Raw genomic sequence first — 144,179 nt, 5'->3', positions numbered from 1 at the left:
TATATTTATTCTCTTTAGAAACCATATAGATGACTTATAAAACAATGACTTGAATCAAAAGTCAACATTCAATTGTATGCTTATGCATATAATTGTTTCTACCTGGTTTTTGATAATTTCAAAGAAAATGAGAAAAAGAAAATTCTTTTAAAAATTGTATGTCTGCTCCAAGACCTACTAAAAGAAAACCATACTTACTGAAATCATTAGTTGTTGTAGGATCATGGAACATTTCCCCGGGAAAGCACTGGTCTTACTCCTCCAAACATCATTGAAATTTTCCTAGGATAGATGTGAACAAGATGCATTTTTTTCTGCAAAATCAATAACAAATGCTTTCTGTTTCACAGTGCCAAAGCAGGCAGTTCAGCTGTTGCTTCTACATTTTTTTTTTTTCCTTTCCTAAACTCTGGATAGAATATATTTTCAGAGTTAGACATTTTTCCTATTGTCTTGGTAGCTTTCGTCACCAAGAGCTGCTGACAGTCTTGTCTCCCCTCGCTCAGCTCATGTTTCTTATAACTCCAGTGCAAATGACAGAACAAAAACTATTTTACTCTGTGCTATTCTCCTCTTGATACTCCTTTTGTTTGTACATGCTGAACAACTCCTGAAGCAAGTATGGTGAGGAGCAGACAGGTGGTGATGGTCAGGATCTGTTAGTTTGCAGTCCTGACTGATAAAAGTATGAGAGGCATGACTGGTTTCCAAGCATCCTGACACTCACTGTTCTTCACTCCGTGTACTGGTCTATCTCAAATTCATGAGAATCAAAGGTGCTTTTCATAATGACTTAAATGGAAAAAAGGCATAAGTACGGTCAAGCTCATTCTAGATCCCATACGACATCACTTGCAGCTCCATACTTTGACTAACTCGAGTTGAAGGATTCTTTCCATTCAGAGCAGCGGACTTCAAACTGGGTCCTAAAAGACTCTGTGGACTCAAGTGGCAGAAGCGTTACAATCTTCTTCAGAATCCGTCTTCAGGATGTTAAGAGACCTACAACAATAAGACTATTTTATGTGGTGTAATAAAAGGAAAATAAAAGTTAAAATTTGTGTGAAGAAGTAAGGCTTGATATTGGAAAAATAATCTGTAGCATAGAGTAATTTCTCTAACCCTTCACTGTCATTATTGACCAGTATTTTGTTCTGCAGGATGTTTTTCATTATAAACCTGAGCAATGATTAAGATGAGATAAAAGGTATTATGAATTCCTGCTTTAACACTAGAATTTAACTACCTTTCAGTAAGTGGGACTCTGAATCTTAAAACATCTGAAACCTAAAGGTGTGATACCACAAAAGAATTTAATTCTTCCTCCCAATTTAGTACCATGAACTACACAGTTGAAACTTTCCCCTGCATTTTATTTTAGAGAATATTAATTAAAGAGTTGGTCTTGAAATGTCTGAAAACATCATTAAAATGTATCAGCCTGAAAAACAACAACAACAAAAACCTGGAGAAATAATTGATCCCTGAGAAAGTTTGTGGATGGATGTTTGGGAACAGAAGAGAAGTTAAAAGTTTAGCTAAGATACATGGTAAATTCATTAGATCAAAGTTTTTTTAGTACAGATGAGTTTTGTACACTTCTTGCATTATATCTAAAGATAATGTCAGATATCTGAGCTATATCCCCTGGGCAAAATACTGTATCTTCTCCTTTCTAGTGATTTTTAAGCAGATGTTTAAAATTCTTTGTTATTTTTTTTCTGAAAAAGTAACAGATAACAAGCAAAGTGTCCTTGCTAATATTCCCTCTCTCACCTAATACCCCTGTAGATTAGCACAGATTGGACTAGAACAAATGATCCTCACTCTAAGCTGTCACTTGCTGAATAGGTGAGTTTGTGCCTGTTTCTGCATGCAATCAACTCATAAGAAGGCTAAAAATACCCACACAGAACTTTGGGATACAGTATGCGCAAAGCATCATAAGACACCATAAGAGAGAGCATTTCAGTCATTAATGATTGAATTTAGTCCAGTACTGCTTCAACACACAACCTCACTGTTCATTGCTTCAGTGCACCAGGTGCACAGGCTGCAGTGCAAAGCTGTGGTAATTACTGTTCTGTGGCAAAATGATGAGTTGACTTATATGAATTGGAAGGTGATTGCTTCAAGACTTAGTGCTTCAGTAAACCATGCAGTTATTACATGTCATTGCTGAGCTGGTGATTTTAAAGAAGTCCGTATTTTAAAAGAAGTAATAATCACTTAGTTTTTAATTTTACTTTAAATTCAGTTCAAATATTTTGTTCAGAAGACAGTAAGTTTTGAGTGAAATGCAGATACTGTTGAAGTTGGCTATAAACACTCAACATCTTCAGTACGATCAGAAGTGAATGCTATTCTTTTATTAAAACATATCTATTTTTCTCTTGAACTCAATGATATCTATGGGCCTCACCCAGGCAACTTGTACTAGTTATTATACATCTTTCCCAGCTAACATCGGATATTCTGTCTAAATCGTTGAGAAAACTTGCGTGGGACAGAAAGGCACAAGTCAGGTTTTTTTCCTAAAGCTTTTTTTTGCCAACTGATGGGAAGAGAAATGATTAAGGATACAAAATTTGAAAATCTAGGTAAAAAAAACAAAATAGTTCATCATGCTTGAACCCAGGGCACAACTAAGACCCACACAGCAGACGCTGACTGCCCGCTGTTGGGACAGGAAAGAGAATCAGAAGACTAAAAGTGAGATAACTCGTGGGTTGAGATAAAAACAGTTTAATAAGCAAAGCAAAAGCTGCACAAACAAGTAAACTAAAGAATTCATTCACTACTCATCGGCAGGCAGGTATCAGTCATCTCCAGGAAAGCAGGGATCCACAACACATAACAGTTATTTGGGAAGACAAATGCCATGAATTCGAATGTTTCCTCCCTTTCCTTCTTCTTCCCCCAGCTTCATATCCTGATCATGATATCATGGGATGTCATAGGATATCCCTTTGGTCAGTTGGGGTCAGTTGTCTCAGCTGCGTCCCTTCTCGACTTCTTGCACACGTTCCTAGCCTACTCGCTGGGAGGGGGGCAGTGTAAGATGCAGAAACTGCCTTGGCTTTGTGTGAGCACTGCTCAGTAGTAACTAAAATGTACTTGTATTATCAGCAGTGTTTCCAACACAAATCCAAAACATAACCCCTTACCAGCTACTCTGAAGAAAATTAACACTACCCCAGTCAAACCCAACACATGGTTTTATATTCCCTTTCCTGGAAATATCTTGAAAAACACAGCCAGTGTAGTAGGATTCCATTGTCTGTGTAACAGTCCATTTTATCACACAGCAAGTGGCCAGAATTTACCTTTCCATTCATTCACAAGTTCTTTTTCACAATTTATGTCTGATTTGCAATCATTTCCATGTGCATCAATGGAGTTAGATTATTTGTCTCACTTTAACTAATTTTCTAAACTCCGTGCTCTCGTATAAACAGTTTTCCACTTTGAAAGACTTTGGTTTTGTTTTCTTTTGAGTGTCTTTTTTGAGAAGGCAGATTCTGTGATTAATAGCTGTCAATGCTGTGTATAATTACATCTTTCCTTATAGCCGAAATGTTTGCAGAACTGGTGTAGGATATTTTGAAAAGTGGACCTTTTGCTCATTAAAATAGTAAAAGTTTATGTGGGCATAGAAGCCATGTTTCCTGTGAGAGGAATGAGGGCCAGTCTTGAATGGCATTACTCATTCAGGAAACCAAATAAGCCTATTTGGAGTCTATTTGCATGAGAAAGGACTGCTCTGTACATGGGGAAGGATTGTAGAAAGAAATCTACACACACTCAACTCCTGACATGTCTGACATGTTGATTAAGGCCTTTCATGAGCAGAGAATTTGCTTGCAGCCTCCCACTAACACGTTGGGCATTATTAACTGCTCTACAGTTCTACAAGCAATACATTGGGAAAAAAGGGGGTATGTGCTTTACTCAGTGTCTTTTCATAGAGAGAAAGCATGAGATATGTGTCAAAAACAGTCTGCAAGCTCTACTCTTAATTAAGAGCATTTTCTAGTAAAGACAGTAAGTAAAACAGCTGCAAAACTACTAGCTTTACAATGGAACCAGAACGACTTTGCCTTGCCCTTACTGTGGTGCTGGAGACTGAGTGGCACTGCAGCAGGTGTAGCAGGGCTTGCTGTCCTTTCAGTATTGTGAAAAAATACATCAGCTGGGAGGTGGGCATGAGAAGCGTGAAATCAAGGCAGGGAAGCCTGAATCCCATCAGAGACTTCTGCATCCAGGATGAAGTGGGCTTAACATTTTATCCGGGAGAAGAGGAGAATTCTGCTTATCCCGCTGTGAGCACTGTGGATACAGAGACACAAAAGCAGACAGGATGGGGCTTGCTGGCGGCAAGTTGTAGCTAGCAGGTTAGGAGACAGCTGTGATTTCAACAGATGGTTTGACTTGATCTGTTTAAGCCACCTCTAACACAACCATGAAAAATGACACACTTGGCAGACTACTGTAACCAAGATCAGTCCCTCAAGGCTTTTTGGTTATGCCACATGCCCTGCAGCAGCACAGAAGTTGAAGCCGAACCAGTGGCTTCTATCCATCCTTGCTCATCTTCTCTCCTCAGGCTATGGATTTTGTGTTGTGTGGGTAACACCTCCAGCACAGACTTTCAGCCTCCTGAGGTGACACCCTGAAAAACACAGGCTCTCTTGTCTGGGGGATGATGGTTGAATAAAACTATCTTATGGTTAGAAAATACATTTGGCCATTTTCCCAAGAATGTTTCATTCTACTGAGAAAAGAATGCCCTAAGTTTTCAGGAAGGTACTTAGACAAGAAGAAACAGAATTACAAAGGCTATAGGCTAAAATTGTTCTTCTTCAAGAGGTTTAGTGAAAAGGAAGATGTTGTAATGCCCAGGAGCTGTGATACAACTGAGCTGGTGGACCAGACCAGTATTATTTAAGAAGCCCATGCGCAGCTCACTGGTTAATACTCGACTAAGCTGGTTGTGTACGTGGGCTTATGGTAGTCTTTCCTATCAGAGCAATATAAAACCCTGGTGAAAAATGCCAACTGTAACATACCATACCTAGACAAAACAAAGTTGAAGTGGCCCATTAGTCTGTGACATCTGAACCAATGTCTGTTGGAATAATGAAAAGCATTTCTTTGAAATGAAGGATAATTTCTGACCTTCAGTCTAAAGCCAAGAACCACTCTCAGCAATTGACTGAAAATACAATCTTCTTTATAATATCTTCTAGAAGTAGAAATAAAGAAGTGATAGGATGACAGAGTTAAAGATCACCAGTCTTTAAAGGAAAACCTGTTTTGTTTGTGGCCTGATTTAATTTTGTGTTTCTATCACCAAATATTAAAATGAGGATTCAGGATGTAAGTTTAAATGAAAAGTTGCAAATGGCTGAGTCTCACTGCAGTTTAAAAGAATAAATATGCTCAAATACCAAACACTTCTAAATAATAAGCTCTACTGTGCATATTATACGTTGTTTTGTCGCGTTGCTTCTTTAGTAAATAGTACAGATAGACTAGAGAGACTTCGGGAAGGAACTGAAAATAGATCAGGTGATCTGAAGGAAAAAGGAAGGAATTAAGAGAGCTATATATGTAGAAAAATAAAGTTATGATTAATGACAGTAGGAAGACAACCAGCACAATATACACACCTGAATTCTGTGCCATTTTTATCTTCTTGAGTCTTTATGGAGAAAAAGCAACCTCACAACAGGATCCAGGCCTGAAACTTTAAAATAAAATCCTCAATGTGCAGTGGTGCTATGCTCGTTGCTATGCCTCTTTGAAACGTGCCAACAGGCCTTTGTTAACTCATTTGCCTGCTAAGTTACTCTGCGATATGATCCTTATTAACAGTTACCACGTTATGAAAATTGACAGGGTGTCAGAATGTAGCACTGTTAGCCAATGTCACCTCCTTTTCACCACTAGTTGTTATTGTCTTCACACCGTCCCCTCCTCTGAGAGGCACAAAGGTTTAGTGTTGTTGGGTGGTGAATGAGATCTAAAGGATCATTCAGATCACAGAGAGATGCCAGCAGAGTAACTAAAGCTGTGACCCACCATTAGCATCCTTACTCCTTGTGTCTACAGAGCACTGTACCTGTGGTTAAGATATCTAGAATCAAATTACATTTGGAACTTGATTCTCATGAAAACTCAATAGGATGATAAGGCAGTATGCAAGGAAACAAGATGCAGAGGGGCAAAAGAATAAAGTAGTGATGATGATATGGTAGAATTTTCAGTTCTAAGTGAGGTGAGGAGGGGGATTAGCAGAACAGTCACATTAAACTTCCAGAGGGCAGAGTTTGGACTATTGAGAAGGCTGGTTGGCAAAGTCCCGTGGGAGGCAGTCCTTAAGGACAAGGGAGCCCATGAGGTCTGGGAGCTCTTCAAAAAGGAAATCCTAGCAGCTCAGGAGAAAGCCATGCCCACGTTCCGGAAAAGGAGCCTGCAGAGGCAAAAAAACCAGCTTGGGTGGATAGGGAGATCTGGAGGGACATCAAAAAGAAGAGGAATGTCTATGAACTTGGAAAGAAGGGACAGGAAGAAGGATGGACTACAGGGAGAAAGTGAGATCATGCAGAGAAAAAATCAGGAGGGCTAAGGCCCAACTAGAGCTCAGACTGTTCAAGTCTGTGAAAGATAACAGAAAATCTTACAATAAATACATGAACAATAAAAGGAGGACCAGGGAGAATATTCAGTCACTTTTGGATGCAAATGGAACAACTGTGACAGGGGATGAGGAAAAGGCTGAGGTACTTAATGCCTTCTTTGCCTCAGTCTTTAATTGTAAAGAAAGTTGTTCCCTCTGTGTACAAACCCAGGAGTCAGAGGAGCAGAACAAAGCTTTCACGATCCATGAGGAGGTAGTTAGAGCCTTGCTTGCCCAGCTAGACACCCACAAGTCTATGGGGCTGGATGGATCCACCCAAGGCTATTGAAGGGGCTGGCGGGTGTGCTGGCCAACCCCCTTTCCATCATCTTCCAGCAGCCCTGGCTGACTGGGGGAGTCCCACTGGACTGGAGGCTGATGTTGTGCCCGTCTACAAGAAGGGTCTCAGGGAGGATCCAGGGAACTTCAGGCCTGTCAGTCTGACCTCAGGGCCAGGGAAAGTCATGGAGCAGGAGATCTTGAGAGCGATCATGAAGCACATGCAAGAGAACCGGGGGATCAGGCCCAGTCAACACCTTATCACTTTCTATGACGAAGTGATTCGGCTGCTGGATGAGGGAAAGGCTGTGGATGGATCTTCCTGGACTTCAGTAAAGCCTTTGACACAGTTTCTCCCAGCATTCTGCTTGAGAAACTGTCACCTCTGGGCTGGACAGGCGCACACTCTCCTGGGTGGAAAACTGGTTGGATGGCCGGGCCCAGAGAGTGGTGGGAAATGGAGTTAACTCCAGCTGGAGGCCAGTGACAAGTGGTGTCCCCAGGGCTCAGTGCTGGCTCCAGCCCTCTTCAATGTCTTTATCAATGACCTGGAGGAAGGCATCGAGTGCACCCTTAGCAAGTTTGTGGACGACACTAAGCTGGGTGGAAGTGTGGATCTGCTGGCGGGTCGGGAGGCTCCAAAGGGATCTGAACAGGCTGGACCGCTGGGCAGAGTCCAATGGCAGAAGGTTTAACAAGGCCAAACGCCGGGTCCTGCACTTGGGGCACAACAACCCTGAGCAGCTGCAGACTAGGAGAAGTCTGGCTGGAAACTGCCTGCAGGAGAGGGACCAGGGGGTGCTGGTTGACAGTGACTGAACGTGAGCCAGCAGTGGCCCAGGTGGCCAAGAAGGCCAATGGCATCTTGGCTTGGATCAGAAATAGCGTGACCAGCAGGTCCAGGGAGGTTCTTCTCCCTCTGGACTCGGCACTGGTGAGACCGCTCCTCGAATCCTGTGTTCAGTTCTAGGCCCCTCACCACAAGAAGGATGTTGAGGCTCTGGAGCGAGTCCAGAGAAGAGCAACAAAGCTGGTGAGGGGGCTGGAGAACAGGCCTTATAAGGAACGGCTGAGAGAGCTGGGGGTGTTTAGCCTGGAGAAGAGGAGGCTGAGGGGAGACCTCATTGCTCTCTCCAACTCCCTGAGAGGAGGTTGTAGAGAGGAGGGAGCTGGGCTCTTCTCCCAAGGGACAGGGGACAGGACGAGAGGGAATGGCCTCAAGCTCCGCCAGGGGAGGTTCAGGCTGGACATTAGGAAAAATTTTTTCCCAGAAAGGGTCATTGGTCCCTGTCAGAGGCTGCCCAGGGAGGTGGTTGAGTCACCTTCCCTGGAGGGGTTTAAGGGACGGGTGGACGAGGTGCTGAGGGACATGGGTTAGTGATTGTTGGGAATGGTTGGACTCGATGATCCTGTGAGTCTTTTCCAACCTAGTGGTTCTGTGTTTCTGTGGTGCAATGCCTCCTAATATGAATAGGAGTCTACTATCTTTATTCCAACAGTAAAGTTAAGAAAACTTCTGGATATGAAAATAAGAACGTTTACACTTGTATAAAACCACATAAAAATATGCTGAGATAAGAAATAACGATTTTTTTAACCCGCAATACAGAGGGAACAGTTTTGAGCCAGAGGAGACACTGAAAGTTGGCATCATGTGTTCTGCTATGTCAGAGCCTGAACTCTGCTCTCACAGAAATGGGAACACAGACAGGACTTCTTGACCAGTGACCTTCATCTGGGTGCGGCCACCCAAAAGCACGTTGATTTGGACTGAGCAGGCTTTAAGGGGAATGTTTACTTGAAAATACTTGAATGTTATCCATTAGGAGGAAAGCGTTGCAAAGATGCTTCATATGCTGGAATATTCTTGTTCCAAACAAAATCCAAGTGTTCTAGGAAAAATTCCAGATGGAGTGAGAGTGTAATGCTCAGGCAGCTCTGCACTGTGCATGCACATCACTGGGCACAAGAAAAACCCTCTCTTTTCCTTCTGTTATTGTTCACAAAGCAGTCTATGTTCCTTGTGTTGTTTTCCTGACTTATATGAAAGGATAAGGGCGGAGAGGGATGATAATGCTGTTGAGTTCAGCATTGTCCTGCTATCCACTGTGGTGTGAGGGAGTGAGTAATGAATCCACACTCAAGACTGTGCCAAAGACAGAGTTTTCTCCTCATATGAAGAATGTAGAGGCCCCAAGTCGTTCTCAGCATGCAAAAACATTGATCAAACTGAATTTATAACCCACTAGACTGTGTAGAATGACTTTGGAACAAGCTGTCATCCTAAGCCTATATGTTTCAGAGAGAGATCAGAACAAATCTTAATGCTTCATATCATATAAATCATAATACTTCAGCTTAAGCTATCAAATTATGCATAGCTTTGAGACTTGTAATACCTGTAGCTAAGTGAATGAACCAAACTCTGAGAACCTAAGTATGATGGGCTGCTCACCACTACAAACCCTAATTTCTTTATGGAGTTACTTAGGAATATAGTAAACTTGAGGGAAGAATTTGGACACAAATGCTTGTATCTAATTAAATTACAAAGTTATATCTGACTTTCTTGATTAAGTCTCTCACACTTTCCTATTTTTTTCCTCCTCGTTTGACAAGCTAAGGAACAGCTGCATGTGTCTCTGAAAAACGCTATACTGACAATTTTCTTGTTTCTTTTCTTTGGAATTGTTACAATCACTGCTAACTGTCATGAGCTGTTTAATCAAGTACAAATAGGGTAGTAGTGATATCGCAACAGCTACAAGTCTTTTTACATTGACACAAGACACAACCTATGCAGATGTGCAGAAACACAAAAGCATAAATAAAGCCACATACGTGTTACAACAGCTTTACTACTGAGTGAATTAATTGCTAAAGCAATCAGTAGTAGTCTGTGGTTCATTTAAAGCCAGAGAACAAATGACAGGGGTTACAGCAAAACTAGTAGCAAATCTGAAGATTTTTGAAAGACTTAGACCCATAGCATTTCCTATGGAGATTTAATTTTGACATTCCACTGACATATTTTTCTTTTAAGGTGCTCTACAGCTAAGTTAAGCTCACATGAACATCTGTTCACCACTATAAAAGTTTATAGTGACCTGTGAATCTGAAATTTAAATCAGGTAACATTTCAGGTTATAACTTTTAGATTAAAAAGAAACAACTTGGCATTGTAAATGAACTGATGTTGACAGAACGGTTGGACCATAACCACCTGGTTTTTTTTTTTACCTCAAAATAAAAAACATATGGTATTGATGTTAGCCAATGCCATTTTCTCAGAGTACAATTATATACATCTGTTATTGCAATAAAGGAAATAGTTCTTTAGTAAGATGCATCTGCTGGCAGAAAATTTTCCAAAATTAATATTAGCATATAAACCTGCTCTTTTACTGATTCTCATTCTTTCTGTTCCAAATGTCCCTTTCATATTTTTCAGCTACCTCCTGCTATTTTGCTTCTTTCTGCTTATTGCCTCTCTGATTGAGAGCCATACGGAACCAAATCCTGTTGGTTAACTCAGCTAGCCCCATCTGTCTTACTGTGTACATTTAGGCTATGTCTTCATTGTCAAAAAAAGTCTTTTTTTAAAAAAAAAATGAGATAACTGTATATGTTAGCTAGCTTTGTGTCTAATCCTAATGGAAATGAAGTTTGGCCGTGATGTAAGTAGGTGAGGTCAAGCTGTATTGTTAACCTCACCTAGTTACATGGTGGTAGTAAAAAAATATTACTCTTTCCTTGTCTCTGCTAGGATCTTAAATCAAGACAGTTAACATGCATTAGTTATTTGGATGTAAGATAATCACTTGTTTTTGGAAAAGAATGGAAAGAAAAATAGTAAAAACTTTATTTTTTTAAATATCATCGCAAATTCATTGGTAACATACAGTTCTTAATCTTTGTATCTGCCAAGTTATGAGATTCAATAAATTGAAAGTGGTTTCCAGCTACTGCTTCCAGCCATGTATTTCAACTGTGTTCTGATTTCACATTGGCACAGATCAAATGCACAAGAAAGGAAATCCTGATAAATATCGATCATTAGTACAGAGGATGATGTGGGGCATACAAATGGAGAGAATTACAAAGCATTTTATGATTTTGCATGTATATTATATATTATTATTTAACATCATTCTTATGCATTTGAATTTCAAGAAGTTGAATTGCAAGGAGTCTCTGTCACAAGAAAATTACTGCAGGATTATCACTGGTTTGATTACTTTGCAGACATATATGTGAAAATGTTTAAAATGATTTCAGATGACTTTTATACTGAACCTTGGGAATAAACTCACTGCCAAAGCTAGATAGTGTGAAGATGATACCACATAATCTAGAAAACTATTTTATCAGCATTTTTTAAATGTAAAAATTTCTTATTGCTACTGATCCATTGAGCAAGCTCAGACAAGGCCCTAGTCAGTTGCTAATATTTTAATAGGATGAATTTTTCATCTTCAGGTGCATTATTGTTAAATTTTATGTTATATGAAGAAATGGCTAGACAACAGAAAAAAATTGTGCTGAAATTACTTCATTCAACTTCTGTCATTTTTTAGCCAATTCTGCAACTTACCAAAACTCCCGCAAATCTTTCAAAAATATTTTTATATGTTACAGTAATAGAGATTAAATTCCTATGTGACTTCTGCCTTTTGAAAATACATCACCAAAAATAAAAAAAGTATTTTTTTGCATTCCAGACTCTGCTTTTTTTTTTTTTTTCTGGAAAATCATACAGTGTAGCCAGGAGTGGCATAGTGAACTGAATTCTCTTTCTGATAACTGTCTTCTCTGGAAAGAGACATGCCCTCAAAATTACACAAATGTGTCCCTCTTCCTTGCTTTCTGCTTCTCAGCAGTAACTTGCCCAGATCAAGCTTCCAACTTCACTTCAGTTTTTCTCCATTCCTTTTCCAAGCTCTTTCTTTTTCTTACACCTACCTTTCATTTCCCACTTGCTCTAGACTGCTTCTATCACATACTCAAAAAGGAGGAAAAAAGCCTCACAGATTACTCCTTCTTTCTAAATTTTCCAACAAAGAACAACCAAGGTTTAGGTGAGGAACAGCAGCTTATTGCTCCAGCTGAGAAGACTAATGGAAAGGGTCGTAAAAACAGGGTGTCCACCGCACCCACGGAGGGAAGCAAAGAGATGATCTTCAATACCTTCATGTCCCCAGCACTCTCTGAGTATGTACTGTGAAGAATAACAGGACAAAAAGGAAAACATTAATCCTTCATATATTTTGAGGATGAAATGCATGAAATGGTTAGTAAAATCAATGAAGAATAATACAGTTTGATATATTTTTATTTATTTCTGCATGGTAGTGGAAGTAATCATTCAGGCTTAGCGTACACTGCGTGTTAACCTGAGTGACCCAGAGTTACTACTGCAGCTGGAATAATACAGAACCAACTGACATCATAAACTGTACAATCATAACACAAACTTAGGTCAGTTGGAAAATGGAAGTGAATTCTGAAACTGGACAGTATGTTTGCATGTATATGAGGTCCATGGATCATGGGTTTACATGCCACGTTCTTTAAAAGGATGAAATTTGAACTGAAGTAGTTTCAAGGCTGGCACTGAGGAAAAAGGGTGTGCATGTAGAATCATAGAATCATTGAATAACCAGGTTGGAAGAGACCCACTGGATCATTGAGTCCAACCGTTCCTATCAAACACTAAACCATGCCCCCCATGCCCAGAACAGCCGATGAAAAACTGGTGCTGTTTGCAAAAGCTATCAAATGTTCTCAGTTCTCTCAGTGCCAAAAAGAGAAATCCAAGTAATGAGAGGAATCCTGGAAAGCCAGCGACATGGACAATGTGCCGGCTTTGTCTGAACTCCAGAAAGTGTGAAGACATTCAAGTTCAGCATGGGGGCTTGGCAGGCAACCAAGGGCTGGGGGCAGAGGGACTTGACCAGGGTTGTGTTATCCCTATATCTTATAGTATTTTTTATGATGATAAGCTACTTATGTAGGTTATATTTCTGTAAAGACTTTAATGCCCATTAGTTTTCATACAGTAGGGCATTAACTTTATACAATGTGTACTTGTAGAACAGGATTATGTTCTGCTTGGCTTCTCATACTACCACTATGCAAGCATACTGCAATTGGACTTGAATGACTGAAAATACCTTTCAAGAACTCTAGATTTTGGCAACAAAGTGGGAAATACACCACAATAACAAATAATTAGTTTTCCTAACGCTCTCACTTCTTGAAAAGTGATCAAATAAGTAGCCCTGCACAGAAAATTTCAGCACAGGTTCCTGTGTATCTCGAAAATATATATGGGACTGTTCAGCATTGTTTTCCATTTGCTAATTCTGTCATAAAAAAAAAGTCTGCAGGTTGCATGTCACTCATTACATGTTTCTCAAATCCATGTAACCTGAAGAATATTAGAGTACATGTGAAAGTGGAATAGTTAGTGATATAGCCTTTTGTTAATTAAAATATTTGATCTAAAAACCAGGTCTTAAGAAACGTGTGCTGGCATTTTCAAATACAAAAGGCATAAGATGGTATTATAAAAAGGCATAAATGGTATTTATCTTACTCCTAAGATCCTTCTAGTTTCTTTTCAGAAGAAAGTAATATATCACTTACAGTTAGGAAAAGAGGGGAAGGGGGAAACAAGAGAGGTTGATGCATATGATTGGAGGGACCTAATGTGTAACTACCATAGGAGAAATTTCAAGTTATCTAATCTTGTTTGAAGATTTATTTGACCTTGCTTAGTCTCTGCATTAATTCTGTTTATGTTTACTTCTAGCATTAGCAGCCTAATCCTCCACTTACATCTGCATGCAGCACTGAAAGGAACTAAGTTGTACCTTGTCAACATGTTGGAATGAGAACTTCTTACTGTTCTACATCCTGACACAAGAAAATAACATGACTGTTGTCTTAAATCTAGTGTTAGGCCCTGATAAAAAATAGTTGCAATAAAGATGTGATAAAGATGGGTGAAAGCTCAACTACTCTTTTTTTTTTTTTTTAAGTGTACTTTCAATGCAGATGGACAAGCTTAGTGGGACATGAAAGGACATATGAACTAAAGTTCAGTGACAACTGGTTATGCAGGCATGTGACAAAAAGTCCTAAAAAAAAAGTAGACAACTATTTTTGACTACGTGAGATATTTTCTAGCTCAAAATAGGGGGTGATTTATATTCTTGTAAACCTCTGCTAGAAATGGTAATGTTTTTGGATGCTTTTCAGAAACAGTAGACTAGTCTGATAATAAACGGAACAGCCAACAAAGCATTCTGTACATCACCAGGTTTTCATCAGAGATAAATCAGGCACCCTATCAACATTCTCAAATTTTACTGTAGATGTAAACAGTCTGGTGAATATGATGGATATTTTTTTAGTGATCATCGGCAGTCCTGTACCAGCTCACAAACACATGCACACTTAACTTATTTGTGGTAGCTCTGCAGACAATACATTTATGTTGATTTGTCACAATTAATTTGTTTCACTGCATCTAACCATAAACAAATGTAGAACTTACTCTAGGTGTTATGGCAACTTGCAGAGTCTGGTGGACTGTAAAGATTCATGACAGTGAAATATAACCTATGGAAAACGCATTCACAGCTTTAGAGACAAAACTGTGGTGAAATGCCTTAAAAGAAGATTTTATTTGAATCAATGAATACTCGTACATTTCATAATCAAGACAACAGACCCATAAAATGCTTACTTACTCCCAAAAGCAGGACCTGTCCCTCCCTGGTACTCTGCATGCAACTTCAATCTGATCTACAGGAAACTTGATACTTCCAGTCCATCTCTATTCTTAGCATTTACCATGAAAAATCTATTTTTGCTAGACTCTGCAACTTTGCAAGATGGGCTCAGAAAGCACTACATATAGGCCAGAGCGTCTTGTGTTGAAATTAATGTATATTGTAAGGGAGAGGCATCCAGCTGCCTACACATGCTTTCTAGTATGATTTTAAAATAGCTACTGTGCTCAATTTGGACTTGTGCTGCTGCTCCAAACAGACGTAGTAATCCTGGTAGTTCTGTGTCATACTATATTCAGATGTTTTAGACACCTTTAGGCATCTAAACATTTAGCGTAGGCATGTGAATGACTCTATAAGTAACTGGAAAGTAGAATGTTTCCAAAGAGCTTTTTCCATTTTGAAACGCATCATCCCTGGCAAAGAGAAACAGTGAGTCTTATTCCTGATATAACTTCATCTACTTCCCCCTTAAACTGTAAAAACTCGGAAAATGTAGAAAAATTAAGTAATTCAGGGAGGAAGTTATTGATATGACAAAATAAAGATACAAACCCGTACACAAATACTGTGAGAGGAATAGGCAAGTCTATTGCTTTGAGTGCTCTTAGAGGCCTTAGTGAATCTCTGTAAAAATGCTGTGGAGTTGCTGTACAAAAACTGTCTTGAATTATGTGAAGAGTATTCAAAAATACTAAAATGCATACCTGAAGTTCAGTTGCAGTTTATTGCACAGTTAAAAAAGAGGAAAAAAAACCCAAAAGGAAGTGCTCAGTAGTCGCATGAAGACATAAAGGAAAAAGACCAGATTGTACAAACACTGTGGAAGATAACTTCAGACCATCTCTTGGGGTGTGGAGGAAGTCTGTACAGTCATGTCATATGGTAATATTGAGGTTTTAAATGGACAAAAATCTTCCACATCACTTTTAACAGCAGAGAACTACTAGCTGAGCGTTCTGTCTCTCTTATGGGGAGATATAAAAGGGATGTTGGATGGACATGGAAGGGCACAAGGAGTACAAGGATATCTTTGAGTGTCCTGGGGAGCTGCTGTATGTAGCTGAGAGAATTCACCACCTTTTCTACTCTCCTGAGTGTGGTCAGTTCAGTACTTTTTATTTTAGGAGGATAAAAAGCTAAAAAGTGGAGAAATAAATTCAACAGAAAAAAAGCACACATATGGAGTTACCTCTGCCTTCTGAAGCAGAGGCCAGAGACCCTGCTTGGAGTGGGGATAGAGTGACTGGCTTTTAGTCCAAAGAACACTGATGTAAGATAGTTAAACATGCAGTCATGTCATAAGGATAGAGCTTTCACTAGAGATATTTTCAATATATTTTTAGCAGAGCAAGTCAAATAATGGAGATCTGGCACCTAGAAATGGAGAAGCCACATCCATTGATGATTTTAAGGGACAGTTCCTTTTACAGAAAACACAAAATCTACTTCTACTGACTTATTAACAGAAGCATGTGTCTGTAAAATGAAATGTTGAGACAAAAGGCAGTAGTACTATAGGCAGTTAGACAAAAAACATTGAAATGAGTAGTGCATCATTCACAAGATAATCTCAAATATGGGAAACATTTTACCCTCGAAGTATAATGAATAGCTGTATGATAGGATACCGTAGGACTGGACTTGCTAACTTGAATGAAAAAGAAAAAATAGAAAGGAAAAAAAAAAACCCTTATTAAGGAATCAGAAGTGAATTTATGGAAAAAGTAAAGTTTATGCTAGAAAGAAAAAAAACAAAGGCTAAAATTGCCAGGAAAGGGAATTCAGAAGAAAACAAAGAATAGTCTATTTCTATCCTAAAGTCTATACTACCAAACAGTACTAGAAGTTTTCTCCTGAAAATGCAGCAAAGGATGAGCTCATACTTATGGAACTGAGCGCAAACAAATGAAGACCATTCTGCCTGAAAAAAACCCAAAATTCTACATAAAGGAAGTTTAAAAATCAATGTGTCATGTTGTGAAAAAGTATAAATGCTGGTATGTCTAAAAGTGTCTGAGATTGGTACCGAACTATGTAAATTTGTACCAATATTACAATGACATGTAAACTTGGCTCCTTCACTATCCAATTAAAGATATTTTTTGTCTTGTTACATTCCATTAACAGAATGCTAAATCTGTGGAAAAGGAATCATGCTACTTTTACATTAAGTTCTGTCCTCAGAGGTTTCAAAGTCATACGCAGGGCTTTGGAAAGAAATAATCATAATGTTGACCTCTGAAAAGAGGAGAGCTCACAGGTGCATGCCATCTAAATAATATGAAAAAGATAAACACAAAAGTAGGGTGCTGTTATAATATGATTTCAGGATGTAGACATGATTGGCACAGATAGCAAGTGATGTGCAAGAAGTACATCAAAAGAATTTTACAGTGGATAATTAAGAAACCTATCACAGGAAAAAAGCACAGAGGTGCTTGCTTCTATGTAACTACCAGCTGCTGGGGAAAGTATGAAAAAGAATGATTGAAGGATAACTGGTGATTTCCTATGAAAACATTTGAAAACAAAGACCAAACCCTTCATGTTGGACAAAGAGGAAAGCAGAAAATAATAAGCAGGAAAACATCCCCTGTAGCTGCATTCAAGAAGGGCCCTTACAGGGAAAGACAGCATTTGTCAAGAGTAATGAAAAGGAAGCTGGAATAATTGATCCAGGGCTGCAAACAGCCTGAGATTTTCACATTCACATACGCCATGGATGTGAGAACTCAGTAATATTTCTAAGAAGAAAATAATTATTTGAAAAAATGTACCTGAGTGATAAATTGCTTTTTAGAAGCAAGAAGAAAGAAAAGCTAGACTGCAGGAGTGAATGTGAGTTCTGTTTACATCATGCTGAGCCTGAGGTGAGTGCAAGTTACCATTGTGGAAACATCAAAATGACTGCCTGAGATTTTGGTTTGAAGATGAAGACACCGGCTGTGAACAGAGAGAGAGGGCAGGAGGCACAGAGGTGGTGCATTAGTTTGTGAGTCAGGTAAGACGAGGAAAGACAACTAGTGGGTAGCAGAGAAGACTCCTGTGGAAGAAGAAAGTAATGATGGAGACCAGTAAGACTCACTGAATTCATGCTACGAAAGTACACAAACACAGAGAGGGAAAAAAGGAGGGAAGAGCAGTACTGGCAGACACTTGACATGCAAATAAAGAAGACAAAAACATTGCTTCTGGGATTCAAGTTGCAAAAAATTGGTGAAAAATAGTATGTTACAAATGAGAAAAGAATTAGAGATGATAGGTGTCCAGAGACAAGAAGGATAAAATGCACTTGTATCTTGCAATTTTTTTAAAGATGCTTAATATTGAGCATCTGTAGTTCATTTTGTACTGTGAGTTGAAAGATAGAGAGCAAAAAGCTGAAGGCCACTCCAAAGGAGAGACAAAACAATAAAACCAGAGCTTATGATAGGTAATGGAATGAGCAGAAAAAAAGCATTAAATGCTAAACCAGGAAAGGAGTAGCTTGAAGTAAGAAACCTTTAGCAAGAGAATGGTAAGAATGGAATAAGTACAATAAGGTCTAAATGTTATATTACTCTGTATTCCCGAGTTGTGCAAAACCAAAGAGGAACAATGGAATTCAGCTTATTCTGGAAACAAGAAATTAGTCAGAGCTGGTACTACTCCAAACTGTGGTCAGTCATAATGATAACCGTAAATTAAAGACCTTGCCCTTGTATTGAACAGCCAAGTCAGAACCATTTGTGTGATCCAAACGAATGGTGATCCTTTAAAGACTCTGCTATGCTGTATGTCACAGATAATCTTCTTGTTTTTCATTCATTGTTATATCACTATAAGCACTTGTGTCACTATGAAGATCTACCATATGGTCTAGCTTTGGCACCAGCAGTTTTTCTAGTTATTATTAGATAGGGATCTGAAAAATCTTCCAGTAAGATGCATACAGGTGATTTAATGCCTCTGAAGAAGGGCTAAGAAAATCATTCAAAATTTGTTATAGTTCTGAAATGTTTGGATGAGTATGAAAATATCCTATAAAGAGTTCATTTTTAGAAAACTGTTGAATATTATTGTTAGATGCGCAAAAGTGTAACCAACCCACTTGTGTCTACTCTCCAGGAGACTCTAAGAAACCTAGAAAGGGTATGAGATGAAAGGATGAAAGAGGTGGTGCTGACTGTGGATTAGGACATCTTTAGTAATCATGAACAGCAAAATTCGATGATCCAAAGGGATGAATGGAAAGACCATTTTATGGATTACTGTCCTGCTACATGTGATAGTTCAAAGCTGTGCTATCAGCTAACTCTAAATACAAAGCTCATGCCAGCTGGAACACTGCACAATTCCAGACTCTCTTCTCTCTTTCATTTGTGTGTGCATCTAAGTGCGTGTAAGACGATCACATAACAAAGCCAGAATGCGTTTTGACACTAGAGAAAGTAAGAAATGGAGAGGAAGAAGTTAAAAGTTAGAAAAATCAGCAGCTATTTTGGTGCTGTAAGTTGACTTCGATAAAAGCAAACAGTTAAATAGAATCCTATTCAATTCAAACAGACAGTTTTGACATTTAAATGAAATTTCTAAGGCATGTACTGTGGTTAAACAAGAGTGTGGCTAGCTTCCAGATACATATGGCAATTGTGAGGAAGCAGTTTTATTGATGACAATCAAGCTGGCAAGAGAATTTTGGACCCATGAACACAAGAAAAAGCCAGGGCCTTTTGCATAATCTGTGTCATCTTCCCTCTTCATCTAATAACATTTCCTTTTCCCTACTTTCCGTCTGTCTTTCTCTAACACTTCCTATCCTTCCTTTTAAACACTACTCTCCTTGATTACATCCTCTCTTTGACTGATTGTTTCAATCTTTCCTTTCCACATCATTCTCTTTCCATCATGCCTTCACTCTAAACTTCATCTTTCTCTGATATGCAGATAGACTAAAAACCATTTCTGTAACAATCTTGCAAAGACGAGCTCAATCTCCTTGCAATATCTGTACTTGATGCAGTTACAAATACACAGTTAACAAGTGTGATCGATAGAATAGCTGTCAAAATGAGGGCACTGATTTTTATTTACACCTGAAGAATTTAGTCTGGTTTTAAGTATTGACTGTTCACAAGTCATACGTGACAAATGCTTAATGATTGCTGGTATATGAACGCATCATGCCTTTACCAATGTTACAAGTAGGTCTCTAAATGCAACATAACTAAACAGAAATCCTTCAAAGTATTTCTTCTCTTCCTGTTCCCTTCTGTGATGCCTGTCATCAGTTTCATATTATGCACAAAAGTGAAGTTCAGCATGTGCCCCTGTAGTGCAGCAGCTCATCTTAAAAATGAAAACAAAAAAAAAGCCCAAAACAAGGCAGTGTCCAGAACAGTGTTGCTAGGAGCGGTCTGAAATCCAAGATAGGGAAAGCCAGAACAAAGAGATGTGCCTTTTATCCTACCCTGCAGGAGTCAATACTGTCTCAGATGGATCTCCATCTGCAGTGAATCCCGCGTTCAAGGGCTCACTCGACAGAATGCATCTTGTCCCTGCTAATTCTGCCCACTGAACTGAAAGCCAAATCCTCTTTTCACTGTAAAAAACACAGAGGTATTACCAGAAAGAGCTGTAGGGGTGCAGATGAGAAACTTGCACTAAATCCCAAAACAACTTAGAAGCAACTAGAGAACTGGGCACAAGAAAAATAGTCTCTTTGGTCTGCCCTGGCTTTGAAGCCATAAGAGTTTCTCGCAATTCTAGAGCACTAATAGGTGGACAGTTTTTTAACTGACTTCTCTGGAAGGGATTAAATCAAATCTCTCTTGTTAGACCTAGAAGACTGAATCAAGTCTTAGGACAACCTGGTGGTACAGAAAGTCCAAAGGAGTCAAAAGAAGTCCAGAGTGCTTTGAGGTTACTCTCCGACTTTACAAAGAAACAAGTATGTCCTCATACAAAAGGAAAGTCAATAGCCGTGTAATTTCAGTCACTTGCTGGCCAACATCATCTCATCTAATTTTAGTAAACAAAAGGCAATCTGCTGTGGCTGTCCACTCCTCACTGACAGTAAATTGACAGTAAACGTTTTGACCCCACTCAATAAAGATCAAAGTGCAGTATGAAAGTTAGCAAGAGACACCGATTTACCAAATCCTGACATTTTCCAAGATATTTTATAACCTATAAAATTTTATAACCTATAAAATATCAGTTGAATTTCAAGAAAAAAATCTCTTTCTGGAAGTTTTCAGTCAATTTTGATAAAGGATAATATATAATTTCAGTAAAATGAAAGTAGATTTGGCTAAGAGAATGTATCATGAATAAAACCAGTCAGAAATATTTTCCTGATCTATCAGCAAATTTAAGGTAAACCATATGTCAGATGCTGAAGTTGATTCTGGAGGGACTATTTAAAAGAAATATTTAGCTCCTGCAATTGACACTTTTAACTAAACAGCATATACTGCATAGTCTGAACATGAAGAAAATTCTACTTTCTTACAAAATCAGAGAATGATACATTATTGATGCTGTGCAATGTGCATGTAGCTTCTGAAGCCAATCCATTCTCAAGCCTCTACAGAAGACAAGCCTTCCAAAACCAGACATGCTTTTGATGAGGGAGGGAGAGCAGAACAAAGCTCTCGTGATTCAAGAGGAATTATTACAGACCTTCTCAGCCAATTAGACACTCATGATTCTATGCAGCCAGATGGAATTCACCCAAGAGTATTAAGGGAGCTGGTGGAGATGCATAGGCGCACACTCTCCTGGGTTAAAGACTGGCTCAAAGAGTGGTGGTGAATGGAGTTAAAACCAACTGGAGGCCGGTCACAAGTGGTGTCCCCAGGGCTCAGTGCTGGGTCCAGCCCTGTTCAATGTCTTTATCAATGATCTGGATGAGGGGATCAAATGTACTGCTAGAAGGTTTGTGGATGACACTAAGCTGGGCAGCAGTGTGGATGTGCTTGAGGACAGGGAGACTGCAGAGGGATCTGGACAGGCTGGATCAACAGGCTGAAGCCAACAGGATGTGATTGAACAAGGCCAGGCACAGAACACTGCACTTGGGACACAACAACCCTGTGCAGCTACAGGCTTGGGGAAGAGTGGCTAGAAAGCTGCCTGGAGGAGAAGGACCTGGGGATGTTGGTTGACAGCGACTGAACATGAGCCAGCAGTGGCCCAGGTGGCCAAGAAGGCCAATGGCATCTTGGCTTGGATCAGAAACGGCGTGACCAGCAGGTCCAGGGAGGTGATTCTGCCCCTCTACTCAGCACTGATAAGGATGTACCTCGAACCCTGTGTTTGCTTTTGTGCCCCTCACTACAAGAAAGACATTGAGGCTCTGGCGTGTACCCAGAGAAGAGCAATGAAGCTCGTGAAGGGGCTGGAGAGAAAGCCTTATGAGAAGAGGCTTATGGAACTGGAGTTGTTTAGCTTAGAGAAGAGAAGGCTGAGTGGAGACCTCATGACTGTCTACAACTCCCTGAAAGGAGGTTGTAGAGATGTGAGTGTTGGTCTCTTCTTCCAACTGGTAGGGGGAATGACCTCAAGTTGCACCAGGGGAGGTTCAGGTTACACATTAGGAAAAATTTCTTTAACAAAAGGGTTATCAACTGGTAGAACAGGCTGCCCAGGGACACAGTTGAGTGACTGTCCCTGGAGGTGTTTAAAAGATGGATAAGTGGGAAGGTACAGTTGGACTTAATGGTCTCAAAGGTGTTTTCCAACCTAGTGATTCTATGATTCTACGTTTAGAATCAGACTTCTGAGACTCCAACTAAGTCTGTGATTTTGTCCATACACAATACCTCTCTCTCGTAAATTATGTTCAGCTATTCATCTCCTCTTCTAGCTGCTATTAGAAAATAGTTTCAAAGTAAAATATTCTTCTTCACATTATGTCCACAGACAATTGTAATTTCTAGGTGGGGTGCCAAGGTAAAATCGGTGTGTCCTTAGCCTGTGATCCACCAAATTATAGCGCACAGAATATATGAATATATTATATTCATTTCAGCTAAAATCAGATCCTTTATTTTGTCTGCCATCACCATAAATTTCATAAAGTGTTATTTGATCATGTTCTCATGCTCTGCTTCTCAATGTAAAAACTCAGGTGATCCTTTCATGTGTATTAAGGCTTCAGAAGACAGAAAATACCAATATAATCCATTAAAATACCCAGAGAAACCTGGAGTGTTATTACACAGTTGCCAGTTTAAAAGTTAACTGGATTAAATATATAATAAAAAAAATCATAGAAAATATGCTGCAGCATAGGGCAAAATATTCACACAGGTATATCTATATGACCAATAAAACAATGAAGACCAATGTCAGTAATGAGTGAGACAAGCCTACATTTCAAATTTGAACATCCATAGGTTAATTACAGGAGAAAATCTGTTAATACATGAGTATTAAAATCTGATGTTGAAATCTCTGAATACCAAGACATAATAAGTGAATTTTAAGTATCTTTCTGAAGAGTAAGGAAATGCTTTGAAGGGATAGTGAGAACAAGATATATTTGAATGAATTTTTCTACTTAGCTAAGTTCCACCTATTTAATAATTAGTGGAAAAATTCTGATTTACCCAAGGACAGGAGTTGCAAAGTAAGTGAACAAAACAGGATATTTCCAACTGAAAAAAGGAGGCTTATTTGCTTCTGAATTGATCAAAATTATTTGCCTACCAATGCCCCAGCTTAACAAAAAGATGCTTGCTTCCTCCACTGTCCAGATTGAGCCCCGAATATTATGACAACCACGACGTACATTTAATAATTTAAGTACACAGCAAGAAATGCCTAGTTATTCAGCAACTCTATTGATATGAAAATACTTTCATCTATTAACAGGAATGATCTCTTCAATCATGTAGCCTCTCCCTGAGCTACGTGAGGCCATAACTTCCATCTTCCTGAAAGTGATGCATACTTTACTCTGCACGTAACCCAGCACTGCATCTCTACTGCCCAAGTAGTTTCCATACAGCCTAAAGTCTTTCTATTTTTGTCTTATTTTCCTTTCTTTATGAGCAATTTCTTGATTCTAACTAATCACTTCTGCGTTTATTTTTTCTAATTCACATATATATGGCTACATTCAAACTCTAGAGGGTTGATATGCACAAAATGCATTGAGTAAAACAAAGCAAGGTCTTACTATACTTTTACAGTCTCAAGGTGTTTGAAAGATGCACACAGAACGTTGTTCTTTTTCAGTCACCTAAATTTTTGATAAATCGTTTGTGTTTTAACGAAAGCTATTATCTTCTCATGCTAATTTATTTCTATTCCTAGACTGTCACAACTGCAACAGTCTGTCACTGAAGATGGAGAAGTCCTTCACATACATAAAACACCTTTGCATTCTCATCTGTGTTTCACATTTTCTTGCTTCTCCCTCATAGCTACTCTGCTTTCCTAGACTCTCCTGGTGTTTAGCATGCAATCTGCGTTATTTCATATGCTTTAATAAAATTGATAATTAGATTGCTTAGAGTCAATGTTAGCACAGAGCCTTTTACATATTCTTTATTTGAATTGTGTTTCATTACCTCAGTATTTATCTCAGTATGTTAAAAAACGAGAAGCCATACATTTTAGGCTTCCTCATACCAAACACGGGGAGCTGCATATCTGAGTCAGATCGAAGCTGGACAACTTCTATTTGTGGTTGATGAAACCACTGTCCTGCAACACCACATGAAGCTGGAATATCCTTGGTGTTCTTTGGAATCTAGCATCTCCTAGCAGGTGACAGGTACTATATATTTTCTAGAGGCTTCTGAGTGTTTGGTGAAACAAATCTGTACTACTAACATTGGGTATCTCTATGGAAAGAGATAGAGATATCAGCCTGTATATAACATCCTTAGTGGTTCTTCACAGAAATAAACTAAATACATGATCTTAGTTTGGAGGCAACTTTCCCTCAGCACTTTAGCATAAGTTTTGTGATAACTCTCTGAAGGGTCCTGACATACCAGAATATTATCACCTGATCTTCACAGATGTTGGAACTGCCATTATGCTCCTCTTGGTTTGAAAGTTCTCTACAATTTATATGCCAATCTTTCACTACAGTTACTAGATTCTCTCTCTAATTATGGCACTTTTCTAGCTTTTCAATGTTTTGTCTGGTTTATCATCCTCTTTAGAGTTATCTCACTTCAACATACTGACTAACTCGCAAATGTGCAAATATGGGACACAGTTTGGAAAAGAGCAGCACAGACACAATGTTTTCTCAGAAAAATTAAAATAGAACTAAATACCTCTCTCTACAGTCATTTTCCCCAATATATGTAATCTTTGTCAGTGAATCAGAAGGACATCAGCCCCTGAGTAATGGCATAGCCCCTAGCCCCAGAGACATGAGGGTGGGCCAGATGACACACATCAGTTAAAATGAGATATAATGAAGAATTAAATAGTACCATTTAACTAAAATAATTTACCCCACAATTGATACACTTCAATCAAGAAGAGCACAAAAATTCCTCTTAAAATTTTGCTTGCATGCAAATTGAAAACAAACATGTTTGTTCTATTTTGTTCAGAAAATTCAGTTGTTCTATTTTACGTTGAAAGAGGGAAACTATTTATGCAGTAATATTTCTTAAAATATCTATATTTTTCAATGAACTTTTCTCAAGATCCACTAGGTAACAAGTTAGTTAATGTTGCTTACATGTGACAACAATGTAAACAATACCAGATTAATTTTTGCAGTTGCGAGATCAATGACATTCAAGGACTAATTGGCACAAAAACCTTAAGCCTGCCATGGTCTTCTCCACAATATCAATTTATCAACTCTTTGAGAAGTTCTGTGGAAAAAGATGACTGCATTATGTTTATATCTCTGCAGCTATAAGAGTTCACAGTCAACATAGTGTACTTTGGCTCGATGCATGTTAATGTTAACTGCACAGTTAAAAAGAATAAAAACAATTTCAAGAAATATAAAGCCAAGAAAATGGAACATTTTGAGAGGGGAATCCATATAGCCAAAATTATTAGTGCAGTTGCACCATTGGAACATCATTTTCAGAGAGACAAACAGAGAAAAGCATCAGCTTAAAGCAGCACATAAGAGCATCATACACTAAAGCAGAAAAAACAGATGAACAACAAAGTTGTTCAGCCGGTCTGTGGTAGTTTTGAGGTTAAAATATGAGAATTGGAGAATAAATCCTAGAGAGGTGTTTAGGTGATGAATTTGAAGGCATGAAAAATAAAGATAAACCTCCCCATCTTGAAAAATCATAGTATTTAAGTCCTTTGCAGTAAGACTGAAGGTATCTTTGCTTTTCAAAGAATTTGTAATCCAGTATTGCGCCAGTTTCGTTTTTTATATAAAAAATGTAACTGGATTTGAAACTCTTCAGTTGGTAGTGAAAGTTTACATCTGCTTTTTTACAGTGATCTCATTCATTCTATAGATATTATACATAAATCATGTAAAATATTACTCTTTCTTTCTTTGGAAGCTATACTGAAAATTCAAGAGAAATAATAAGTTTTATCTGCCTTCCTAATCTTCTTGCAGTAAAATGGTCTCAGGAAGAGCAGTGCTTGTCAGTATTTTGGAAAACAGCTTCCTTTTTTTCTGATGGAAAGTTTCGAAGTGTCATATCTCCAGAAGTTATTCTGATACCGTATTGCCTCTTTTTCTTAGATTTTAAAACTTGTTTTATGAATGGGTTAGCCTCAATTTCTAGAATTTCTCATTAAGATTGCTTTTCAACAATTTAGAGAACAATGAAAATTGTAAACAATTTAATTTGAATAGTTGTGGCAATACAGAAAAGCAATGCATTAACATCTTTAAGAGAATTTATATCTGCTAGACAGGATGCCCTCTTTAAAGTCAGTAACTCACATCCTAGCCAACCATTATGATCTTACAATTGAATTAATTTGGAAATATTCATCTAATTTTTGAGAAAATAAGTTTTCATGATGCTCTGATTTCCTAATGTAAGTCACATTCTACTATTTACTCCCTCAAATTTTGTATATTCTAAAAAGCAATATATCATTTCTGGTTTGAATTTTGATCAATCAGTACTACCTAGTGTTACTGTGATCACAAAGCCTGGAAAGGTCACAGACACTTGGTTGCTGGTAGGGGCTTCAAAACTAATGAACAATGTAACACCACATAATATAGCAAATCACACTGTTTTGTGTATAACAACTAATTAATTTCGCTGCTTGAACAGCTTTAGGAAAGGGTTGTTTTTACTAGCACAAACGCATCTTTAGTTAGCCTTGATGATTATTATTATTAATCATATGTTAATTTCATCCAGTTACAAATCAAAACCACAGACTGGAACACTGCTAAATTAAAGTTTAAGGTCTAAGTTTAGATCTAAAGCATAATATGGCAGTGGATTCTTCTCCTTTGGACCATTTCTACCATTCACAGATCTGTTGGTTAATAATATGACAAATATCTTCAAATACAGGACACTAATGTCTTTTCTAGCTAGCCTCCCATTTCCATTGGGATGAATTTCAAACAGATGGCAGAGGAAACTGGGAAGCTGGCCAGTGAGTTCCCTGCAGCTACGTTTCCAATAGCTTATGGTGATTTCAGTGGAAATGGGTGCATGAAAGCTAGGTTTGAAGATTATCTGACAGTCATGGGTTTGAAAACAGGTCTAAGAATATTCTGCTATTTGAGGCACAGACTGAACTGGCGTGGGTGGCAGACCTACCTCTCATGCTCCCTGCCATTTACACAGGATATTTGCTGTCCACACTTTTAAAAAGACATTTACTGATCTCCACAGGCAAGAGATGTTGCTGACCACAGTATCAGCGGACCTCAAGCATGACAAATTGGCACAGCCTTTTCTATGCAGTCTTGTGAAGTTCCCAATTTGCATCAACAACGCAGTCCAGTCAGTTACATTCTGATTCATTTCTTCAGGTTAGCTTTACTCTACTTCTACGATGATCTTGTTCAGCCACTGTTTGGAAAAAACAGAGTTGCTCTTTCCAGATAAAGGAAACAGAATGTTTTCTTTAGATAAAATTATTCCATTGTGTTTACAGGGGCTACTTTTAGGCAAAAGGTAACATATTAACCAAGTCTACACAAAAAAAAAACCCAACCCAAACAAACAAAAAAAAACCATAATTCCCCCAAAATCTCAGAAAATATTGGATAACATTACACCCACATTAATTTATAATGTACTTAATTTAACAGACTGTGGATAATTATATCATGAAGAGTTGCACATGGATACCTGAGCAAACAACATAAACTAATAATCAAGACATTTATTAACTCCATAATCCTGATGGAATTTCTGAGAATTGGTATAAATGAAAAAATAAAATTAAGAAATGCAGTATAAATAATACCTACGATGGCAAGAGTGACAGAGTGGAGAGAACGAAATATCTAGTAGAGAGCTTAAATCAGATACATATCTTCATGAATAGAAATTGTCTGTGCGGGTATATATATGTATATTTGCAAGCATTTGTAGCTAGTGCAGAATATAAGGCAGTTTTTGTTCAATTCCTTGAAAGATTTAGATTTGAAATTAGGCCAGTTCTGCAGTTAGCTAAGCATCATCCTGTCATGCAGTCTGAGGGTCATAGTACAAACAGGCTTTGGTTGTCTTCCATCAAGAAGTCTAATAAACACAATTATTAAAATGGAAAATACTTTTTTATCCTACAGGCTGGATGGAAGGGTAAGAGGTCTGTACAAAACAGTCAGACTGATTTGTTAACAGTCCCAGGGCTAAAAGGGCAAGAACTGACTCAAAATAAAAGGCTGAGCTCTGAGAAACTTCCTACAATCTTTCTTTCCAAACCCCAATATTAAAACAACATAATGTTAAACATTGGAATACTGAAATGTCTGTTGACTAAGTGCAGCCTGTTACACAGGCAGCAAAGTTCGCTCTGTTATCTATGGTTTACCACCATGTTTTTTCCCTAAGTCTGTAATATTCTTAGTTTCTTTCAATTTGTTTTGTGAAAAGTTTTGCTTCAGAGAAGTGTTGATTCCATCCATGAAATAAAAAATATTTTATGTTTTACATGTCATTATATTTTCATGATGAAATGGAGGAAGAAATAGCTAGGGTTTTCAGCTCTGTCTTTTTTCAGGAGGGATTAAAAACTAATAGCTAGGAAATAGAGAGGAAGGAAAAAATTAACTTGGACTTTGGTTGTACTTTTTTTTCTGAAAGCGTTTTCAAGTGAATGTTTCCAAACTGATACTGTTTTTCAATTGACCCAGCATTTAAAAAGCAGAAACATCACAGAACCAATGTACATTTCTAATAATAATGGATCTATTTCCACGCTCTGTGTAGATAATTTTGCAATTTCACCAGTAAACATAACTCTTCTACAGCTATTAAGGAACAAGGAACATCTGTTCCTGACTATAAATCTGTCATGTCACCAGTAAATCGCACCAAGAAGACATTAGTAGCATATTACTCTAAAAGCCACAGTTACATATATAAAAACGTTTTGTCTTGCAGAACAGCTGCTGTGTCACCTCAAGTTTGTCTGAAATAGGACAATGTGGACATACTTACCTTTCTCATTTGGGAGGATAATATACCTGCAAACCTATATGTTTCAAGACAGGAACTCCCATACAGAAAGATTAATCTTCAGAATAATATAGAAAGGTGAATTTGACTGCCTGTACCATAGGTTTCACTTAGTGAACAGTCACTCCAGCATTCCAAAGTTGTTTAATATTACATTGGTTTAATACTACATTGTTTTAATACTGAGTTTTGGTTTAAACTGGGTAATGTTAATATCTATATTCTGCTTCCATGTTGAGGACATTAGTTTTCCTTTTAGGTTTGTTCTCTGGGTGATTTTTAATACAATCTATCCATTAATTTTGAAGGCTGCATGAAAACTGAGGATCTTTACACTGTTTTCTTCCAAAAATTAAACACAATGGAACAAAAACTAGATATTCTTTAAGTCAGTTCATTGTATTTTCTTAAGAATAAGAGAGCTAAGAGAAATATTTGTCTGGTAGAAATTAAAAAAAACCCAAAAAATAATGCATTACAAAACGTTGTTTCCTTAATTGTATTCTTGTGTCAAGCAACATATTATACCTGAATAACTTTTATCTCAGTCACTGATTAGCTTGGGGAATGTGTTAGAAAAATGGCTCTGCCTATAATACTTGCTTCATCTGCAACTTTAAAGAGGGTTATGTTTAAAGCTATATTTAAAGTGATATATTATGGGGGTAGGACAACTACTAATCAGCTTAATTAGTAGCAAAGAAGTTTGAGGCTAGATATGAGAAAAAGCTTTATAACTGTAAGGATAATTAATGTTACAAAAGACTACCTGAGGCAGCTAAGTAAAACCACACATTAAATGTTTTCAAGAACAGATTAGATGAGAACCTGTTCATGTGTACTAATCCTACCTCAGAGCAGAAAGGCAAGCTATATCATCTCTTGAAGTTCTCTTCTGACTTAAATATAAGTTTCTTACTCTTGCTGAAAGACAAGAAACATTTCTAGGCCAACAGAAGGTTGCTGTTTACAATACTTTCTGTACACTTGTTTTCTCTTGGATCTATGTTATTGCATAGCAGGGAATGAACTAAAATGTTTTCCTTTCCCGCACTCTAGTTTGCAGAAATTGTGACTTCAATTCAGGAAACCTACATGTGTCTTACCCTGCTGAAATGAGTTTATCTCACTAATTCCAACAGTTAGTGCATGACTGCTAAATTGCCAGAACAACTATGGAAATATGTTCTAGCATCTATGGTCTGGATACATCTGTGTCACATTTTAAATTACATTTATTTTCAGCTATGGCAATTAGGTCTGTGGCTGGCTGACTACTTCTGAATATGTTTCTGATGTTAGCAGTCATTCAAGTCTGCAACATTGGAATGAGCTGCCTCTGGAAACCATTTATCCTAGAAGCATTATTCATAGTTGAGAATATATCTTCTGTGTTCCATATGCAAAAAAAAAAGAACTACACAATGGCTCAATGGGGTTGGAAATACAGATCTTATGCATTGAGTATTTCCATTTCAAAATACTAGAAATGCAGTTTTCTGAACTCAAAAAAACACTGTGTTTTGATACATACAACTATGGCGAAGATTCTTCTATCATCCTAAATCCTTTTTTTTGCTGCCGTGCAGTTTTGAAGGACTTGTATATATTTTGAAACCTCTTGGAAAGAAAGAAGTGTCAGTATTGAAAAGTTCCAGAGAAACAGTGAGGTAATATGTGCTTAGCTGATGAATTCAGGGAATCTGAGGCCTGCTGGATCTCGTACATGTGCAATGATTCTGTGTAGCACGGACAAAATAGTTGCAACAAGTTCCTGCTATGAGATTCACCACGTGTGTGCTACGTGACTTATGTGCCTATATTTCTAACCAAGGCAAAAAGACAACAGAAACCACAGGCTTCAGTAACAGGAGATCACAGAGTGACACCCATTCACGGTTCAATGTGTTGTAAATAGTAAATTAAATATTAATAAAATAACAGGAGTTCCCTGACATTCTTTTTACCTTGTTCATATTCAGGGTTCCAAGAAAGTGAACCCAACAGAAGGGTCCTGCCTTAGCATACAGGAGCGTTTGGCTTTTAACCACTTTGCTCCCATTCCAGAAGGAGGTGATGTGCATTCAGAAGCCTATGATTCCTTTACAATGTGTAGGTAATTTTATACACTAGAAAGGAGAGCCTGCAACTAAGCCAGTGAACTGAGCAAAGAACTCTTGAAGCGGTCCACTAGGAATTACCAGCAGGAGGGCTAGTCCTTACATATCATGTCTATGAAAGATTTGTGCCTTAAATTGAAAGACACAGAGACAATTCCTTTATTTATGAAGTTTTCTACGTCTTTTTAAAAAAGCTTCCTTCTATTTCTTTTAAAACCTCAGGAGAACTTCTTAGAGGCAGCTATAGGTAGATGGAGATGGAGCTACCCCTCTCATCCTTCTTCTGCAGCCTGTCTCCCTGCTGACCCTTCCTGTACAAGCCCTACTCACTGTAAAGAGCATTTAGTCAGAAAATCTGAATCATGCTATCTCTTCAGATGGAATGGTTTCAAAATATTTTCCCCAGAAGTCCTAGACAAAGTGGGCTAAGTGTCTTTGATCTGGCAGAGTTGGTAAACATTTATTGCGTTGTGACCATGACCTTACACTACTGTGGCTGTCACTGGGAAGAGGCTGGGTCCCAGTCGCATTGCTTTAAGGTTCCTGACAACTCCTTAAGAGGAACAGAACTCTGTGCTGGATCAGCTACAGCGTGTCATGAGATTGGACAACTGAAGGGAAGGCAACATTCCTCAACAAGTATGTTATTACAGATTGTTCTCAGCAGCCAGTATACGTCATGATCACAGATCAATTAGACTTGGACAGAGCTTGAAGACAGTAGCCAGCAACTCATCATGAATTTTTTTCTTACTTCAGAGGATTGGCATAACACACATAACAGTTTCAAATGAAATAAGTCACAGCCAGACAATCTGGCGTATAGTGTGATCAATGTTGCTACCATCCTTGTAACAACTAAAAATTCCCCTCCCTGAGCCACTGCACATGCCAAAGCAGTAAGTGTCTAACACTGTTGAGAGCGAGATACTGATGTCCATCAGTCACTGATTTCTTCTCAGGATGCCTTAACTATAATAGTCTTTCCAGCTTAACTTTGCTTTTGTGGTTTTTGCTTCTCAAAATATAATTGATCTTTTTTCGTAATGTAACATCTACCATTTGGAAGCATACGAAGCATGAGCCTTCGCATCTGCTTAAACAATGAATTTGCAGAGTAAAAAAATGGCATTTGCACCCTTATGTCTTGTCACAAAACCAGTTCTTTTCTCTATGCGAGGTGCAGTAGAAACTGAGCTTTGATATTTAAGAGTTGGACTCAATGATCCGGTGGGTCTTTTCCAACCTGGTGATTCTATGATTTGTGCTTTGGCATATACATTGAAGGCACAAGTCCCAAACAGGGTTCCCATGCTAAGTCATAACAGAAATCCCTTTAGATCTCCCTTTGACTCTCAATCTCTGTTTCTTTTATAAGGTATAGGACTATTCTCACTTAGTCTAAAGTTACAAACACCACATCTTCAAAAATATTTTGATACTTTCTTCAGTTTTTAGCAATTACTACAAGTATTTTTAAGCTTTTTCAAGAAACTAGAGCTGAGGAAAGAAGACAAAATATCTCCAGTGAATTTTGCCAAAGCTTCTAAATTTCAGTTTGCTTCTGTCATTTTATGAAGTTCATTTTACTTTCTTCAAAATAAAATTTAAAAAAAGTAAAATGAAGTTAATTTTACTTCCTACAAAAGTGGTAGTTTGACCTTCTATTTCCTCCTTTAGATGTACATCCTCAGAGATGTTTATGCTGCAGGAGAGTGTACTGAGCTCCCCAAAACCCACTGAGATTAACATGGTGAGTTCATCTCAAAGAGGAATATCCTATTGTGCTAGAAAAGGATGGGAAGAACTTCCAGAGGCTCTTCAAAGAAGAGCAGATAATGAGCTTGGAAAACAGAGAGAAAGTATTTCAAAGCTCAGTGCAACAGCTCATTAGATCAGTTTTAAAAAAGCTGATAAGAGTCTTGACTTAACAGCCACAGAAAGACTGGCAGCACCCCTCTGCTTTCAGCAGATGGAGGAAAAAAGTAACACTACTAATCTGCAATTTTTATGCACAAGTCTGAGGTTCATTAGAAAGAGATGTTCACTGCCATTATGATCTTGCTTGATCATCGCTGCCATAGTGAACTTCCATAAGCTTACTAGGTGAAGATGAACCTAAAATCAATGAAGGTATCAGTGAGACTGATTCAAACAAAAAAGAAACTGAAAACCCAAGCAAATAGCAATAATCAAAACAGAGGAATTACGTGGGAGGAAAGGTTAACAAAATTAAAATAGCTACCTTGCCTAATGATTAGCTAGAGCGACCATAATACTCATGTCAAATATTTGATCAGTACTACTTGCAGAAGAATAGTTGAGACTGGGGGAACAGAGGGAATAAATAAAATTTATCAGGTAAATATGAATGACTTTGTTCATTAAGGCTTAGTCATTTGATGTGTTTTTGTCAGTATTCACAGATTTTTTAGAGTACAAGTGAGGACGGCTGCAAATCTCTAGAGTGAAGCATATACAACCCATAAATGAAATGAAACTGTGGAATAAATCGGGTGTGTTGTGACTGAGAGGATGGGGAGCAGAGAGACCTTGCATAATGGTTTCTGCAACCTGACCCTTTGCTGAAGCAGGTTTTTTCCAGAGATATGTGAACAGCTGGTCATCCTCCTTTATCACAGTTCTACAGACAGCAGCTGAAAATATGTTTTGGGTTAAAATGAAAACTTCACTTTGTTGCAAGTTCTTATTTTTTTAAACTTCTATTTCAAATTTACTTAAAACAGATGAGTTGTAAAAGGAAGCTTTGTTTTTCAACTGGGATGATACCATTTTGTTTTGAAAAGAATAAAATGAAGCATAGAGGTTTTTTTTCAGGATTTCTTCTCTTACTAACATAGCTCGGAAAAAGCAACACGCATTTAATGCTTCCATGAAATTGAATCTGCATTTTTCAGTAAAGGTAGTTTTAGCTGAAAAATATTGGGGCTTATAAAAAGCCAAACAAAACAGGGGGTTGATCCATTGGATAACATGTTTTTATCACTTACATCTTACTGAACCTGCTTTCTCTCAGTATCTGGCAGTTTTCTGTCTGCTTTTTGCAGTGCAGAGCTTGCTGCTTACCTGCAATTCTGGCGTGCAGCTCCTCAGGGGCCACAGGATTTTTTATATATGCTGCCCTTCCTGTATCATTAAGAAGTACCAGGAAGAGGTTGCTTTTTTTTTTCACCACAAGGCAAAATAGACTCTCCTATGCACTACAGAAAACAATCAAAATCTGAGAACACTGAAGGAAGAGAAAGACCTAATGGACTTTTCTGTCTCTAATTTCTGTCACTTGCTTCATACCTGAAGATGAAAGTAAATTGTAATGGAAGTAGCTGTGGTCAAAGAATCTAACAGTAAGGGGGTATCCACAGAAAACACTGTTTCCTACAATGCAATGTACAATGTGATTCCCCCAGTAAAGCCAGATCACATTAATAAATCCAAATCAACAAAGGGCAATCAAAAGTACATTGAACTGCACCTAAGATATTGCTATTTCCACATAAATGTTGAGTCATTTCTAAACAAAAAACGTTAAGTTGCTTACTCAAGGATTTCTGTAGCTTGAACACCTTAAATTCCAAAACAGTTTATCTCTTAAGATTTTCTTTTTCAGTGCATAATTAAGGCATTTTGAAGTAATATTGAGTTAAAGGAGAAGTGCTACAAAGCAAATTTAATTAAAGTAGCTCATGATCATCTATCTTTAAAACACAAACACACATCTCAACCTACTGCATTCATCTTGTTAACAGAAACAAGAAAATGACTTACGCAAGAAGGTGACATACATGAAAAATGGATCGTATGAGCCAAGATCAATGGTAAAAGATATATTAGTGTGATCTGGAATCATAAAGTCATAGAGTGATCCTCAAATATCATCTAGTTTCAACCCCCTTACCGTAGGCAGGGACACCTCCTACTGGACCAGCCCCATCCAACTTGGCCTTGAACACCTCCAGGGATGGGGCATCAGTGACTTCTCTGGGCAACCTGTTCCAGTGCCTCACCAACCTCACAGTGAAATATTTCTTCATAATATCTAATCTAAATATCTCCTCTTCCAGCTTAAAACCATTAGCTTAAAACCTATCGCTGCACTGTCTCTGAAGAGCCCCCTCTCAGTTTTCTCGTAGGCCTTAAGTAAGGGAAGTCAGCTATAAAGACTCCCCAAAGTCTTCTCTTCTCTAGGCTGAACAACCCCAACTGTGCTAACTGGTCCTCATGTGACAGATGCTCTGATCATGTTTGTGGCCCTCCTCTGGACTTCCTCTAAGAGATCCATGTTCTTCCAGTACTAAGGACTCCAGAACTCAGCATAGTATTCCAAGTCAAGTTTCATGAAAGCAGAGTAGAGAGGGAGAATCACCTTCCTTGACCTGCTAGTCACACTCCATTTGATGCAACCCAGGATATTATTGGCTTTCTGGGCAGCTTCTCATCTACCAGCACCCCAGGTCCTTCTCTTCAGGGCTACTCCTAATCCATTCTCCACTCAATCTGTAATTGTCCTCTGGATTGCCCCAACCTCTGTGCAGGACCTTCCGCTTGGCTTGTTGGACTTCATGAGATTTGCACAGGCCCATCTGCCAAGTCTCTCTAGGTCTCTCTGAATGTGTCCCTTCCCCCTACTGTGTCAACCACACCACACAGCTTGGTGTCATCAGCAAACTTGCTGAGTGTGCACTCAATTCCACTGTCTATGCCTGTGAAAAAGATGTTAAACATCTGTCTCAATCCCAATCCCAGAGGGATGCCACTGGTCTCTGCTTGGACAACGAGCCATTGACCACAACCCTTTAAGTGCAACCATCCAACCAGGTCCTTATCCATCAACTGGCTCATTTGTCACATCCTTATCTCTCTAGTTTAGAGACAAGAATATCATGCAGGACAGTTCCAAATGCTTTGCACAAGTCCAGGTAGATGACGTCACTTATTCTTCCCTAATCCACTAGTGCTGTAACCCCAGCTGCAGAAGGCCACCAGATCTATCAGGCACAATTTGTGCTTAGTGAAGCTGTGTTAGTCGTCATTAATCACCTACTTGTTTCCCAGGTGCCTCAGCAGAGGATCTGCTCCATCCAGGCACAGAGATGGTACCCACCAGCCTGTAGTTCCCCGGGTCTTCCTTTCTTCATTTTTTAAAAACGGGAGCTATGTTTCCCCTTTTCCAGTCAGCAGGAACTTTACCAGACTGCCATGATTTCTCGAATGTGGTGGATAGCAGCTTAGCAACCCTGTCTGCCAGTTCCTTCAGGACCCATGGGTGTATCTCGTGAGGTCCCACGGGCCTGTGCACCCTCAGGTTCCTTAGATGGTTTCAAACCTGATCCTTTCAGGATGGTGGGAGTTTCTTCTACCTCCCAGTCCCAGCCTTTGCCTTCTGTGAGTTGGGAAGTGTGGCTTGAGCGCTTGCCAGGGAAGACTGAGGCAAAAAATCATTGAGTTCCTCAGCCTTCTCCATATCCTGCACAACCAGACCTCCTGTTTCCTTCCAGAGAGGGTCCACATTCTCCCATCTTTTATCACTGGTGTACCTATAGAAGCTTTTCTTGTTGTCCTTGACATTCCTGGCCAGATTTAATTCTATCAGGGCTCTAGCTTTTCTAATGATCCCTGGCTGCTCAGACAATTCCTCTGTACTCCTCCCAGATGAACTGCCCTTGCTTCCTCCATCTGTAGGCTCCATTTTTGTATTTAAGTCTCTCCAGGATCTCCATGTTCACCCATACAGGTCTCCTGGTATTTTTGATTGAGTTCCTCTTTGCTGGGATATAAAACTTAGCAGGATGTTTGTTCATGCCAGACATAATGAATGTGCAAGATGTCAGCTCTTCAATGACACACATTTTGTTAGTAGAAGCAGAAGTAATATTTGCTTACAGAAATTATTAAATGTTTAATAACTTAGAAATTTAATACATTTCTTAAACTACAAAGTAAAGACCTGCATCTCAAAACCCCAAAAAAATCTTAGTGATTAAACAGCTGTAATTTAAGTGTTTTCACATGCAATAGCCAAGAAGAAAATGGTTAAAATTACTTTTTTCAGAATATTTCAAAATATTAAATACATTAAAGGAGGAAGATGTAATGACATAAGATAAATGGACCAATCCTCTTCTCCATTATTCTTAATTGCTTTCATATTGTCCATCACTTCTATTGTTTTCATTTAACAATGCTATAATGTTTAACTTGGGGTGGAGAATCTGACAATTAGAAAGTGTGAATAAAAATAAAAAACACTTGGAAGTTCAAGTTTCAATGAGAAATTAAATGCATTTCAAGTGACTGAGCATCTTTCTTCACCTGTAATACCTTGTCCCCAGTGAAAAGGCAAACATACGTTAGCGGTCATCCAGAACAAGATGCAATTCACAGATATGTTCAGTCTCTGCATGCACTTCAGTAGTAGCAATTAGCTGGAGCAGGGAAGAAACGATTGATGAAAATTTGGTGTTAATTAAAGGATTCTCAGAGGAACATATCCCAAAGCCAAAGAAACATTAGGCCAAATCTGTGGTTGTGGCAACTTGATATAGATCTGTTGGAGTCAGAGACACGATACTAATTGATACCAGTTGAATAGTTGCCTTATGAAGTATAAGAAAATATTACTAACAATTATGACTATAAAATCTCTGAGTCCAAAAAGAGCTTTATAGCAGTAGATGTGTGAGGATACATTTCAAATGTGGAGCAATTACCTCAAAAGTGAAACCTACAGGGAACATCTGCAGCAAGCTGTGTCAGAATCAGGGACTGAAAGGAATGAAGCAGGGAACACATACCTCATCACAACGCACCCCCAGTTGACAACTAGCACCATTAGTGTGGATTTTTTTTTGTCCTTTAGAATATCAATACAACAGCAATGCAACGTCTTGACTTCTATGCAGAGATGTTAATTAATGTGGATGGAGAAGATGGGATGTAAGAATTGCCACACACATGAGAATATGTTCCTGATAAAATCATCTGACCCCTGCAAAAAAGCAAATAAAAATTTAAACCAAAACAAAATATGACTGAAAAAACCCAGCAAGCAGCAAACCACCCATTCAGGGTTGTTTACCTGAGAAAATAACTTCCACTGAGCAGACCGTTATAAATGAGCTAGATGGAAGGCAAAGAAGGGTGAAAATGAGAACAAAATGCAACAGGAGTGAAATAATTGTCATACACGTCTATATCCAATCTACTAAATTTCAGTTCTTCATCAAAAATAAGTAAAAGTCTGAAAAACGCAACCAAGTCGGAGTATTTAATAAGTTTGCATGAGCATGGATACAGCACAATTCCATTTAGAGGTCTGAGGGCACTCAGGATACTTCCTTACAGAAGAAGCAAAACCAGCACTCAGCTATTTTTATTAGATAAAAAGCAAAAGGCAATGATAACACTTTTAGGAATAATTTGTAATGATAATTTTTTTTTAGGTATATAAGAAGGAATTTTAAATTGTATTCTTTATAACATTCAGTAGTCAGATAACAGAAGTGACCTCTTGTACAAATAAAATTTATTAATAATGAAACAGACATCAGGTAAGTTACCAGGAAAAAGCAACTATATTTGTGCCAACAGCTTTCTCTTAGTGTAAAAGTGGATCAAGGGAGAAATTAGAACTGCAGAGGAAATAACAGACAAAGATTGCAGAGCCAGCCCAGCATTCAAGGTCAGGCTGAATGCGACTCTAAGCAACCTGATCTAGTTGAAGGTGTCTCTGCTTATTGAGGTGGGGTTGGATTGGGTGACCTTTAAATGTCCCTTCCAGCTCAAATCATTCTATGATTCAGAGAAATGGCAGGCTGCAGAAAGCCACTGCTCTGTCAAGTCTTCACCTGTCTGACCAGCTGCAGAGTAACTTACCAAAGACTCAGATATAGGTGACTAGCATTTCAGTGGAATACTAAAAATTGTCATTCTAAATTGTGATGAAAGGGTGATAGATAGATTTCACAGTTTGGAAATGGCAAAAAATGGTTAAGCAGGTCCCTACGATGACCACGCGTCTACCTGGGGATGGGGCTGTAAGGACTGTGGGATAATTGCAGCAGTGATATTGAATTCACCACACTTGCAAGTGTAGAAGACTCATCAGCTGTTCCACATCATCAGGCAGCCTTCTGGAAACCTGCTTATCTTCTTGGATACAGGTTTTTGTTAAGAAATAATAAAAGAAAAATAATCAGAAATTGTCATATGACTTACAACCACCCCTAACTACTAAAAGTATTTTCTTTGGATGAGTACAAAAGCTCATTAATTTGAACATATCTAAGCAAACATAACTGCATCTGTTGCTCTAGTAAATGGCTTAAAAACGGTTTATCTCTTCTGAAGCCTCATATAGTTGTACAGTAAGCAGAAATCACCACAAAAGTTCAGAACTATGTCAAATTTGCCACTGTTTCGTAACAGAGATTAACATTGGGCATTGATTTTTCTAGTTAATTTATTGAAAATATATCATTATATTCTTACCCTTTCTTGATTGTAGTAAAATTCAACTTACCTTAAGATCTATTCCACTGAAATTGAACTGAAACTACACAGCCTCTCAAATAGACAGGGAAGAATGAGCATACAATCCCAGTCATCTTCGTGATAGGCAATGTCCCATAATATTTTCATGTTATCACCTCTTCCTTAACTTTGCTTCGTCTTTTCCTTTTACCTCTAAAATTATACATACATTTGAAACAAAATAGAAGTCTGGCAATGAAAAGTCAGATATTTCATTTTGAAGCAAAGTACTCCAAACTCTAACTTCTCTTCTTTTTAATTAATTCAGTACAGATTTGAGAGAAAACTTGATGACGTCCTCTAATTTTCGTGCCCGTATTATGTTTTAAATCACGTGTAAAACCCAGGTTGCAATTCAAGCCAATTAGAGAGTTTGAGATCTCTTAGTTAAGAGCTAAGACCAGATTTTTATCATTTGTCATCATCCAATGTCCCACCCTCTAATGTCCAACCCTCACAGGAATATGTGCTTTAAGCAGACGTTTAAGAAAACTTGAGTCTCATCCCTCTGTTTTCTCCCATGTCCCTCTCTTCCCCCGAATTTTGGGATTTTATTCATTCACACTCTCAAGTTATTCGTTATTTGTCTTCCAGTTCTTCAAAACGACATCTGTGATGGTTTCTGCTGGCTTGTATCTTAGTCTCATCCTCATGTGCTTTGAGTCTGAGGGAGCATATGCCCTCCCTCAACTTCACCATTGCTTTTTCAAACAGATGCATTCAATGTTATTCCCTAAATGTATTCCTGTCTTCATCAGGGGATTCTACTAAGACTTCCTCAGGCTGCTTTTATATTTTTATATTTTTATATTTTTATATTTTTATATTTTTATATTTTTATATTTTTATATTTTTATATTTTTATATTTTTATATTTTTATATTTTTATATTTTTATATTTTTATATTTTTATATTATTTCCATGGGACTTAATATGACCTGTGCCTCATTAGGCTGTGAAGTAGTGTTTACCTGTTTCTCTCATGACATGTATTCTGTGGAAGACATCCCTCTATGAACTTTGTTATACAGATATCAAATGTTTTAAAGTTACAAATTAAAAAAAAAATCATCACGATAATATGTAACATCTTTGTTTTTCTTTTAAATGCATTTAGTATTTAATAAAATGTCATCAGTAGTTGTAACATTTTCCAAAGGATGACTCCTCTCTGCATTATCTTATGCTGCTTCTGTCTTTATAGTGTCACCTGCTAATTTTATTTTATTATATGCATTAATTAGCTTCCAATCAAATATCTCTATTAGTGTTCAATCCATTTTACCAACACAGTATCACAATGCTATTTCCCCCATATTCTTTAAAAATGAAGTGTCAATGCCCACTATTTTTTAGAAAATACTTTTTATTATTTACTTCTTTTAACTTTTAAAGCCGTAGCATATTCTCCTTTGCTGATAGAGGTGTTTATTCTGCTGTTCATTTTGACGTCTCCTTTTGCTTATTTGGGCATCTTTGGTCTTCTTTTAAATTTTTTTAAGTTCAGTTTGCCTTTTTGACCACAGAATATTCCAGCTAAAAGTCTTATTTTTGCTGATTTCACTTCACTTTTCTTTATATCCTGCATCACGACAAGCATATTTTCTAGATGTCTATCAGTCATTATTACTATTCAACATTTTTTTTGTATACTGGTACCCAGAAGTCAATCAGACTGCATCATTTATGCCTGTCATAGTACAAAAGAAACAAGAGCTTCATACGTGCAATACCTTCCATAGTTAGAACCAACGATAATTGCAACACAAGTTCATTTGCATTTATGTTAAATATATGCATACACTAGTCACTTTGTGTTAAAAAGATCTGGACATACATGCCTATTTTGTGAATCTATTCATGTGCCAATTCCATGATATATCTGCATTTCATTATTAATACTACACATTCTATGATAATATGAATACAATTTCCAGATGGTATCTGCAGTTTCTCAGCCCAAACTATTTGGCAAACTAATCCTAAGCATTTCTCAGCTGGCACGGAACAATTCTTCACCAAAATAATGAGAAATTCTGAACAGCTAGCTAGTGAACAGAGAAAAAACATTGAGTGCTGAGATTGTCTATGAAAAGCTGCCTTGGAAACATGTGAAAGAGATGCACTTTTAATTCTGCGGTTAATACACAGCCATAGTGGGTGTTAGTGTTACTCTCAGTCAAAATTTGCAAAAAGTTTTGCAGGAAATCTTTTTTGCACATGTACCATTTCTCAATCACATTCAGAAATCCATGAAATATTCCAAGAATTCCTTTAAGCCTTCTGGAAAAAGTTAGAATATTCCACGAAGAAAAGCTGTGTTACAGACATGTAGTACCTGTCTGATAAAGGCTAGGCATCCAGAACCGGTTTCTTTCCTCAGATATTTACAGTCTTGTAAGTTTCCGTATGACTCGGTATGCACCAGGATCACAGGTCAGGAGAACCTTATGATATTGGGAGGTCTACATCCCAAAAGCGTTGTTAGATTGTTTTAATGTAAAGAACAAAGCACAGGCTGTTCTGTCTAAAAATAGAGTGAAGCCACAGATTTACAGACTTTCAAATTGTTCTAGTAACTGTTAATAAATTCCAATGGAGCCAATAAGGAGAGAATTATTTTTCACACCATTAGAAAAGTCAATGAGTTAGTATCAAAGCTTCAAATTTGAAATAGCTTAGACTCCTAATATGTTTACTTGGTTAAACATACTTTTTTAACCTTATCAGGACAATGCACATGTGCTCATGTGGTACAAGTCTTGGATTAATCAGAAACGCACTATTTCCTAATGCCCCAAGGCAGTATCTAGGAACAACAATGGGTAAGATTAACATTCATATATTCTGTGTATCAATATTAAATATTCATATTTTAATACCTTACAGTCTCTAAGTAAGTTTCTTTGCTATTGTATTAGCTTAGCACAATGCTGAGTGAAACAGAACTCTTCCTATCAACACTTTCATTATACTGCTGCAGTAGACAGATACAGGAGTAAGCCGCTTATACTGGAGTCATATCCAGCTAATATTTTGATAGTAAGTTAGTCAAGCATTATGCAAATATGATTCACCGTGTTGAAAACAAGTGATAACAAAGTGGTTCGCTTGAACACAACCATCCACTGTACTAAAGTTAGTGTAGGGGTTGCTCCTGGTAGGGTGGTTGGAAGAAGTCTAAAGGAGGTGTGGCTTTATTGTTGTGAAACAGGAGACAGATTTTTGCAGTTTCCACCATTGGAAACGACTGCTGCCTGAAGAGTACACACTGGATACACTTTTGTGCTATGTAAACTACTTTAGGAGGCCCAGCCTATTTCTGTAATCGCACTTTCTCCTGTCCCAGGAATATCTGCTGATTTTCAACAACATACAGGCTTTGTGAGGTTTCTAGGTTAGGATAAATTCTGAGAGTTGGTAAAGAATCACTTACTATATCATAAGTCGTTCTCTGCCAAGTCATTGATAAGGTGATTTTGGACAGAGTACCACATCATACCTACAATAATTCCAATTCCACTGAAAGAACAGAAAATCTAGACAGTAATAAATACAGCTTGAAAACTACTGCAACACTTCATGAAAATATGTACCTAAAAGAATTATTATGCAATCTTATTAAGTAATTAAATGTGTTCTTTCTTTTTCCTGTTACACTGGCAGGTTTCATACTGTGTTGATAAATCATTAAATGTACATGTAAGTTTCAAAAAAGCAAAGATTTGAGGTTCATAAAAAATAGTTTTCTTCCCTCTTCCTCCATTTTTTAAGATACCTAAACATGCAGCTAAGTGGTTGACTTACATATAACCAGGAGTTCTGAGCTTCACCCGGCCACCTCTACTACTGCTGCATGCGTAAAACAAGTATAAATAGATAAAAAGACTCCTACACTCTTCCCACAGCGATACCATCGCAGCAGTCCCACAGCAGACAAGCTTTTTCTGTAGCTGCGGGGGAAGTAGAAGGATATGCTTCACAGGAAACAGAACCAGAAAACACCCATTTGGTCACACTAGGTTTTCCATGACAATGCCACCAGCAGGTCCCAACAGTCTTATTTTTTTCCTTAGAATTTCTAGCTCCCAGCCTCCCCCTTCCCAACCCTCCTTGTTGCTTAGATGTCTTGCTTGAATAATTCGAGTCCAAACTTGGATTGCTTTCTCTTCCTTGTTTAAGCCTGAGAACTTTTCTTCTTTTATTTGTACTTTGAATACATTTTATAAGCTATCATCATGCTGTCCCTCATACTGCTCACTCCCCTTGCCATGACACCTCCCTTTCCAGGCTATAAACTTTTATGTTCTCTAATCTCATGTCTTGTCCTGTATATTTTTTGTGTTGATCATATAAACACAGAAAAGAGTGAGGACTTTTTGTCTAGTGTTTATTCCCATCAACACTTAGATGCAAGGCTTACACAAAATAGCACAGATACTCTGCACTCCTACTTCAATAGTACGGGGAACCGTGCCAACTGTTCCCTGAGTACTCCCCAATACACCACTCTCGAGAAAAAGTGTATTCTTGAAACATTTCACTGATACCCATAGACTGATAGAGTTGCATAAAAAAAAAGTTTAAACATCCTTTAGTAGTTATTTTAGTTGATGTTTTGGTCTCTTAAACACTTTACAGTTATAGCTTATTCCATTAAGCAAATGAAATTAAAGTATATTTACAAAGAGCTTTTTGGCATGATACACGTGCCCACAAAATGATTTCTTTAGCACTACATCTATTGGTGGCTGTAGTTTTTCATATCAAACTACATGGCAAACTATTTTTGAGTTTATACTTATGCCCCTTTGAAATTTTAACAAACATGATCTAGATTTATTGTTTTTCACACCACTGGGACGTTTCAGTGAGTGTAGGCTTTCTTTTTCCACTAGTGTTGCTACATATAATTATGCATGCTTCTACCTCCATTAAAGCTGCCCTCCCCTATGTTACTTTCTAAGACATTTGTGCAAAACTCTGCAGATTTCCAGTCCCAACAGCAGAAGAAAGAAACCCAGTAATTTTGTGATCATGTGCACCGACAAGGAAGGGTGGTGAAAATTTTCCCCTGATACTCTGACACAATGCAAGAACTTTTATAGAATAGCATTCAGCTTGGCTTCCGTCCCAAGAAAGAGTTCATCTGTTTCCTTGCAGTGACTTTGGTTATAATTTCCCAAAGCCGAACAGCAATAGCCTGACTTCCAGGCAGAATTTGAACAGCTGATACTGGGGTGCCTCATAACTTTTCTGGAATTCTCCTGCCTTCAATTTTATTCTGTGGACTGAGCTTAGTGAGTAGAAAGTAACTTAACACAGCAGGTACTATTATCTTCCATTATCTGATTATCATGGAAGCACTGTTTTGTAAATTATTTCCTCATGTTTATTAATAGAAACTCCTAGTAATAGTTCTGTGAATAGCACTGACCTTTCTTCATTTGACCTGTTAAAAATGTGCTTTGAACAATGCTTCCTTGCACAATAACTGTACGTAATAACTGCATAGAAAGCATAAAACTGATACCAGAAAGTTCAAGTCCAACTTTCTTCTCCTTCCTAGTAAGCTTTATTACATTTCCCAAATTACTGATTTGTGTGTGAGGTTTTGAGTTATTCTTTCAACACCAAGATGCACTTTCCAAGGTCTGAGCCCTCCTGTCATGCATCACCTGAGGCCAGAGCACATCTCTAGCTGGTGAACTGGTTCTGCCAAACAAGACAGCACAGCTCCATACACAGCTTCAGGATGCAGGAAGCCAATTTATTCCCTGCTTTCCCAACACCACCACCCTCCAGCCCACCCACCCTCACCCCCATAAGTACCTTCTAAATACAGCTTGGCAGTGTTAGTATTTTAAATTACTAAGAATAAGCCAAGTCTGTCTAAACTTACGCTTTTCACCAGCTCTTATCAAAGAAATTCTGATTTTTTTACATGATGATCCCGCAGACCATAGATACCTGCTGCACAGGCTATTTATTTTAGTCCAAAGTGAAGCCCTCGAGGCCATCCAAGCAGCAGTCACAAGAAATACAGTTTTACTTTTTCTTACAGTAAGAAGGCCTCTCTTTCAGGTGGAATTTGTGAGTTGCATCGGAAAATGGAACTTGGTAAGGAGGCATAGCAGTAAAACACCCTGGGCTGGATCTCTGACTGTAGCTGAGGTGCCCTGAGGTACCCACTGAGAGATGGCAGATGAAAGCTGCCTTCATCTGCACCCTCCAAAATCCCAGTGCGAGGCACAGTATCCGTAAGGAGCTGGCATTCATAGCACAGTAAACCAGAAGTGGATGCAGCTGCTTATTTTATTTTATCTGCGTAGTGAAGCAAAACAAAGAGGCACTGAAAGGAGCAAAAATTGAGCTTACTCACAAAATTAAATGCAAAGCAGCCAAAGGAACAGGAGTGGTAAATGAAGCACAACTGCTTTAATGCTGATCAGCAGGGTCTGCCACAGTTCACTGGGGACTGGGGTCATGTTGGTGATGTGTGTTGTTGTGCACACTGTGTTTGTTTAGGGTAACACTTGCTGTTCCCCAGGGAGCGAATTCAGCCACACTGTGTCTTCTGCTTCCTTCCTTGCTGCGTGGAAGTGACAGTGCTGCTCCTGCTGGCACCATGTAGCTGTCAGCACGATCATAGAATCATAGAATCATAGAACCATCAGGTTGGAAGAGATCCACCTGATCATCGAGTCCAACCATTCCTATCAAACACTAAACCATGTCCCTCAGCGCCTCGTCCACCCGTCCCTTAAACCCCTCCAGGGAAGGTGACTCAACCACCTCCCTGGGCAGCCTCTGACACTGCCCAATGACCCTTTCCGTGAAAAATTTTTTCCTAATGTTCAGCCTGAACCTCCCTTGGTGGAATTTGAGGCCATTCCCTCTTGTCCTGTCCCCTGTCACTTGGAAGAAGAGGCCAGCTCCCTCCTCTCCACAACCTCCTTTCAGGTAGTTGGAGAGAGCAATGAGGTCTCCCCTCAGCCTCCTCTTCTCCAGGCTAAACAACCCCAGCTCTCTCAGCCGTTCCTCATAAGGCCTGTTCTCCAGCCCCCTCACCAGCTTTGTTGCTCTTCTCTGGACTTGCTCCAGAGCCTCAACGTCCTTCTTGTGGTGAGGGGCCCAGAACTGAACACAGGATTCGAGGAGCAGTCTCCCCAGTGCCGAGTCCAGAGGGAGAAGAACCTCCCTGGACCTGCTGGTCACGCTGTTTCTGATACAAGCCAAGATGCCATTGGCCTTCTTGGCCACCTGGGCCACTGCTGGCTCATGTTCAGTCGCTGTCAACCAACACCCCCACGTCCCTCTCCTCCAGGCAGTTTCCAGCCAGACTTCTCCTAGTCTGGAGCAGCTCAGGGTTGTTGTGCCCCAAGTGCAGGACCCGGCATTTGGCCTTGTTAAACCTCCTGCCATTGGTGTCAGCCCAGCGGTCCAGCCTGTTCAGATCCCTTTGGAGCCTCCCGACCCTCCAGCAGATCCACACTTCCACTCAGCTTGGTGTCGTCCGCAAACCTGCTAAGGGTGCACTCGATGCCTTCCTCCAGGTCATTGATAAAGACCTTGAACAGGGCTGGACCCAGCACTGAGCCCTGGGGACACCACTTGTCACTGGCCTCCAGCTGGAGTTAACTCCATTTCCCACCACTCTCTGGGCCCTCCAGCCAACCAGTTTTCCACCCAGGAGAGTGTGCGCCTGTCCAGGCCAGAGGCCTGATGGAAAGAAGATGGTGCTCATGTGCATTCACATGTCCTCTGTCTTCCCCACCACATCAGGTCAGGAGCAGCATCCCTCAGCCATTCTCTCCTCTGGGTGATGTGATCGTGTGGCCCAGAGTGAGAAGGGCTTCTCTTATGCTCAGACATGCATGGGCAGCAGAGTGATCCTGCACAAGCTCTTTAGCTAACACCACAGAAGATTGACAGGCAATTAAGTACACCACTGAAAGGCTATATGGTTTTTTCTTTGCCTGTCATTTGATGCTGCTTTCTTACAAATAGCTTTTTCACATAGCAACAAGAATTAAGATAAATCTTAGAAATCAGAACAAATAAATATATTGTCAGCCAAATTCACTTCTTTCCATCTCAATGGCAAAACCCCTCTTATAGCATATGCATCATACACTATCAAACCTGTTTCTTTGTGGGAATGATAAGAATCCAGGGGCTAAATTTCATTGTCAGGGTGAGGTATCCCAGTGCCATTTCACAGGGTGTATTGAGACAGATCTTCAAAGTTGGCACATATGCCACAAGACTTCCAGGGCAGACCTACATTGCTCTGGAGTAGCTGCTGGAGGACAAAATGGAGAATTTAAGGCTCTTCAAACAACTGTAGACTCCTTTGTTTAGGCAACTAGTTCTCCTGTTACAGCACTGTGAGATAAATTAACATATTATTAGGAACAAAACCAAATCCTTGCACTCCAGTTTGCTATTCCTCTCATTAAAAGTTCACACAGATACGTGTGTACATAAATGTATTTATATACACATACATATATGCATACATACATGCTGTAACTATCTGAAAATGACCATAGAAGATTCTGCCTTAGTAGGAGGAGCAGAATGGCTTAATTGTTTATTGATCCTTATCATTTGGCAAGTGACTTTATATGTTGAAGCAGTCTTCCAACCCTGAATGGAAAGTAGGAAGAAGCTTCATTCTCTTTTCTAGAGTCTATAAGGAAGAGTCAAAGCAGTTTAAAGAGTCTCAGAAGCCAATAAAAACTCTGACAAATTCTGGTTCCCTTCTCCTCCTCTGTGGAATAACAAAGTCTGCAGGTAAAGCACAGGTAGAAACAGGGACAAAACAACAGGAATGTAAATAGTGATTTTCTACTGCACATACAAAATATGGTATGTGTTTTCTATTACTATTGCACAACTAGAAAAGAAAAATGAAGGCAGCTTCATTGTTTTAATTATTTCAGGTATTTTCAAAGCACATCTTTAAAATGACTTTGGCCTAACAACCCTTTCTACAGGGACTATTTCTTTACAACGGTACTTTATAATGGGAATTTGTAGCTATAAATATAATAGATTCATCTTTTACATCTAAGCAAATGTGGACACTGAGAGTAACTGAGCATTTCTAATGCTATGAACTTTAGAACAGTAAGAACTTTGAATTTGAAACTTCCCAGTTTCAAATAGGACTGAATTCACTGTTTTGTTCTCTATTGCCCACCACTCAAAGTTGTATTAGCAAATTGCAATAGGTTATTGGAATGGCAGTCTCACCGGGCAAGATAATAATAAGAAATAAATAATATAAAGCAGAACATTAATAGCAAAAACTTTATCTTTCAGCAGAATGACTTTGTACTTGAAGACTTTAAGGCAAAGTCATCCCATTGATTTCAGATTAAATTCTGCATGTGTATACATTGAGAAACTGATTTCAGTGGTTATTATGGTAATATTGCAAGTCCAACCAGTCCAGACAATTTTAATAAAGCAAGCTGGCAATGAGGAATTAAACTGGCCTTGGACCACTTTGTCACAGTGAATTTCTATATCCACCCTGAAGGGTAATCAGAAGGCATTAACCTTCCATAACAGCACACTAATGTAAGTTTATGAATCTAGATTAGTGACAACAGGTCATATAATTTTTCTTTGGCATATTTTAAGCTCAGAAAAGCTTTCTGCATCACTCAGAGAAATATACTTTGTTATACGTACATAAGCGAGTAGAATAGCAAATCACCCAAGTGTGTTAAATAATAATCTTTGCGCAAAGTGGAACAAAATATGAAAAAAAACCCCACCTTTGTTCTCTTTTCCATGTTTATATGATCTGAAATCCATAGAATACATGTAATAGCAAGCATACATTAGGACACTCAGAACATTAATGCACCAAATATTGCAAATATGTCATAGTAAATTATAATTCATGATGGGAGAGATAGATACTAAGGTAAAACATGTAAAAGTGTATATCGAAAAAAATGAAGAAATTACACAAACTCACAAAGTTTTCTCTTCTTCACAGGTAAACATATTTTCATCTCTCAGGAGAACAGGTATATCATATCTTGAAATGGCTATCATACAAAATTTAATGACTTTTTAGATAGCGAGTGCTTAGACAACTTTTCATAACAAAACCATTCCAAGTTGTTCCAGAGTTTTGTTCTAAGAGCGCTTTTTCTCTGGCAGGATTTTATAATATAAATTAAGAAAAGATGTGCAAAGGTTCATTCCAAACATGCTAGGGTTCCTGAAACTTTGGATCTGATTTTTGAAATTAACAATCTGTCACCAGTGCAGAAATAATAAAACAGTTTACTCTTTTGATTTCATTAGTTCACGTTGAGATAAAGTGATAGTCTGAATGAAGTCTCAATGGTTACTGCCCCAATAATGAAAAGAAAGGTGTAGGTAGGAGGCAGTCTCTGCTATGAAAGACCAGTTACATCTAAAATGATAAAATAGATGAGAAGTTAGAGACTATGTGAAAGAAGCAACATGACAAGATTGAAAATATCAATAAAGAAATATGGTGTTAATTCTGATCAAGATTTTTCTAAAGCTCCTGAAGAAATGAAACTTCTACCACTACAAGAAAAGGCAAGTTTAGTGGCTAATATTTATAGACAAGTAAGTTCTGCTTAGTTTTCATAATGGTACACCTTTCAACTTAACATTTCTTGTAATTACACATCTAGTGGTGTCTATAAATGACCAGAGTGTTTTTTTTACAGAAGTGACTGCCATGACTTCTTGTTATTTGTCAGGAAATTTAAACCAGAACTTCTGTGTTTCTATCAGTCAATTCCCACATGGTACAAAGTCTACAGGAAGATGTTTTCCTTTTGATAGGAATTGGACTTAACTAAAATAAAGTTCCATAATATGAAAGTATAGCCAAAATTTTGGATCATATTCAGCAAGAAAGAGGAGGCTATAATCAAAGAAATGAAAGGAGGAAGACACTAAGAGAGCTGAGGAAACGATAATTTCTTCCTTAACTGAGCAGACAAGTTGTATCCTAACAATAAAAAAACCCTTTTATTTGTAAAGCAAAATCATATTTTAGAGGGCAAAGGTAGCAAATGTTCAAGCACAACATTTAATTTGATCTGAAACGTAAAACACTCTGTTAAGGTAAAAATCAATAAACGACCTTAAGCCTTGAAACATTCAAAATTTTAATCCAAAAAGGTATACTGTCAAATAAAATAAAAATTTTAAGAAGACTTATAGTTTAAAAAAGTCCCTGTGACAACAAAAGACTTCAGTTTGTCAAAATTGTTGAATGCACTTTCCTGAAAACAAATAGTTGCTTATGCCAACAAAACCCGTGAAACCAAACGTCAAAAATTATTTCACAAATTGCTTTGTTGCTATTAGACCTTAGGGGAGAGTAACCGATATTTTACACAATGTTGTCACAAAAAGATCATTTTCAATGCCTGACATTTCCACCAAATGGGCAAAATCCTTAAGCCTTTTTCAAATATTCTTCTCAATTGTTCTCTAAGTTATAGGGGATCTGCCCAACTAAGGCTTGGACAAAATCAGAGATCAAGCCCCAGGCTCCCCCACAAAGCAATGGACTTCAACGACTTTAAAAGCTGCAGCAATCTACTTACTAGCAGAAAAAGGTCTACTTGGTCCTTCTGTACTCATCTTGAAGAGGCTATTTTTTTTAGAAATGCAGTATTTCATGTAACTATAATATTTTCTCACCTTACATCTGAATCAGATTTTAATTGCATGTGTTTCTTAGATTTTCCCAAGTTGTTATAGGTGTGGTGATGGCTTCCATCTACTCATAAAATAAATCAATACTAGCATACTAGCTTCCTGTAGCATCTGGGGAAACAGAATATTTAGATACAAGTTTGTTCATAGTTTGACTAAATCAAAGTGATCATACCCCTGTTACAAGTGTACAATATTGCATGTATAAGCATGAAATTTAATTCATAACCCTCCCCCTCCTTTCTCTCCTTGTAATACTAGTATTCCCAAATAAGTCATTTTACCCTCACAGAAAAATACTGTCAGGAAAAAATATTAAGATTAATATTAATTATGTACATTATAAAGAATATTTGATCAACTCCCACATGGATTTACATTTGGATCACAAATTGGAATACTGATTTTCCACAACAAAATTAATTAACAAGTTCTTTTCAGTCTTTTAGATCTAGTCTGTGTAGATTAAAATATTAATAAAGAATGTCATGCTTTTCTACTACTGACTTTCAAACCCTTATTCATTTTGAAGCGTTGGAAATTAAATGCAAATGTAGACTGATATAACTGACACTAAACTTCTTTTATGAGAGGCTGCAAGAACCCTCTTCTGTTCCCTTTTTCAGGACTACAGTGGATTACTCTCTTGTTTCACACTGGTTTTGTATATCTCATTTCTGATATTTTGCAACACACTACTGAGGTAGGTTCTCTTACAAAGCTCAGAAGACTTGCTCTTGAGCAAGGTGAAGATCACTTCCCACGTTAGTTCCACTTGCTACTGCACTCAACTGCACCACAGCTGTCAAGAGCCAAGTTGACTGATGTGATACTGACCATGACTCTATTCAGGGCTGCTGAGGGTAATTTGGATTCATCAACATGTCAGTTAGTATAAGCGTGTGTTGTTTTCCCTCAATTTGCTCTCACAGTATGGTATGTGATTTGTCCTTATCTGCAGTCCTGCAGCCGATTCATCTCTGCACAGCTACACTGCGGCTACATTACACATTGTGTACTGTAATTCATGTCGAAAGAAAAGCAACAGAGACTGATTATCTTCCTTGCCTGAGTACCACTCTTTCTAAACCCAGAAACAAGAGCTGAGTCCTCATAAAATCCCTAGGAGGTGCCAAGAACATCCTCAGGGATCAAGCAGCAAAGTTTTATTTGACATAGAAATTATAATAATTTTAAAATCTTTGAGAACAGTTATTATATGAACGGAATGAAGCTGAGATACTGGGTTTATTTTCAGAGTCTGAAGAGACAATGGTACTTGAGCAACTGCCTTCTAAAATACACATGCACCATCTAGATGGCCTAGGCTGTAACCCCTCAAATTTGCTAGTTAAATTTGCAAAAATAACTATCCAGACAAGGAAAGCATAGGCAGCTTTTCTAGGACTAATGGACACCACCTATATCTTGAAGCAGAATCCCAATAATCAAATAGTTCTCAAGGAACACTCAAGAACTGCTTGGTGATCAACCCTCTAAATAGTTTGTCATTGTTGAGAATAAGCAGTTAATGGTGCAGGAACTTAACTGCATAAATCTCAGCTGAGTCCTTTCTACTCCCAGCCTCCCCAAGATGAGTCCTAGCAGACAATTAGGAAGCTGGCTGATAGCATTTCCTGGTTACATAGACTTAATATTTCATTCACAGCCCCTGTTCACAAGAGCTGGATCATGCCACGAGCCAAAGGAAGAGCATTCAACTGCCTGATAAAACAAGTGTTTGCTCTGTATGATTTCTATAACCAAGCTGCTAAAATGAAACGTCTGCTATTCTGTATCCTTCTGTAAGACCAGAAAACAGTATCAACTTTCTGTTTTTACTGAAGCACTAATTTCTCCACCCTATGATTAACAGTTTTAATACTTCCTGTAAATTCAAGTTCCAACATGAGCTATTATCAACTACATGTTTATAGAGCCAAATGGATTTGAATCCATTCCCAGCAAATGGATACACAAAACCTGACAGAAAAAAAGCTGTTCCCAAACCAGTTTTCCTTCCCCATACTGCATCCGTATATATTACTCGATCAATCTGGAAATAACAAGCTTGGACAAGCTTGACTTTCAAGGTATAGAAACAAACATTTTTGTGATAAACTGCAATAATGCTTGACTATGATTTTATGTTGGTATAAAGTGGTTACATTTCACTGCCAGTTTTTAATTAATTGTGTTGTTTCTAGGAATTTATTTTGAATTATGTAATCATATTCAGACTAACACCTCCTCCCTCTTCCCTTGGAAAAACTGCAACTACAGTTTCTCTGTCACATATTTAATTTACAGTCTTCAAATTTTCCTCATTTTGGCTAACCAGCGAATATCTCCCATTCCAGGCTACTACCTACCATAAATGGAACACACATTTAATATCCTATTTTGTATTATAGATGTGTAATATGCAGTGATGTATTGCATTCACTGCTTTCTTTCAAATTATATGTTTGTTCTTAATAACAAATTAACTTTGGGTTTGTCTAATTAGACATCTAATCTGTCTGAAGACTTTGAGAACTGTGGGAGTTTCAGGTTACACAAGAACTTGACTGCACAACGTGAAACCCATTGCAGGTTTGATAATAACACAGCCTACACACCTCTTATCTTTTCAAAGACCCATTCATTAATATCAAAATAGAAATTAGTATTTCCATAAAGAAAGTGTAGAAGAACTGACATTTATCCTGTACCACAGTAGCCTTCACTAAGCCACTTTCTACTGTTCACTAAGCTTCTCAATATATTTCGTCTATACAAAATATTCTATACACAAAGCATATCTACAGCTGAATAATAAACCAATGATGCTTCCAGACATTCAAGCTTACATGCAAACACCATGAAAAAGATAACACTTCTTCTTAAGACACCTAATACATTCCTTTGTGGCATTAAAGTACAACAGTGGGAGAAAAAATGAGCTTGTTTTACCATCCATTTTAGCTTCTGAGCTGGGTTTGTGTCCACAAAATCATAACATTTGAGATGCAGTATAATAGAAATCATTGTGTATATTTCTGACTATTCTGAAAGCTGAGAAATTTGGACTCAAACCTTTCTATGTGGAAAGATCAGTACAACTACTACCAGAGAAATGTCTAGAGCCACTACATAGGTTATTTTAGTTGCAATTAGTTATAATCACGTATATGTTAAGCACCATAAAATTAGAATCCTCTGGTCTGATCAGCTAATATTTAAAAGTAATTTTAATTCCAGTTCATGAATTTTGATGGGTGTTTATGTATTTATTCTGGTGTACCTGGCTTTATTACTTTAGTAGCTCACAAGTCCTTCAGGCAGAGTAAGACTGGCTGCTAATATTTTATTTTTTATTTTCTCCTTCCTGTCAGCTTACATTAATAAAGATGATTCTATATCAGGCCTCTGCAGGATTATTACCTCATAATATTTACAGTCATCCTATAAATGTTTAGGTGTTTTATAACACATTCATTTTTGTTAGAACAGATTTAATAGTAATTAAAAATACCTCCCACCTACTTCTTAAAAGAAATCACAGTCAAGCTTTCCATTTATATTTAAAGAAAGTTTACTTAGAACAAGACTTGTATTCACAGACTGCTCCTCAATTTCAGTATCCTTAAAGACATAGACTTGGAAAATGTATTATTAAAAGTCTGTTATTCAAGAAACATATCACCATAAAAACATTGAGTTTGCAAGTCCAAGAAAAAACACATAGATATTTTCTAAATAAGGGCATTTTAATCAGCGTGATAGAAAGTATTGTAAAATAGTTGTCTGAATAGTTGTCTGAATCCATAAGAAATGAAGTAACAACTCATCAATTATTTCACTCCACACGTATTTGTAAGATGGGATATACTGCACTATAATGGTTTACTGCTGGACTTGGTAGTGTTAGGTTAAGGTTGGGTTTGATGATCATAAAAGTTTTTTCCAGCTTAAATAGTTCTATGATTCTATGGCTCTATAATCTAATTTTCAAATGACACCCACATTAAAAGTGCTACTCTGTGACATCTTAAAAACCAAAGAACTAAGTGGGGGATTAACTGAACAATTAAAGAAAGATCAAGTGTCCAATATTAATTCTGCTTCAGAACAGGTAACACTAGCTCATGGAAATATGACAGTCTCAGTATACGGAGAGGACAAGAATTGAAGGTCATAAGACTTCCATTACTACCATTAAATCTAGTGAATATTTTAGGTCATTTAATTACACTATTTCCTCCTAAATTTCCTAAAAGCAATCAAAGAGACTTTTTATTGCTTTTAAACAACTTAGGGTCCAAAAAGAGTTTTCAGCTGATGAAAACATACCTAAACATAAGGTGGATATTGTTGTACTTGGTCTTTTGACACTACAACCTCTATACCCTCTTTTCTCTCAGTCTCAGCACTGGTCCGGGAGTTTCAGATGTGCCTTACCATTGTACACAATGTCTGTAATGTCTATTTACCCTCCCTCCAGACATTTCCAAAATTAGCAGCGGTAGCTGTTAGGATGAACTTTACCAATAATTATTTTAATAAATAATAGTAATAGAGAAAAAGGAAGACAGGAAGAGAGACAGAGGTTAAAAAGGAAAGAGAGGAAGGAAGGAAGGAAGGAAGGAAGGAAGGAAGGAAGGAAGGAAGGAAGGAAGGAAGGAAGGAAGGAAGGAAGGAAGGAAGGAAGGAAGGAGGAAAGAAAGAAAGAAAGAAAGAAAGAAAGAAAGAAAGAAAGAAAGAAAGAAAGAAAGAAAGAAAGAAAGAAAGAAAGAAAGAGGGAAGAAAGGAAGGAAGGATGGATTTTGGTAGCAAATAATAGTATTGATAAATCTATAATTCCTTTTTTGCAGTGGTATGTTAGAAACGTTCAAAGTTACTGCTATCTGAAGTTGGCCCAGAGCCACAGAGTTACTGCCTTGTTGAAGTCTGTGTGAGCTCTTAGACGGCATTAGGTTTCCTGGACAAGTGGCAAGAAATATTGGTCTCTGGAGTGGGTGATGATCTCACCTTTTCTAATAACAGCTCTATCAGCTTACAAATTCGCAAGTAAAAGACTTGCATTGTTCCCTTTTTTTCTGGAGGACATAGTGCCACACATCATTCATGAAAACTTATGATCCTGGAGGGAATACTGGTGACTACTGCTTAATTGTTCAGCAGATTTATAAGACCTGTAGAAATTTAATGATTTATAGATTTCTTGGTGGCGGCAAAATTTGAATGTAATGGACAACTACATCTGAAAATATGATGTATGGCACCGCACAGAAGTTATGGACAAGCTCCAGTCCTATCCTAGGAGTTCAGGAAAGACAGATTCTCTCTCTGAGTTTTGAGAAAGGATAGACAAAAGTGAATGATGAGGGGAATTATAATCTTTAAAAGAAAACTACCTCTTTCTAAAGCTGGGAGGCATTTCAGGACAGCACAGAAGCGCTGAACACCTGTAAAAATCCATACTTCTGAACTAATGCATTTGTTTGTCTTCTGAATGCTGCCTGTCTGCTTTTACACTTACTTTCTATTGTTATGATTCGTATGACTATTGTGCCTCAATTAAAATAGACCACAACATTGAACAAGAATTGCCAGCTGTTTGGACAGAGGAGACTTGTTAAGGATCCTTTGAAACCTGAGTTAATTATGACTCATACTGCATAGCAAGGACAGGCAAAGCTTACATGCCAAGCACTAACTAGGTTGTCAGGTAGTTTAACCAGCCCCAAAAGCAGGGTGGAAAGGCAAGCCTTTCAAACTTTTTTTTTTCACAGGGAAGCTCCACTACAAAAAATGGCTGGTTTCTGTTTGGTTTCAGATCCACATCATCTCACTCTCCTGCTGTGGCCACTGGAGTGCTTTCACTGCTTGCCACTGTCATCTCTCCCAGGAACAGCATGGGTTTAGCAGAGCTTGTCAGACAGATATTTAACTTTCAGTGTCTTCAGTTAAGTTAACCCCTAAGAACCACTACTGGGTGATGACTGGTTTACTTTGCAACTGTGTAAAGATGAGGAAAACCGCACAGTTGAGACTTTATTCAGTTGCTTTCTCAGGCTGCCTGTCAGGACATAACAAGGGTAACACTGCTCAAAGACCTCATCACACTGCAGCAGGACAACTTAACAGAATTTATGTGAGTGATCAGCACATTTAATTGCTTTGATCACCTCCAGCAAACAATTATACAGAGATTCCTCCTCTGGAAGAAATGCCCCAGGCCCCTAAGGGGAACATTGCCACATGGTGTCCACTGAAGGAGGGACAAGAGTAACAATTACAAAGGATAATGTTTCTCTTGCTCTAGAGTCTCACAGGTATTGCACAGGTGTAAGACACAGGTTAAGCGCATAACAATCTGAATGTCTAGAAGCTGGAACATTACAATTGGCATGTACACAGCAAACAGTGGCAACACACTGGGAGAAATTACACTGTTGTCTCCAGACAGGCCAGGTAAGGGCCACCTGCTTGCTTAATTTTGGCAATCATAATGAACCCCATAAAGGTTGAGTGGAAAAACGCAGATATCTTCTGCCTCCCAGTCCATGGGAAATGATATATTTCTTCCTTTCCTCTCACTCCTGTGGCTGTGGCCACAAGATACATAGGAACTTCCTTGTGAAAAAATCTGAGGGGCCGCCTAGGTAGCTTTGAACAGAGGCATCTCAATCTCCCTCATAGAATCATAGAATCACCAGGTTGGAAGAGGCCACTGGATCATCGAGTCCAACCATTCCTATCAATCACTAAACCATGTCCCTCAGCACCTCATCCACCCGTCCCTTAAACCCCTCCAGGGAAGGTGAATCAACCCCCTCCCTGGGCAGCCTCTGCCACTGCCCAATGACCCTTTCCGTGAAAAATTTTTTCCTAATGACCAGCCTAAACCTCCCCTGGCGGAGCTTGAGGCCATTCCCTCTCGTCCTGTCCCCTGTCACTTGGGAGAAGAGCCCAGCTCCCTCCTCTCCACAACCTCCTTTCAGGGAGCTGGAGAGAGCAATGAGGCCTCCCCTCAGCCTCCTCTTCTCCAGGCTAAACACCCCCAGCTCTCTCAGCTGTTCCTCATAAGGCCTGTTCTCCAGCCCCCTCACCAGCTTCGTTGCTCTTCTCTGGACTCGCTCCAGAGCCTCAACATCCTTGTGGTGAGGGGCCCAGAACTGAACACAGGATTCGAGGAGCGGTCTCACCAGTGCCGAGTCCAGAGGGAGAAGGACCTGGAATTTGCCCTGAAAAGCACCACAAACTTTCTGTTATAGACAGTCCTCTAAGAAATTATACCCACTAGCCGAGCTTGCTTGCAACTCTGTCTTCCAGGGGCTGTTTTACTACAAAAACCCCACCACGGTGCCCCCCTGCCAGCACAGCACTGCCTAGCTCGTCATGGCCCAAATCTAATGCCTCCAAGCTCTCAAGTCCTGCCAGAGGTGCTCTCATAACCTTGTTCAGTATGAAGCTTTTCCTCCCTACCTGCTGCCTCTCACTGAAAGACACACACAGGCTGAATAATGGCAAAAGACTACTAGAAGTTTTCTACAGAGCAGCCAATTTCAGGTAGTGAGTTAGTGAGTGTACACTCAGGACAGGGCATTAAGGAAGTTAATTTACAAAGGATTGCATGATAACACAGGCAAAACCCTACATTGTTATCAGTTATGGGGTCTTAGTATATTATACAATATTATACAATATTATGCAATATTGAGTGCTGTTGGCTAGGAAAGGGAACACACAAAGGGGGAACAATACTTTGTTTGGGAGGAGAATATACAAAGCTTCCAATCTTCTAATAGCCAGGAACAGAGTAAATTCCCTTTTTCTTCCTTTAGTCAAAACAAAATATGCATGTGTACGGAATGCGTTCTTACATAGAACAGCAACATTAAAGTCACGTGCTCTTAACAGATGTGTAGATAATAAAGCTAAATGAGGTCACCGTGACCATCTTTTCTGGCCTACTCTGCTACATAACAGGGCATTGGTGAATTAACGCCTTTTTGAACCAGAAGAAGCCCTTTAGAGAAACTGGCAATCTCCATTTCTATTTTCCACTGATAGAAAATTTGCTACTGGTATGAGAAAGTTCCATTTAGAGGCACTATTGAAGTGTGCTTTCCATTTGGAGCTGATATTCCCTAGCTTTAAACCAGTGAATGCTGTTTTCTCTTTGTGTGCTTTGTTGAAAGGCCTCTATTCTGAAGTTCCTTTTTCCCATATTGATACTTCTAGATTATGAGCAAGCCATTTCCTTTTAACTTTCAGTTTCAGCTCGAGGAGTCTTCCATTATAAGGCATACTGTTCAATCTCTTCATTATTTTCATTTCTCAGAACCCACTTGCAATTTTTCTTCATCTTTCTTCAACTGGAACATCAAGGATTTCTCTAGAAACACATAGTTTATGTAGAGTTGGATAACAAACCCCACACAGATAATACCACTATTATTCAACCCCCCACTGTTTCTTCATTCTCAGTTTGTCAGTTCTCCATGCTACCACATTGAAACTCAAGATTAGCAGTCTATAACACAGTCCAAAGCTTTTTCCAGAATCACTAGCTAAAATCCTTTGAGATTTATACAGATTTTCTATTAGATGACTTTATGTCTGCTCACACAGAAACACTTTTTACTTGGCCTATAAGAAGACAATCCAGATCATTATATACAGGACATTTTTTACTCACTCTCCACTGTAACTTTTCACCCAGGAACTGGATTGTTAATAGTATTTTATTCCACACTGCTGGTGAAAATGTAAGATAAGGGGTAGCCAAGGAGAAAACATTATTTTACATAAAACATTAAGAGTACTTCTGTGTTTAACAATCAGCTAAACACAAACCACCAGAAGAAGTGTCAAGACTGTTTGAAAGGCACAGTATCCATAGGCATAGTTCACAGGAATTAATTGTATATGTAATTCTTTATTAATCGAATCCCATTGAAGTCATTCCATTACTTTGCCTAGGTCAATGTCACACTGACAGGCCAGTAATTATCTAGGTCACCCCATTTACATTTTTAGGTTATTGATATATTAGTTTTTCTTCAGTCCTTTAGAGTTCTCAGTTTTCTGCAAGTCTCTTTTAAAATTAACCATCCAAGGAGATACTTGGCCAGCTTCTTGAAAAAGCCAAGGATGCAAATTGTTAAGGGTGTACTGATCTAAAATCTGAATTTTAGCAACTGTTTTTTAATGACATTCTAAACCAGGCTTAAAATGGTAAATAATTCCACCATGAGAATACAGCATCCGAATCTTGCCCCAGCTATTTATTGAACATGTCATTAATGCAAAAACAAGATAAAAAGGTAATGAGCAGCTTGGAGATGGGATAAGGAGAACAGTAATGAGAAGTAAGAGAATACTTAGAAACCAAGCAACACGATTCAGTCAGGCTCTTTTTCCTAAGAACTTTGCCAAAGTGGACACGCTGTGAAAGGGAATGATGTGTCACACACGTGAGTACACACACGAGGTGTGAAACAATAGGTGATGGAAAACAACAGGTAATCTTTAATTGCAAAAGAAAGTTATTGAGATAATGAGAAAAAGATCATCACCTTCACAAACTAACACTATGTGAATTTTTTTTCTAGTCCTTCTAGCACTTTATTTTGTGTCATATTTTTGATGCATTCAAGATTATACATACATTCTTCTGTTTATATCAAATGTGATCAACCTAATTCTATTTTTTTGTAAAAAATTTCACAACTGTTGATGTGTTGTTTTGGGGAATTTGTTTTTGTCATTTGAGGTTATATGGAAAATAGCTGTGATCTGTGTGTCATTCAGCAAGATGAAAGTCAGAGAATAGGGTATACCTTGAGGCATTTACTACTCAACTGAAAATATGCACAAAAATATAAGAATTAGTAACATGTAAAGTGAGCATAAAAGGGAAGAATAAGTTTACTTTCAAGTCTTTTATGGAGCTGTTCTGGTTTAAATCTTTCCAAGTCTGAGACAAAGAGAAGATAGAGCATGAAACAGAAATTCATATTAGAGCATATAGGTGTCACAAAACACCTACTCTTTTCTCTTTTTGTTTTCGTTTTGTTAAGAGATGGGTGTGGTAAGCTAAGCAGCAGCACGATTCTTGAAATCCTGAAAAGAAATGAAAGTATTTAATTAACCATGAGTCATGGTAAAATTCAGGCATTTTTGTTATTAGCCAGAGTCAGAATTAAATGCATGCACATTAACTGGGAAATCTATACTAATTTTTGTACTAATAGTCTTTCTCGTGCAGAATGAGAAGAAATATTTAACTGAAGAAAGAGTTATGGGAAGAGTATGGGGAAAAGTCTCTAGATTGAGGAGGAATTTGAGAGAGGAAATATGAAATTTTACATATCCCACATTTAAACTGAAATATTTTGTAATATGATATCTAGTCTCTCAGTATAGTTGTCCAAATACAGCTTCCATTATAATTTTAGTGGAAAGAAGAGAATTTCCTACAGGAATGGAGTTCAATGAACAAAGAATACAAGCCCTGATACAGATAGGTTTTGTGATGCGTTGTTACCTGGAAATGCAGTCTGTGACTCAGTGAATTTGAGCCTTTAAATGAGTAAGAGACCCATGTCAAGAAAGGATAGCTTGCTAGTTAGACCAATGGATCACCACTTCCTCTTCCACAAGTTCCCACCGTCAGATCAATAAGGATAATATTCTCTTAACTCTCTAAGATCTTCAATCAAAATCCAGTCAAGATATTGACTAGATTAAATAGCACTGCAAGATAAAAACGCCTAAAACCCCACCAGCTTCCTTAAAATTCCACAATTCTGAAATGCTGAAAATAAAAAAAATGGGAAGCCTCCAAAGAACCTGAGGTCTTGGAAAGAGGAAATTCTAGTACTAACTGTAGATTACTTCTCTATGATCACTGGCCTTAGGAATAAAGAAATAGAGGCAAGACACAGAATAAAAAATGGCTGTACCCAAATAAAGTGTCTTCTGCCAGTAGATACAGCTGAAAACATTCAAAGCCAAATAAAATACATAGCTAATGTTTGTATCATGTCACAAGGTGTCTTATCTCAGTATTGTGTTCAATGTTAACTGCATTATACAGTAGGACCCAATTCCTCAATGCTCATTCCTGTGGAAAGTATAAATTTTTATTATAAAACAAATGCAATCAACAGGATTGCATGAAATTTAGGAGTAACTGAACATAAGTAAAGGTTGGAAAATTGGTTGGTGAGTGGCTCTGGTTCATACTTATCAGTATGTGTCTGAAGCAGTAACTATTGCACTAACTGAAAGTAATTATTCATTTCCTTAGTTACAAATACCACCTTCCTTTGCTAGAGTAATTGTGCAAGTAAGTATGGCTAGAATGTAAGAAAGCAGACAAAACCCCCTTGAATTCCAATTATCTTCTGAAATTAAGTGCTTTTGGACTACCTATTTTACACATGAGGCTTCCTATGGGTAAAAAACAGCTTAAATGGAGAGAAGTTAAATGAAATGGTGTCAATACTGATGGGGGGCTGTGTCATATAAAATAATCCTTGCACTGCTGTGACATTCTGTGCAGATGCTGGTGATAATTAGTACCATCTTTACTTTCAGACCTGGATAAAGAGGAAATCTGTGTTCTCACCCCATTCAATGCCAGTAAATCAACCTTTGCTTCTGTGAAAAAAAAGTGTCAGTAGCCTTCAATATTACAGCAGTTCACTGAGGGACAATGTCTTCAAAAGTTCCTTATTTCTGAGAACAGCTTCACATTATGAGCTCCCGCTGGCACCATCTGCCCAAAACTTAAAGGGAAAATCCAAAAATAACTCTGAATGAGTGTATTTTAAATGAAACTAGTATTTTAAATGAAACTACTATTGTTGAGACTTACGTCTGGTTATATTGGAAAATGCTGTATGTCTTGCAGTGATCTTTGAGGAGTACGTATGTTTGAGTGAGGCGGGTGTTTTTAGACAAAGATGGCAAATACAAGTCCACAATCCCATAAAGAAATTTAAGTACTTCAGGGGCAGATAGCTTGGCAGATAAGCTGTAAAAATCTGTAAAATATTTTGGTAGCATTACATTGTATTGTCTGTCTGCTTTTCTCAGAAAGAGAAAAGTCACCTATTTCAGATCCTAAAAGGTCTAAGTTGAATAAAACTGCTGCTCCTCAGACTATGCTATTTAACATAAATAACCTATTTATTTTAATGTTGTAATGGATATCATAGAATCATAGAATAACCAAGTTAGAAGAGACCCATGGGATCATCGAGTCCAACCATTCCTATCAAACACTAAACCATGTCCCTCAGCACCTCGTCCACCCGTCCCTTAAACCCCTCCAGGGAAGGTGAATCAACCCCCTCCCTGGGCAGCCTCTGACAGGGACCAATGACCCTTTCTGAGAAAAATTTTTTCCCAATGTCCAGCCTAAATCTCCTCTGGCGGAGCTTGAGGCCATTCCCTCTCGTCCTGTCCCCTGTCACTTGGGAGAAGAGTCCAGCTCCCTCCTCTCTACAACCTCCTTTCAGGGAGTTATAGAGAGCAATGAGGTCACCCCTCAGCCTCCTCTTCTCCAGGCTAAACACCCCCAGCTCTCTCAGCCGTTCCTCATAAGGCCTGTTCTCCAGCCCCCTCACCAGCTTTGTTGCTCTTCTCTGGACTCGCTCCAGAGCCTCAACATCCTTCTTGTGCTGAGGGGCCAGAACTGAACACAGGATACGAGGAGCGGTCTCACCAGTGCCGAGTCCAGAGGGAGAAGAACCTCCCTGGACCTGCTGGTCACGCCGTGTCTGATACAAGCCAATATGCCATTGGCCTTCTTGGCCACCTGGGCCACTGCTGGCTCATGTTCAGTCGCTGTCAACCAACACCCCCACGTCCCTCTCCTCCAGGCAGTTTCCAGCCAGACTTCTCCTAGTCTGTAGCTGCTCAGGGTTCTTGTGCCCCAAGTGCAGGACCCGGCATTTGGTCTTGTTAAACCTCCTGCCATTGGTCTCAGCCCATGGATCCAGCCTGTTCAGATCCCTTTGGAGCCTCCCGACCCTCCAGCAGATCCAGCTTCCACCCAGCTCAGTGTCATCCACAAACTTGCTAAGGGTGCACTTGATGCCTTCCTCCAGGTCATTGATAAAGACATTGAACAGGGCTGGACCCAGCACTGAGCCCTGGGGACACCACCTGTCACTGGCCTCCAGCTGGAGTTAACTCCATTTCCCACCACTCTCTGGGCCCTCCAGCCAACCAGTTTTCCACCCAGGAGAGTGTGCGCCTGTCCAGGCCAGAGGTGACAGTTTCTCAAGCAGAATTCTGGGAGAAACTGTGTCAAAGGCTTTACTGAAGTCCAGGAAGATCCATCCACAGCCTTTCCCTCATCCAGCAGCTGAGTCACTTTGTCATAGAAGGCGATCAGGTTAGTCTGGCAAGACCTGCCTTTTGTGAACCCATGTTGACTGGACCTGATCCCCCGGTTCTCTTGTGTGTGCTCCATGATAGCACTCAAGATCACCTGCTCCATGACTTTCCCTGGCACTGAGGTCAGACTGACAGGCCTGGAGTTCCCTGGATCCTCCCTGTGACCCTTCTTGTAGACGGGCACAACATCAGCCTCCAGTCCAGTGGGACTTCTCCAGTCAGCCAGGACTGTTCAAAGATGATGGAAAGGGGTTTGACCAGCACATCCACCAGCTCCTTCAATACCCTTGGGTGGATCCATCCGTCCTCATAGACTTGTGGGTGTGTAGTCGGGCTAGCAAGGCTCTGACCACCTCCTCTTGGATCATGGGAACCTCGTTTTGCTCCTCTGACTCCTGGGTTTGTACACAGATGGAACAACTTTCTTTCCAATTAAAGAATGAGGCAAAGAAGGCATTTAGTACCTCAGCCTTATCCTCATCCCCTGTCACTGTTGTTCCTTCTGTGTCCAATAGGGACTGTATGGTCTCCCTAGTCCTCCTTTTATTATTTTTATATTTATAGAAGGATTTTTTGTTATCTTTCACTGCCTTTGCCAATCTGATTTCTAGTTGAGCCTTAGCCCTTCTGTTTTTTTCTCTACACAATCTCACTTCCCCTCTGTAGTCCACCCAAGAGGCCTGTCCCCTCTTCCAGAGCCCATAAACATTTCTCTTCTTCTTGATATCACTCAAGATCTCTCTGTTCATCCAAGCTGTTTTATTTCTCCTGCTGGCTCTTTTTCCGGAACATGGGGATGGCTTTCTCCTGAGCTGCTAGGATTTCCTTTTTGAAGAGCTCCCAGCCCTCATGGGCTCCCTTGCCCTTCAGGACTGTCTCCCATGAGACTTTGCCAACCAGCCTTCTGAACAGTCCAGCGTCTGCCCTTTGGAAGTTTAGTGCTACTGTCCTGCTAACCACCCTCTTCACTTCACCTAGAACAGAAAACCCCATCATTTCACGATCGCTTTGTCCCAGGCGTCCTCCTACCGCCACATCCCCTACAAGGCCTTCTCTGTTCACAAACAGCAGGTCCAGGAGGGCACCCTCCCTTGTTCGTTCATTCACCAGTTGTGTGAGGAAGTTGTCTTCCACGCACTCCAGGAACCTCCTAGACTGCTTCCTTTCTGCTCTATTGTACTCCCAGCAAATATCAGGCAGATTGAAGTCTCCCACAAGAACGAGAGGCATTGATCTAGAGATTAACCCCAGCTGTTTATAGAAGAGCTCCTCAGCTGCTTCTCCTTGGCTGGGTGGTCTGTAACAGACTCCCATCACAAAATCTACCTTCTGGTGGGCTCCTCTGATTTTAACCCACAGGCACTCAACCTCCTGATGGCCACAATCCATCTCAACGGAGTCCAAGTCCTCCCTTACAAAGAGGGCTACCCCGCCTCCTTCTCTTGCCCTTCCTGTCCTGCCTGAAGAGTTTGTACCCACCATAGCTGCACTCCAGTTATATGAGTCGTCCCACCATGTTTCCGTGATGGCAACGACATCATAGGCTCCTTGCCCTACGACAGCTTCCAGCTCTTCCTTCTTATTCTCCATGCTGCGTGCATCGGTGTAAATGCACTTCAGCTGAGCTGGTGAACCCTCAGCCCTCATAAAGGGAACAGAGTTCATTCCCAATTGCCTGGTAACTGGAGTAGCTGGCTCCAGAGTGTCATACCTCCCTTACCATGCCCAGATGTGTTCTCCCCCACTTTCTGTGTGGTGATGTACTGGTGCTCTGTTGGGTTTGGGGTTTTTTGTTTGCTTTTTTTTTTTCCACAAAAATCTACTCAACTGGGGAACATACTAAGATATGTTAAAAAAAGTGGCAAAATGCCTTCATGAACTTGAAGTTCATCTTTTGCTTGTACGTGAATGCACACACAGAGAAAGCGTAACTGTATGCTTAAGCTACCATACTAAGTAAGACCAAAATTTAGACTTAGCTAAAATGCCATTTTTTTGCAGCTTAGTTATTTCTTCTTATAACCTCTAGCCCCTTTCCTGGAAAAGAAAGGAAATAATCACTCCTGATTCTCTTTTCATTCTACTCATGATTTCATAGGCTTTTATTCTATTCCTCCTCACTCATCTCTTTCCCAGGCTGAAAAGTCCTAGTCTGTTTAGTTATTCCTTCAGATATTATTCTTTAACTTTGATCATCCCTGATACCCTTTTCTGCACTTTCTTCAATTCTTGCTCTCACATCTCAAAAATAATATAACAGAAACGGAAGCATTCAAAATGTAGTTGAATGATGAATTTATGCAGTGGCATAATAATGCTTTCCCTTCAGTATTCTTTTTTTGAATAATTTCCAGCACTCTATTTGCTTCTTTCACTATCCTAATCTGGTGCTTTCATAAAAATACATTATAACATCAGCAACTCCCTTCTATGCTTACTGCTCAGCTTGGATGCAGACTGAATTACTTAATACACATTAAATTATGTTTCAGGGAGAGAAATTCGGAGCCAGGTTTGTTTAAGTATAGGCTTAGTCTACAAAAGAAGTTCGTGAACATTAACAAATTTTTACGTGAACATACTTCGAACTTCTTTGTTTACAGAAATCTGAAGATATTTTTTTTCCTAAGTATCCTATGGGAGTCTGCTAGCATTGTGACTAACAGGTTCATATTAAAAAGGGGTTAGAAATTTTTTCCCTTCATCAGAGCAGAGTTTATGTCTCCAATGTGAAAAATCTTTGTTACATTTTTGGGAACATTCTACTGAAATTTTTGGATAATATTTAGGTACTGATGCTGAATTCCTATTTTATTTTTAACGTATGTGGATTTTCTGCACGTCTGGATGTTGAGCCGTCTACTCTGCTAAAAACTAATGGGGAAAAAATAATCTTTTGCAATAATGCATCAGTAAATTTAAGTAAAAGTAGCCACATGTTGTTTATACCACGTTTTGAAAAATATGTGAATAACTTTTACCTGATTTGTCAAAATGCTGGGAAACTCGATGGGAATTCAATAGCTTAATGTGAGTAGAAAGGAGTAAATGGTGATAAAATCACAAGTTTCTCACAAAATACAATAAAAGATGAAATCTCAGAGGGCATTTGCATAAGAAAAGGTTTCATTATTGCCTTTTTCTCACCGTTAGGCAAACTGGATGAAAATTGTTTCTGTGGTGGTTCATTTTCATTCATCCTGTCCAGAGGAGTTGGACCTCCTGCTCTAATCAGGCTGCCTAACATTCACAGGTATTTCATACTCTAAGAAAGGAGGCATAATAGGGCAAATAATCTTGAAAAATCTTACTTGCACTTCAGCTTCTTTTAAAAGGCTTGACTAGTTCTCATGCTACTATTTTATTTACAGCTACTAAACAGAAAACCTGTGGAACAACAAGCCATGAAAGCCTGTGGCTGTTTGGATCTCTGTGATGAAGTCAGTGTCCTGTAACACAAAGTGCTAAACAAAGCTCCCAGAACACTGAAATGTCTCAAGAGGATGAAGGGCTAGGTCTAGTGAATTGTGTTAATAACAGTGATCTCGTTCATCCCTGCCCAAGATTGCTACTTACATTAAACAAATCTCTTTATTTTTTACGTAAAAGACTGCTACTGCTGTTTTCATCAGCCCTTCAGCAATTTCAGAAAATTTATGTAAAACTAGTCTCTTCATATCATTGCTTAGCTCACAATAGTTTTCAGAGTGTAATATGAAATACAATTTTGCAAAGTATATATGAAAGATAAAGATATTTTTGTGTCTAGGGACATGTACAATCTCTTTCTACCTTTGCTTACACAATTTATGGTTGCAGTCAAACTCCTTCCTACTACTGGATCTTCATGAGGAACTTGGATGCTTTAGTAGTCTGTAGATTAATTTTGTGACTGTAGCACACAGTGTTCCTCAGAATTTTACAATAAGAAAGTCTAACACAAGCAAGAAATCAAATCTCACCTCTTGCAACTCTTTCCTGTAAGAAAATATGCATTTCAAATGAATTTCCAGCTACAATTCAGGTTTTTGAATAGCACGATGAGAACTCAAGTCATAGATCATAAGATGGCACAAAGCTGCCTACTGAAAGCATCTTAAAGCATATATAGTCCAAAGCAAAAGGTGTTTCTGACGTGCTGAAGTGGTGTCTTTGGAACAGTTGTTAAAGTCATGCAAATCCTAAAAGTAACACACACTGAGGGTCTTTGATTTATATTCTGTTTTCCAGAAGTGTAACCAAAAGCAATGAAGAAAAACTCATATTCACAAGACCTAATCCCAACATGGAACTATTTGACAGGAAAACCAGAGAGAATATATACTGCCTTACAGAGCAGAACTTTTCATGTTCTTTGCCTGGAAGCAGTTAGAAGCATATTGTCCTCTTTCACATTATTTAAAAAAACAGAGTTGTAATTAAAAATGTATGGCCCCCATCATATTCCAATATAAAGCTTCCAGTTACAATGGCAATGATACTGCTTTATATTGTATTTTTCATAAAAAATATCCTTAGCTGTGTTGCCTGCGGGAAATAAATGTATTATTTCAATCCCCTTTATAAAAGTCAGTATTTTATAGTTGTTTATTCTGGAATTTGAGTTGTTCCTGCAAAGTCATCATACATAAAAGACTTTATTAGTACTACTGCCTTAGTCATTGGGAAGGCACACATAAGCTTAGGACTCAACAGAATAAAGAAGAGGGTAGTAAGCAATTTGACTCCTTGTTACAAACCCTGGCCTAGGACAAACACAACTAAATTGTATTAGTAGTCTGTATTTTGAATGGAATTGTTGATTTATTCTGAATGTTGATTATGGGGTTTCACCACCAATCTTCTGTAACAAAAAGTCACACAGCTAAGTAAGATGAGTTACATTAGTGAGACATCATTCTTGACAATGTATTTTACTGTTAATATGTCAGAAAGCTGCACTCAAGCTATAACAAAGACCTTATCTGTGAAATGAGAGAGAAGTAACAAAACCCACAAGTAACTGTGTTGTTGAGAAGATCTGAAAAAGACGTTATTTGTGAAGAAGACACCAGTCTGACAGCTGCTATGTAGCATCACTATCTGAGTGGACAGGTTTTATATCATCTGTCCTTATTGTTATTTTCTTCAGTTGTTCTTATACCAGAAAAATTTCCATTACTACCAGCCTCACCTCTTTCATCAAGCTACTGCAGTTTTAACTTTTAAATAACCCAAAATGATCCAAACCTTTGAGGTCAGCTTCAGTTTCAGTGGGGTGTTGGACTTGGCGACATCTAGGTGTCCTTTCTAATATACATTTTTCTCCGGTTCTATGATTTTATTTCCTTCAGTCGAAGAAATATCAAATTACCAGAGGGTTTCTTATCCAGTACAGTACTTATACTCTCTGTTGTGGTTAGGACATTATCTAATTATAATAATGGATGTAACATAAAATCCTAATTTGTTCAAGTTTTCTGCTAACTTCTCTGCAGATGTGCAGAACCCATCACACAGTGGTTGTTCACGATGTTTTGGCTTTGTCACCTAACCACCTTACTCTGCTAAGAATAAATAGCCATTTTAGTCCTGGGTCACAGGCTTGCCAAAGAAACCATATGCTGAACTCAGAGCAATTAGGAAGCAGGCAGGCAGGCTCAGCATCCCTCGGGTTACCTGGCAAACACAGCTGGTCACTGGATTACATTTTTCCACCGATTTTAGCATTTTCCAGCTGTACTTCCAAAAGTAAAACAAGAAAAATACACTGCCTTTTATTTTGAAAAAGTGCTGTGGAATTTCAGTGTTTTAATCAAGATATAAACAAGTCATTTAAGACAATCCAGTTTAGATTGTATTCTTCTCTGCAGTCCCGTGTAAGCTGCTACTCAGGCTGATCCGGGACTGCAGTTCCCTGGAAGGTTGTAATTTCCCGTTGGGTTCTACATTCTCTGCCTTGATGGTGCATCAGGGAGACGCTTGACAGTGAGGCCTTCTTGATTTTTTCCCTGCAACCAATTTTACAAACTCACCTACTATTCTACACCAGAACATTCATTTAGGAAAAGACCATACATAAAGACATACATAAGACATACAAAAATCATGCCACTCACATTACATTAATGTCATGTAATATATTTGTAGTCATTGCAGATGGAATAAAAGGCGTACTGGGCCACAGAAACAATTTTGCATAAGCTGTTTTGGAATCTGAAGACAGTTTACAGGTTTTAAACCTGAAAGCTCTGACACTTTGTTAACTTTATAAGGTTTTTGAGAAGACCAGAAAAGCCTAAATGCTTAACCACACTTTTAGCAAAAGTCAAATTTCCCTGTCTTCTTTAGGTAAGACTTAGAACCACAGCTGGTCTTGTTTAATATGTTGAAATCTAGCCACTCCAATGTTTTAATGATAAACGCACACCTTGGTCAAAGGTCTACAGCACTCATGAAAGCAAAGCTCAGCGCAGACAGGACATCTGAAAACCACTGCATGTAATGGTTTAACAGCACACACAGACAATACTGACAAGATTGTTAATTAATTCCCATTACAACAACAGTATATATAAACACTGGCTGGAGTATTTTAGCTGTTCCTGCAATTAAAACCCAAAGAAATAGGGTTTTTTTTTAGCACCTCATGTCACATCCATAAAACTCCTGAATTTGTAAGGTTAATTAACACAAAAAGCATATGCCAATATGGAGAAACTAATATCTCAGTCTTTATGATACTTAGCTATCAAGTCTTCACCTGAATGTTCAGCCAAATTTTTCCTTTCTGTAACTTCTTACTGAGGTTTACTGCAATAGCAGCTATTGTTTTGATTTCCATCTATGCTTTTTACTGGCACTGTTTGACCAATCAAAACTGTGGAATGAAAGACTTTCATCATAGTGTAATAAATCTAACCGGAAGTTAGAGGTAATGACTTTAAATACAATAAGAATTTCAAAACAAAAATCAGGAAAATCTATCTTCAAAAGACTGTAGGCAAAACAGCAGATTCCGCCCCCCCCCCTTTATTTCAGCTTTCTCAGACAGATTTTGAATCTATTATTATTTGAATTATTATGGTTGGACTCAATGATCCGGTGGGTCTCTTCCAACCTGGTGATTCTGTGATTCTGTGAATTAATAAGCAACGTCTGACAGAAGTAACTTATCCAAACCTATTTAATACAATTCAAACAGGAAACCCATTCACTTCAGGGAGTTCTTTTTGCCAGCTGAATAAAATTTTTATTAAGCAGGGAGCACAATACAGTAGAAATACCCACTACCTTCAAACACTCATTTATTGAAACCTTATTATACCAAGTAGCATCTCTGCCAAAAAATACATAAGCTTAGACTATGCTTCTTCCAAATGTTTTTCTAAAAAGAAAAATCTGCCAACCCATCAAATAATAATAATAGTAATGCAGAAATATTACAACAGGAAAAGACGACCAAGATTAGAATTGACAACTACTTTTCCTTTTGCCCTTTCGTATAAGTGCTGGAAGTTATATCCCATAGGATACATTTATCTCTTAACAGATTGTCTGTCCCACACCAAGGAAATAAAAAGTTAATACCTTTGTCAGCGCTACATGCTGAGGCATATTTGCAATGGTTTCTAACAGTGTTTGTGCTGTGGTGGAGTTTAGGAGACTCATCATTAACCAATACACCTTTGTGCATACACACCCAGATGGGCTCCCTTTCTAAGTTGTTTTCAAGAACTGAATTGAGTGAGGTTAAGCAAAAGATTGTGTAACTTCGTGACTGAGGAGAAACCTGCTCTGTATTGGCAAAAATCACTCATTTAATTCAATTTATAGTCTTAAAACCAAACCATGATTCTTTTTTTCTTTAGCATCAACAAGGTGTATTGGCTTTTTCTAGGCATAGGACTTAATGTTTTTCTTCTGTGCTGTGCAAGAAACTAGAATAAAAACACCCTTTTGGAAAGGCAATAAAGGAAGCAGAGGGCAGGAGCAATCTTCAACATGTTGTTCACAGTCATACACACTGGATAGTAATAAATTTTCCTGCAGCTTTCCAATTTATTTGAATGGGAAATAGCAGGGGTCTCTAAGCTGTGATTCACACAATCAACAATGCTGTTTATGGCTATTATCATGCTTCTGTAACTCTATTAAATGAATGAACTGATGTTCTCTGAGATATAAGGGGCGTATCCTGATGTTGCCCTTAATGTTATTGTGGAATACCACTGACTTTCTGTTTAAAATTATTGTGTTATATGTCAGTTCACTGAGGTGTTATAATCTATCACATCTTCTCCCACTAAGTTCTAATATTATCAACAAATCCTATAATAAAGGTAACAATAGGGTTTTCAGGTCCATGGACAGTGAAAAATGTTACCTCTCATTGCTATTTTAGAGGAACCTGGTTGTAGGAGGTATCTCTTTGGAAACACCTGTTTGCACTGCTCTTGGTTATACTCTGAATGGCAGTTAAATAGATAAGATACTAAATCCACATTAGCATTAGAAAACGAAAAAAATTACATTTCTCTACTGTTCTATGAAAAATTATATTAACCTAAAACTTTGCAACCCTTCAGAAAACCAAAAGATTTAAATACAGTTGAATGCATGTTCAGAACTAGGGGAGTGAGTCATGAAGAAAAGTTGTGCTATCATCACTAATGCTGCGAAGGGACAGAAAGATGAGTGAGGTAAAGCTGGGCACATTACAGCTACAGGGAGGAAATTCATCCTGTGACTGCAGACAGCTGAAGAGTGATACGAGGGAGGAAAAGAAAGCCAGCAAAGGTAAGAAAATGGTTTTTTTTTGGTGTGTGTTCATCACAAACTATTTAGCACCTCATCTCCCTGATTAGCTTGTTGAGCAGCAAAGTACCCCAAGCAAGGTAAAGGAAAAAGATAGGCAGAAGAGGAAGAATGAGAAGGTTTTGCCATTAGCAAAAAAAAAGCACTAAAAAATCAGTTTTTATAGACCCTATTTAATGAAAAGATGTGGAAGTCAGGTACATACAAGGAAGAGAAATGAAAGAGAATAAAAAACCAGACGCAAAAACAGCAAGTAGGTGGGAGAGTATAATATGAAAAAGCAGAGTGATGTTTTAGATACAAAAGATAAAAGCAAGATTTTGGAGAACGAAGAATAGGTGGATCATGATGACTGAAGAAACAACTGAATGGAAATATTCAGGTGGACTCTTACTACAACAAGTAGAATATGGAAGCTAGACTGACATGAGGCATGTATACACACATAGTGATCACAGATGTGGTAGGGGAATTATTTTCATCTTGTGATATTTACAGAGAAAACCTATTTTTAATGGAAACATTTATTTTATATTTTTATGTTTTGGTCACATTTCAGGGCAGAGAAAAGGAGAAGTCATTTCTTTATCTTTACATCCTTCTCCCACCAATGAGCATGTACTTACCAATGATGTTTTCCAAAATAATGATTAATGTCTTTTCAGAAATGTTACCCTTCCTTACTAATTGAATCTAAAAGAGCTGATAATTAGTGACACCATTATGCAAGAGCAGATACTGCGAGTACACAAAGATTACCTGGCAAATCAGTGCTCAATCCAGCACTGCAGCATGCAAAAAGAGCATCAATAACATTTACATTCAGTAACCCATTATTTAAAGTGGGAATGTGGAAGAGTAAATGTGTTCATTTATGTAAAAAAATTAGGCTCCTGAGTAGCGAGTGTCAAGGTATTTTCAAAAGATTTATTTGCTTCCAGCAGTTAGATAGTGGTTGTAAGTTACTTAAGTACGGAATTGAGGAAATTAATTTAAAATGTATTCATGCTATATTTTAAAAATTAAATAAAACTTGATGAGAAAGAGTCTTGATTTTTATTTGAAGCAAAATCTTCTGAATACATTACAAATACTTAGCCTGGGCCCTAAAATACATCTGAAGGAGACATTCATAGAATCACATTTTAGCAGGAAGTTAGTACAGAAGTAGATTAACCTGCATCATCTGTATGTAGGCAGGTTCTGCCTTTCACAGAAGGAAGTAAAAATTGAGCCAAGGCTGACAAGGTCATGAAAGCTGTTTTTTTCCAGAAAATTATAATTTATTAACAAAGGCTTGTGTCTCTGTATGTATGTGTGCATGCATAAACAAATACACATATGCATGTGAGCACTGGATACAAGATTTCTGTACCTTTTCTGTGCCATGAATGCTGCTTCATAGTTAATCTAAATGTTTTAGGACTTTGAGAATTCAACCTCCTATTAGTCATAAGGTAATGAAGCCCATTCATCTAATTGCTCACATTCTCAGCAGCATAGCATATGAATCAGTAACTGAAGCAAGAACATACACGAGGATGAGAAAGGTCAACAAAGCAGCGCTATGTTTCATTTACTAGAAATTACAAATCAGAAATGAAAGAAAAATAAATAAACTTTAAATGAACATGACAGGTTTGTTATTCAAGGAAGTGTAATATTTGCACACCAGAACTATTTCTTTCTCTTTCGTTTCCTGTAAATGCTACCTATTACTTTCTCCTGAATCTGCCCACACTACAGGAAAACTCAAGCGAAATAAAGCAGACAATGGAAAATGTGAAGGTGTGTTTCTCATGCATCCCCATAGCAGTTTTTTCTAGTTGTCTTCTTTTAAAGACACAATGGCAATGAAAAGATATGAACTACAATGTTGCATACAAAAGTTGCCGTTCAGAGATGTCTTCAGACATGACCTACAAAAAAAGCAAGCAAAATAGTAGCATTGTAGCTACTTCTAAGTCTTCTTTGAAGCTTCACTTTATATTTAAGATACTTTCTCTTTTATTAAAACATTTCCTCTTCTACTGCATTAGTTGATCACATGTAACCGGATAAAATGATAGTGTTTTTTACAGTTTCCTATTTTTTTTTACAAAAAACACATTGTGAGCCAAATTATTAGGTGGCCTTGAGATTCAATAGACTTAATTATTAGGGCTTCAATTTTCACCATATTTCTGCAGTTAGAAAACACAGAATTTAACAGTTAAAAGTTGAAAACGATCAGATACCTTCCCACAATTTCAGCCCACGTGCAAAGAAACTTACTGTGTTTCATAGGTGAGAACTTGGCCTGGGATTACAAAGGCCACAGCTCTGAAGAGTGTGTCAAGATCTGTTTTTCTAGGCTGTAAGTGAATTTTTCAAGTGGATATTGGCCATTTCACTGAGAACAAAAACATCTCATCTAATCCACAGTAACCTGACCCTGGACTGTAGACAAGTGCATTTCTGTAAACAAAAGGAAATTGCCTGAAAATAAGTACAGATAACAGAGCAAACTCTCATTTATTTTCAGTCATAAATGGATACCTACTTACATTAGCAGTGCATCCTTCAGTGATGACTTCTCTGGCTCACTCATTTACTTTTTCAGAAAGGTTTTGCTTTCAGGCCAGTAGACATAGGGGAGAAATAAATACTCAATAAAGATGAGATAGCTGTTATTATAACCACAACAAATTCTTGACATTTCTGCTACTGTTGTGCATGATAATGTTGTCATAGTGTTGCACATTTTCGGGTTGCATTTGGATCATCACTTTTTTTTCATCTGGAGAGTTAGTAAAAAAAAGAAAAATCTAAGTAAAGGAAGTCAAGTAAAGAACATCTTAGCTTTGAGCTACCTATGAAAGCAGAATACTGTATAGCAGAACTATACACAAATGCTCTAAATTTTGTTTTGTATTATTCTGATTTGAAGTGGATTTATCTATGCCTAGGAACCTTAAAAAAAACCCCAACATCTGGTGATAGCAGCACAGGTTTGTTTTGGCCAGGAGCTTTTCTTATAGCTGAGTATAAATAAGATTTTCTCAACTGAGAGTCACATGAATTAGACAAAATCTGGCTGTATCAAGAAGAAAATTTTTGAAAAGAAAATTAGGAATGCATTGCATGGTGAAAATTTTACTGGCATACTACTGGGGCTTCTAGTTCCTAAGGAAAAACTCTGGTCCCCAGGATTGGGTACACTTACATTGTTGTAGGGGTCAGAATATGTAGTTTTAGTTCTGTGGTAAAATGATAATATAGTGGTGAAAGTAAATCAATCCCATTTGAATGCAACAGCACCCTCTTTAAAAACACAGTATTTTTAGTTCATTAGACACTTTCAGACATCTGAAAAGGTTCAATATAATTTTAATTTGGAAAACTCTTAAAAGAATTTCTTATGTTCACTTTTCACATTAATATGAAGATCTTGAGAAAACACATGAAGATTTTGTCCTACATCTGCTGAAAACTTAGAATCAGCTTTTGAAAAGTATTGTGGAAAAAGTAATAATAAGTTTTTGATATTTTCAAAATTCTGTCCTTCAAGCCCTTTCTTGTCAGAGGCTAGATCGATTTTCAGAATACTGATTCTGGTGTCTCTGCAACGTTACCTACTATTTGTGGAGGGTTTAATTCGATCTTCTTTATTTCCAGCGTGATGTGTATTGATGAAAAGCCCATGAAAATCATTGCTTTTTACAGCAGTATGGAAATAGACATAACAACAATGAGAACATTATTTTTGTTTTTTAAAGTATTAGCCCAAATATGTCTGAGTAACATTGTAGTCATTTAAAATAGGCTTTTCTCACCTTTTGGAAAATTTAGCTGGTCTTCCTGAAGAATAATAGAAAGAGAAAACAAATTAAGTAACTTTTTTCCTTCAGTGAGAACTAAATTAGAAAAAACACCAAAGAAAGAAAGTGCTTTGCTAAAAATGGGAAAAGGAAATGGAAAAAGAAACCAAAATAATTCAGTTATGCAGTCCTAGATTCTCCAGATATTGTCTTGTAAAATCAACAAAGCACACATGGAACCATAGAGAGGATTGCATTTTACGAATTTACAAATTGTAGGAGGATACGTTCTCTCCCCCCCTCCCTCCCCCAGGTGCAGACAAAAAGCAGAGCAGTACAATAACAAAAAATACAAAGAAAATCACATGATCTGCTGCCCATTGATTTGATAAGCGTTGCAGTGCCTTATCTTTATGGTCTAACTTCTAATTTGCATTTCATTTTTTCTCATTCCACAAGGAGATACTGTATCGTTCAGCCAAATAAATCAGTGAAAAAAAAATAAAGTTAAGGGCTGCTCTGACTTATGGACCCGTTCAATTCAATATTCCTGCGAGCATGATTGCTTTAAGGTCTGAAATTGAACAACGTCTTAGTAAAAATTAAAAACAAAGGAACGGACTCTGGTAATTGCTTATTAAATTTTTAAATCCCAGTGACAATAACAAGTTTAAATTGATTGCTCAATATGTTTTAAATAGATGATACTGAATGTGCAACAAAACCGCACTGGCATAGCTTATAACTCGACCTTCGTGAATGGATGAGTACCTTGGTACTTTACTACCTCTGGAGAGTTTAAGATAATTCAATAATGCTGACTGAAAAGGATCTGATGAAAATGCTCTGCAGTAAGCATAACTAGTGCTGGCTTGTCCCAACTGCTGCCTCTGCTTTGTGTTTTGGTAGAGCAAACTGCACTCTCCCCACATGCACCTCCTTACTTCTGCTTAGAGTGTTAATGTGTTTGTTTACCTGGTGCAAACCTTGAGTTTCCTCATGCTCTGTTAAACTTCCACAGGAAATTTAATTTCAGTATGGTAAGGTTCAGGAGTTCAGCACTTGAAACCAGCCAGCCCAAACCCCAATATGTATTTTAACTCTTTAATTCATGGAAGATGGGAGGAAAATGTTGGACTAAAGGGTCTTGTCAATGTGTATGGAAGGAGAAAAGGAAGAATAGAAGTGAACAGGAGAAAAAAAGAATTAAAAAGAAGCTTTAGGAGAAAAGCCTACTGGTTTATAAATCTCACTTCTCATCTTCAGAGAGCTTTTCAAAATGCTAAAGGAACAAAAAGGTGTGAATTTAAATGGTTTTATGAAAAGCGTTTGCTGTAAAATCTATAAGATTTTCTGGGAAAGTCACACAAGTTGGAGAGTGAGCACTGGGAATACAGGAATAACAGAGAAGAGAAAGGGAAATAAATAATATATATAAAAAATTGTGTGAAACGGGCAAGTTAGAGTTCTCACTTTCACCCTGACTTTTCACAATCATGTAACAACACTGATCAAACACAGCTTTTGCATGTTAGTAGGGAAAAGACTATTTTCTCAGACCTAGGAAGTGATAGATTTTTTTCTTATCTTCCACGAAAAACACACTATGAAAGAGTCTGTCAAATAAATACTAAAAGATACAGACAAAGAAGCATGATTCAGCCAACTGAAACCAATCGTCCGTAAGAGGAGAGCCAACACGCCTCTGTTGTAAGAGTAGCAGCAGTTCCAACCCTTGTTGTGTGCTGGATTACTTGCCAAGCCACCTCAACTTGTCTTCTTGTCAGCTGCTGTCTTTAAGTCTGCCTTAGATTTGAGTGCAGATTTACAGCACTTAAAGTTTACGGTTTAAACACAGGTTCCAGGATCATTTCAAAGGTATCCAGTCTGTGAAGTGGATGAAAACACAATTACAGGTCATTAGCAAGAGGCTAATTGTGTCAAAATGGTCTTGAACTTGTGGTATACATGAACAATTGTGTGCATTTACTTCAGAGTATAGCTCCTGGCAGGCAGACTAGGTAAGTGGGTAAACAGAATGTTTTTTTTTTTTTTAATACTTTTTCTTCTTTCGGCAAATGAGAAGTAGCACACACCATGGAATAAAGGTAGAATATCTGTCAAATAAAAATAAATAAATAAAAACTGTCTGCAAAGGGAATATGAGGTGGTAGGTTTTTATTTCTTTTATTTTCATCTGATAGGTGAGATTGTGGTTATTGATCCGAGATCTTCACAGTTGACACCAAGCGAATGTTAAGCCTATTTGAGACTAACATATATTGCTTTCAACATCAGTACTTGAAAAGAAAGGTTATGCACAAGTGAAGTTGAATTTTTATGATTTAACATTAAAAGAACAATGTTAATATTATTTCAATTATTAAAATGAAAACAATTATGTTTTAAACATAAAAGTGAATCCTTGCCTTCAGTAGTAAAAATTCAGTTTTCTATCTTGCTTAAATTCTGCATTTTGGTTTAGAGAGCCACTTAGATTTTTTCTAAATTTTCTATGTAATCTCTTTTTATCCTTTTACTGAATGCCCCAGAGCTAAGATCTATTAAAAAAACTAATTCTTCTGAATTCTGCACAATTCAGATACTTCCTCTTAATTTTAGGATTCTACAACACTATCTCCACTTCTTTCCACTTTTACATAGTCTTGATTATGTTCAAAGGGTTCAATTCCTTTCAAGTCCTGAGTCCCCAAGATCACATTAAGAAGTAAGAATCTCAGCATTCACTACGGGTAGTGAGGTGAAGTAAAAAATATCAAAACCAAACCATCCAATCTCTAGCTGTTTTGATAGCTTTGACACATGATTTGAATGTAGCTTTACAGTTCGAAAGAAAAAAAATGGAAAGAAATAAGTATTAATATGACTAATACGTACAACTCCATTTAAAGAAAGCGCTGGCAATAGCGCATGATTCATACAATTCTTCCATGTAATTGGAATCACTGTCACCTCCCAAACCTTCTGACTCCATTGTTGGGTGAAATAGCCAACTCGCAGGAACACAGTTAATCTTCCATTTCTCCTTTCCAAATTCACCGCTTCCTTCCTTTTATCTTGAAATAAAGTATAAACCTCAAATCTTTCAGTTTTTCCTTTAAGAAGGAATTGTGCTTCAAAATTCTCAGTTCTGAACCTCTCCCTAGCTTCCAGAGAATTCTGTATATGAACCCTCATCCTGGGACATACATTCTCCTCTGCTTTCTTTAGCAGATAATGTTTTCAGTCAGAAGACATCTTAAGAACATGAGGAAACCTCCTGTCCTTCCTCACAAACACTTGCTAAGAACAATGGTTAGTGAAATGGTGCTACTCATCTTTATACATGAGAATAGGATGTCTAGCAGTGGATAAGATTCAGAAGAGCTCTTTATCCCCCACAATAGAAGTAACATTTAGAAGTAGAAAAACAGCCAACCAAGTAAACAAAAATAGTCACATTCATCTGGTTATACGTGGGCAGATAATGCGTTGGAAATGACGGCTCTGTACTCACCATCACCCAGGCCATTTCAAGGCAAGCAAGAATCATGAATGACGATTAGTCTGTCCAAGAATGAAAAAATATATTCTGTTTCCCCTTCAAATCAAAGAAAGCTATTACACCTTTAGAAATCACTTTGCTTTGCTGGAATGCCTTCCCTGAGTACTATCATCAACTACAGTTAGGGAAAGTATTATATTATTTTATTTTTTTATTGCTCGGTTTGTTAAAACACTCCAAACTCAGAACGCACTTGGGATTTGCTGAATAAGAAGTGAGGTATGAATTAAAGAACATGACAGTGCAAGGCTTCCCAGCTGCTTAACAGGCAAGAGAAAGCATTCTTTTTTCTCTCCTTGTTTGTGGGTGATATTTCTTCACAGAATGAGGAGAAAAAGGTATCAAGCAAAGCTAATTATACTTTTAGAAATTTCTCATCTGCAATTCAAATAAGGATTTCCCTGAGAGGGATTCAAATTTTACATACTGTATGTGCTAACCTTCATCGTACCAAATGGCTGCATAAGATGAAATGTTTTCCATATCAAATATATTTCATACACAAAGTTCAAAACCACCCATGCATTTATGCTAAAATGAATTATCTAATTTAAACATATGAAATCAGGCAGATTTACAAATGAGGTTTCATTTTGAATTCATACCTCCTTGTCCCTATTTCAAAAGGGAAAGCGAAGCTTACAAAACAGTGAGAGATGACTAACTTCCATGTAAAGCATCCCAGCAAGATGATTTTAAAACCTGTGTTGTTGACACAACAGACAGTAACAACTCTAGTCTTTTCTGGCTTTAATACTTTCTTAGATGTTTTCCTTAACAGCTTGTGGATTAGAAATGTAAAAGCAACAGTTTTGGCTTACTGGGTCATTCTTTATGGAACACAAGCTGGAGGCAAATAACCAGACATGGAATGAAAACAGAACGAGAGCCAGTCAGCCTGGCCTTTCTCTGAGTGGCACTTTATTCCTTAATGAATTTTGCACATAGTCTTTAGTTTGACACTAGCACTACTTGTAAAAGAATAATTTCTCAGCAGAAGGTAGTGCAGCAGAAACTGATGACTTCTAAGACTTTCTTCCATTTATCCAAAGTGTTTCTTTTAGTATGCAGCTAGTACGTGTTCATGCACTATGCAAAAATAAATAAATAAATAAATAAAAAAGGCAGGGAAAAAAAGAACCACCCAAAAAAACCCCCACCAATCACATTTGAACACAAGTTTTCCCAGAACCATATTCATTCAGAAAATGCAGTGTGCTTCCTTTTACTGCCATGGTTCATTGTCTGTGTTTTCCAAAGTACCTTCCTTTACATAACAGGGAAAAGAATTAGTTCATCTCCCAATAGAGACAATTAAATATTATTTCTTGATTTTTTTGGTGATAAACTTGTATGCCAGAGTAAAGGGTACACTGTTAATGATTCATTAAATGTGTAAATAGCAAGCAGTATGCAAAATGTCATTGTTATGCAGAAATGTTAATACCTGAAAATAAACACAACTTAAATGTGAAAACTTCACATAAGGAGTGCTATCCATGAGTCAAATCCCTGCTATATGCCTGTTCCACTTACAGCTTAACAGGGGAATGAAGATATCTCTGTATTAGTGTTTTATTTTGAACCAAAAGAGAGCTATTGAAGCAACAATTCAAATCCTCTCTGCTTACAACACTTAGGCTCTCATCACAGAATGGTCTCAGAGTATATAAGATGGACTCTTTTCAGAGGAACTAAACCTAAACATTATCTATTAGAATCATAGAATCATGGAATCATAGACTCACCAGGTTGGAAGAGACCCACCGGATCATCGAGTCCAACCATTCCCATCAAACACTAAACCAATTATCTAATGTTTTTTATCCTCTATTATGCAGTCCATGGAGCCTGATTTTAGCTTGTCTGTAGTTGCAATCTCCAAGAGCATATAGGAAGGATGGTGGGTCTTCAATACCCTGCACATCCATACTTACGACTATTTCCGTTCCCTATTGATGCAGACAGGAAACAATATATGTCTCGAGCAAACTTTGCAATGCATATACACTGCTTTGTACTCTTTTACTTTGCGATGGGTGATGATGCAGGCAAAATTGATTTACAATCTAAAAATGAACCGTATCTAAGCAGAAGATTTGGCCTGAAATAACAGAATCAAAGAGACTCTAATCCTTTTTTTTTTTTCAAATCAAAGCAAGAAACCATTTCATGAAGAAAAAACCTCTAATAAAATTTTGTTTATCGTGTAATCCTCATTATATATGCCAAAAGCATCAAACTGCCAATAGGCTCCAGCCTTGCTTTTTAATACAGAAGAGCAAATAAATTACTATTCTAGACTGCCACAGAAGCAAGTAAAAAAGATGAGAAAATAGCATCAGGTCCTGACTGGCTGAAGGGTGCTTCACTCATGTGTTACACATGTTACTTCCAAGGCAGTCTGAACCAACTGGACTTTGGACTGCCTTTCAGAAGAGCTCCAAAACGTTATATCAATAAATCTTTTATTAGTTTTCAGCAACAAAATTATCAATATTCCAGTCAAGTACATTCAGGGAGCTTTCAAACCTACCAAGTTTGATTGGCCTTCCTGCTGCATGCCGGGTCTTTTTGTCAGTGAAAAGAGGAATTCTGCTTAATAAAGTGATACTTTGCAAATTCTGAACAGCTTTACACCATATAGCTTTAGTATGTTTGAATATATGGGATTCAGAAGAGATCATGAAGTCTAAATCTGAAGTAAAACAGAGGATACTGAATTTTTAACCATCTGCGTATGTCTACACTGCTCAGGCACTGAAGGTCTTGACTTGCAATTAAACTGTGACATTTCAATTACAACATTTTGCTAAAAACATTTTCCTTCAAAACTGAACATTTTTGAAACAACTACTTTCTGTGAATATTTGGGTGTTTCTTAAAAAATATTAAAAATAAACATGGGAAAGGTTCTTAGTTTAGGTATCTGATACCTTTTTCAAGGAAAATCTTTGATGAGAATCAAATTTTTTGTCAGCTGTATTAGGAACAGAAATTTATTTCATTTTTACAAGTAAGTTTTAACCTAAATGTCTGGAAAGGAATTTGTTTCAGTTGTCAAGCAATGATATAGCCATTTGTTTGAATTTTCCATCTATAACTTATACCTGAGTTGCTCCACTAGGAGCCCAGTACCTCGTCCAGTCACTATTTTACTGAATCTTATATCATCAAAAAAATCACATTTAAAATTATACCATCTCCCCAATGTTTTCATTCAATTCCGTAGCTTTGCATGTAAACTCCTTTTATCTTTTATAAGAGACAAGCAGATGCTTGTTGTCCTTATTATATGCTCTTTCTGACTTCAAAGGGTAGTAAAATGGGACTTGCAAGCTGTTGAAAGTTACAAACAGAAGCACATCCATGGGTCAAAATTCATATCAGCCTCTACTGAGAACTTGAGAAATGATGCCACTAGCGTATTGCAATGACTTATTGCAAACTAGTAGACTGTAGTTTATTTTCCACTGACCCACCACTGAAGATTCAGGATAGCTATTTATATAGCACATATTGGATCATTGCTACATTGCACATTGTCAGATAGGATCGAGCTTACCATGGCTTCCTAGCTCGATCCACTGTCTATTTATTTTTTACCATCTCAAAGCATATTAGCATCTTCAAAGGTAGCCACAACTTCCTGGAATTTGCAATCTTTAAAACAAATAATATTGATTCATGTTATAAATTGTGTGTGTGTCCTTATGTCTTAACCACCTTTGGAAAGGGTGACAATTATGTTTGTATCTGAGGTTAAATATGAGGAAGCACAGTTCCTATTCCATATGGGATCTTGTGGTGCATACAGTTGGATGAAGATCAGAGGTACATCTGGCTGCAACTACTGATATTCTGATATCCTGAGTGCAGCTGTTTAACTCTTTAATTCTCTTGCTAAAAGTGCTCCAGCAGAAACAATCGGAACACAACAAGTACAGACAGATGCATGACATTTTATGTTTGAGTACATACAAGTTCCCTCTTGAAATTATCATTAGTCACACTTTGTGTGGAAAATCCTCTTCTGCATCAAGTATATGCAAGCTGTGCTACAAATTTTTAATAATCCTGTAAGAAACAGGTAAAAACAGATGACTTTTTGGAACAACGAGAGAATGAAACAAGAAGGCTGTCTCCACTCACCACCTACCACACAAGGAGCAACCCTTGAAGCAAGAGGGCTGTCATTACAGTGATAGATGAGATTCTGGTCTAAAACATTCTATTTCTGTAGTCCCTCAGAATAAAAACCTGACTGGCACTTTTTTCTGCTAGCACTGAAGTAATCAAGTCTATTATGGTCACTATTATTATGCTAATTTAGCCAGCTGGGAAAAAAAGTCATAAAATCAAGGTGGCTACTCAAATTTGGAATCTTCTGCTAAGATACATAAAATTACTGTTAAAAATCCGTGAAAGGTTGGAAGTCCATCTCTTTACTCATGTGATTGCATTTAACTAGCAATGTTCTCAGCTGCAGAAGAGAGAGTGTCAAAACATAAGATAGCTTCAAACCACAGGCAAGCATAAAATGAGTGTGCAAACGTCATGAAGTTCAACAAGGCCAAGTGCAAGATCCTGTATCTCGGTCAGGGCAGCCCTAAGCACAATTACAGACTGGGTGGAGAATGGATTGAGAGTAGCCCAGAGGAGAAGGACTTGGGGGTGCTGGTGGATGAGAATCTCAACATGAGCCAGCAATGTGAGCATGTATGTGAGCTTGCAGCCCAGAAACCCAATCGTATCCTGAGGCGCATCTGAAGTGTAACCAGCAGGTCAAGGTGATTCTTCCCCTCTGCTCTGCTCTCATGAGACCTCACTGGGATTATCGTGTCCACTCTGGAGTCCTCAGCATGAGAAGGACATGGATCTGTTAGAACAACTGCAGAGGAGGGCCACAAATATGATCAGAGGGCTGGAGCACTTCCCAGACAAGAACAGGCTGAAAGAGTAGGGCTTGTGAGAAACGAAGCGAAGTGAAGTGAAGTGAAGCGAAGCGAAGCGAAGAGGAAGCGAAGAGGAAGCGAAGCGGAGGGAAGGGAAGCGAAGCGGAGGGAAGGGAAGCGAAGCGGAGGGAAGGGAAGCGAAGGGAAGGGAAGGGAAGGGAAGGGAAGGGAAGGGAAGGGAAGGGAAGGGAAGGGAAGGGAAGGAAGGGAAGGGAAGGGAAGGGAAGGGAAGGGAAGGGAAGGGAAGGGAAGGGAAGGGAAGGGAAGGGAAGGGAAGGGAAGGGAAGGGAAGGGAAGGGAAGGGAAGGGAAGGGAAGGGAAGGGAAGGGAAGGGAAGGGAAGGGAAGGGAAGGGAAGGGAAGGGAAGGGAAGGGAAGGGAAGGGAAGGGAAGGGAAGGGAAGGGAAGGGAAGGGAAGGGAAGGGAAGGGAAGGGAAGGGAAGGGAAGGGAAGGGAAGGGAAGGGAAGGGAAGGGAAGGGAAGGGAAGGGAAGGGAAGGGAAGGGAAGGGAAGGGAAGGGAAGGGAAGGGAAGGGAAGGGAAGGGAAGGGAAGGGAAGGGAAGGGAAGGGAAGGGAAGGGAAGGGAAGGGAAGGGAAGGGAAGGGAAGGGAAGGGAAGGGAAGGGAAGGGAAGAGAAGGGAAGAGAAGAGAAGGGAAGGGAAGAGAAGGGAGAGAAGAGAAGGGAAGGGAAGAGAAGAGAAGGGAAGAGAAGAGAAGAGAAGAGAAGAGAAGAGAAGAGAAGAGAAGAGAAGAGAAGAGAAGAGAAGAGAAGAGAAGAGAAGAGAAGAGAAGAGAAGAGAAGAGAAGAGAAGAGAAGAGAAGAGAAGAGAAGAGAAGAGAAGAGAAGAGAAGAGAAGAGAAGAGAAGAGAAGAGAAGAGAAGAGAAGAGAAGAGAAGAGAAGAGAAGAGAAGAGAAGAGAAGAGAAGAGAAGAGAAGAGAAGAGAAGAGTCCAGAGAGGTGTTATAGAAGCCTTCCAGTACTTAAAAAGGGCTACAGAAAAGTTGGGGAGGGGCTCTTTATCAGGGAGTGCAGTGATTGGTAAGACAGAGGGGGACAATTTTAAGGTGAAGGAGAGGAGATTTAAATGAGATATTAGGAAGAAAAATCTTACTGTGAGGGTGGTGAGACACCAGAACAGATTGCCAAGAGAAGTTGTGGCTGCCCCATCCCTAGAGGTGTTCAAGGCCAGGTTGGATGGGGTTTTGAGTGGCCTGGTCTGGTGGGAGGTGTCCCTGCCCATGGCAGGGGGGTCGGAACTGGATGGGTTTCAAGGTCCCTTCCAACCCAAACTATTCTATTCTATGATTATACGCATACAATCTAATAAACTCAATGCAATTTATGTCCACATTTTTTAAAGCAAAATTTTGTATGACCATATTTTCTACAGATTAAAGGGAAATAAGATGGGAAAAAGATTTTAAATTCCCGTACATTAATAAATAAGTGGGAGTACAGTTTTCTGCTTGCTTTTCACATATAAGTAGTTGTAACAATAACAATGAGCATGTGAGTTTATGTATTACAGCAAAAGCAGTATCTAATTCAGCCTTTAAGTGGATTATTGAATTTACAGGTTTTGCTTAATTACCTTTGGAAAATAGTGCCTAAACTCTAGAGTGAAATTAAATTCACCTTAAACCAGTGGTGACCCCTTTGACAAATCAATTTTAGGCTTGACATAATAAGTTACACTGCAGATAGCAAAAAGACCCATATCCTGTGGGACTGCTCAGATTGTACTTTGAAACTGAAAAGACTCATCTCTGGTTCCCTAATAGTGTTAGGTAAATATGAAGGAAATGTTCAGCATGCAGGGTGACATCATAGACTATAGAAGAAAGGGTGATCGAAACATTAAATTAAATCATGGCAAGTATAAGACACAAGCTGTTGAAATTCATAAGGATATCCTTATAGCACTTCATAAAACAGATGAAACTTTTACTTTTGAAAAGCAATAAGGTGATCAGAAGAGAGCATTACAAGGAAAAAATATTATAGTAAGTACATTGGCCTTTGTGAGATGATTAGAAGTATAAACTATTTTTTTCCTGATGAGTTATACTTTAATAATGTTTTTCTATATGTGGTGTGTACTGACTGCAGAACAGGCCACAGGCCGCAAACATTGCTGGTTTTAAAAACAGCTATCCAGAAAGAGATTTTTTTTATAATATTCAGTAAATTCTATTCTATAAAATCATCATCTCTTTTGACATGACAGATGCATACGATCTTAAAATTTTAATTGTGTTATGCAGTTCTTAAATTTACAGTACTTCAGTTGAAAATTAAAATTCTTATGTTCCCAGATTGAGAAAATGGATGTCCTAATTCAGGAATTTTAACCTCCTTTTTTCTTTTCTAGAACTGTTAATTGCTATACATAATGAGATTATTCAGAAGTCTCAACTCTATTTACTATACGCAGGGGGTTTATTGCATGTTCTTTAATAACTTTCACCTCTTTTCAGTACAGTGTTACAAAAAAGTTATCTGACTGCTGCTGACTACTGTGTAGGTAATTTTCAGATTAGCTGCATTACCTTGACGCAACCACAAGATCATGCCTATTACAGCCTAGGCAACTAAGATATCCGCGTTAAAATCCCTGCTTCCTCAGACAAAATAAATTACTTTTAAGGTAATCAAAAGTTTTACTGAACTTACTGATTTAAAGTATGGAATTTAAAAAATCTGATGCCTTCATGAAATTTTATGAATCGTTAATACTATTATGTTGGGGACAAGGTACTACTCGTCTCTATGCCAATACTGGTGAATATCATGATAATATATTTTTAATAAAGTTACTGCAAAGTACTTTCAAAGATACTGAACACAGAGAGCAGCTTGTACAGGAAGGGATTGAAAATAACATATCACATCAGTACATGCTTTCCTGTGGATCAGAATTTGAGAATGAAACCACTGCATTCTTCAGTTTATATTTATTTAGTTGATAAAAGTAGGTTCTATCAAAAAAAAAATCAAAGTCTGCAGATTACACATGAAATTTCTACTGACAATATTTTCATTTCATGTTATTCCAAGTGCATGATACTATGAATTTAATTAACTAGGACTGTGTTAATTATCACTTTCACAAATCAGCTAGACATGTCATAATTGATTTCAGTGAATACAAGCTCCAAAGTCCATGGAAATCACCCAGTATCTTTGAAGATTTTCATGACCCTATGAAGCGGTTCACAGGAAGAGTATTTAATCATATAATTTAACTTACAAAATGCTTCTATTCTAGTGATGTCCGAGTGCTTGAGAGTTATAGAGAAATAATAAAAAAAACTTATTGAGAAATTGCAAAACTAGAACCAAGAGAATTCACTGTGGGATTTAAAATTTATCACAAACTGAGGAGGTGGCTCTCATGATTATTATACAGGTACCTTGAGTACAAACAAATAGCTATATATCTTGAACTTCCCTTTTTCCTTATCACAATCATGTGATAATTTCAATAAGAGACGTATTTGAAACTTCCATTATGTTTTTACAGTTCATTGCTTGATCCAATACTGTAATTTCTGGTGAACACATTGTCACTGGCAAGATGAGTGGAATTAGACCACAAATTTTTCACCTGAAAACTCTTGGCAGTTGCTTGCAAAAGTTACTACTGACTTAAAAGAACAAATCTCAGTGACAAACACTTAATCTCGGATGTCAAAAGTGCAGGCTATTAACACAGAATAAGGTTCTCTAAGCAAGAGAGATACCACAACACACTTACTCCACAAGAACTCTCTGTCCTGGGGTAATCACTGAGCTCTTACTCATGATGAGTTTAGGAACCACAGAATCATAGAATAACCAGGTTGGAAGAGACCCACTGGATCATCGAGTCCAACCATTCCCATCAATCACTAAACCATGTCCCTCAGCACCTCGTCCACCCGTCCCTTAAACACCTCCAGGGAAGGTGAATCAACCCCCTCCCTGGGCAGCCTCTGACAGGGACCAATGACCCTTTCTGAGAAAAATTTTTTCCTGATGTTCAGTCTAAATCTCCCCTGGTGGAGCCTTAGGCCATTCCCTCTCATTCTGTCCCCTGTCACTAGGGAGAAGAGCCCAGCTCCCTCCTCTCCACAACCTCCTTTCAGGGAGTTGGAGAGAGCAATGAGGTCTCCCCTCAGCCTCCTCTTCTCCAGGCTAAACACCCCCAGCTCTCTCAGACGCTCCTCATAAGGCCTGTTCTCCAGCCCCCTCACCAGCTTCGTTGCTCTTCTCTGGACTCGCTCCAGAGCCTCAACATCCTTCTTGTGGTGAGGGGCCAGAACTGAACACAGGATTCGAGGAGCGGTCTCACCAGTGCCGAGTCCAGAGGGAGAAGAACCTCCCTGGACCTGCTGGTCACGCCGTTTCTGATACAAGCCAAGATGCCATTGGCCTTCTTGGCCACCTGGGCCACTGCTGGCTCATGTTCAGTCGCTGTCAACCAACACCCCCAGGTCCTTCTCCTCCAGGCAGTTTCCAGCCAGACTTCTCCTAGTCTGGAGCTGCTCAGGGTTGTTGTGCCCCAAGTGCAGGACCCGGCATTTGGCCTTGTTAAACCTCCTGCCATTTGTGTCAGCCCATGGATCCGGCCTGTTCAGATCCCTTTGGAGCCTCCCGACCCTCCAGCAGATCCACACTTCCACCCAGCTTAGTGTCGTCTGCAAACTTGCTAAGGGTGCACTCGATGCCTTCCTCCAGGTCATTGATAAAGACATTGAACAGGGCTGGACCCAGCACTGAGCCCTGGACCCAGCACTGAGCCCTGGGGACACCACTTGTCACTGGCCTCCAGCTGGAGTTAACTCCATTTCCCACCACTCTCTGGGCCCTCCAGCCAATCCATTTTCCACCCAGGAGAGTGTGCGCCTGTCCAGCCCAGAGGTGACAATGACATAAGGTTTGTTATAGAGTGAGGAAGAGTGATCAGAGGGAAGGAATGCTCCACCACTTAATGGTGCCTGCCTTGTAAGGGAAAGAGCTGACACCACGTCGTTTTCACTTTTTGAAAGACTGCTTGCATAGCTCTCTCACTAAGTGATGCTATCACTGCACTTCTGTTTGAGGAATCCCCTGAGCAGGGATGTCCCCAGAATGGCAGCAGACCCAGGAAGACAAGACTTGATCAGAATCATCTCTGTGGTGTTTCTTTATCAGCTTCTCTGCCCTGTGTCAGCTGGATTCTGCTGACCTATGTCTTAGCTATAAAAATGTCCCCAAGGGTAGTATGAAACATAAAGCTGCATCATACAGTGATGTGGCTTCCACTTGACCAAGTAACTGGCCAGATAAGAACTTGGAAGGCTGACTGATTTTCAGGTCATATTTGAATCTAGTCCTAAAAGAAGCACAGCAAGATTCTCTGACTTAGGGTTTCTGGTGGTATTTGAGTATCACAAAGATTTTCTCATAGATTTCCAAAGTAAGTCTTTGCTCCTTATATAACTTTGTCCAATTATATAGGATTTTTATGAGACAAGTGGTCGGATAAGGCAGAAAAATTGGACTATCAGTTCCCTACTCACCATCCCTTATCAGTTGTAACAAATCACTCATAAAACAGTGTTTCAGAGAAGCACATGCTTACATACTCATTTCATTAGTAACTAAAGTAATTATGGATTTTGTAGCTACTTATGGTGTGGGACCTAGTAGAATAACATTTTTGAGAAACTCTAACTGCATGCTATTCCCTTAAGCCTTCAAAAAATTATATTTCATATTACTGTAAGCCAAAACCTAATCAGTACAAACCCCTTTGATTCTTGCCCATTTCAGTCCATTGTGACTGCCTTTTGTTATTGAACACACTGTCTGTGAGCCAATAATACAAAAATTAAGCACACGTGATTGCATTTAGGTTTTGGGAATGTTTATGTATCTGTGTTTGCCAGTAAACAAAATCTTGTATTTGAAAAGGGCAGACTTTGGAAAATGAGAAGATTTTTTATAGGAACTGAAATTAGCTATACATTTAATGGATGACTGAATCATTTTTTATATATCAAGACCCAAATGAAACTTCTACTTCACCTTCCAAAGCATCACCAATTTAAAAATTTGTTGTGCTATACAATCTGCTATCTTTATGTAAAATCAAAAGGCCCAAAACATCAAACTTCTGACCTTCTCCACGTCCTACACAGTTTATTCAGTTGATGTGCTCTACACAGCTTGTGTTCCGTGTTTTCAAATCTTTAATCTTCCTTTGACTATAAAACTGCTCAGGATATAATAAACCAAATCAGATCAGTCCAAATACAGCAAAAAGAAGGTATAAAACAGTGGAGTAAGAGATAAAATGCCTGTTGCCAAAACACAGCATTTCAGCACATTCAATTAAAAAAATCCAGTTGTTTTGCATTGCTGTTTCCTGCATAAGGATGGTACAGGTAACTACAGAGGCATTTAAAAAATTTATTGTAGAGGATTCATTTTGCCTCTATCTCCTGCTGTGTTTTAAGCCATCTTCTTGGACAGTCCTTTGTAGTGCTGGAAATTGTTTCTGATTTTGTAAGACAGTGTGATATTTTTCTTTTTTATTAGATTACATGGTAAAATAGAGAGTTTAATAGTATAATGCTGTTTAATCTGTAAAATGCATAGGCCAAGCCAAAACAATACCACTGACATTTCAGATACCAGAAATGTGGATCCCTGCAAAACACTATAACAACACTAACAAGCCATACAACACAAATGTTAAAGTTCACACATGCATACAAAGCAATTGAATCCTAAACTACACTAATATTTAATTCAAAACTCAGATGGATTTATTAGACGACAGCTCACTACTGGAGAATGAGTAGACCAGCAGTGTGGAAAAAACATCCAAACTGCCCAACATCTGCCACTTCATTGTAGATGTTTGGAAAGCCAAGTAATACATGTATCACTTGCTAAGAAAAACAGGTGCACGTCAATTAGATCAGTCATACTTCTCATTTACAGCTTGACAATATGTTACTAACTCTCATGCTCTTATGTTATCTGAAATGTGCTCAAGAATGGTATCTCACTGCATGCCATGGGATGACAATTGTAAACTTTTTGCCTTTTACTGTTTGTAATATCCTTCATTTCTTTCATCTCCATTAAAGTCAGTTATCGAATGGCATAAGGTTTAACAAGGCCAAATGCCGGGTCCTGCACTTGGGGCACAACAACCCTGAGCAGCTACAGACTAGGAGAAGTCTGGCTGGAAACTGCCTGGAGGAGAGGGACCTGGGGGTGTTGGTTGACAGCGACTGAACATGAGCCAGCAGTGGCCCAGGTGGCCAAGAAGGCCAGTGGCATCTTGGCTTGTATCAGAAACGGCGTGACCAGCAGGTCCAGGGAGGTTCTTCTCCCTCTGGACTCAGCCCTGGTGAGACTGCTCCTCGAATCCTGTGTTCTGTTCTGGGCCCCTCACCACAAGGAGGATGTTGAGGCTCTGGAGCGAGTCCAGAGAAGAACAACAAAGCTGGTGAGTGGGCTGGAGAACAGGCCTTATAAGGACCGGCTGAGAGAGCTGGGGGTGTTTAGCCTGGAGAAGAGGAGGCTGAGGGGAGACCTCATTGCTCTCTCCAACTCCCTGAAAGGAGGTTGTGGAGAGGAGGGAGCTGGCCTCTTCTCCCAAGTGACAGGGGACAGGACGAGAGGGAATGGCCTCAAGCTCCGCCAGGGGCGTTCAGGCTGGACATTAGGAAAAAAATTTTTCTCAGAAAGGGTCATTGGTCCCTGTCAGAGGCTGCCCAGGGAGGGGGTTGAGTCACCTTCCCTGGAAGGGTTTAAGGGATGGATGGATGAGGTGCTGAGGGGCATGGGTTAGTGTTTGATAGGAATGGTTGGACTTGATGATCCGGTGGATCTCTTCCAACCTGGTTATTCTATGATTCTATGATTCTATGATCATACTCTCCTCCCCTGAAGAATCTACTCAAACACAGTTATTAGTCACACCTAGTTACCTGAGGTATAGATGAAATTATAAGACACAGAAAAACAAAAAAAAAGGACTTTCCCAAGAAAATTTTGTTCTCTGTCCATGCTATAAACTATAGTTTTGAAAGAGCAGAGCAAGGTCTGGTAGGCAAAGTATCATAAACATAAGCATACTCCAACAAAATCTTATCTCTTTTCTAATATTTCAAGGGAGTCACTGGGACAATCGCATATTTTTGGTCTATAGTTCAATAAGACTAAAGGTGTTTTAAAAGCTTGCATAAGGTTTACATCATCTTCTTCTCTCTGGGATTTGTCTGTTTCCAAATACTTTGGGAATCCAGAGGTGCTTCTTCTGGCAAAAAGTCCAAAGAGTTATTTACGTCTGAGCTTGTGGAAAACTTGGAGTCTTTGAATGCAAAGGAGGTGTGATTTTGCACTGTGGTGTCCTACCAGGGCAGTGCCTAATAGAATTGCTTCACTAGGGTAGAAGAGACCTTTAAGCTCATGGAGTTCAACTGTGTTTCAATCCCAGTAAAGTAACTGACTGTCCAGTATCTTCTTGTAAAAATATTATTTAGTATTCATTCACACAGACTATTTAACTGATGCTTCTCATGTTGACTTTGGATAATTTTCTGCAATATGCTTCTGCTGTCAGAGTTTCAATAATATTGTTTCAAATTGGATAATAATCCACTGTCACCAAGCTTATTTTAAAATAAAAGAGAATGTCCAGCAGTTGGTTCACATAAAATCTCATTAGTCTCTTCTGATTGTTTTGACATGTCTTGGAAGAGAACTGTTCATTACCATGCAAATGGAGATAACCTCTGTTTCTAGGCTAATTGTCATATAGCAGTTTGAGTTTGAAATTCACTGTGTGATTTTCAAGCCAAAACAATCATCCAAGCCTAAATTATAGGGAAACTAAAAAAGGGGTTTCAAGTGTAAACTGGTTGAAATAGTGACTATGAGATGGTTCTGCCCATATTGTAAGGCCAGAGTGAGAAGATAAACATACAGTCTCTAATATCACAAAGAAGAGTTAAAAATTACTGGTATTGACTGTCAAGAAGAACTGAAAGACCAGATACTGATTGTTTCATGGTGAATAGCATATACAAATTTTTTAATTGATATTGATAAAACTTCATGTAGATAAAACACTGTGCAGACTTTAGCAACTTTATACTGTAAGAGAGGATGAAAATGACAGTAAAATCTCAAGGAAAAGTTTGTGTAATATTTCAATTCCTAAATCCTATTGGAACTTATTAAAGAAGAAAAGTTACTCCAGGGTAACTCAGTTATGTCAGAATCTGTTGAAAGAGTTTGGAGCAGAAGGTAAGCCAATGCTTTCAGCTCTCAGAGGTGAGTGGTAAGAAAATAACTTTTTCTTTGGAGAAGATATAGAAATGCAATTAAGTAGACAGAGAAAATGTTATAGTCAAGTTTCCCTGCCAAAGCTAGGTAAAAAGATGCTACCTTCTTAAGAAATGGCTCTATAGGCTCTGATAAACATCATTCATTCAGTCTTAAGGTATCACCAGCTCCAGCCATAACCATGTCCAGAAGGAGCCTGTCACATTTGGTGTCAAAGCAGCCAAGGGAGGAAGCATCCATTTCACTGGTGGTTGCTTTGGAAGAGCCTTGTTTTAAACTACTGCATCAGGATCTACCAGAGGAGACCGACAAAATCTCTACTTTTCCGTAGAGCTGTAATTTCGGTTCTGCCACGCTGGACAGTCATACAGGTTTTCACTTTCCCTGTCTGCTCTTCAAGGCAGGAAACCATGTTTGAGCACTTTTACTACTAGCTCAATAGTCTGTGAAATAATGAATACAACAAAGAACACAACTCTACCTAGAACAACCCACAGTCAAACAAATTTGTATTTGCCGGGGAAATAAAAATCTCATTATAGAATCATAGAATCATAGAATAACCAGGTTGGAAGAGACCCACCGGATCATCGAGTCCAACCATTCCTATCAAACACTAATGATTAATGATATTTGGATCTCAAATCACTTTAAGATATTATTGACCTTCACCAAAGAACTCTAAAAGAATTTGAAATCAACATTCTAAAGGATTTTCTATGCTGGGGAAACACCCTCAATTTCTATCAGATATAAGAAAAGCTACAGAATGACTGTTTTATTAGGAGCAGATAAGTTATAAATAGGAAAAATGATAGCACTGGGAACAGTCCACTTGTGTGGTGTGACCTTCCCTGAAGCTTGGCAGATCTGTTCTGACTCTCCATTATGAAAACAGCTCCTTCCTATGATACACAATAACATATTTTTAGCTGAACAAAAACTGCATTGCACTTGGTCCTTGCCTATCTCCCATAATAACACCACCTGTAAGTTTTCAAAGCTAGGATGCTGCATGAATAATTCACCTTGTGGTGTTGTGTGTTGCTTGCTGTAATATATTGTTTCTTTAGATTTGAAGTGGTATGGGCAAGACTGAGCATTTGGGGGAAAAAATACTTGCTATGACAGAGTACTGTGGTCTCCTACAGCTATTCTTCTACAGCTGTTCTTGAGAAGCCTGATATTTAGAATTTTAAGAAAGGTTCCATTAAATCTTAAAGATGCCATTGAAGAATGGAATTTTTCTATTAAATATTCATAAAGAATCTTGAGAATACTTAAAACTTCACAAAGACTCCTTTCAAAGCAATCTCAGTGCAAGTGTCCTAGCCAAAAGTGTAGTTGTTTGTTATCTCTTACCTTAATACTTTTACCTTTAAAATCAATACTATTTTAAACAATATTATTAAAAATTCTGGGAAGACATCACATATACAGCAGTGATATCACCTGTGTGATATCATAGATATAAGTATTGGTTTGGCTGTAATAATGTAATTTCCCTGATCTTCCCCCTTTCCATGAAGTAAGCATAAATAGTGATATTTTTGCCTCTGGTCGTTACAATATCAGAAAAAAAAACTTGGCTATAGGCCCTTTGCCCTCTACTGGATAGCATCTTGGCTGTACTACTATATGGTATAACCAAATTAAGAAGTTATAAAGCAAAAACCTTTCAACTAGTAAGATAGTTGAACACATCCAGAAAAAAAAAAATTCATTTGAATCCACAGTCTTTGAGCTGGATTTCAAGTACTAACCTTACACCTGTCCAAAGTGGACCCACAATTTTGTTGTTAATGTAGTTCAGTAGCAGATTGTGACAAAAATCCAGATACAAAAGAGAAAAAACAGCCTGAAATGCAACCATATTTATTCAAATATCCCTCCTCTTCTGCTCCAAAAAATTAAAGTCTATCCCTCAAACAGCATGATGCCAAATACAAAAAAAGTTAAATTCATTGATAACCAAATAAGTGGTAATTTGAACTGTGTAAGAGGGTTCATAGTCTCAGGACGGTGGCTGTGTGAACCGTAAGGAATGATTCAGAAATATTGTATACCACCACTGGCTTCTCGAGTCACCTTATTTATGCGTAATAAGAATTTGAGACAGGGGAAGACCGAGAACTCCTTTCAGCAGTCAGATGAGAAGTCAAAAAATAATTCAAGAAGTAAATCAGAACAGCAGCTACGTCCAGCTGGAGTACGGAAGTTCTGACTTCTTTCAAAAGGTATAGCTAAGAACATGGCAAGTCTAATAAATCAAGGGAAAAGTCTAAAGATTGCCAGGCTGATGAGAATGGAAACTAGTGCAGCTGACAAAGAGCCTTTCAATGAGTGCATCATTCAAATTTTGCATTTCATTCAGTTTTATTATTATGAAAGGTATAAAAATCAAAGGTATGCACAATTCTATTATCTAAAGAAACTAAATGCAGAAACAGGCACCCAATCTTAAAGAACAAGTAAAATCCCCTTTTGGATACTGGGTTCTAAGGAGCAAAGTAAGCATACACAGAAAGGTAGAAATGATGTGGAACAGATGAGTATCCAGGTCAGTATGGGGACGCCACAGAGCTGTGCACCGTATGGTGCCTGCAGCATCTGAAGGATGATCAAAAGCAGAGAGGGGGAGATGGAGAGCGTGTGGGACTGTTGTTGGAGGAGGAAGAGGAGGACTTTGTGTCTCTGAAACTACTGTGGTACAGCTGGGTTGGCACATGGATACCATTTCTTTGTGCGTGTGCTTGGCCAGCCCCAATAAACCTAACCACCTACAGAGGTTTAAAATCTACAGGAAAGAACAGACCAGAGGAAATCTGGTCATGGGATCTTCAGAAATAGAAGGTTATAATGTTTGAGACTTACTCTGCTTTCTTTCTTGCTTTGTTTCAAAGTTCAGGAAGAATCTAGTTACTTTTTGATTTTGCACCAGGCTGTTTGAATTGCTCATTACTGCCAAACTTTCTGCTAGATTTGTGTACTGCTTCCTCCCCCACTCTGCCCCTGGCCCCATGCTTCATCCTATTATGTTACTTTTACAATGAGCCCACTGGAGTGTAAAGCCTCTTGGGGCCTCTCTAAGGGTGGTCTTCAGGCACAAGCTACTGTACCAGTAAAAATCAAACTACCCCTTGTGTACTGTTTGTGACGCCCACATGCTCTGAAACAGAATTATTACAACACTCAAATATGCAAGAAGGATCCTATAAAAAATTCTGATAGCATGGCACATTTATTAGTTAATTTATTTCAGATATTGCATAAACTGAGAGAGAACAAAAATCAGGAAATAGCATTTTGAGTGCATGCTGTAGGGTTTCTGTTGAAATACTGCAGGAAAGCTAGAAAAAAGCAGAAGTACAGTTACTAAAAGGGCTTATGTAGTAGGGCCAGGTTTTTTTGCTATTGTTAAAAGATTTTACAAATGCAGAAAAAAATCTGTCTCTGGAAACAGTAAAAATAAAGCAGTCAAATAAATGCTTGAATGCAAAGTTGAGTGTAGCCAGGTTTGCCTGTTTTATGATACTGATGCTAAGATGCTCTTAGCTGTGCAAGAAAATTACAAGTGAAGCCAATTGTTTGCTCAAAGTCTTAACCAGTTTATGGGGTTTTGATCTTCTGCAAACTTCTACAACTAGTTGGTCAGTAATGTTATAGCACTAAGTCATTGTTTATTTTGTACACCCTCTCCCCAAAAGACTTCAGGATTCATTTTTGCTCTAAATCCAATTGAAGACAGGAGCAATCTGTACAAATAATGAAAAAAAAAATCAATACATCAAAATTGTTTTATCTTCCCTTGTGCAAGCCTTTGATTGGTCTTTAGCTATGACAACTTAGTTCTTGCTTGTTGTGCCTTCAGAAGAGATTATGAAGCACTGTTAAGGATACCAGTGAACATCACCACCTTTGGGTAGACATGGCAAGAGGAAATAGCAAATGCATTAAAAATGGAACATGTAAAAGTATAGATTTATTATTTCTAGGTTTTCAATAGATAAATATGAATTTTAATCCACAAAATTCACTGACATAATAATTCAATTAAAAGCTTAGTAATCTAATAACGATGCTAAACGGAATTATGTTTTTAAGGATGATGGCACCTCCAGGCATATATGTGAGCTTTTACAAATAACCATCAGGCTTCAGTAGAATGGCAATCAGGTTAAGTCTCTGGATGAGTTCTAATAGTGTCTTCTTTCTATTGCAAACCTCTCTTCCATTAAGTTCTTCTGTGATTTTAGGTAGATCTTTCAGGACAGGAGCACCAACTTCCATTTTAGGTCTCCCAATAGAGTTTTGGGCAATGAGTGTGGAATTGGTCTCACATGACTTGCAAGCTCTTTCTGCTAACGGAGGACAAGGGCAGACATTGCCAGTCAGCTGCAGCATTTCAAGACAGGCATCTACAATTAGTGATTGCCAGTCATAGAATCATAGAATCGTAGAATCACCAGGTTGGAAAAGACTCATTGGATCATCGAGTCCAACCATTCCCATCAATCACTAAACCATGTCCCTCAGCACCTCATCCACCCATCCCTTAAACCCCTCCAGGGAAGGTGAATCAACCCCCTCCCTGGGCAGCCTCTGCCAGGGACCAATGACACTTTCTGTGAAAAATTCTTTTCCTGATGTTCAGTCTAAACCTCCCCTGGTGGAGCTTGTGGCCACTCCCTCTCGTCCTGTCCCCTGTCACTTGGGAGAAGAGTCCAGCTCCCTCCTCTCTACAACCTCCTTTCCTCTGGAGGTGACTGCAGTTCATAAACGTAGATGTTCTGTATTTATATGGCACCTAAACAAGCCGTAAGAAACAAAATATATTCAAGCCTAGAAATGGCAGAATCACAAGAGCCAAAACTCTGATCTCCGTTCCACAGATAACTTCCCCTGTTGATCGTGTAAGCCTGCAAGCCTGCCTGAGGCTAAGTGTGTAACAAATTCTTAAGTACTTAAGACTGCTTAGACCTGTAGTTGGCAAATCACTTAGATCAGCTTCATTAAACCACACCTAGAGCTCAAAGAAGCAACTCTTTCATTCCAAGCCTGAGACATTTCATATTCATCTGTCACATGGCACTATAAAATGGATGCACTTGGACTACTGGACCAGAAAAAAGAGACACTTCTATATTTTGTTGCATGGTTTTAGTCACTTATCACCTGTTCCCAGTGCATGGAAAATGCAGTTCTGGGGATACATGATGGCATCAAACTCTCAGCTTCCTTTCTAAACAATGATTCCATGCTTTTGGGTAAAAAATGAAAAATTGAACATATTACTTCAAAATCCCGGTCCTCAGATGCTCATCTGAACACACCAGCAGTCTTAAACAAAAATCTACGTAATAAGAACTGTCCACCTCTACCTAGCCTGATCTGCAAATGCCAATTCAACTTGATGTGGTGATAAGTGTCCAACACTGACCCTGGTAAAACACATATCACTGTGAGGAACACTCACATCAGCTAACCCCTTTCATTCTTCTGGAATAATGCAACCTGAAGAGACAAATCCCATACCACAAAGACAGGCCAGATGCCCCCTGAGAGGATGCAAACTCAGTGTAACAGAGATACTCTATCCCTACGCTCCATCTCTGAGCATACTTTGAATATGCCCCTGCCCTAACACGCCTAGGATCTAATGCCAATACACACAGAATGCATCCATTGAAAGCTGCCACAGCATGTGGCACATACCATTTCTTTATAAAGTAGGAGTTCTATAGGTATCTTAATAAGTCTCAACATTTCTGCATTTGTGTCTTAGCTTCTTCTTTTCCATCTCTAGATCTAGACTCTTCCTTTGGGTCTTTTGCTTCCTTTGGATTGGAGTGACTGTATGCATCCCAAAGTGAAAAACACAAACCATCCCCACTAGCCCTGGATCTATGTAATTCTGTGGAAACTAGGATAGCTAATAACTGGGGCCTTAACAAAAAAAGTTCATTGCACTTGGACTCAGTATTATGAATATATAACAATGCATAAGGCTCAGTTGCATTTTTCTGTATGGTTACTGCACATATACATATACAATTAGAACCTTGAGGCTTCTAAGTAATAATTTTCTAACGCAGTTTAACACTATTAAAATATGTCTGAGAAACAAGTTCATAGAATGTTTATTTTGCTGAAAAGCAAGTCACAGTAATTCTGTTCATTAATATTTTTAAGAATGATATCTAATTATTATGTAAATTATATCGAATCAGTCATGACAAATAATTGTAATAAAGAAGTTATGTAGTATGAAGGAGAGTCTGTCCTTCAACTTTTTACTGATTTGTTTCCCTGGTGCCTCAGTTCCCAGCGCACTGCAGCACAGATAACTGTCATTTTGCATTTCATTTAAGGTGGTGAATCTCACTGAACAAAATCTCTGAATTCTTTACTGACCAAGGGTTTTAAAGAAATCTTTCCTGTGGCAAGTTTCCAACCCAGAAAAGACTTCCAGATATTGCACTTCTTCAGTGGAAGCAAAATTCCACTGGCACATTGAATACCTCTTCTGTCATGTGTTTCTTCCCTTTTTTTCCCTCTGGAGTGTTGCCTGAATAGACTTAAGTTATGGTAGCTAACACCACCGTAAACTAACAATCACGAAGGCGAGATTAAAAACTGCAGTGAAGAAAACCACTTTGAGTAGCAAGAAGCACAGAGTGGAGCCATATTCCTGTGCCTCCACTGCAGTGGTACCACAAGGCTACCTCAGAAAGCATATAAATTGAAGCACATGTGCGCTTATCCTTCAAGGCATGCAGCCTTCATCACTCAGACCCTTGATCTCGGTGCCTGCAAAAGGATGTTGGATGCAAATTTGCAGTTTTACATAGTGAAGTGGCCTTTGATAGGAATGGTTGGACTCGATGATCTGGAGGGTCTCTTCCAACCTGGTTATTCTATGATTCTATGAATCTTCTCATGCTGAAGAAAAATATAACAGTGGTTCCTGTCAGCTGCATTTTAACCAGGAGACTACATCAAGGTACTTATTTTGGGGGCACATTCACCCCTAGAATCCATATGCTAAACCTCTGTCCTGACAAACAACATTCAGCAAATGGCTTGGACATGTATATCTGGTTTTCATTTATATCTTACAGAGTACAATGTTATTTGCTCTCATTTTACTGAGATAATAATCTAAAGAATATATAAAGACTGCAGTTAGAAATGTCCCAATGTATATCAAACCAAACAATTTAAATTTCTAAGAATTATTATCTCAAATCATCACTCATTGAGGGATTTTTACTCAGTGACTAAGTGACTGTGTTCTGTGTCAATTTTTATTGTTATGACCTTAAGTTATTTCCTAGATACAGCCTGTTGAGATGTCACTTTTTCCAAACATGCTGTGTTTTCCCTATGAAGAAGTATTTGACCATTCCAAGACAGTATATAGAACGCTAAGGCTGCAGCAGAATCTGTCTTTCTGTGCTTCTTTCTCAATTCCTAACAATGAACTTGGCACACGCAGTGTCTGATACAGGACCAACCTATTAATGCTGGTAAACGGCATGGCCAAGGGTAGATCTCCACTCCTGAATCTTCTAGAATTCTCATGCTTGAATTCGAATCAATGCATCTGATCTTAACGCACTTGCTGCATGACACAGTTTGTTCTTTGAAGAGATTTTAATTTATCTCCTCAGTGGCACTTTCTCCACTTGAGAAGTTATGGTTCAGCTCAGATATACTAAAAAGAAAGAAGTCATGAGAGAGGGTTTGCATACACATATTTGTTTGGGATGTAAACCTCAATCTAACAGCATTACATGTTAAAATGTCCAATATGTCCTTAGATTAGTTTTCAGTCTTGTCACAGATTCAGTGATATCCCTGAATTACAAACATTACCCATAAGTGCAAACTTGTTAACCTGTGGTTGACTGCTACGTGGATAAAGGGACAATAAAAAGGCATCAGTGATGCTATGTATGTCTTAAAAGAGATGCACTGCACTTAACAATAGTATTTTTCTTAACCTGAGCCGGCAAAAATATTTCTAGAACTGAAATATGGGGTGGGATCAATCTCCTCTAACTTCAGATGTACAATTTTTTTCTGCGTTAGAGGTTTAGATGTTAGAGACACCTATGTCTAGGTTAATAATCTAGATACTATCTGCAGTCAATGGAGAAAAATTGTTATCTCTAGAAAGCAATTTATCTCGTCCTGAGGTAGGTGTCTGAAATGAGATGAATCATACTTTAGAAAGGTCTATTTCTCTCCATTTGCTGTGAAGGAAATCTGAACAAATAATTCAGATACGGACATATAAAGTTAAGGAAGGTGATTCCATCCACACAGGATCTTACTAAAATATTTTTAAAACTTTATTTCTCTGTATTTCTAGTTAACTTGAAATTATTTACTATTGTAAAGGTAATTTGCTTAAGAAGATAAAAAAAAAAAAGAAAAAATATTCTCCTTCCCATTTCTAATTTCTACAGTTCAAAGTATAGAAGATTGAAGCCAAGGATTAGTACAGTGAACACCTTCCTTTCTTACTTGTGCCTTGCTATTGCAAAAAAATCCTATGTAGCATCCACAGTTCTTGTAAATGGGAAGGGAACTTCATAGGCAAAATCCCAAGACAGCACTGATACTCTCACAGATATAACACTGCAAACCAGAACTTCCTTTTTAACAGGCAAGCTGGGAAATAAATATAATATTAAGTCCATATACAAGAATTGCTACTTCAGAAAAGCCCTTTAAAAAATAGTAGAGTACAACAATTAATTTAAGAAAGAAGAGACATCCCAATGTTCAAATCACTGTTCAAATGAGTAGTTGTGTCTACGATAACTTGTTTTGATATGATAAGGAAGTGTTAACTTTCTGCCATTGTCCAATCCAGGAAAGTAAGTAAAGTTTTTACCTGATTTCAGAGAAGATACAAGTGGACTGCAAAATGCGAACGAAATTGCTCCCCTGTTTTGCTTGCCTCACGGATTTTGCTTGGTTCTTTCCTTCCTCTTCCCCCTCCCCTGCCCCAGGTCAGGTCCAACTAACTTTGTGAACTGAAATAGAATGCTGTTATCCTCAGAGGAGCTGCTGAAAAGTGCTGTTTTGATAAATAGTGTAGGAATAAAACCCAAAGGAATTCCACAAAAGAAAAACACACAATGCTACTTGATTTCTCATCTTTGCCAGAACTTTGATAGGACGAGGCCCATAAGGAATAGAAAGTCAGGTGGTGCTACTCACGACATTTTGAGATGTAGGTCTTATTTTCTTCAATATTTAGTTCACATAAACAAAATTTACACATCAAAGTAACTTTGCATGCTGGTCTTTTGTGTTTGTTTTTTCTTTTTACCGGCTTTGAGTCTGTAACCTTTAAAGAATTCAAGGAACATATGCAGGTGTCTCTTTGTCAGCTGTTATTAGATACCAGGATATAAGATGTCAGTAAGAATCATGACCATCACCCTCACATTTTCTTATTGCTGCCACAGATGGCAAAGTAACTGCACCATCCAGCTTTTTTCAAAGTGTAACCAGTGCCTGAAAAGATGGGTCAATAAATTCTGTTGTCCAAACAATATAACTCACTGAAATTGTTTTTGCAGCCTAGCAGAGCGCTTGGCAGCAAGGTACCAAACACAGCATACTGCTGTGTAAGAAATATATATGTATGTGAAATAAGGGTTGTGTATGAAATAAGGGTTGTACCTGAAACAACAGGGTTTATTCAGCTTGCATGGTGCTGCTGTTATCGCAAACAAGCACTAATCTGACCCCAAGACTCTGACTGTAGATGACTAGCTATGGCATATTAGGCAGGCAAAGATTCCTGCAGAATTTCTCCTTCCCTGTTAAAACAGGTGACTTTTCCAGATTGGTGATCTGAAATTCTCTGACATATATGGGTTGCTCATTATTTATTTAACATCTGATGGGCCAATTACAGTATATTCGTAGGACCAATTACATGCTCTGTGGTTGTGTGAGAAGGATGACTAGCTACTGTAAAAAGGAGCAAAGAAGGTCAAGACAAACAGATAACAGCACAAAATGTCATGATACTGTCAGGCCAGAATGGGGAAAAAAACCCTAACCAAAATCAAGAAAATCCCTCAAAACCACAAAGTGAGAGAATTAATATTTTACCAGTGTGTACCTTTTGAATCTGAGGAGGGTGTAGGATGTGCACCCAGGTGAAATGCAGAACACAGTATAGTCACAGAATCACAGAATCACCAGGTTGGAAGAGACCCACTTGATCATCAAGTCCAACCATTCCCATCAATCACTAACCCATGTCCCTCAGCACCTCGTCCACCCGTGCCTTAAACCCCTCCAGGGAAGGTGACTCAACCCCCTCCCTGGGCAGCCTCTGCCAGTGCCCAATGACCCTTTCTGGGAAAAAAAATTTCCTGATGTCCAGCCTAAACCTCCTCTGGCGGAGGGTGTTAAAAACTTGACAGGCTGAGAGCCTATAAAGAATTACTCATCAATGGTACAGCTTTATGCTGTTAAGTGGAACAGATTCAGAGACTAGATTTTCTTGCTAATATCAGACTGTTTAATAATACAAGTAGTGGATTTATCTTTTGGATCACTGCTGTGGAACAACAGTTATATGCCCCAGCTTGTGATACTGTAGACTTTGTCTTGAAATTAGAAGAAGAATAGAACACTGTAAGAGTGGACATCCTCAAATAAATTTAATTATTTGTGTCAACAGTAATTTTTAAGGATTTATATACTAGGTATTATACCAGACATTACTCTAGGATACTGTATTTTGTCCTTTATTCCAGAGGAAAGAGTAAAAGCCTGAAGTATAAGAAAGATCGACTGCACAGACAATCTTTACTAGTGAAAGACTTCTTAGGTCAGCATTAATACAAGCCCAATAGTGCAGTTATTGCAGGAATCCTAAAGATGTCCTCTCACATGCACAACATAAAGAAATGCCAATGGAAACCAGCTGAACTGTGCTTATTTATCACCTTTGTTAGTCAGATGGGCATCTGTTCTGGTTTAAGGTCTCCCATTAATCTCAGTAATCACACTGCTGTTCACTGTAAGAGTGTATCTAGAGTCTGTATATGTTTAGGCACTAACTTCATACTTTATTAATCAACAGATTCTAGGACTCCTGAAGAAAGTCTATTTACTGTTAAAAGTTTTGAATGACACATCACTGGAAGCTTTCCTTCAAACTGGAAAAAATATTGAATTAGATAAGTATAGTTATTTCAAAGCTACTCTTAGTGTGTATAAATATGCCGATTTTTTTTCAGAAAATCCATTCTCCCTTGTAATATGATCTCTTCTTAAAAATATTAAAAAAACCCAGTAAGTCTTATCTTTTAGAATCCTCCCTGTACTCTTCCTTCTTCAATCCTTTATGTATGTGGTATGATAGGAAAAAGGCAGATTATTCATATTCTATGAGGAAATAATAAATAAGAATCAGATTCTTGCTGAGTCCTGCAAACTTTCCCAGAATTTCCCACAAGCTCTCATTGAGTATATGGCATTAGTATTGTTAACAAACATCATAATGGATTAGGTGTATCTGCCCTAAAACAAAGTAAGCAGCCTAAATAGGAGCAGATGATTTTTTAAAGACTATAGAAAATTCAGTTGAAGCAGGAAAATTATCTTTAGGTTTTAGGACATCTATAGAAATCAGCAGATTTCCTACAGTAAGAAAATGGAATATATTAAATTTTATAATGTATAATAAAACATCGGTGAACTGTGTACGTCTACTGACCTTAATATTAAATATACTTCTTTTCATGCCCATTCAGACAATATTTAAGTGATGCTTGTCCACTTAGATATTCATTTCAATAATGATACTCTCTCAGGTTAGGAACAAAATGTGGATGATTAAAAAACTCAGTATGGTTTGCAGACATTTGGGAAGCCTCAAAGAAAGTCTCACTTATCTTACTACTGCCTCTTAAAGCCATATTTCTAACACTATGCCCTTCTAAAATTTTTTCTATAAGACTAAAGAAATTATACGAGAGTCCTCCTAAAACTGTGGACCATGAGGTAGAAAACATTGTTTCTGTTCCTGGAAGAGTATTTTTTTAATTATAAAAGAAAACATACCAAAATGAAATCATGAGATGTGTTATGTATAGATTCTCTGTAATACAATGAGACCTACCTCTGTATATCTGCGACACATATACTATCCCATTTTAGTGTAAATATAGACATAAGACATGAAGGTCTTCTAATCACAAAGCATTTCTACAGCACATACACTTAGGAATGCAACATATGTACAACTGCTACAAAATTCTATTCCAGATGTTTGGAAATTCCTGGAAACCAAAGTGCTGTAGGTGAGGTGGCTGCTGTTACTATCATGCATGTGGGTTATAATGTTGGTTGCCTTAGAATGCAATCTATAGCTCTAATACTTTGCTTGAGGCTTATTCCTCCTGCTACGTAACTTACTCCAAGATCAGATTTAAAAAATATTTAGAAAAAGGATAAATTAGTGCTACTATACACATTAGTAATTTAACACCTTTTATTATTAGGAGATCATAAAATAAAACACTATACTTTCTGTATCTTTCACATAATCTATTTATTGAAAACAAAGTTAAGAAATAGCATGTAATTTTTTTTTCTCAGTGTTCGAAAAATCCGTGTTGCCTCTGACGGTTCTCTGCAGAGAGAAAGAGCTCTATGTCGCTTTTACCCAAGGGCATTCACCATCCTCTTTTAAATTGTTGTCTTCAGGGCCAATTATTCTGGTTGGATACACTTCTCATCACTCAATTTACTATTGTGTTTGAAGTGCCTTGTTGATATATTGTTTGGGGTACAAGTATGTCTCCCAGTGTCCTCTGGAATTGTTAAATTGTTTTCAAATATAGTGAAATAGTTTTATTATCCACTTTCTGCTGAAAAAGGCAAAACAGCTATGCTATATAAAAGCACTACACAGCAGTATTTTCCAGGAATAAGTTATTGCTCCAAACTCCGATGTACAGACCTGCTCACATTTCCTTTACTATTTAACTCATGCGTTTAGTTGTGACACTGTTTTTAGGTCTGCTCTTATGCTCTATATGCCTAATAGGTATCTTTAATATCTATTGGTCATTAAAACACTCCATGCTTGATACCTGTGCTGATAAGGATATGAGAAATATTATTTCTGTCATTTTATTAGTTAAGTACACACCAGCTGGGAATCAGAGAGCTCATTAAAAAGAATACTCAGCATTTCATTCCATGGCCCCCAGTCATTAAAGAGTGCTTTTGTCCCTCATCATGTGTAAAATATTACAGAATTGACTGCATTGGCTGTAAGAAGAGTCATGTTGTCCCTTTCATTGCATATGACACCCTGCATGTAAGCAGTGCATTTAGCTGACTTCTCTTAAGACTGAGCTAGTTCTGTTTAGACTTTTAATCAAAGAAGGGAAGAATTTGAAATTGAAATTAGGATAAATTTGCTGTTTGGAATAGCCATAATGATGGAAGAATCTTCCTTTTCCTGCATTTTAAAATGAGATTTCACATATTCCTGTCAAAAATCTACTTTCTGATTTAAAACAGGGCTAAAATTAGGTATTTTAAAGCAGCCAGTGAAAAAAAAATCAGTGTTGAAAAATAATCATCACACTTTAAAACCCATTTTAATCAAATGAACTACTGAAAATTTTGAAAATATTCTGTCTCGGCCAAGCTTATGTTTCATTTTTGCTATTAAAATGAGAACTAACTTCAGAGGATTGACTCTTTCCATAGTTTCTTCCGTAAGTCTGTGATCAGATTTCACCTTCTTAATCCAGAAAAAAGAAGAAAATTGAATCATCTGTTTCTTCCAGCATTTTTCTTTGTAAGATCTCTGCCAAAATGAAGAGATGATATAATGTAGTTGACATCTCAGTCCTTTGTTTGTGGTCCTGTTTCTACCCTATCTGAATAGTCTTTTTTTTGTTTTTTTATTCCCTTATGTCTCCTCTCCTCTCCTCTCCTCTCCTCTCCTCTCCTCTCCTCTCCTCTCCTCTCCTCTCCTCTCCTCTCCTCTCCTCTCCTCTCCTCTCCTCTCCTCTCCTCTCCTCTCCTCTCCTCTCCTCTCCTCTCCTCTCCTCTCCTCTCCTCTCCTCTCCTCTCCTCTCCTCTCCTCTCCTCTCCTCTCCTCTCCTCTCCATCAAATAATTTCTGCCTTATCCTGGAGGTGACCTATGAGGGAAATAAAGCCGTGGCTAATTGGTCTATTTTTTTCACTTTCATGATAAATAAATAACATTTAAGAGATATTTATTAAAAACCACTGAAAAAAGCCATTTATTTTCTACTCAGTGTTTTTTTTAGATGCTTTCAAGCTTCGGCAACAATTGGCAAGAGTGAATCATGGCTTTTCAAAGAATGTAGACTCTAAAGAGGAGGAGTATTTTATTTTAAAATATTTTTTCAAATATTTTTGGTGTGCAAAAGAAAATGAGAGCCCAGGATTCCACATTGTGTCCCACAGGCCAGGTAAGAAATACTACACTAAAGACTTGTCCAGACTCTACGGACCTACAGTGAATTTGTTGTATTTTTCTTAAGACACAGACAAAGAGCTTTATGAAGAAAACCCAACATTTTAGAATGCAAAGGATAAAATAAGCCTCATTTTTGAGTCTCCATGAAAATTATTTTAGGAAAACTAGTTTAAATCAAGATGTTTTACTAAGCTATGGACTCAAATCTTCTTGCATTTGAAAGATGTGATATGTAACTTCTTGGCTTTGTGTCTAGTTAACTTGAAATAATGGACTGATTTTGGTGGATTTGGGTCACAATTCAAAATGCCATACATGAGAAGTATGAAAAAAGCTTTGAGAAATATAAGTCAGACCACTGGTTAATGGAGTTGGGCCACAGCGCTGTTACATGAGACTCAAGAGATAAGAAGTGACCTCAGAAGACTCTTAAACAGTTATATACCACCCCCTCTAAGCTATGTGGTATTCCTTTTTGTTTTATAGCTCGTAGTTAACCCACCAGATAGCTGAAATCATACTTTATGATTATCCTGCAGTCAGTGAGACTGAAGAATGCATCTTTCCCCACCAAACCTTCCTTGATAAACATCAGACCTACAAAAGCAGTTGCTTCTAGGAAAGGATGAGTACAGGTTGCTGAATTGTGCTTCTCCTGCAGTGTCTACACACCCCAAACAAAGACAAGAGTCTCAAGTACAGGGAACAAGAAGCCATTTTACAGGAAATCTCCCCATCAATGTCTCAATAACCAAAGAACTCCAAGATCTGCTTCCAAGCCACATATAGTTCCTAGTATTAACTGCTGGAGCCTGCTTAGCTGAAGCAGCCCTTTATTGGCATTGACGTAGAGACAGCTTCATTCCTTGCAGAATTTTGGAGTTTGCAGAAGAATTTTCAATAGTTTTGGGTGCTATGCACTACAGAATATTTAATATTTTTCTATGTTTCCTTCAACTATTGCAGTGAACTTCAGTGGAATTTCATCTGCCACACAAACCTGATTTTTTTTCCTCATTTCAAATAAAAGGGAAAGTTGTGACTGGCCATTCATTTGAATAAATACTGCTGGCCACACTTTTTTTCTTGCAGTCCAGGATACAGTTGGCCTTCTGGACTGCAAGCACACAGTGATGGCTAATATTGAGCTTCTCACCAACCAGCATCCCCAAGTCCTTCTCTGCAGGACTGTTCTCAATCACATCATCCCTCATCCTGTAATGAAATCGGGGATTGCCCCGACCCAGGTGTAGGACCTTGCATTTGGCCTTGTTGAGCCTCATGAGGTTCTCCCAGCCTCACTGCTCCAGCCTGTCCAGGTCCCTCTGGATGACATCCCGTCCTTCTGGTGTCGCAACTGACCACTCAGCTTGGTGTCATCTGCAAACTTGCTGAGGGTGCCCTCGATCTCATGGTCAATATCATTGATGAAGATATTAAACAGCACTGGTCCCAGTACAGACCCCTGAGGGACACCACTTGTCATCGATCTCCATCTGGACTTTGAGCCTTTGACTCTCTGAATACAACCATCCAACCAGTTTCTTATCTACCAAACCATCTACCCATCAAACCCGTATCTCTCCAGTTTAGAGAGAAGGATGTGGGGGACTGTGTCAAAACCTTTACAGAAGTCCAGATAGATCCCACCCATCAGTTTACCCGTGTCCACTGCTGTGGTTACCCCATCACAGAAAGCCACTAAGTTGGTTGTACAGGATTTGACCCTGGTGAGGCTGTTCTGGCTGCCATCAATCACCTCCCTGTTCTCCATGTGCTTTAACATAGCTTCTAGGAGGATCTGTTCCATGATCTTCCCAGGCACAGAGGTGAGGCTGAAAGGGCAATAGTTCCCAGGGTCTTTTCTACCCTTTTTAAAAATAGGCATGATGTTACCCTTCTTCCAGTCACTGGGGACTTCTCCTGATTGCCATGACTTTTCAAATATCATGGAGAATCACTTGGCAATCACATCTGTCAATTCCCTCAGGACTCTGGGATGCAACTCATCAGGTCCCATAGACTTATTCCTTATTCAGGTTCCTCAGGTGGTCACAAACCTGATCCTTTTCTACAATGAGAGGGGTTTACCCCACTGGTCACCATCTTGCTGTCCCATGACCCAGGAGGGGTGAGGAGAGTGGTTATCAGTGAAGACTGAGGCAAAAAAAGTTGTTAAGTACCTCAGCCTTCTCCTCATCTGTTGATGTGAGGTCATCATTCCCAACCATCAGTGAGGGAACGTTCTCTTTGACCTTCCTCTTTTGACTGATGTACCTTTAGAAGCCCTTCTTGTCAGTCTTTATTTTCCTTGCCAAGTTTAACTCCAGCTCTGCCTTGGCCTTCCTGACTTCATCCCTACAAAACTGTGCAGCGTCCCTATACACGTCCCAGGTTCCCTGTTCCTGCTTGCACTGCCTGTGCAGTTCCCTCTTCTTTAGTTTAACCAGCAGGTCTCAACTCAGCCACGATGGTCTCTTCCCTTCCCTGCCTTATTTTCTACATACAGGGACTGAGCACTCTTGTGCTTTGTGGAAAGCATCCTTAAATATTTGCCAGAACTGTTCTTCTCCCTTATCCCCGAGCTCCACACCTCTACATATTGTTAAAAATTAATGGAAAATCGCATACTGTGCATTTGCATACGTTATTTCAATTGCTTTATTATTTGACAGCTGAATGCTGTCAAACACTCGAAGCATTTGCAGTCATCAAGGATAAAGTCATTGGGAAGTGAGAAGACTTTCAAACAAGTTGAACTAAAATTATTCTCTGGTTCAAAGGCTTCGTAACCTGTGCTAATTTTTCTTTCATGCTTAGATAACTTAGTAGTATATAAATGATATATTGCTAAATTACAGAATAGCCTGTCATTAAAAATCTACCTTTTCACAAAGTTCATAAAGTTATCGGCACTTTAGAAAAGTTTATTCCTCTCCTTGAAGTAATACATATTGTCTAGTACAACTCCAACCATATTCTACCTCATTGAGATTCTTGCTCTTTACATGGAGTTATAAAACAAAACCATATTTGATGGAAGTTCCTAGAAGCCAAAGAGAAGACCAGTAGCTCAGGCTTACTGCATCCATTCTAGCAAGCCTCTGATTATTCATTCATTCACTTACTCATTCATTCATTACTGCAAAATCAATGGGAGAACTTATTCACATGGTACAACCACTACTCTGACAGATCAACGAGGAATGATTTTACATCTTGTGGAGATGAATACCTATGAGCAAGTGACGTAATGCAATTAAGACAACAAATTCCGAGCAAATAAGTTACTTCAGAAAATTCAAAAGACTAATCATTTTGATTATTTTTTAATAGCAATGTGAAGTTCTGCATTTGTCTCCTGATGGAACTCCTGAAATGCATTGTGTGCATTCAAAAGCAGTCTAGGTTTCTGAATAGGACACTATAAACCTGATTTCAACAGACTGAAAACAAGATGTGACAAGCAGTTTGACACTGGCCCTCTACTAATTTCCGCTGTTTGTAAAGAGGCACGTCTGAATGGAAATATCTCTGCAGAATGGGTCAGTATGGTTGAGGCCATGTCAGCCTACACATAAAGAACACAGTGCCGGGGAAAATAAGCAGGCATTGATTTCTAGTGAAAGCCCCCAGAGTCTGGGGAAAGGAGCCAAAACGAGGCACCAGCTGCTCTCTGCTGGAAATCTTTTGTGGAAGAGTGAGGAGAGAGAGAGAAAGCTGGTGGGTCTGAAAGGGGAAACAAGGCAGAAATCAGGAAAGAAGAGGTGCTGCTGACTGCTTCAGCAATGCTTCATTCCCCACGGTCAGTATTCTCTGAAAAATGAATGAGGGGAAACATCCCCCAAAACTTCTCTATCTTTTATTTATGCAATGTAATGGGAATGTTTCCAATGGGAATTTCTCATGCTCTTTCACATTCCCTGAATTCAGCTGTGCGGCTTTGTTTGTGCGGGTTTTATTTTTTTTTAAATACTGCTCCAATCTAGTAATCATATGCACCAAAAATGGAACAAATACTCCGTGTGATTGCGGCACCTCATTTGCATAATTGCATTATGACAACAATTTTAAGAAGATAATAAGTGGAGGGTATTCTGTTTGAAGTTTTTTTTTGCCTATAATACAAAAATATTCTCTATCTGCTTTTTGAGCACCTCCATAATGATTTCATGCTACAAATCGTAGTGAAAGTCTAGCAATGAGTAATAACTCTCTTGCTTCTATCCAAGACATCGCAGGCAGTACATCCTGCAATGGAATGCAATATTCATGAAAGGGTTCCAAGTGAGCAGTTTCAGATGGTCTGAAAATCTGAAATGGTTCTTACTCTTAATTCCCTTTCTAGGCCAGCATGCACAAGGAGGGTGAAGGTAACAGCTCCAGGACAACACTTTGAATAATTCTGGGTCTAAAATCTAAACCTAGAAAAGCTGCATGAACCTTATCCAAAAAGGAACTCTTTTTAGCAAATGTAATTGCATCTTATTTAGCACAGCATGTCAAAGCTAAGCAATATCAAATCAGTAGATGGTCTTTGAAGCTTGTAGAGAACCCTGAATAAGAAACTTCACGTGCCTTTACTTGTAAAGAGCTTTAAAGTAGAGACAACCCGTCAAGGCTTCTGGCATTAAAAAAAGTGGCAACTGTCACTTACAGAAAGTCTCCACAACAGCTGCAGGATGCTCTTTATCCAAGTTGGTTTTTTTTTACAACTTTCTTTGTTACCAGTGGTGGATGTCACTAGAAGGTCAGTGTTACGCTACTGGTCACATCTTGTTTTCATTGTATTGAAATCAGATTTAGGGCTCTACTGCTAAGAAGCTTAGGATGCTTCTGAAAGAGTGCACATGCATAACTCTGGGTGTTGCCTTACACCTCAAACTAACAAAATTTTGTACTGTTCGTCTAATAGTGCTTCCAGAGGTGTGACAAGATAAGAAAACTCTGTCTCATATCAAGTCTGTAATTGCAAGCTTAATTTAGTTTCCTCTGGGTGTCTTAACTTTTGGCCAATTTGCTTTGCTACATTTTTTTTCACATCATCAGATGTACCTGTAAGAACAATTCCTTACTTTGCTTAAGTATGTCCTCCTGTGGCTTTTTATCAAGCAACTATTGCTTGCCAGCCCCAACTATGGTGTTCAATTCTAGTCTGTAGTTTTACAGAATTCAAGTTTCTTTGGTTGCCAAGGGAAGTTTGGCTGCCCCATCCCTGGAAGTGTTCGAGGACAGGGTGGATGGGGCCTTAGGCAGCTGGATTGAGTGGGAGGTGTCTCTGCCCATGGCAGGGGGTTTGGAACTAGATGATCTTTAAGGTCCCTTCCAACCCTAACTATTCTATGATTCTATGAATCTACAATTTGCTTCAAAGCTCACAAAAACCTGTTAGGCTACCAACAAACTCTATGCTGTTTTCTGCTTCACTAAAGATTATGTAAAAAATAACTAATATAAATAAGAAAAAACTTTAGACATGATAGAAACGGTTGGACTCGATGATCCGGTGGGTCTTTTCCAACCTGGTTATTCTGTGATTTCTATTTTGTATTGCCACCTGTATCTTCATATCCTTCCCCTTTCCTTGGGTTTGTAAGTCATACTCTCTACATTTCAGAGAAACACACTAACAGTCTGCTGAGTTTTCTCTTTTCATTACTCTTTCACAGAACTGCCACATTTCAGAGAAGGACACACTGTGAAGGACTGCAAGGATGCGAGACAGAAAAGATCTGCAGTTATTTACTGTAAGCTGGACTGCCACAGGCCAGGGATATATGTGCATATGCTTGTGATTATAAATTTGGGATCCAGCTTCATTTTGGATTCCCATCAGTATTTTTGGCCCTGATCTTCCCAGGGCCTTGATCATTACGGACCTTCCAAAGCTCTCCGTATTTGCAAAGAGCAGTCTGTTTTGTCAATGTTGTAGAATTGGAGCCCATCGAAAAATAAATGTCATAAAATCTGAAGTAATGCAGTGGTCCTGAACAGCATCAAATCATCTTCATTCAGGCAAAAAACCATTCTTTCCAAATGCCAGGACTGCACACTCAGTTCATTTTCATTCATGCTTCAGGAACCTGAATCTACTATTCCAGCAGAAAGTTTAAAAACAGGAACCATGAAGACAATGATTTAAAAAAACCTAGGTATGTACATCTGCAAGAAAGTTCATTCTTTCGCAGTGAGTTGTTGGCTGTCTCGTTGTGTTTGTGGTAGATGGGCACAAAATCAAGTTGAAGATATTTTGCTTAAATAAACTGAAGCATAAGAAAAAAAGAAAAAACACAACAAGAACAAGGGGTTCTGGGAGCACTGTGTATGCTTATTAGATGGTGCTGAGCTAAGTAACAGTACATTAAAAGTCTATTATTTTAACTGAAAAAATAAGAGATATCGTTTGCACCCTGTCCAGATTGCCTGTGATATCTTTGTATTCTAGCATATCTGAATACATCCATTTGTGAAGTTCTTTAAATTCATCCAGAATAATCTGTTTCCCTACTGCATTGTTATACAGATTTATTAGAAGATACATTAGAAAAGTTCGCAGTTGTTTAGCAATTATCAGCCACTTTATAAATTTTCCCTATTTCAAAAGCTTGGAGTACAATTTATAATATGCCCTAGCAGTACCCTGGATACAATTAATCACATTAATTTCTTCATTACCAGCAAGCACACATTTTATCTGTATTATTTCCCCAATCAATTTTTATTTTTAAACCCAGTGGCTGGTTTAATATACGTGGTACCATTAGATCTCTACCACACCTTCTCATCATACATCATACCTATCTATGGGATACTCAGTTAACTACAATGGTTGCATTCTCAGCTTGTGTAGATAGACAAGATAATTCAATACTGCCATTACAGTTTACATCTGCTGAAAAACAACCCCATAGCAGTTTGATCCATTATTATGCATTAGAAAATGTAATTTAATTGCAGGAGGGCAAATTAAGGTCACCTTTTAATACAAGCCTTTTGATATCAGAAAGCAGAGGTGTGCATTTGTGTGCATAAGTGGACACAGATTTTAGATAGAGAAATACATACTTGGAGGGAAATGGAAAAAATGACAAGTCAAGACTCATTGGTTTGGAAAAGACAAAGTTGGAATCTATATATCCAAGGATATAGGCAGGAACTTACACTCTCTGTAGTGCAGATGTCTATACCTCTGTTACTAAAATATTTATAATTCAAATTGCATTTATAAAAAAAAATATAATTATCTAATGTAGTTCAATTTGCCTTCATTTTTAGGCTTTGCCCTAAAAGGAATTCCTAAAGGCATAGTCAATACCATAAAGATTAGGTCAGAATAGTTGTTGTAAGAACAGATCTAATGGGAAACATTTACCTGAAAATCTCCACGTGAAGTTCAGAAGTATTGCTTTCTCAAAGAAATTGAATAAAAAGTTGAACAGATAGCTATATATAAAAATTCCACGCCATGCTCGATAGCCATTCACCAGTGCAGAAAAACATTTGATATTTCAATATTTCTTTAGATTTCCATGAGGAATTCAGTAGAAAGGATCATCTTAAATAGCAGCCAGCAGCTGAATGAGAAGAACAGATCTTGGGTGAGGGTTATTTCACTGGCTGATAGTCTTACAACTACACTTGGCACCAGTTTCAGACTGCTGACTGACACAGACACTTTGCTGCTTTCAAAAGCATCTGCCATATAGTGATTTTAGGAGAATCAAAGGCTCCAGAGGTCTATAGGGCCCACTGTGTCATGGCTACCAACACTGATGTCCATGTGTCTGCTGCTATAAGATAAAGTCTGTCTTGAAAGAAAACAAACTTTATTGACGTTTCTGTCAGAGCTGAGAGCAGCTCTTGAAAGGCAAAATTACACTATGTAATTATCTTGGCCTCAATCCTAAAAGTCTTTGTGACACATCAGGAGTGCTTTACGCGGTCCAGCTCAACTAAAGGTAGACATTATTGTTACATTTTTGTGCTGTCTTTCTAGGAAATGCAGTACAAAAGGCTCTGCCCAAAATCACAGCAGATTTTGCTATCCACATGTGAGGCTGCCACATTATCTAGTATATTAAAGTACACTGAATCTTGTGTAATGTCAAACTATTTCTTAGACTTTTTACTAGTATCTCCAAGCCTGGGAAATATTCATGATGCTTTGTCCCCACAAAGTTCCACTTTAGTCATGTTTTGATAAGGAAAGTGGTTTAGCAGTATGTGAACCTAAATAAAAGGAACACTTTCCTGAAAAAAAGGTCCATCTTCTCACTACTAATACAATAACATACAGAGACAGAGGTGAAAAACTGTTTCTATGGTCAAGAACAACATCAATGTTGGTAGTGTCAATGAAACTTGAGCCACTGATGAACCCTCCTCATTCCACTTCAGAAAGAGTAAGTATTATGATGGGAAAAAACGGGTGTTTGAGAAAAATATCAATCTATACTTCTCTGTACCAGGAACTCAAAGCTTATTCAGCTTTCATCACTATAAACTCAAGTATCCCACAATTTGCTGGTGGAATTTTTCCTTACTCTCTTTGGACAGACCCTCACTCCCTTTCTTTCTTATGCATAGAGAAAAGCAACTGACACAAAAAGTAGTGTCAGCTTGACATTCTGAAGTGCCTTTTCTAATATAACAACAGTGCCAAGCTGAAGTCATCTTCTTAAGCAGTGGCTGATGAGAACTCCAAGTTAAACTTTTTAGTAATCATAAACCTGAGTTTTTCCAGTATAATCTTGCATTTCAGGCAAAGCCCGAATCTCATAGTTATCCCTGGATCACCTCAAGGGGAATAAAACCCTTTTAAGTGTTAAGGCACAAGGCCACTGTTTTAAACTCCATGCCCTAAGCAGGCCAACAATGGGAGTTTGGCAGAATTCACGTGGGCAAATTATAAGTGGTCCCAGTATTTTCCCCATTTCTTTCTATTACACAAAAAAGTTGTCATGGTAAGTGATCAAGGACACAGCGGAAAAATTATGTGAAGTCCACCTCTACGTGAAATTTTGCTGCCTGCTGTCACCAGTATCCTCTCTCATCTCTGCCTCTGCCTATGGATTTTCATCCCACTCCCTTTACTTCTTTTCATTTTGTTATTTTATTCTTCTCCGGCCTTTTAGTTTCTCAGTCTCGCATTTCTGCCATCTTTTTGTTTATTACCCAACTTAATTTCTTCCTCCCACTGTTCTGTCTTACCCCCCAATTCATATCTTCCACAACAAAATGTTGCCCACAAGCAGCCCAAATGAGCTTAAAAGTCTTGCCGTTACAGCCCAGAATCTGCGAAGAACATCAAAATATGAAGATTTCAAACCATTTATTCAAAAGGATGAGATATATATATATATATTGAGTCATCAAGCAAAGATGGCTAATTAAAACTTATTTAACACTGCAGGCAGGGTTTTTTTAGGTCTTCCTTCATCAACAGTGTTTCTCATCAAGATGAGTAATAAAAGCAGAGGAGAAGAAACTCAACCCTGCTGAACCTTTTGCTACAGGAATTGAGTTAAAGACAGATGTGGCAAGAAGACCAGAATAAGCAGTAGTGCAAGGAGTCAGCAACACCATGTGGCATGGAAATCAAGAAACTGAGTCTCGTGAGGAACCAGGCTTCACTAGTTTTCTCTGTTGTGGTTTGACACAAAATGACTGTCAAAGGTGCTTAAAGAAAAGGTCTTCTAAACAAATTTTCCTTATTTGTAGATACCGCACCTACCACTTTCTAGGATGTTGTCTAATGTGTATTACTGCTAAATGTTTGTAAACTGCTGAACATTGACACCACACAAGAATATGAAAGAACATTCATCAACTATCCGCTGTACCAGACATTGGAGTATATTGTGTAGAGTGGTATTTCTGCTAGATTATACAGGAATCCTGAATGAGTGCAGCAAAATTATGTTGAAGTCCAAATGCTTATACTATCCTTCCAAGATAGACATTGCAAAAGAAACTATCAGGAGAAAACTCAAGTTTTCCTACTCGATTTTTCAAGTTCCTGCACAGAAACATTCCAGTTTACCATTTAGATACCCATTCTTTTATTTTTTACCAGAGCTGAACATGTAGCCCTTGAACCAATTCAACCTTATTCAGACAAATCTTGTCATAGGAATATCAGACTTCTGGCCAGATAAGGAAATTTGGGATCAGGCCTTCTTGAAATAGAAATCAAGATGGAACAGACTGCAGGGAAAGCATGTATTTCTGATAGATATTCAGCTAATATCAAACATCCTGCAAGCATGTTTTGAAATCTGTCTGAAAACCTCATAAAGCTGTAGATATAGGTCCCATGCTATTCAAACAATACAGACTGCAATGCACATAATGTCTCTCTTTTCAGACAGATATGCATTCACATTTTTTCTCCCACAGCTATGAAAGATGCAATGCCATAACTCCATCTGCAGCCATTTTTTTTCCTGATATCAGTTCTGAGCATGCGCAAAACGTTTTGTGTTGCACAGTCAAACACTAAACCAAGACTTAGATCCAGTTTTCACCAGTGAGCCTGTGCTTTGGGATGGATAGAATCATAGAATTATAGACTTATAGAATCACCAGGTTGAAAGAGACCCACAGGACCATCGAGTCCAACCATTCCCATCAAGCACTAAACCATGTCCCTCAGCACCTCATCCATCCATCCCTTAAACCCCTCCAGAGAAGGTGAATCAACCACCTCCCTGGGCAGCCTCTGCCACTGCCCAAACACCCTTTCTGTGAAAAATTTTTTCCTAATGTCCAGCCTGAACCTCCCCTGGTGGAGCCTGAGGCCATTCCCTCTCGTCCTGTCCCCTGTCACTTGGGAGAAGAGCCCAGCTCCCTCCTCTCCACAACCTCCTCTCAGGTAGTTGGAGAGAGCAATGAGGTCTCCCCTCAGCCTCCTCTTTTCCAGGCTAAACACCCCCAGCTCTCTCAGCCGCTCCTCATAAGGCCTGTTCTCCAGCCCCTTCACCAGCTTTGTTGCTCTTCTCTGGACTCGCTCCAGAGCCTCAACATCCTTCTTGTGGTGAGGGGCCCAGAACTGAACACAGGATTTGAGGAGCGGTCTCACCAGTGCTGAGTCCAGGGGGAGAAGAACCTCCCTGGACCTACTGGGAGGTTATTCATGTCTAGGGAGGTTTCTCTCCCTCTGTACTTGGCAAAAATTCACCCTGAAGCCTGGCACTCTCCATAGCCTAGCTGTGAGTTTTTCATTTCTATATCAATTATTCTCTCCCCTCTCACTCTCCAACACCAAGCACAGGCACTTTCAAGCCTGGAGAGGCGTTTCGTGTTCATCTATCCTTCTGCCGCAGCGTTTGTACAGTCCTTCCTCACATAAAGCCCCTGACATGAGGCCCTGGCTTGGCAGCTCTGCTTGTTACTGCCATGGGATGTCCCAGGGCAGACCCTCAGCTTCACCACTTCAGACAGGAATGGGATACCCATGGGCTGAGCCACGTGCTGCAGCCCAGGGCGGGGGTGTCATTGCCATGGAACTGCTCTTATTTGTGGAAAGTGGGCCAATCATTTCAAAGCCTCACAGAATCATACAGTAGAGTCATAGAATCACAGAATCATAGAATGTCCTGAGTTGGAAGCAACCCACAGGGATCATCGAGTCCAACTCCTGCCCCTGCATAGGACAAGCCCAACAATCACATCAGGTGTCTGAGGGTGTTGTCCAAATGCTTCTGGAATATTGTCATGCTTGGTGCCATGACTGCTGTTCCACTGCTCCACAATCCTCACTGAAGAAACTTCACTTAATATTCACCCCAAACCTCCCCAGGCATGTCTTCTCTTGGGTTCTATCATTACTCACCAGAGAGATCAGCACTTGCTCCTCCTCTTTTCACAGAAAGGGTCATTGGTCCCTGTCAGAGGCTGCCCAGGGAGGGGGTTAAGTCCCCTTCCGTGGAGGGGTTTAAGGCACGGGTGGACGAGGTGCTGAGGGACATGGTTTAGTGATTGATGGGAATGGTTGGACTTGATGAACTGGTAGGTCTCTTCCAACCTGGTGATTCTATGATTCTATGATTCCTCCTCCCCTTCGAGGAAGCTGTTGGCTGAGATGAGGTCTCTCTCAGCCTCCTCTTCTCCAGGCTGAATAAACCAAATTATTTCTGCCACTCTTCATACAGCTTCCTTTCTAAAACCTTCACCAACTTCAAGACCCCCCTCTGGACACTCTCCAACACCTTTAGATCCTTTTTTATACTGTGGTGCCCCAAACTGGACACAGTAGGGCTTCACCAGTGGGAAGCAGAGTGGGACAATTACCTCCTTCCACTGGCTGGCAGTGATGTGCTTCATTTACCTCAGGACGCGATTAGCCTGCTTGGTTGCCAGGGAGTAGTGCTGGCTCGCGTTTAAACTTATATGCCATGTTTAATTTTGAGACAATAAAGGCAGAACTTTGTTCAAAAAACGGTAGTACTTTATATTTTTTTTTGGCTTTAATCTGAGACTTGCTCTTCATCAAAGATCACCCTCTTCCCTTCTGTTTTCTAGCTATGGAGTTTACCAGATTATTATTAATTTAATCTAAAGCTCTGCTGTACGAAATTACTTTTAAATTCTTCAGTGTAATTAAATTAATATATAGATGGGATTGACCTCCTCCACAGCTCTTTCCCTTTTCATCATAACTCCAGTAATAACTACCAATTTTCTCTGCAATTAGCACATGTGTGTTGAGGGAGCACAAGTTCTGAGAAGACATTCCAGGTAGTGGAGGCCGTCTGCCTCCTGTAGCGTGCAGAGGTACCACCACGCTGCTCCCCTGATGAGCTACATCAGCTTCCCATTTCTCACTGCAGTTACCCCTCTTTCAAAGCCATCCAGACTTTATTGCTGTGACGGTTCAAAGCCTCCAAGTTCTCAGTCAAAATATGCTCATAATCAGCTTAAGCCTATTAGATCTCATTCCAGCTGCATGCTTTGGCTTAAATATGGTTTGTGTTCACATCTCTCTGATGGGCCAACATGAGTATTCATTTGATCTGTGTTTTACTACTCTGAAACATACCATATTTATTTAATATCAGTTTGCAGGACAATCTCTATTCATTTAGTATATCTCCACTTCCACACAGAGGACGCTAAATTCACCTTTCTCCCTACTGAATGTTAAACAGTTTTATATCTAAGGTCTAACCAGTGTTTCTAGTATTAATATTGGAAAAGCCCACTCTTCACTTTCTTTTTCCTAAAGTGCCATCAGATTGGAGGTGCATATTCATTATCTCTGTATACACTGCTTCAGTCGATGGTGAAATATATCTATTTCTAACACATGGAATTATGCTTTCTTCTCTTTTAAAATATAATAAGGAGTAAGTTGATTTTGAGCAAAAGCACTGCATGGTGTGCAGAGAGAACTCTATTCGTAGGGAAAGTTCAATGGCAAAATATAAAAATGTCATCATATCTTGGCAAGCAACTTCAACTGAAAGTGGTAAAAAGTTGTATTATTTTCTTTAAACAGGGACTTCTGTGCATGTCCTTCAGTACCGTTGAACAGATCCAGAGTATTTCAGTGGCTTGTTTCTGACCTTTAATTTGGAGTATAGACACCGAATAAATACATAAAAACATATCAGAATCTGGAACAGGTGTTTGTGGCTTATGTGAGATTGCTAAAAGTACACCTCTTCTAAGGCTGAGTACCCATGTTTTTCTTCCTATTTACTGACTGCTCTGCAAGGAACAAGTTGGATTGGAAGTTAATATTTCTTACACCATTCATACAAAAATAAAAAAAACCCCACATTTATTTGTAGTCAGGAATCATTTATTTCTCTCCACAAACTGTATATTCCATTTACCCTCTAAAAATTCAGTAGGAAAAATCCCCCTCAAAAATATAACCCACTGACCATCACCTGTAATCTTTTGTACATGGTTTAAATGTAGTAAAACCACCTGTAATTTAAAGATGGACTGCTTGAGTTGTGGGTTGGTATTTTCTTTTTTTTTTTCCATAAATAAACATCAAACAAAAAGCATGGAACATGATAGTTCAATTGCATAAATAGCTGTCCAGTTTTTTTCTGCTAGAAGGAATAAAAATCCTGTAATGACAAAAGGAAGCTTTGAAACCCAGCTGTAACTACCCTCTAGCTTTGGGCATGACAACAAGAAAAAGAGCATAGAAGTGAAAAAAACCAAACCAGATAGAGTTCATTGTCACACCCAGCTACATCATCCTGTGCAAGCTTAAAAGTAAAGATATGCACTTTAAATATAAAAAATACCTGATGAGTCTCTAAGTTTTATTGTCTTTCTTGTAATATGTTTTAGTTTAAAAGAATTAGAATAGTAAAGAAGTAGTTTTACAGTTCTGTTTCTTTGGCCCCCCACCCTGATATACTATTTGCTGTTTATTTCAGGTTATATGCAATATTGCCATAACTATGGCTGAGAGATATGTATTCTGTCCTTGAAGTGAGTCTCAGATATTTATTTATTGATTGATTTCTAAAATGCTCTTATCTAACAAATTCTGAGAGAATGGTTAGGGATTATAGTAGAAATAGATACTTCTACTCACACACATCCCAATATCACTTCCGTAATTACTTGAGTTAGGAGATGAATCTTGATCAATGCTCCGAAGGGCAACAATTTCAAGACATGATGATGGATAGTATAGTGCAGGTTATAAAGGTGCCGACTGTCTTCAGATACATCCTTCTTGGCAACTGACTACTTAGGTTTTACCAAGTCTGAGCACTGGTGTTTGTTTCCAGTAAGAACTACCTATGGTTTTGAGTGAAGGTGGGTAGAGAAGAATATTATGTACGGATCTGTTGCTTCTGTAGCTACAGAATTATGTTAGGCATCCTGTGCCTTAGTCAGTCATACATACACAGGGAAGGGAAACTGGGGCTTGTAGGAGGACAGCATTCCTGAAGGCTGTTCCATGATGCATTAGGGCAGTAAGCAGGGGTGAAGAAACAAGAGATACTGAGATATAATTGACTGCAGATGAACCGGTAGAGAAAAAAAGTTATTAAACACCTTCCAGACCTTTCTTCAGCATGGAACATGAATGCTCACAGTTTTATTTTTAATAGGGAAACTTATCTCGGCTCATACTAACTCAACAACTGATGCAAATCAGAGGTAAGGCCAACAGTCCAGGCTCAATGCATTCTCCATCTGGTTCATTTGCATTTGGCTACTGCCTTATAAAGGCTATCTAAGATTCAGGGGGCTTAAACTTAAACATTCGTGATTTTGAAAACAGCTGGATGAGTTAAGATTCAATAATAGCCTTTACCTTGAGCTCCATTTGTTTTCATTAGTCTGTATTAGAAGTTCTGCTGTAGATTTACGGATTTTGACGGCTTCCCTCCCATGATGTGATAAATGAGCCTCACAGCTTATAACTTAGCTATTGAGCCCAGATGGTAGAATATCCCCTGGAAAAAAACCCAAAAAGGCAAGGAATCAGCAGGTCATGGAAAAAAAGAAAGAGTGGGGAATGAACTAGGATATGAACTGAGTAAAGACACCCCTAGACCGTGTTCCCCTTGGTTCATTCAGAGTCTAAAGCTGCTCTTCCTTGGCAATGGGTGACTGCTAGCACTGTCCCATATGAATGTCTTCCTCCAAGTTTGCTGTAGTTTTTGGAGGTTCAAAGTGCATCTTGACAACACTGTACACATCAAATGAATTCATATCTCTATTTTTAGGATGTAATTAGGAGCATATGCTTACTTACAAACTAGAGACATAAAGTACATTCATCACAAACTTTACACAGTAAAAAAAATAAAAGAAAAAATATTGGATTGGCACAGAAAATTTTCTCTTTAAGCAAGACAGCACTGACATCCATGGGATTAATAATTCATATATTTTATCTCATTCAGGGCATTTCAGAAAGTCCATTATACTATATTTTCTGTATAGTCAGTAAATTTCGTAGCTCTTAAAACCCGTGAAATGAAAAATAGGCTTGAAAAGCCATAACACTATCAATACATTAATATTTATGTAGCTCTTTTCATGACAAACATTCCAAAGTGCTCTCCAGTAAAAGAAAATTAAATAAAGCGTGAACAGAATGCAGATGACTGTAAGTCAAAAGGTCACTTAAAAAGACAAATCAAATGAATCTGTTTGGCTGAGGGACTGACCAAGTTCACCCAGTTAAATCTTGGAAATCTTGTGGTCTTTTCTAGAGCTCTGGCCAGCCAAGTTTTAGGAATAATAAATCATAAAAGAATGACACCAATCACAACAAATGAGGGGAACAAGTTGAAACCATTTCAGTAAAAACAGGTAGGAAGATGTTGTTCCAAATAAGTACTGAGCGTACAGAATACATCTTTCCCCTAGCCATTTATAATTGATATATCTGATAAAAATGCACTTATTGAAACTTAAAAAAAAAAAAGTAGGGAATTATTTTTTACACATAGCACAACAGCTAACTGTTGATGTAAATTATGTTAATTCCTCTACCACGATGTGATCATTCATGAGTGAAAAAAATGAATGCAGAGGACAAAAGCTGACTAATGCATAACTACTGATTTTCTAAATGTACCTTGTCTTCAACTGCTTTTCAACTTTCAGGCTTTTTTGAAACAATTATATTTCATTCCAAAAATATTATCCAGATTTGATGATTTTCTTCACTGCCTGATAATTAAATGGCAACTAAAGAGAACAAAGGAACTTGGGACCCTAAATGAATGTAAGAAACCTGAGCATGTTTCACTAGATGAACTTAGAGAAATGAGCTGATTTTCTTAGCTTTGCAGCACAGCATGACAAAGGACTAAGTATGATGCTGAGCATTCTCATTATATAAAAACTTCCACATTAGAATCTGGGGCTGTAGATGGCTTTTAGAAGCTAGTTGCAGCAAATATCATTAAATAAGAGGTGCTTCTATGAAATAATGGGGTGTGCTATTTGTACTCATTAGAGGCCAAAGAACACTCTGTTTTCTAGTGGAATTAGAACAGCAAAAGAGAGTTCAATGTTTATGGCTTTGTGTGCTCATTTTTAGAAAAAAAAAATAGAAAAAGAAAACATATAGGGTTGTCTACTTGTATTTGGTTGCTGGCAGGTATCATGTTTTCTGGTTCTAATTGCAATCCAAACATTTCGTTTTTCTATAGGTATCTGTTCTTTGTATTCAATTTTCTTAGTAATATAACTCCATTTTTTTTTGAGTTGTCAGTAGATTTATTCAGTAAGTTCACAAAATCCCTCTGAAATTCACAGGGGAACAGGAGTCATGCACTTTAATTGAGAATATTTTAATGGTTCTTTAGCTACATATGAGCTCACACTAGTTTTCAAGTCTGCATGCTGTGCCAATATTGACTTTATAGCTATCACAAGACAGTCAGAAATAAGACTAAATGTAATCTCATTTGAACTACAGTCTCATCTTTTACAGCCATCATTATCTCTTTCCAGGCACCTGTGCCAAAGTCTCTTTCCATCGTGTAGAGTTTGTTAAAGTACCCAGAATGATACTCAGACTATTGGGTTTATCCCTGAAGAATTTTAGAAACACTCTGCTTTTGACAACAATAATAAGTATTTTCACCCAGTTTTATGAGAATACCTTGGTTTTACAAGTAAGATCCATGGATGATGTGGAATCTAAAGGACTATTTGCTATACTAGAATTTTAATATAGGTCCCAGAAGTGCTGTAGAATGTATGCTGAATATTTGCTGTACTAGACATTGTTTACTGAAGTAACCCTCAGATCTGATGGGATTCAAGAGACCAAATGCTTTGGTTAAACAAGGTGACTCAGACAAGAAACAACTAGAGACAGAACATGCTTCTTTCCATAAATACAAAAAGTCATCTCTTATAGAGGTCAGTAAGTACAAAAAATTCTACATATGTAATACAAAAAGCAAGTAGTGCTTTCTGAATTAATATTAAATTCTGTGCTTTCTTTCGGGCTTAAAATCTACATTTGTGAAGTTTTGGTTTCATGCTTAGTTTAGGAAACACTGTGAAATTTAGAAGTAAAAAGAATAGACATATTAATGAAAAATAAAGTATCACCTCAGATCTGAATCCTGGTGAAGAGTAGTTATGCCATACATTGTGCAACGGCAACTACACAGGAAAACAGGTCCCCTCAGTAGTACAGTCTCTGGGAGCAAGAAGACAGCATGGAGAAAAATGTTTGTCCTTTTAGCACATAGATAGCTCTGTATCCCCAGTTGGCATCCACATCTTCTATTCAAATATTATGAGTGCATGATGGGTCCTTTTGCGAGATCTGTCTTCTTTAAAAAAAAAGGGCTTCAGAATGAAAAACGTATAAATTGCACCCACCAAAATTAAGAGAAACACAAAGTGAAAATTGAACTCTATTGGCATGAGACGTTTGAATCATAGAGTTATAGAATAACGGATTGGAAGGAAACTCAAGGATCATCTGGTCCAACAATTTTAGGTAATGTATAATTTAATTGAGATGGAACAGAACACTGTCAAGCTGAACTTAGAAGTGTCCAGTGTAGGGAAATCTATCACTTCTCTGGGGAGATTTGCCATGCTTTGGACTCCTCAAGGGTTGCTCTTATATGAAATACATCTACACATGTGAAAACTGCTGCAGCTTTAGAAAAATTCTGCTTAGGGGGTGCTAATTTTAAAAGTGCCTCATTTTTTTTAAAGGTAATATGTCTAAGAATGGGAGAAAAGATGTGTGAAGTTTATGACTCCCAGAGAGGACTGAGTCAGTGATGTGACCTCTATTAACTCCCTTTAGCATCGACAAAATAAGGCAGGCACATCAAAAAAGTTTCCTTTGCTGAATGGGAAAATGCAGCAGCTTAGGAGTATGAAAACTAAACATAAAGATGTGCCTGTAATCCCACCAATTTTCCAAGTGCCAGGTATCTAAGAAAATATTGCAAGTAACTCCTCCATCCGTTCAGGGCTCAGAATTACTGTGACTTTTCAATTGGATGGGAGAGTCTATGTTTTTTGAATAATGACTGTTAGAGAAGATGTGGTTCTTGCCTTCCAGGGAGTAACATCATGGCTAATTCATCTATTAAGGCTTTAGTTTTAATTTGAGGGTGATGGAGTTCAAACTCACATTGTTTTGAAAGGATCTCCTATCCAATACTTCTAGAACATGTTGGTAGGAGAGCAGAGAAAATCTCCTCCAGTCGTGCAAGTTTTTTAATAAAGAATGTAAAACTAATTTAGCTAGAATGGAAGTACAGGAAGAAATGGCTGTACAACTAGAACTTAGATCTTTCTCTAGAAAAAAAGGAATATGACTCAACCAAAGTCTGTTAATGAAGTGATTTGCAGAGTTATTTACCCAGTGTTAGTCTAACTTAAAATGAAAAAACTGTCCTTGATCAGGAAAAGAATTTAATATAGAATTTAGCTAAAGTCCTGAAACAAGAACTACAACACATGTATAGTCCTTTATTTGTTCTTCATTTACTCAACTAGCTTGCAATTTCTTTTCTGTAGTGACATTAGAAGTGTTATTCCAGAAGTCTGTGAGTAATATAGCAGAGCCTAAAAAGATTTACTTAACATGTTTTAGTGCAAAATCTGTACTCTGAACCTGAATCAGACTAAATGACAATGTGAATACAAGGGATGGGATCTCCAGCTTGGAAAACACCACTACATATCATTCACTCAGCGAGCAATTCTTCAGAGTAATTAAGCTCCTCTGCTGTGCAATTTTTCCATTGGGATGTTGATCTGTCAGTTACTCCAGGCTATGTGAGTTATTTTATATTTCAATGAGTGTGCTTCTTTTTTCAAGAGCGTACTCAGACATCCTACAGGCCAAAATGGGTTACTTGCCGTATTGTTTAGTCACGTCCTCTAGCAGCGTGATCATCTCGAAAGCACATAGGTTAATGGTTAATAGTGAGAATAAAAGAAGATTTCTCAGTTCATGGTGAGGAATGCATTTGGGCATATTCTAACTATATGCAAATATTTAAATTTTTATGCAAATAGAAGAAAGGGTCATTCATCCCTTTTACTCTTCAGCTTATCAAGGTTGATCTATCTGACGGTTAACTGTTGCAGGCTCCAGCTTCTCATGAAAGTTTTGCCACATCTGCTGTGGAAGCAGATTCATCTTGGAGGAAACTGAGGTGTTCTAATCCTGACAAGCAGAAATTAAAGAAAATGAAGCAAGATGGTATTCCTTTTGGTAAATGGTTCTTCAGGGAAATATTGAAAAAAAATCTGTTTAATTTACCAAGAAACAAACTGGGAAGCCCCTTCCAGCATTGGAAATACTTGCATAGTTTTACAGCATCATCTGGAATTTATCTTTTACTCATTAAAATTCTGAATATATTGAGAACACGAACAGCTTTTAATATTGCATATATCAAGTCCATGTGGGAAATAAAAAAGAAAAAGAGATACAACCTGTATATTGCACATAAAAGTATCGAGGATATCCACCCAACGTTCCAAGTGGAGTGGCATAATTTGTAAATTATTATTAAATGTTTACATGAAGAGACCTGGTAGAATAACATAAACTTAAGCATCTAGAGGGTCCCTGTTTGCTAATTACTAAGTTACATTTTAACGATTGTTCCACCAGCATCAGACCATGCTCATAAGATACTGATCTATTTAATTTGGCTCCTAGCATGAAGTCTGAGCATGCTTGCAAACATTATATAAGAACAGAGACTGAGTTCTATTAGTCAGAGTTGTTCACTCTGACTTGAGCATCTCCAGCTTTTAACTCTCTAAAACAGATATAAACTCTTGAAGTTGAAGGAATGGGCCTTTAAAGTTCCTCAGCTTTTGTCTCTCTTCTCTGAAATCAATTTCCAGTCTCCATTACATTCAGTTGATACTGGATTGGGACCTTAAAATTTAATTTTTATAATTAAACCAGTTCTTTCAAAGTGAACACTTTTTCATATTTGCTAAAAATTATAAAGTTCTCAGTTAAGGAGTAGAAATATGCTCCTTTTATGATTAGGCAGATTCAGAAAATCCTCACGAAAGGAGAATTTTTTAAATGAGAAAAAGCAGAGCGGTACAGTCAGCAATGTATCTATTTTATATAAAGCCTTTAAATTCACTTTTAAACTAGGCATTTTGCCCTGCCCTCCAGCTAACTGCCCTAGAACTGAAAGGCATCACTATAATCTAGTCCTCTTTGCCTTTGAAGGCAGAAGTTTCCACCATCTTTGTTCATAGAATTAAACCAAAATTAGGAATAGAAATCAAAACACAAGACTGTACAAATAGCACATAGTTTTCATCATAGTGCATCCCTTATACTTTGTTAATCTTTATTTTTTCTTCAAAACAAATGTCCTCCTCTTGTACTGCAGGTAGCTGTTGTGAAATAACACGAACCCAAATCTCCAGATAAATCTTTATCAAAGTCCTTGAAAGAGCCTTTATAATTTCCCTTGAGGATTGATCTACATCCTTCTGCCAACTTAAGACTAATAGATACTAGCAGAACGTGAAAGAGATTTTTGAAAATGCAGCTGCAAAATGTTTAATACGACCCTGGATTTTATTGCATAAGACTCCTAGTTCTGGGGCGAAACATGTTTTCAGGTATAAGTGATCCCAGAGCCCCCCTTTTTCCATTTTCCATATTTTCCTAAGATTCTTTAGTCATAAAAAATGCAGAGGGAAAGAACACTTTCAAAACTCCCCGTGGCAGAATAAACTAGAGCTGAACCTTCATGTGATTATTCCAGATTGAGCTATTTAAGCATGGGACTGCTTCATAAACTTCAGGGACTTCATTTGCATGTGAATATTGATTCCTCTCACACAAACAGTTCATCCTTTTATGTTGCTTTTGCATGAATTTGCCCTCCAGAGAATTGATTTTTTTTTTTCTTCATTCTTCAGTCGGGTGTTCTGCTGCCCCGGTAAAAAGCAGTTCTCCTTGATGAATCAAATGGAGCAATGAGAATGTGGAGATTACCACTAGTTCTTCCTCTCAAGCATAAACAATTCACATTTCCGTCCAAGGAAAGACTGAACAGTTGACCTCTCTTTTAAATCATCAGATAAGCAAAAGTGGTTGTATGTGGGGGGTTGTAGAGATATCCATCAGATAATCTAAATTACTAAAATAGTTAAATGCAGTATTTCCTAAGTAAATCAGTTCTTAAAGAACTCCTTGATCGTTCAGCCAAGGGTTATATTTTTCTTCTCATAATTCATCCTGAGGCTGTGTTTACCAACTGCAAATAAAACTTACAGTGTATGAGTTTGACCCTGTAGCCTCTACTTACATGAGTAAGTGCTATGGATTTCCCACAGAAGTCCCAGAAGAGACTGAGTTTGTCGCAGGCACTGGGATTTCAGCAGCAGATCTCATTTGCATAGAAGTGCTGCATGCACGGTAGAAGACAGATCCTGAAAAGTCGAGGAGTGAACAAGCAGCGTGGGATCATCCCATCAGAAGACTGTACACCATTTTTGATCTCCTCACCAAAACTGACATTACAGTATTCTGTGAAGTATACAGTAGTCATCATATGAAGCTTTTTGATTTTACGTGTCTCCACAACCAACCCTGATGATACGCTAATTCTGTTTTAATATCATAGCTGAGTATAAAAAAAAGCTTTATCCTATCAAACAATTATTTCACTGTAAAGGCATTGCCTGTGTTAGATCACAGTGGTATGGGTTGTTGCGATGGCACAATAATAAGGGGCATCATGTTACCATGACTAAGTTTATTACAAAAAAGGATTATGGAAAAATTCGGTCGATCGTTAAGTATTTATTTTAACAGAAGACTAGAATATGACTGCTGCATGTCATAACCAAGATGTACCTATTAAGTTACATGTACAATGCAGGGAAAAATAATGATTTCTCTTCTAAGTTATCCGTTTGTTGCTAATTACTCATATGCACATTTTTTTGTGAAAAACAGATTTCATAATATTTAGAGCAATGAAGCAACATTTCTTGATACCATTATCTATAAAATACATAAGAGCAGCCTGGAAAAAGACTTGTTCTCGGTTGCTAAATCTGCTGATAGTGAACAATAGTTTGGCATAATAACAAATGCTCTCAGATTCAGATTTCTAGTGGAAAATGCAGCTAATGTCCTATGGAAAGTTCTCAGACTGTTCACAGTGTATTTATTTTGGAGACCAGATAAAGAGTTTACAACTGTGCAAAGTATGACAAAGAAATACAAGTAATAGTTACCAGCTGACTGGAAAAGACATATTCTTTCACTGCTTCTGACCTTTAAGAAGCACCTAAACAACCTGTGTTTAACTTTATGATTTGTTAAAGAAGTGTTTGTTATGCATGAGTGAAGATTAGGAAAAAATACCTCTCTTGTCTCTCTATATGATGTATTCGTATTTAAATTCCCAATAAATCTCATCATATGATAAGGATGTAGTAAATTACCCCGAATTCTCTATCACTGGAATGCTTTCTCAAACAAAGTCACTCAACATTTCATTTTGGCTCATGTGGACGTTACTGTTGTTTGGAAGATATGATTATGTGTAACACATTTGCCTTTCAGTGACACATGGAGCATAGATGTGTGTGACTGGACACATACAGGCATTAGGCTCAGTTCAAGCACAAATGTTGCCTGAATAAATGCTAATACAATAGCGTTTACAAGGAGGATATTCAACAACCCTTACTCCCTGTCAGATCTGATGTAATCAGTACATTCTCTTTTTTGGCAGATTTAATGTTTACAGTATAATAGATTGACATTTACCTGACAACTTGTGTATCTCTTCCAAATGACTTTCATTATTTTCTACTGACATTTCAGGTATTGATTTGAAATTCTATCACAATAGTAAATGACTAATTGCTTCAAAATTTCCAGTAAACTTTAAGGTTAACTGAAAGATATAGCCATGATTTTCTTAAGAATGATTTTTTCAAAAAAAATATTGCTAGTTTTCCCAATTAAACAGACAGGAATGGATCCGCTAAAACCTGTCTTTCTTTTGGAATATCCCTCTAGTACCAACCTTTCATCAAAAGAAGTAAAAAAGATAAACCTCCATATAGTCAAAATTTTCTGGGCTGGAATTTTAATTGTGCTTCTTATTTCCTGGGGATTAAGAAATTTCAGAATAAGCCCTCAAGAGGCTGTGTACAGCTTCGCATCTTGAAATCTGACATCTTGGGTGGTGCATAAATTCACTTCTATCAGACAAATGTTCCCTGTTTTTTGTAGAGGTCAGTTTAGAGCCTGTAAACGTGGACATCAGTAAGGTTTAGAAGTGATTCCTACGCATGTGTATGGGACAAAAGTGAAATCTGGAGGATACTTCTATCAGAACAGTGTTCAATGAGGGCCAACAGGTAAGTCTATATCACAGAATCGTAGAATTACAGAATCATAAAACCATAGAGTTATAGAATCGTAGAACCATAGAATCATAGAATAGTTAGGGTTGGAAGGGATCTTAAAGCCCATCTTGTTCCAACCCTCCTGCCAGGGGCAGTGACTTACACAAACATGAACCTTAGTTATATACTAGTGTGGCTTACCTTAACTCTAAATAAAGGAAAACAGTTGTTGAGGTCCCAGTTTCTCCAACTTTGCAGGAAAGCGTTTGACTGAATCATCATCTTTCTCCCCTTTTCACTAGTTTCAGTCTGCAGATTTCAAAGTGTATCTCAGTTACAAAAGAGTTACCAGACCTGTTACTGGAGATAACATGCATTATATTAACTCTCTAGGTAATACTACTGCATTTTTCTTCCATTTTTAATAGTTTTATCACACCAAAAGCAAGTCACTTCTGTCTCCTTTGCTAGTGCTTTCTCTCCCTTGGCCTATTCAGGACTTGAAGTCTCCACTTCTGATATTTATAATTTTAATGTTAGTGGGAAATGAAGACTTTTTTTCAAAACCTGCATTCTGGCAGAGAATCCAGCCAATAGACGTGTGGACAATAAATGCAGAATAAGATTGCAAATAGGAAAAATCATATTAATTCGCTTCCATATTAGTATTCAGGAACTTTTCCTCCTGCATTTAGTGGAGAGAATGACGTTTATCTGAATTTAATACTCTATCTCTTTTTTTCATAAGTGCACTGCATCTAGAATTAACCAAAGTGAAAAGAAAAAGTAATTGACAAAAATGCATAGAGACACACATATGCATGTTTTAATTGAACCTAAAAAGCAATCCTGCTTTGCAGTTTATTTTCAGGGTTTTTTTTCACATCAGGTTATAAACCATAAATTTGTTCTGCATATGTCCTGATACTTAAAAAAATAACAGCTTACACATGAGTTCCACCACACGGGTCTAAATGTGGATCTGCTGGAGGGTCGGGAGACTCCAAAGGGATCTGAACAGGCTGGACCGCTGGGCTGAGACCAATGGCAGGAGGTTTAACAAGGCCAAATGCCGGGTCCTGCACTTGGGGCACAACAACCCTGAGCAGCTCCAGACTAGGAGAAGTCTGTCTGGAAACTGCCTGGAGGAGAGGGACCAGGGGGTGCTGGTTGACAGCGACTGAACATGAGCCAGCAGGGACCCAGGTGGCCAAGAAGGCCAATGGCATCTTGGCTTGGATCAGACACAGTGTGACCAGCAGGTCCAGGGAGGTTCTTCTCCCTCTGGACTCGGCACTGGTGAGACCGCTCCTCGAATCCTGTGTTCAGTTCTGGGCCCCTCACCACAAGAAGGATGTTGAGGCTCTGGAGCGAGTCCAGAGAAGAGCAACAAAGCTGGTGAAGGGGCTGGAGAACAGGCCTTATGAGGAGCGGCTGAGAGAGCTGGGGGTGTTTAGCCTGGAGAAGAGGAGGCTGAGGGGGGACCTCATTGCTCTCTCCAACTCCCTGGGAGGAGGTTGTGGAGAGGAGGGTGCTGGGCTCTTCTCCCAAGTGACAGGGGACAGGACGAGAGGGAATGGCCTCAAGCTCCGCCAGGGGAGGTTCAGGCTGGACATCAGGATAAAATTTTTCACGGAAAGTGTCACTGGGCAGTGTCAGAGGCTGCCCAGGGAAGGGGCTGAGTCACCTTCCCTGGAGGGGTTTAAGGGACGGGTGGATGAGGTGCTGAGGGTCATGGTTTAGTGATTGATGGGAATGGTTGGACTCGATGATCCCGTGGGTCTTTTCCAAGCTGGTTATTCTGTGATTCTGTGATTCTGTTTGTTCTTTTAATACATTTGTGCTTAAACCATTACGTCACTTATTCTTTTATTATATGTCTGCCCTCTAAAACTCCTAGCTTTCTATTCAAGCTTTTGTTTGTCTAAGGACCAGAAATCAAGAAGGACAAATTTTAACATCTCCCTGACATTGCCCCATTTTGTATTCTTCTTTAGACTGTATTAAAGGAAGAGTGAGACATGACTTTGTAAATATGAGGAATTCAGACACTGTATGTCCTTGCAGCAATTAGGCACAACAGGATGCTCTCAGACAATGAGAGAGAGAGCATCCTGCTGTGCCTCAGTTCTGGAGGACATAAGCAATGTTTCACCCTTATCTACAAACTACCTGGTGTTTACACTTCTCTCTCACTGTTCTGCTATTCATTAGTGCACCTTCTCAATGGAATATTGGCAGTGCTTTAGAGCCAATCTCTAGAATATTTTTAAAGCAAGGACAAACATTTAACTTCTGATGAAAGGAAATAAATGTTTCCTTGAAATACAATCTGACTGAGAATATCTAGTGTATTAAAAATGTAATTTGCCAGTTGAAAAATAAAGGCCAATGTAGAAAAGATACATGGAGACTAGGCTTTGTAGAAATATCCTGTCAAAGATCTTGGTCAGTGATCAGTCACTGAAGCCTGGGTGCCTTTACTCATTGATAACTATTAACATTTATTTTATTTTTGCTGTTTGGAAGGTAGAGTTAGGAAGAAATATTTATGCTGCATTTCAATTGACACAATCAATTTAATGTCTTTCTACAGTATCTTCTGATCGTCTGATATATAGTCTTTCAAGAGAAGGAAATATGCTTTATTTAATTGATGCATGTATTGTTATAATAGAGCTTTTTGAATGGTCACTAGGAGGTCTTATGCCACATAAAGATTTTTGATCTTTTTCTTAATCCTTTTCAATAGTATTATTACATGTGAAACAATTTTTAAATCCTTTTTGTCTACATTCCTTCATGGCCTTCTGAGATGGTGACTTAAGTTGCTTAAACATACATACACATTTCCTTGTGATGAACATAAACATAAAAATAGACAGTAGAAAAGAATAGGTCAATTTAGTCCAATCTAGTTAAATTTGCTCTACGTAGTCCAGCACCCTGTCTCCCCACTGCTGATAGTTTCCATATGTCAGATACGTTCATATAATCATACCACCTTTTTATTTTTGAAAAGCATAGACAACAGAGAATGCTTTTATTTCTATGCAATTTTTTAAAAAACATGCTCCTGATGAACACCTGACAACTAAGCTTATTGGTTACTGACTGATAAATAACAGAGTTTCAATAGATGTCTTTATTTTAATTCTGTAATTATAGGAGATGAGAACAAATTAATTTAAAAGTAACCTAAAGTATCTGTTTCAGTTTAGTTTTATAGGAGTGCTTTTCTTTGAGTTTCACTCCAATTTTTTAGCCCAGGAAAAACATCAGTCTGAAATAATAAGTTTCAGTCCAAAGCAACAGTTTTAGAACAGACATATAAAACCCCAGGAAGAAATACTTTACAATGGAAATTCTGACACAGCAAGAAGAACATTGAGTCACAGAAGCCAACACTATAATACTAGGAGTTTCATAAAAATGAATGATAGGGTCAAAATTGAACTTCAAGTAAGTAGTTGGTGCCAACGTTGTCGTGAGACTGTGATATTACCTGCCTCACAGCTGCTGACAAAACTTTCTCTGAAGCTGTGAGACCTCATGTGTGCACTGAGAGTTCTGCTGAAAATGGACTGCAGGCGTTGACCTTTGGTCTGTCACAGAGGAGGAGACATCTCTTGACCCAGATCCTCAAGTTTCAGACCATACAATTCCATATATCTACACAGCTGCATGAGCCTCTTGGTCAAAACCAACTGTGCAGTTTGCCTGGTGCAGTATCGTTCAATATGCTCAGAAGAATACTGCTGGAGGTATTTTCAACTTAATGCTACCCAGAAACCCCTATAGTCTTTAAACAAAACACATCAGGGTAATTGACATTATTATAAACAAGCACACAAAATAAATTCTTACAAATTGTAGAAATTATGTAATGCTTATCTTAAAGATTAATACAGGAAACACTAGTATGGTTTATGAATACTTACTTTCTGTGTTTATAATCATCCATATTATCAAGCTCTATAAAATTCCCAGAACAGAAATTTCATCCTCAAAAGCTAATATGTTTGCAATTAGTGAGATATAAATTAAGAACTTCTCTGCAAAGTCATTACTATGATTCATCCTTTTAATCAGCTGCTGCAAATTGTGTTCAGAACCTTTGATTTTTTTTTAATGGAAAATTGAGAAAGACATTTATTATCACCATTTCTATCCTTCAGTTTCAAAGGGTGAATTTGAGTTACAAACCTCCATGTAATGCAGTGCAACAGATTTTAATGCCTTCAAATACATTAATTCAAAACATGGGCTAGAGATTTTCCATGTACAAATTTAGCACCATAATGCTTCTCTCTAAGCTGGAAAAGATTCAAATGTAAAAATGTCAAATTTCTGCAGGCAATGCAAAGTTCTCATTAATGAACCTGAGCAAGGTCGTTCAATTGAGCTTTGTGTTCCCTTATCTCTTTTAACTTTTGGGATGAACCTCCTTTAAATTTCATCTCAAGGAAGAGTGAGTTCATAATCAATGGCAAATTCACCATTGCTCACCAAATATTATCTTAATGATCTGTTCTAAAATGGATATGCTTAAACACTTCCAGCAAATCTAACAGAAATTATAATGAATCCCCTAAAAGAGAACAAGGCATAGGCATTTGCAGATTACATAATTTTAGTGAGCATTTGCTTTTCAGTTTGAATTCAGTGCCAAAAAAGGCATAGATGCTAACAAGTAAACTGTTGTAATGCCTTAGAGTCTTCCAAGGTGTAATCCTGAACCTTGGTTTAGTGATAAATGCTTTCTGAGTGGTATCCTTGGACACTCAGATGTTCCAGAAAGCTGATTCAAAAACTTCTATGCAAAGAAGTACTTTGAAAGTGAATACTAAGGGCTATGACGAATTTCAAGACACTTTATCTCTCTTTGAAAGACTATTTTTACACAGGGTTTTAAGCAGATATTACTTCCCTCAGACTACTATGCAAGAATCATGGCATGCTTTTCTAAAAGGAGCAAAAGGAGACAGTGCCAGGCCTCTTCATTCAATTATATTTGTTAGTGGGAGAAGATATATTTTAGCTTTTGCATTAACTTTCATACTAATAAGATTAATTAAGGCATGAGTCACAACATCCAAAATTGGAGTAAGATCCAGATTTTTAAAAGATTGCTCATAGAGCTTCAGATGTGAGAATTTTTTTCTGGATGCTGGAGCAATAATGATCAGGTGAATTTAAAGCCTATTTTTTCCTCAGTTAAGGTTTGAGATCCCAGGACTACAGATCTAATTTTTATCAGAACTCTTTCAATATTTACGGTTTTCACTTCTGAAGCAACCCATATCCTAGTGTCTGAACACATGCTTTTCTTTTTGAGAAAAAAAAATTGATATTATGCTGGATCTTATTCAGAATTAGTCACAGTTAACAAGGAAGAACAAAATACATCACTTTTTTACATATATGGTTAATCTGCTGTGTACAGTATGTGTAGAGTGAAATAGTTGTCAGTATTCCAAACAAGACGTGTTCTTCATGAACATGAAATCATAGGAACATAGAATGGTTTGGATTGGAAGGGACTTTAAAGATTGTCTAGTTCTTTCAAATTTTTCTCCACCTTGTGGAAATTTTATTCGTTCCAGACAAATTGTATGCAAAGGTCCATCTATATGGCAGGGGATTTTCCAATGTTAATTAATTTTTTTCACCCAGCAAACATGAACTATACTTATAAATCCAGTCAAGAGCTGTAACAGTGAAAAAGCAGAATAGAAATCTCCATTGCAATCCCAATCATAGAATCACTAGATTGGAAAGGACCCACTGGATCATCAAGTCCAACATGTCAGTGGATGTGGATAGGGATAAATGGAATAAACTAAACACAGCTCTGAAAGAACTCTAGGGTCAAAGTAGGTAAGGTGGTTCATGAGACAAAGAAGACAGAAAAAAAGAATTTGTTTAAATATTTTATTTAATTAATTTTCAGTTTTATGAATAGCTGAGTTACTTTGGGACTCAGAACTTCATTTTTTAATTTTTCTATTCCTGTGTCATAATAAGACATGTCAAGATGTTCATCCTGAGTCCTGCATAGGTGAGAGCTCAGATTCCATAACTGAAGATTGAGCCTGCTTAAAGTCTTAGTAAGACACACCAAAGCACTTTCTGGAGCTTAAGAATAAATTAAGCTGCCTGTACAAATATAACAATAATTGTTCAATCTAATCTTAATAGCATTATGTGCTCAGTCTAGATGTGTGTACGCTGGTGATGATTAAATACCCTCCACTGAAGTCAAAGCCTGATGAATCATCAAAAGTCTCAGTATCAGCCTGTCACTCACCAGCCTTGCTTCCCTTCAAGTCTGGTGTGGGAGAAGAGCCCACAAACTTCTTGGCTGTTTGACTGGCATGTTAACTTGTAAGCCTGAAAGCTGCCAATACTTCATTCCAGGGATTAGCTTGTTTCGTTTCAGAGTGAAACCTGCCAGGGAAAAACACTGCTGTGTCTGCAGAATAGGAAAAGTATGATGGGAATGGAGATCAGCTGTTTTAAGTGGTTGTGTGTGCTGCATTGAGGAGTTTGGTGAGAATTTCTTTACGCACCCTTTAGACTTGAAAGCTCACCAGGTTTACACATTCTCTCTTCAGCTGAGGCTTTCAAGGTTTTCAAAGCTTCATTAATTTTAATCACCCTCTATTGATCTGGTCACACCCCTGGCAAAATCAAACCTGTTAGTCAAACAGAAGTAAATTTTAGCCCTGGTTATGGTCCATTCAAATGTTAAATGGCACTATTAAATATCACAGATACGGTTTTTAAGCATGTGGTATTGTATTCATGATGCTTAAAGACTTAAAAAGCAATCCCTGCTCACCAAATGCCTATCAGCAGATAAACACTCAGCAAAGCTAATAGCTTTGCTTTTTCTGAGGATAGTGAATGGAGAAAATAATGAGACAGACATTGACAGTAATGTTTGACAACCTGTGATCTGCTTTTGATAGTATATATCTCCCCATTACTCAAACGAAAAAGAACAGATTCTAGTTCTGTATTGTGAAAGGACTGACAAAAGTCAGAGAGTGATGAGAAGATGTATGGTTGCTCACATCTGAAAGGGGTGGACATTCTCCAGCTTAGACTGCAAAAGAGTATGGCTTGTGGTGTTGGAATTGGACTTCTTGATTATACCTTCTGTAGTTGGCATGATTTGATCCTGTCATGGAAGAAATAATAATCTTTGTTTCATACTTAAGTAGCTATATGCAATAAATATGTTTTACATCGAATTTTTAAACATCTAGTCATTGTTCAGGATGGATTCAAACGATTTTCAGCAAATCATGTGATCGTTAAACACAATTAAAAATGGAATGTGTTTATGAATGATTCGATAATGAAAAATTAGGTAAAAAGTTTAAAAAACAATCAGTCAGCTCTTGTAACAAGCTAGAAATATTTGATTACAACTAAAACCAAGGTGTACAGGATACTTTCATATTTTTTCCTGTGTTTACTAGTGTATTTTAATATGACTCTGTGTATACGTTTTTACAGCTCTATCATGCTCACAATAAGTGGATATTGACTGCTTCGGAGAAAGACATTAAGATTTATTAACCTCAAAGGGAAATATTAGCTAAGGTGAAGCTAAGGTCAAGATTTCTCTTAGGAGACAATTAATCTTGATATTCAATGAGAGAAGAAATTATCATCTGTATTAATATATACATTCTAACAACTTGGATCATTACACACATTGAAAATCAATTATGAACTTCATCTCTTAATCAGTTACAACTAGAAACTTTTCTTCTGCAATAGGTTTTCTTTTAACAATGTCATTACAAAGACTAGACACCTGCTAGGAAGAGACCTGCTTGCGGGTGAACAGTAGTCAGCCAGAATAGAAATCTGTGCATCAACAGGTTTTACGTTGGAATGTACTACAGTAATAAAACTGAGAACATACAAATCATCTTGGAAGATATGAGCAAGAATCCCTGAGTTAGGAATTTTCTTCCCCTTATATTGTGATGTACTATACTTCATTTACTGTTAACTTTCTAGAATCTTTAATTCTGTTGTTTATTTTAAAAAAATATTATCAAATGCGTTAAATATTAAAAGTACTAGAATAAATGTTTCTAGGAGTATTAATGTGAACAGAATTATAAGATTAAATAACAGAAATAAGACACTTATATTGAGAATCTGCTTCATTTAAGCACTAGTTGGAGTTATACAGTTACAAGCTGAAAGACTGTGTCCAGCAATATTTTGATTTATCAGACTTATTTTGGTCGTATGATCAAATATTACTCAAATAATTCTGGATTTAATATGTGACAGAAGATATATGTTTTACATTTTTATATAAGACTGATAAAGTCTATAAAGTACGGTGCAGTGTTATTGGCATCTCAGTGAATAATTTACATGAACAACATATTATAAATTATTAATATTATAATGTATCGCATATAACATTTGAAATTCACAGTTTCTGGGATCTTAAGTATGTTACAGTTGCCTGCCTTGTATACAAATTCTATTTCCAATTTTACACCCTTATAGTTATAATTTCAATGATCTACAGACCAAAGTGATTTCACAGAGTAAATTAATGAATAATTCTGAATAATTAGTATATTAGAGAATTTTGTGACTTGTTTCTAGGCAAAGAACAATTGCACAGAAGGCTGTATTCTTTGAAAGAAGCAGAGAAAGTGAAAAGTAAACATAATCATGGTCTTGTTGTGCCGTGGTTTTCTCTCCTACCCCTTTTCTGAAAAAATAACAGCTTGTGATTATCAGAAGCAAGTGATATTTATGATTAAAGAAATCAGGACAGGAATAAAATCATCCCTCCAGACCTGAATAGAGCTGTGTGTAATTTGTCAAGTGATCCAAATGCAGACACTACTTTTGTTAATTTCATTAAAATGGCTGTGTTAATATAGTCAAATTATAGTCCATTTTGAGTTGAAAAATAATTTTAAATGTAATCTTTAACTCATAAAAGTATAATTTCAAGCAAGACCATTTAATGTATTTTTTCAGATGATCAGAAACCTTGTTTGCACTAAGTGGCTAATATTTTTATTCACCTATAATTCACTGTAACAGCTATGTTACCACTTGAAAATATTAGTAGATAAGGTTCCAATGTTACATTATACGCAATAATAAATTATAACTGGCCTGAAGAACAAAGAAGTTGCATGCTTCTCTTAAGTTTTTTTCACATCAATTAAAAAGGAAAATATATTTGCAAGGTATTCCTGTCAGATTATTTATTTATTTTTATTTTTATTTTTTATTAATAGTGAAATCATGAATATTTCAAAATAGTGAAATTTAAACTTTGGTTGATATTACATTATATATGCTAAAAAGCTGCTTTCACAGAAAAAGATTAATCATATTAATTAATCCAAATGCTATATGTTCAAAACTTTGTGAGTTTTTTTTCATGGAATTGCTTAATCAGAAGTGTTTTAATTATTAGCTGAATAGTTGATATGAAAAATCTTGGCAAGTATAAACTGTACTGGCCAGCTTGACATCTCCAGGGAAGTATGTTTGCAGAATTACGCCTTTCCTTGAATACCCCCAAAATCATTAAAGTAAAAGAAATTTTCACATTCATCCTGATGTCAAAATTCCAATTTTGCTACACAAATGATGTAAGGTCTATCATTGTATTAGAGGTGAGAATCAAAGTTTTG

This window comes from Phaenicophaeus curvirostris, chromosome Z (genome assembly GCF_032191515.1).
Source record: "Phaenicophaeus curvirostris isolate KB17595 chromosome Z, BPBGC_Pcur_1.0, whole genome shotgun sequence".
Lineage (NCBI taxonomy): Eukaryota > Metazoa > Chordata > Aves > Cuculiformes > Cuculidae > Phaenicophaeus > Phaenicophaeus curvirostris.
This window is presented reverse-complemented; position numbering follows the sequence as displayed.